General features: G+C 60.1%; 1 protein-coding gene across 1 annotated transcript; it reads left to right on the top strand.

Annotated features, from left to right (window-relative positions):
* Positions 1-32234: 32234 nt before the first annotated feature.
* Positions 32235-115609, top strand: LOC140691676 (uncharacterized). The gene is made up of 60 exons (XM_072955532.1): positions 32235-32243; positions 32311-32422; positions 32966-33039; positions 34638-34749; positions 35293-35366; positions 36965-37076; positions 37620-37693; positions 39292-39393; positions 57908-58019; positions 58563-58636; positions 60235-60346; positions 60890-60963; positions 62562-62673; positions 63217-63290; positions 64889-65000; positions 65544-65617; positions 67216-67327; positions 67871-67944; positions 69543-69654; positions 70198-70271; positions 71870-71981; positions 72525-72598; positions 74197-74308; positions 74852-74925; positions 76524-76635; positions 77179-77252; positions 78851-78962; positions 79506-79579; positions 81178-81289; positions 81833-81906; positions 83505-83616; positions 84160-84233; positions 85832-85943; positions 86487-86560; positions 88159-88270; positions 88814-88887; positions 90486-90597; positions 91141-91214; positions 92813-92924; positions 93468-93541; positions 95140-95251; positions 95795-95868; positions 97467-97578; positions 98122-98195; positions 99794-99905; positions 100449-100522; positions 102121-102232; positions 102776-102849; positions 104448-104559; positions 105103-105176; positions 106775-106886; positions 107430-107503; positions 109102-109213; positions 109757-109830; positions 111429-111540; positions 112084-112157; positions 113756-113867; positions 114410-114488; positions 114651-114732; positions 115460-115609. The coding sequence occupies exons 1-60, from the start codon at positions 32235-32237 to the stop codon at positions 115607-115609; spliced, it is 5556 nt and encodes a 1851-aa protein (XP_072811633.1).
* Positions 115610-137039: the final 21430 nt, after the last annotated feature.

A 137039-nucleotide genomic window follows, 5' to 3' on the forward strand; every position in this document is an offset into this window, starting at 1 on the left:
CTTCCCCTCCCCCATCCTGCCCTGGGGAGGAGGTGTCTCTTGTAGAGTGGTAAGGAGTAAGAGGCCTGTGACAGAAGGCAGGCGTGTCAGTTCTGCACACGGGGCTTCAACAGGGAGCACGTTCCGGGCTCCCCGAAGGAGAAGCCCACCCCTGCCATTGTCTGCAGCGTGTGGAGCCCTGACCTTCCACGGCCGTTGATCGGCTATGGAAGAGACACCTGAACCCGTGGCCTGTGGTGTCTCCCTCAGGGTCACGAGACCCGTCTCCCACTCGGTCTGATGCGGGGACGAGTGGGATACGGGGAAGGAAGGCTCACCAGGTTTTGTGTGGCTTCAGCAAAGTCTTCGCAGGCGAGCCTAATCCTCCATCCCTTCTGTGGTTTTCAGCCCACGTAGGACCTGGCCCGGCCCCGGCATTGGCCGGCAGCTCCCGCCCGCCTGCGGCGGCCCCGGAGGCCCAGGTAAGTGGGGTGGCCGTGCTCCGTTGGACGTCGTCCTGGGAAAGGTGAGCTTCCTGTTTTCCCGGAAGCCATTCCCGCCCTCATCTCCAGACTGTGTGTCCTGGGACGGGTCTGGCATGTCGTTCGCTTTCAAATTCAGTCTCCCCAGGGGCCAGTGGGCTGCTTGTCCCTGGAGCCCGTCACCTTGGCCGGTGCCTGCAGAAGCCATGAGGGAGTGCTCAGAAGCCGAGGACCGCAGACTTTGGCTGTGGGTTTGTCGAGATAGCGTGCGGAGGGTGAGCCCTCGCTCCACACTGGCTTCTCCTGGCTCTGCTGACTCCTTCCTGCCGACCTGCACCTGGGGTTGCTCCTGGGTCACTGAGGCAGAGTCCTGTGTCGTCCCTCGTTTGACTTGTTTCCTTGCTGAGGCCAGGTGATTCTCCTGTATAGCATGCCCATTGAAATGCTCGTAACTGAGAAAGGGGCAAAGCCCTCCCTCCAGCTTTGTCCTGTGTGCTTTGTGCAGCTTTGAGTCTACCTGTTTGGTGTGGGGTAAATGTCAGAACCCGTGACCGTCTGTTCTCGGGACGGAGATGTGCCTGGCCCGCTGCGTCCAGTTGTACTCTGGGTAGATGTTGCTTTCGTCGTAAGAAATAGAGGCTTGAAGGGAAAGAGCCCGCAGTGAAGAGGCCTACTTCCCTGCAGGGGAATTGCGACGCGCAGCAGCGTCCTCCCGTCGTGCTCCCCACCCCTGCGCCGGGTCGGGCCTGCCCCGGAAGCTGCCAGAGCTGCTCCTGTGCGTCAGCATGACACGTCGCGGGAGTTTGCGCACGGGCCTGTAGGGTCCTTTTGGTGTCAGTTGTGGGATCCAGACATCCCACTTGAGTTTGCCGAAGGACACAAGTAGTGCGCGCTTCGTAGCGCACTGAAAACCCAGACGTCCCTGAGGATAGCGGTGATTGTAGCGGAGCCTGACTACCTCCTGTGGGCAGCGTTGTCCCCTCAGGAGCACTTGGGCAGCTCCCCCGCAGGACTCCGGGGTGCCCAGCTCCCCAGAGCACGTTGCGCCCAGGGGAAGCCCCTGCCGGTCGGAGGAGATTACTTGGTTTGGGGGGAAGGAGAGGGCCAGGCAGGGTCCTGGAGGCAGAGCGGTGACCCAGGTGCGGCTCTGATTGCACGTGTGGAGGACGAGCTTTTCACGTCCGTCCCTTCTGCGTGTTCCTGGTCCGCGCCGGGCCAGCTCCCGTGGAGCTGGGGTGGTGGCGAGGTGGGCTGTCCTGCCCAAAGGGGCTGCCTGTTGGGAAGGCGCTGCTTTTGTCAGAGTGCTGGAAGCTCTGTGTGCATCCTCGCAGGCAGGACCCTTGGCTTCGTCCACTTGGAGACACCGGCGGCGGCGTGTGGCGCCATTGTTGTCCCCCCGTGTCCTGCTGCGCGGCCCGGGCTGCCGGCTGCAGGCCCCAGAGGGCTGGGTGGAGCGTGGGGCACTGTGCTGCTGGGTGGGCACCCGGCGGGGTGTGGGGAGGGTGCCCGGTGCCGACAGCTGATGCGTTGGGTTTCGGCTTTTGTCGGTGGTCGCTCCGTTTCTGTCGCCTGACACGGCTCTCCCTTCTGCCCTGCAGGTTACCTTGCAGCGTCCCGGCGTTTGCAGGGACCGGCCCGTGTTGCCACCAGCACCTGGGCCCCCCTTGGGCCCTGTGCAGCCTCGCTCACCAGTACCGGATGCTCCACTTGGTAAGAGGAAAGCGTCCATTCCTCTGTTTGTTCCTTGCGTCACTGCAGGAGAAGGGCAGATCGCTCTCCAGGTCCCTCCCAGGGCATGGGCCACCCTGACTGGGCTGTCGGCCGTGCTCCCCTGGTCCCTTAGCGGACGCAATTGATGGACCGCGTCTTCCCCTCCCCCATCCTGCCCTGGGGAGGAGGTGTCTCTTGTAGAGTGGTAAGGAGTAAGAGGCCTGTGACAGAAGGCAGGCGTGTCAGTTCTGCACACGGGGCTTCAACAGGGAGCACGTTCCGGGCTCCCCGAAGGAGAAGCCCACCCCTGCCATTGTCTGCAGCGTGTGGAGCCCTGACCTTCCACGGCCGTTGATCGGCTATGGAAGAGACACCTGAACCCGTGGCCTGTGGTGTCTCCCTCAGGGTCACGAGACCCGTCTCCCACTCGGTCTGATGCGGGGACGAGTGGGATACGGGGAAGGAAGGCTCACCAGGTTTTGTGTGGCTTCAGCAAAGTCTTCGCAGGCGAGCCTAATCCTCCATCCCTTCTGTGGTTTTCAGCCCACGTAGGACCTGGCCCGGCCCCGGCATTGGCCGGCAGCTCCCGCCCGCCTGCGGCGGCCCCGGAGGCCCAGGTAAGTGGGGTGGCCGTGCTCCGTTGGACGTCGTCCTGGGAAAGGTGAGCTTCCTGTTTTCCCGGAAGCCATTCCCGCCCTCATCTCCAGACTGTGTGTCCTGGGACGGGTCTGGCATGTCGTTCGCTTTCAAATTCAGTCTCCCCAGGGGCCAGTGGGCTGCTTGTCCCTGGAGCCCGTCACCTTGGCCGGTGCCTGCAGAAGCCATGAGGGAGTGCTCAGAAGCCGAGGACCGCAGACTTTGGCTGTGGGTTTGTCGAGATAGCGTGCGGAGGGTGAGCCCTCGCTCCACACTGGCTTCTCCTGGCTCTGCTGACTCCTTCCTGCCGACCTGCACCTGGGGTTGCTCCTGGGTCACTGAGGCAGAGTCCTGTGTCGTCCCTCGTTTGACTTGTTTCCTTGCTGAGGCCAGGTGATTCTCCTGTTTAGCATGCCCATTGAAATGCTCGTAACTGAGAAAGGGGCAAAGCCCTCCCTCCAGCTTTGTCCTGTGTGCTTTGTGCAGCTTTGAGTCTACCTGTTTGGTGTGGGGTAAATGTCAGAACCCGTGACCGTCTGTTCTCGGGACGGAGATGTGCCTGGCCCGCTGCGTCCAGTTGTACTCTGGGTAGATGTTGCTTTCGTCGTAAGAAATAGAGGCTTGAAGGGAAAGAGCCCGCAGTGAAGAGGCCTACTTCCCTGCAGGGGAATTGCGACGCGCAGCAGCGTCCTCCCGTCGTGCTCCCCACCCCTGCGCCGGGTCGGGCCTGCCCCGGAAGCTGCCAGAGCTACTCCTGTGCGTCAGCATGACACGTCGCGGGAGTTTGCGCACGGGCCTGTAGGGTCCTTTTGGTGTCAGTTGTGGGATCCAGACATCCCACTTGAGTTTGCCGAAGGACACAAGTAGTGCGCGCTTCGTAGCGCACTGAAAACCCAGACGTCCCTGAGGATAGCGGTGATTGTAGCGGAGCCTGACTACCTCCTGTGGGCAGCGTTGTCCCCTCAGGAGCACTTGGGCAGCTCCCCCGCAGGACTCCGGGGTGCCCAGCTCCCCAGTGCACGTTGCACCCAGGGGAAGCCCCTGCCGGTCGGAGGAGATTACTTCGTTTGGGGGGAAGGAGAGGGCCAGGCAGGGTCCTGGAGGCAGAGCGGAGACCCAGGTGCGGCTCTGATTGCACGTGTGGAGGACGAGCTTTTCACGTCCGTCCCTTCTGCGTGTTCCTGGTCCGCGCCGGGCCAGCTCCCGTGGAGCTGGGGTGGTGGCGAGGTGGGCTGTCCTGCCCAAAGGGGCTGCCTGTTGGGAAGGCGCTGCTTTTGTCAGAGTGCTGGAAGCTCTGTGTGCATCCTCGCAGGCAGGACCCTTGGCTTCGTCCACTTGGAGACACCGGCGGCGGCGTGTGGCGCCATTGTTGTCCCCCCGTGTCCTGCTGCGCGGCCCGGGCTGCCGGCTGCAGGCCCCAGAGGGCTGGGTGGAGCGTGGGGCACTGTGCTGCTGGGTGGGCACCCGGTGGGGTGTGGGGAGGGTGCCCGGTGCCGACAGCTGATGCGTTGGGTTTCGGCTTTTGTCGGTGGTCGCTCCGTTTCTGTCGCCTGACACGGCTCTCCCTTCTGCCCTGCAGGTTACCTTGCAGCGTCCCGGCGTTTGCAGGGACCGGCCCGTGTTGCCACCAGCACCTGGGCCCCCCTTGGGCCCTGTGCAGCCTCGCTCACCAGTACCGGATGCTCCACTTGGTAAGAGGAAAGCGTCCATTCCTCTGTTTGTTCCTTGCGTCACTGCAGGAGAAGGGCAGATCGCTCTCCAGGTCCCTCCCAGGGCATGGGCCACCCTGACTGGGCTGTCGGCCGTGCTCCCCTGGTCCCTTAGCGGACGCAATTGATGGACCGCGTCTTCCCCTCCCCCATCCTGCCCTGGGGAGGAGGTGTCTCTTGTAGAGTGGTAAGGAGTAAGAGGCCTGTGACAGAAGGCAGGCGTGTCAGTTCTGCACACGGGGCTTCAACAGGGAGCACGTTCCGGGCTCCCCGAAGGAGAAGCCCACCCCTGCCATTGTCTGCAGCGTGTGGAGCCCTGACCTTCCACGGCCGTTGATCGGCTATGGAAGAGACACCTGAACCCGTGGCCTGTGGTGTCTCCCTCAGGGTCACGAGACCCGTCTCCCACTCGGTCTGATGCGGGGACGAGTGGGATACGGGGAAGGAAGGCTCACCAGGTTTTGTGTGGCTTCAGCAAAGTCTTCGCAGGCGAGCCTAATCCTCCATCCCTTCTGTGGTTTTCAGCCCACGTAGGACCTGGCCCGGCCCCGGCATTGGCCGGCAGCTCCCGCCCGCCTGCGGCGGCCCCGGAGGCCCAGGTAAGTGGGGTGGCCGTGCTCCGTTGGACGTCGTCCTGGGAAAGGTGAGCTTCCTGTTTTCCCGGAAGCCATTCCCGCCCTCATCTCCAGACTGTGTGTCCTGGGACGGGTCTGGCATGTCGTTCGCTTTCCAATTCAGTCTCCCCAGGGGCCAGTGGGCTGCTTGTCCCTGGAGCCCGTCACCTTGGCCGGTGCCTGCAGAAGCCATGAGGGAGTGCTCAGAAGCCGAGGACCGCAGACTTTGGCTGTGGGTTTGTCGAGATAGCGTGCGGAGGGTGAGCCCTCGCTCCACACTGGCTTCTCCTGGCTCTGCTGACTCCTTCCTGCCGACCTGCACCTGGGGTTGCTCCTGGGTCACTGAGGCAGAGTCCTGTGTCGTCCCTCGTTTGACTTGTTTCCTTGCTGAGGCCAGGTGATTCTCCTGTTTAGCATGCCCATTGAAATGCTCGTAACTGAGAAAGGGGCAAAGCCCTCCCTCCAGCTTTGTCCTGTGTGCTTTGTGCAGCTTTGAGTCTACCTGTTTGGTGTGGGGTAAATGTCAGAACCCGTGACCGTCTGTTCTCGGGACGGAGATGTGCCTGGCCCGCTGCGTCCAGTTGTACTCTGGGTAGATGTTGCTTTCGTCGTAAGAAATAGAGGCTTGAAGGGAAAGAGCCCACAGTGAAGAGGCCTACTTCCCTGCAGGGGAATTGCGACGCGCAGCAGCGTCCTCCCGTCGTGCTCCCCACCCCTGCGCCGGGTCGGGCCTGCCCCGGAAGCTGCCAGAGCTGCTCCTGTGCGTCAGCATGACACGTCGCGGGAGTTTGCGCACGGGCCTGTAGGGTCCTTTTGGTGTCAGTTGTGGGATCCAGACATCCCACTTGAGTTTGCCGAAGGACACAAGTAGTGCGCGCTTCGTAGCGCACTGAAAACCCAGACGTCCCTGAGGATAGCGGTGATTGTAGCGGAGCCTGACTACCTCCTGTGGGCATCGTTGTCCCCAAAGGAGCACTTGGGCAGCTCCCCCGCAGGACTCCGGGGTGCCCAGCTCCCCAGTGCACGTTGCGCCCAGGGGAAGCCCCTGCCGGTCGGAGGAGATTACTTCGTTTGGGGGGAAGGAGAGGGCCAGGCAGGGTCCTGGAGGCAGAGCGGTGACCCAGGTGCGGCTCTGATTGCACGTGTGGAGGACGAGCTTTTCACGTCCGTCCCTTCTGCGTGTTCCTGGTCCGCGCCGGGCCAGCTCCCGTGGAGCTGGGGTCGTGGCGAGGTGGGCTGTCCTGCCCAAAGGGGCTGCCTGTTGGGAAGGCGCTGCTTTTGTCAGAGTGCTGGAAGCTCTGTGTGCATCCTCGCAGGCAGGACCCTTGGCTTCGTCCACTTGGAGACACCGGCGGCGGCGTGTGGCGCCATTGTTGTCCCCCCGTGTCCTGCTGCGCGGCCCGGGCTGCCGGCTGCAGGCCCCAGAGGGCTGGGTGGAGCGTGGGGCACTGTGCTGCTGGGTGGGCACCCGGCGGGGTGTGGGGAGGGTGCCCGGTGCCGACAGCTGATGCGTTGGGTTTCGGCTTTTGTCGGTGGTCGCTCCGTTTCTGTCGCCTGACACGGCTCTCCCTTCTGCCCTGCAGGTTACCTTGCAGCGTCCCGGCGTTTGCAGGGACCGGCCCGTGTTGCCACCAGCACCTGGGCCCCCCTTGGGCCCTGTGCAGCCTCGCTCACCAGTACCGGATGCTCCACTTGGTAAGAGGAAAGCGTCCATTCCTCTGTTTGTTCCTTGCGTCACTGCAGGAGAAGGGCAGATCGCTCTCCAGGTCCCTCCCAGGGCATGGGCCACCCTGACTGGGCTGTCGGCCGTGCTCCCCTGGTCCCTTAGCGGACGCAATTGATGGACCGCGTCTTCCCCTCCCCCATCCTGCCCTGGGGAGGAGGTGTCTCTTGTAGAGTGGTAAGGAGTAAGAGGCCTGTGACAGAAGGCAGGCGTGTCAGTTCTGCACACGGGGCTTCAACAGGGAGCACGTTCCGGGCTCCCCGAAGGAGAAGCCCACCCCTGCCATTGTCTGCAGCGTGTGGAGCCCTGACCTTCCACGGCCGTTGATCGGCTATGGAAGAGACACCTGAACCCGTGGCCTGTGGTGTCTCCCTCAGGGTCACGAGACCCGTCTCCCACTCGGTCTGATGCGGGGACGAGTGGGATACGGGGAAGGAAGGCTCACCAGGTTTTGTGTGGCTTCAGCAAAGTCTTCGCAGGCGAGCCTAATCCTCCATCCCTTCTGTGGTTTTCAGCCCACGTAGGACCTGGCCCGGCCCCGGCATGGGCCGGCAGCTCCCGCCCGCCTGCGGTGGCCCCGGAGGCCCAGGTAAGTGGGGTGGCCGTGCTCCGTTGGACGTCGTCCTGGGAAAGGTGAGCTTCCTGTTTTCCCGGAAGCCATTCCCGCCCTCATCTCCAGACTGTGTGTCCTGGGACGGGTCTGGCATGTCGTTCGCTTTCCAATTCAGTCTCCCCAGGGGCCAGTGGGCTGCTTGTCCCTGGAGCCCGTCACCTTGGCCGGTGCCTGCAGAAGCCATGAGGGAGTGCTCAGAAGCCGAGGACCGCAGACTTTGGCTGTGGGTTTGTCGAGATAGCGTGCGGAGGGTGAGCCCTCGCTCCACACTGGCTTCTCCTGGCTCTGCTGACTCCTTCCTGCCGACCTGCACCTGGGGTTGCTCCTGGGTCACTGAGGCAGAGTCCTGTGTCGTCCCTCGTTTGACTTGTTTCCTTGCTGAGGCCAGGTGATTCTCCTGTTTAGCATGCCCATTGAAATGCTCGTAACTGAGAAAGGGGCAAAGCCCTCCCTCCAGCTTTGTCCTGTGTGCTTTGTGCAGCTTTGAGTCTACCTGTTTGGTGTGGGGTAAATGTCAGAACCTGTGACCGTCTGTTCTCGGGACGGAGATGTGCCTGGCCCGCTGCGTCCAGTTGTACTCTGGGTAGATGTTGCTTTCGTCGTAAGAAATAGAGGCTTGAAGGGAAAGAGCCCGCAGTGAAGAGGCCTACTTCCCTGCAGGGGAATTGCGACGCGCAGCAGCGTCCTCCCGTCGTGCTCCCCACCCCTGCGCCGGGTCGGGCCTGCCCCGGAAGCTGCCAGAGCTGCTCCTGTGCGTCAGCATGACACGTCGCGGGAGTTTGCGCACGGGCCTGTAGGGTCCTTTTGGTGTCAGTTGTGGGATCCAGACATCCCACTTGAGTTTGCCGAAGGACACAAGTAGTGCGCGCTTCGTAGCGCACTGAAAACCCAGACGTCCCTGAGGATAGCGGTGATTGTAGCGGAGCCTGACTACCTCCTGTGGGCAGCGTTGTCCCCTCAGGAGCACTTGGGCAGCTCCCCCGCAGGACTCCGGGGTGCCCAGCTCCCCAGTGCACGTTGCGCCCAGGGGAAGCCCCTGCCGGTCGGAGGAGATTACTTCGTTTGGGGGGAAGGAGAGGGCCAGGCAGGGTCCTGGAGGCAGAGCGGTGACCCAGGTGCGGCTCTGATTGCACGTGTGGAGGACGAGCTTTTCACGTCCGTCCCTTCTGCGTGTTCCTGGTCCGCGCCGGGCCAGCTCCCGTGGAGCTGGGGTGGTGGCGAGGAGGGCTGTCCTGCCCAAAGGGGCTGCCTGTTGGGAAGGCGCTGCTTTTGTCAGAGTGCTGGAAGCTCTGTGTGCATCCTCGCAGGCAGGACCCTTGGCTTCGTCCACTTGGAGACACCGGCGGCGGCGTGTGGCGCCATTGTTGTCCCCCCGTGTCCTGCTGCGCGGCCCGGGCTGCCGGCTGCAGGCCCCAGAGGGCTGGGTGGAGCGTGGGGCACTGTGCTGCTGGGTGGGCACCCGGCGGGGTGTGGGGAGGGTGCCCGGTGCCGACAGCTGATGCGTTGGGTTTCGGCTTTTGTCGGTGGTCGCTCCGTTTCTGTCGCCTGACACGGCTCTCCCTTCTGCCCTGCAGGTTACCTTGCAGCGTCCCGGCGTTTGCAGGGACCGGCCCGTGTTGCCACCAGCACCTGGGCCCCCCTTGGGCCCTGTGCAGCCTCGCTCACCAGTACCGGATGCTCCACTTGGTAAGAGGAAAGCGTCCATTCCTCTGTTTGTTCCTTGCGTCACTGCAGGAGAAGGGCAGATCGCTCTCCAGGTCCCTCCCAGGGCATGGGCCACCCTGACTGGGCTGTCGGCCGTGCTCCCCTGGTCCCTTAGCGGACGCAATTGATGGACCGCGTCTTCCCCTCCCCCATCCTGCCCTGGGGAGGAGGTGTCTCTTGTAGAGTGGTAAGGAGTAAGAGGCCTGTGACAGAAGGCAGGCGTGTCAGTTCTGCACACGGGGCTTCAACAGGGAGCACGTTCCGGGCTCCCCGAAGGAGAAGCCCACCCCTGCCATTGTCTGCAGCGTGTGGAGCCCTGACCTTCCACGGCCGTTGATCGGCTATGGAAGAGACACCTGAACCCGTGGCCTGTGGTGTCTCCCTCAGGGTCACGAGACCCGTCTCCCACTCGGTCTGATGCGGGGACGAGTGGGATACGGGGAAGGAAGGCTCACCAGGTTTTGTGTGGCTTCAGCAAAGTCTTCGCAGGCGAGCCTAATCCTCCATCCCTTCTGTGGTTTTCAGCCCACGTAGGACCTGGCCCGGCCCCGGCATTGGCCGGCAGCTCCCGCCCGCCTGCGGCGGCCCCGGAGGCCCAGGTAAGTGGGGTGGCCGTGCTCCGTTGGATGTCGTCCTGGGAAAGGTGAGCTTCCTGTTTTCCCGGAAGCCATTCCCGCCCTCATCTCCAGACTGTGTGTCCTGGGACGGGTCTGGCATGTCGTTCGCTTTCAAATTCAGTCTCCCCAGGGGCCAGTGGGCTGCTTGTCCCTGGAGCCCGTCACCTTGGCCGGTGCCTGCAGAAGCCATGAGGGAGTGCTCAGAAGCCGAGGACCGCAGACTTTGGCTGTGGGTTTGTCGAGATAGCGTGCGGAGGGTGAGCCCTCGCTCCACACTGGCTTCTCCTGGCTCTGCTGACTCCTTCCTGCCGACCTGCACCTGGGGTTGCTCCTGGGTCACTGAGGCAGTGTCCTGTGTCATCCCTCGTTTGACTTGTTTCCTTGCTGAGGGCAGGTGATTCTCCTGTTTAGCATGCCCATTGAAATGCTCGTAACTGAGAAAGGGGCAAAGCCCTCCCTCCAGCTTTGTCCTGTGTGCTTTGTGCAGCTTTGAGTCTACCTGTTTGGTGTGGGGTAAATGTCAGAACCCGTGACCGTCTGTTCTCGGGACGGAGATGTGCCTGGCCCGCTGCGTCCAGTTGTACTCTGGGTAGATGTTGCTTTCGTCGTAAGAAATAGAGGCTTGAAGGGAAAGAGCCCGCAGTGAAGAGGCCTACTTCCCTGCAGGGGAATTGCGACGCGCAGCAGCGTCCTCCCGTCGTGCTCCCCACCCCTGCGCCGGGTCGGGCCTGCCCCGGAAGCTGCCAGAGCTGCTCCTGTGCGTCAGCATGACACGTCGCGGGATTTTGCGCACGGGCCTGTAGGGTCCTTTTGGTGTCAGTTGTGGGATCCAGACATCCCACTTGAGTTTGCCGAAGGACACAAGTAGTGCGCGCTTCGTAGCGCACTGAAAACCCAGACGTCCCTGAGGATAGCGGTGATTGTAGCGGAGCCTGACTACCTCCTGTGGGCAGCGTTGTCCCCTCAGGAGCACTTGGGCAGCTCCCCCGCAGGACTCCGGGGTGCCCAGTTCCCCAGTGCACGTTGCGCCCAGGGGAAGCCCCTGCCGGTCGTAGGAGATTACTTGGTTTGGGGGGAAGGAGAGGGCCAGGCAGGGTCCTGGAGGCAGAGCGGTGACCCAGGTGCGGCTCTGATTGCATGTGTGGAGGACGAGCTTTTCACGTCCGTCCCTTCTGCGTGTTCCTGGTCCGCGCCGGGCCAGCTCCCGTGGAGCTGGGGTGGTGGCGAGGAGGGCTGTCCTGCCCAAAGGGGCTGCCTGTTGGGAAGGCGCTGCTTTTGTCAGAGTGCTGGAAGCTCTGTGTGCATCCTCGCAGGCAGGACCCTTGGCTTCGTCCACTTGGAGACACCGGCGGCGGCGTGTGGCGCCATTGTTGTCCCCCCGTGTCCTGCTGCGTGGCCCGGGCTGCCGGCTGCAGGCCCCAGAGGGCTGGGTGGAGCGTGGGGCACTGTGCTGCTGGGTGGGCACCCGGCAGGGTGTGGGGAGGGTGCCCGGTGCCGACAGCTGATGCGTTGGGTTTCGGCTTTTGTCGGTGGTCGCTCCGTTTCTGTCGCCTGACACGGCTCTCCCTTCTGCCCTGCAGGTTACCTTGCAGCGTCCCGGCGTTTGCAGGGACCGGCCCGTGTTGCCACCAGCACCTGGGCCCCCCTTGGGCCCTGTGCAGCCTCGCTCACCAGTACCGGATGCTCCACTTGGTAAGAGGAAAGCGTCCATTCCTCTGTTTGTTCCTTGCGTCACTGCAGGAGAAGGGCAGATCGCTCTCCAGGTCCCTCCCAGGGCATGGGCCACCCTGACTGGGCTGTCGGCCGTGCTCCCCTGGTCCCTTAGCGGACGCAATTGATGGACCGCGTCTTCCCCTCCCCCATCCTGCCCTGGGGAGGAGGTGTCTCTTGTAGAGTGGTAAGGAGTAAGAGGCCTGTGACAGAAGGCAGGCGTGTCAGTTCTGCACACGGGGCTTCAACAGGGAGCACGTTCCGGGCTCCCCGAAGGAGAAGCCCACCCCTGCCATTGTCTGCAGCGTGTGGAGCCCTGACCTTCCACGGCCGTTGATCGGCTATGGAAGAGACACCTGAACCCGTGGCCTGTGGTGTCTCCCTCAGGGTCACGAGACCCGTCTCCCACTCGGTCTGATGCGGGGACGAGTGGGATACGGGGAAGGAAGGCTCACCAGGTTTTGTGTGGCTTCAGCAAAGTCTTCGCAGGCGAGCCTAATCCTCCATCCCTTCTGTGGTTTTCAGCCCACGTAGGACCTGGCCCGGCCCCGGCATTGGCCGGCAGCTCCCGCCCGCCTGCGGCGGCCCCGGAGGCCCAGGTAAGTGGGGTGGCCGTGCTCCGTTGGACGTCGTCCTGGGAAAGGTGAGCTTCCTGTTTTCCCGGAAGCCATTCCCGCCCTCATCTCCAGACTGTGTGTCCTGGGACGGGTCTGGCATGTCGTTCGCTTTCCAATTCAGTCTCCCCAGGGGCCAGTGGGCTGCTTGTCCCTGGAGCCCGTCACCTTGGCCGGTGCCTGCAGAAGCCATGAGGGAGTGCTCAGAAGCCGAGGACCGCAGACTTTGGCTGTGGGTTTGTCGAGATAGCGTGCGGAGGGTGAGCCCTCGCTCCACACTGGCTTCTCCTGGCTCTGCTGACTCCTTCCTGCCGACCTGCACCTGGGGTTGCTCCTGGGTCACTGAGGCAGAGTCCTGTGTCGTCCCTCGTTTGACTTGTTTCCTTGCTGAGGCCAGGTGATTCTCCTGTTTAGCATGCCCATTGAAATGCTCGTAACTGAGAAAGGGGCAAAGCCCTCCCTCCAGCTTTGTCCTGTGTGCTTTGTGCAGCTTTGAGTCTACCTGTTTGGTGTGGGGTAAATGTCAGAACCCGTGACCGTCTGTTCTCGGGACGGAGATGTGCCTGGCCCGCTGCGTCCAGTTGTACTCTGGGTAGATGTTGCTTTCGTCGTAAGAAATAGAGGCTTGAAGGGAAAGAGCCCGCAGTGAAGAGGCCTACTTCCCTGCAGGGGAATTGCGACGCGCAGCAGCGTCCTCCCGTCGTGCTCCCCACCCCTGCGCCGGGTCGGGCCTGCCCCGGAAGCTGCCAGAGCTGCTCCTGTGCGTCAGCATGACACGTCGCGGGAGTTTGCGCACGGGCCTGTAGGGTCCTTTTGGTGTCAGTTGTGGGATCCAGACATCCCACTTGAGTTTGCCGAAGGACACAAGTAGTGCGCGCTTCGTAGCGCACTGAAAACCCAGACGTCCCTGAGGATAGCGGTGATTGTAGCGGAGCCTGACTACCTCCTGTGGGCAGCGTTGTCCCCTCAGGAGCACTTGGGCAGCTCCCCCGCAGGACTCCGGGGTGCCCAGCTCCCCAGTGCACGTTGCGCCCAGGGGAAGCCCCTGCCGGTCGGAGGAGATTACTTGGTTTGGGGGGAAGGAGAGGGCCAGGCAGGGTCCTGGAGGCAGAGCGGTGACCCAGGTGCGGCTCTGATTGCACGTGTGGAGGACGAGCTTTTCACGTCCGTCCCTTCTGCGTGTTCCTGGTCCGCGCCGGGCCAGCTCCCGTGGAGCTGGGGTGGTGGCGAGGAGGGCTGTCGTGCCCAAAGGGGCTGCCTGTTGGGAAGGCGCTGCTTTTGTCAGAGTGCTGGAAGCTCTGTGTGCATCCTCGCAGGCAGGACCCTTGGCTTCGTCCACTTGGAGACACCGGCGGCGGCGTGTGGCGCCATTGTTGTCCCCCCGTGTCCTGCTGCGCGGCCCGGGCTGCCGGCTGCAGGCCCCAGAGGGCTGGGTGGAGCGTGGGGCACTGTGCTGCTGGGTGGGCACCCGGCGGGGTGTGGGGAGGGTGCCCGGTGCCGACAGCTGATGCGTTGGGTTTCGGCTTTTGTCGGTGGTCGCTCCGTTTCTGTCGCCTGACACGGCTCTCCCTTCTGCCCTGCAGGTTACCTTGCAGCGTCCCGGCGTTTGCAGGGACCGGCCCGTGTTGCCACCAGCACCTGGGCCCCCCTTGGGCCCTGTGCAGCCTCGCTCACCAGTACCGGATGCTCCACTTGGTAAGAGGAAAGCGTCCATTCCTCTGTTTGTTCCTTGCGTCACTGCAGGAGAAGGGCAGATCGCTCTCCAGGTCCCTCCCAGGGCATGGGCCACCCTGACTGGGCTGTCGGCCGTGCTCCCCTGGTCCCTTAGCGGACGCAATTGATGGACCGCGTCTTCCCCTCCCCCATCCTGCCCTGGGGAGGAGGTGTCTCTTGTAGAGTGGTAAGGAGTAAGAGGCCTGTGACAGAAGGCAGGCGTGTCAGTTCTGCACACGGGGCTTCAACAGGGAGCACGTTCCGGGCTCCCCGAAGGAGAAGCCCACCCCTGCCATTGTCTGCAGCGTGTGGAGCCCTGACCTTCCACGGCCGTTGATCGGCTATGGAAGAGACACCTGAACCCGTGGCCTGTGGTGTCTCCCTCAGGGTCACGAGACCCGTCTCCCACTCGGTCTGATGCGGGGACGAGTGGGATACGGGGAAGGAAGGCTCACCAGGTTTTGTGTGGCTTCAGCAAAGTCTTCGCAGGCGAGCCTAATCCTCCATCCCTTCTGTGGTTTTCAGCCCACGTAGGACCTGGCCCGGCCCCGGCATTGGCCGGCAGCTCCCGCCCGCCTGCGGCGGCCCCGGAGGCCCAGGTAAGTGGGGTGGCCGTGCTCCGTTGGACGTCGTCCTGGGAAAGGTGAGCTTCCTGTTTTCCCGGAAGCCATTCCCGCCCTCATCTCCAGACTGTGTGTCCTGGGACGGGTCTGGCATGTCGTTCGCTTTCAAATTCAGTCTCCCCAGGGGCCAGTGGGCTGCTTGTCCCTGGAGCCCGTCACCTTGGCCGGTGCCTGCAGAAGCCATGAGGGAGTGCTCAGAAGCCGAGGACCGCAGACTTTGGCTGTGGGTTTGTCGAGATAGCGTGCGGAGGGTGAGCCCTCGCTCCACACTGGCTTCTCCTGGCTCTGCTGACTCCTTCCTGCCGACCTGCACCTGGGGTTGCTCCTGGGTCACTGAGGCAGTGTCCAGTGTCATCCCTCGTTTGACTTGTTTCCTTGCTGAGGGCAGGTGATTCTCCTGTTTAGCATGCCCATTGAAATGCTCGTAACTGAGAAAGGGGCAAAGCCCTCCCTCCAGCTTTGTCCTGTGTGCTTTGTGCAGCTTTGAGTCTACCTGTTTGGTGTGGGGTAAATGTCAGAACCCGTGACCGTCTGTTCTCGGGACGGAGATGTGCCTGGCCCGCTGCGTCCAGTTGTACTCTGGGTAGATGTTGCTTTCGTCGTAAGAAATAGAGGCTTGAAGGGAAAGAGCCCGCAGTGAAGAGGCCTACTTCCCTGCAGGGGAATTGCGACGCGCAGCAGCGTCCTCCCGTCGTGCTCCCCACCCCTGCGCCGGGTCGGGCCTGCCCCGGAAGCTGCCAGAGCTGCTCCTGTGCGTCAGCATGACACGTCGCGGGAGTTTGCGCACGGGCCTGTAGGGTCCTTTTGGTGTCAGTTGTGGGATCCAGACATCCCACTTGAGTTTGCCGAAGGACACAAGTAGTGCGCGCTTCGTAGCGCACTGAAAACCCAGACGTCCCTGAGGATAGCGGTGATTGTAGCGGAGCCTGACTACCTCCTGTGGGCAGCGTTGTCCCCTCAGGAGCACTTGGGCAGCTCCCCCGCAGGACTCCGGGGTGCCCAGTTCCCCAGTGCACGTTGCGCCCAGGGGAAGCCCCTGCCGGTCGTAGGAGATTACTTGGTTTGGGGGGAAGGAGAGGGCCAGGCAGGGTCCTGGAGGCAGAGCGGTGACCCAGGTGCGGCTCTGATTGCATGTGTGGAGGACGAGCTTTTCACGTCCGTCCCTTCTGCGTGTTCCTGGTCCGCGCCGGGCCAGCTCCCGTGGAGCTGGGGTGGTGGCGAGGAGGGCTGTCCTGCCCAAAGGGGCTGCCTGTTGGGAAGGCGCTGCTTTTGTCAGAGTGCTGGAAGCTCTGTGTGCATCCTCGCAGGCAGGACCCTTGGCTTCGTCCACTTGGAGACACCGGCGGCGGCGTGTGGCGCCATTGTTGTCCCCCCGTGTCCTGCTGCGTGGCCCGGGCTGCCGGCTGCAGGCCCCAGAGGGCTGGGTGGAGCGTGGGGCACTGTGCTGCTGGGTGGGCACCCGGCGGGGTGTGGGGAGGGTGCCCGGTGCCGACAGCTGATGCGTTGGGTTTCGGCTTTTGTCGGTGGTCGCTCCGTTTCTGTCGCCTGACACGGCTCTCCCTTCTGCCCTGCAGGTTACCTTGCAGCGTCCCGGCGTTTGCAGGGACCGGCCCGTGTTGCCACCAGCACCTGGGCCCCCCTTGGGCCCTGTGCAGCCTCGCTCACCAGTACCGGATGCTCCACTTGGTAAGAGGAAAGCGTCCATTCCTCTGTTTGTTCCTTGCGTCACTGCAGGAGAAGGGCAGATCGCTCTCCAGGTCCCTCCCAGGGCATGGGCCACCCTGACTGGGCTGTCGGCCGTGCTCCCCTGGTCCCTTAGCGGACGCAATTGATGGACCGCGTCTTCCCCTCCCCCATCCTGCCCTGGGGAGGAGGTGTCTCTTGTAGAGTGGTAAGGAGTAAGAGGCCTGTGACAGAAGGCAGGCGTGTCAGTTCTGCACACGGGGCTTCAACAGGGAGCACGTTCCGGGCTCCCCGAAGGAGAAGCCCACCCCTGCCATTGTCTGCAGCGTGTGGAGCCCTGACCTTCCACGGCCGTTGATCGGCTATGGAAGAGACACCTGAACCCGTGGCCTGTGGTGTCTCCCTCAGGGTCACGAGACCCGTCTCCCACTCGGTCTGATGCGGGGACGAGTGGGATACGGGGAAGGAAGGCTCACCAGGTTTTGTGTGGCTTCAGCAAAGTCTTCGCAGGCGAGCCTAATCCTCCATCCCTTCTGTGGTTTTCAGCCCACGTAGGACCTGGCCCGGCCCCGGCATTGGCCGGCAGCTCCCGCCCGCCTGCGGCGGCCCCGGAGGCCCAGGTAAGTGGGGTGGCCGTGCTCCGTTGGACGTCGTCCTGGGAAAGGTGAGCTTCCTGTTTTCCCGGAAGCCATTCCCGCCCTCATCTCCAGACTGTGTGTCCTGGGACGGGTCTGGCATGTCGTTCGCTTTCAAATTCAGTCTCCCCAGGGGCCAGTGGGCTGCTTGTCCCTGGAGCCCGTCACCTTGGCCGGTGCCTGCAGAAGCCATGAGGGAGTGCTCAGAAGCCGAGGACCGCAGACTTTGGCTGTGGGTTTGTCGAGATAGCGTGCGGAGGGTGAGCCCTCGCTCCACACTGGCTTCTCCTGGCTCTGCTGACTCCTTCCTGCCGACCTGCACCTGGGGTTGCTCCTGGGTCACTGAGGCAGTGTCCAGTGTCATCCCTCGTTTGACTTGTTTCCTTGCTGAGGGCAGGTGATTCTCCTGTTTAGCATGCCCATTGAAATGCTCGTAACTGAGAAAGGGGCAAAGCCCTCCCTCCAGCTTTGTCCTGTGTGCTTTGTGCAGCTTTGAGTCTACCTGTTTGGTGTGGGGTAAATGTCAGAACCCGTGACCGTCTGTTCTCGGGACGGAGATGTGCCTGGCCCGCTGCGTCCAGTTGTACTCTGGGTAGATGTTGCTTTCGTCGTAAGAAATAGAGGCTTGAAGGGAAAGAGCCCGCAGTGAAGAGGCCTACTTCCCTGCAGGGGAATTGCGACGCGCAGCAGCGTCCTCCCGTCGTGCTCCCCACCCCTGCGCCGGGTCGGGCCTGCCCCGGAAGCTGCCAGAGCTGCTCCTGTGCGTCAGCATGACACGTCGCGGGATTTTGCGCACGGGCCTGTAGGGTCCTTTTGGTGTCAGTTGTGGGATCCAGACATCCCACTTGAGTTTGCCGAAGGACACAAGTAGTGCGCGCTTCGTAGCGCACTGAAAACCCAGACGTCCCTGAGGATAGCGGTGATTGTAGCGGAGCCTGACTACCTCCTGTGGGCAGCGTTGTCCCCTCAGGAGCACTTGGGCAGCTCCCCCGCAGGACTCCGGGGTGCCCAGTTCCCCAGTGCACGTTGCGCCCAGGGGAAGCCCCTGCCGGTCGTAGGAGATTACTTGGTTTGGGGGGAAGGAGAGGGCCAGGCAGGGTCCTGGAGGCAGAGCGGTGACCCAGGTGCGGCTCTGATTGCACGTGTGGAGGACGAGCTTTTCACGTCCGTCCCTTCTGCGTGTTCCTGGTCCGCGCCGGGCCAGCTCCCGTGGAGCTGGGGTGGTGGCGAGGAGGGCTGTCCTGCCCAAAGGGGCTGCCTGTTGGGAAGGCGCTGCTTTTGTCAGAGTGCTGGAAGCTCTGTGTGCATCCTCGCAGGCAGGACCCTTGGCTTCGTCCACTTGGAGACACCGGCGGCGGCGTGTGGCGCCATTGTTGTCCCCCCGTGTCCTGCTGCGTGGCCCGGGCTGCCGGCTGCAGGCCCCAGAGGGCTGGGTGGAGCGTGGGGCACTGTGCTGCTGGGTGGGCACCCGGCGGGGTGTGGGGAGGGTGCCCGGTGCCGACAGCTGATGCGTTGGGTTTCGGCTTTTGTCAGTGGTCGCTCCGTTTCTGTCGCCTGACACGGCTCTCCCTTCTGCCCTGCAGGTTACCTTGCAGCGTCCCGGCGTTTGCAGGGACCGGCCCGTGTTGCCACCAGCACCTGGGCCCCCCTTGGGCCCTGTGCAGCCTCGCTCACCAGTACCGGATGCTCCACTTGGTAAGAGGAAAGCGTCCATTCCTCTGTTTGTTCCTTGCGTCACTGCAGGAGAAGGGCAGATCGCTCTCCAGGTCCCTCCCAGGGCATGGGCCACCCTGACTGGGCTGTCGGCCGTGCTCCCCTGGTCCCTTAGCGGACGCAATTGATGGACCGCGTCTTCCCCTCCCCCATCCTGCCCTGGGGAGGAGGTGTCTCTTGTAGAGTGGTAAGGAGTAAGAGGCCTGTGACAGAAGGCAGGCGTGTCAGTTCTGCACACGGGGCTTCAACAGGGAGCACGTTCCGGGCTCCCCGAAGGAGAAGCCCACCCCTGCCATTGTCTGCAGCGTGTGGAGCCCTGACCTTCCACGGCCGTTGATCGGCTATGGAAGAGACACCTGAACCCGTGGCCTGTGGTGTCTCCCTCAGGGTCACGAGACCCGTCTCCCACTCGGTCTGATGCGGGGACGAGTGGGATACGGGGAAGGAAGGCTCACCAGGTTTTGTGTGGCTTCAGCAAAGTCTTCGCAGGCGAGCCTAATCCTCCATCCCTTCTGTGGTTTTCAGCCCACGTAGGACCTGGCCCGGCCCCGGCATTGGCCGGCAGCTCCCGCCCGCCTGCGGCGGCCCCGGAGGCCCAGGTAAGTGGGGTGGCCGTGCTCCGTTGGACGTCGTCCTGGGAAAGGTGAGCTTCCTGTTTTCCCGGAAGCCATTCCCGCCCTCATCTCCAGACTGTGTGTCCTGTGACGGGTCTGGCATGTCGTTCGCTTTCCAATTCAGTCTCCCCAGGGGCCAGTGGGCTGCTTGTCCCTGGAGCCCGTCACCTTGGCCGGTGCCTGCAGAAGCCATGAGGGAGTGCTCAGAAGCCGAGGACCGCAGACTTTGGCTGTGGGTTTGTCGAGATAGCGTGCGGAGGGTGAGCCCTCGCTCCACACTGGCTTCTCCTGGCTCTGCTGACTCCTTCCTGCCGACCTGCACCTGGGGTTGCTCCTGGGTCACTGAGGCAGAGTCCTGTGTCGTCCCTCGTTTGACTTGTTTCCTTGCTGAGGCCAGGTGATTCTCCTGTTTAGCATGCCCATTGAAATGCTCGTAACTGAGAAAGGGGCAAAGCCCTCCCTCCAGCTTTGTCCTGTGTGCTTTGTGCAGCTTTGAGTCTACCTGTTTGGTGTGGGGTAAATGTCAGAACCCGTGACCGTCTGTTCTCGGGACGGAGATGTGCCTGGCCCGCTGCGTCCAGTTGTACTCTGGGTAGATGTTGCTTTCGTCGTAAGAAATAGAGGCTTGAAGGGAAAGAGCCCGCAGTGAAGAGGCCTACTTCCCTGCAGGGGAATTGCGACGCGCAGCAGCGTCCTCCCGTCGTGCTCCCCACCCCTGCGCCGGGTCGGGCCTGCCCCGGAAGCTGCCAGAGCTGCTCCTGTGCGTCAGCATGACACGTCGCGGGAGTTTGCGCACGGGCCTGTAGGGTCCTTTTGGTGTCAGTTGTGGGATCCAGACATCCCACTTGAGTTTGCCGAAGGACACAAGTAGTGCGCGCTTCGTAGCGCACTGAAAACCCAGACGTCCCTGAGGATAGCGGTGATTGTAGCGGAGCCTGACTACCTCCTGTGGGCAGCGTTGTCCCCTCAGGAGCACTTGGGCAGCTCCCCCGCAGGACTCCGGGGTGCCCAGCTCCCCAGTGCACGTTGCGCCCAGGGGAAGCCCCTGCCGGTCGGAGGAGATTACTTGGTTTGGGGGGAAGGAGAGGGCCAGGCAGGGTCCTGGAGGCAGAGCGGTGACCCAGGTGCGGCTCTGATTGCACGTGTGGAGGACGAGCTTTTCACGTCCGTCCCTTCTGCGTGTTCCTGGTCCGCGCCGGGCCAGCTCCCGTGGAGCTGGGGTGGTGGCGAGGAGGGCTGTCCTGCCCAAAGGGGCTGCCTGTTGGGAAGGCGCTGCTTTTGTCAGAGTGCTGGAAGCTCTGTGTGCATCCTCGCAGGCAGGACCCTTGGCTTCGTCCACTTGGAGACACCGGCGGCGGCGTGTGGCGCCATTGTTGTCCCCCCGTGTCCTGCTGCGCGGCCCGGGCTGCCGGCTGCAGGCCCCAGAGGGCTGGGTGGAGCGTGGGGCACTGTGCTGCTGGGTGGGCACCCGGCGGGGTGTGGGGAGGGTGCCCGGTGCCGACAGCTGATGCGTTGGGTTTCGGCTTTTGTCGGTGGTCGCTCCGTTTCTGTCGCCTGACACGGCTCTCCCTTCTGCCCTGCAGGTTACCTTGCAGCGTCCCGGCGTTTGCAGGGACCGGCCCGTGTTGCCACCAGCACCTGGGCCCCCCTTGGGCCCTGTGCAGCCTCGCTCACCAGTACCGGATGCTCCACTTGGTAAGAGGAAAGCGTCCATTCCTCTGTTTGTTCCTTGCGTCACTGCAGGAGAAGGGCAGATCGCTCTCCAGGTCCCTCCCAGGGCATGGGCCACCCTGACTGGGCTGTCGGCCGTGCTCCCCTGGTCCCTTAGCGGACGCAATTGATGGACCGCGTCTTCCCCTCCCCCATCCTGCCCTGGGGAGGAGGTGTCTCTTGTAGAGTGGTAAGGAGTAAGAGGCCTGTGACAGAAGGCAGGCGTGTCAGTTCTGCACACGGGGCTTCAACAGGGAGCACGTTCCGGGCTCCCCGAAGGAGAAGCCCACCCCTGCCATTGTCTGCAGCGTGTGGAGCCCTGACCTTCCACGGCCGTTGATCGGCTATGGAAGAGACACCTGAACCCGTGGCCTGTGGTGTCTCCCTCAGGGTCACGAGACCCGTCTCCCACTCGGTCTGATGCGGGGACGAGTGGGATACGGGGAAGGAAGGCTCACCAGGTTTTGTGTGGCTTCAGCAAAGTCTTCGCAGGCGAGCCTAATCCTCCATCCCTTCTGTGGTTTTCAGCCCACGTAGGACCTGGCCCGGCCCCGGCATTGGCCGGCAGCTCCCGCCCGCCTGCGGCGGCCCCGGAGGCCCAGGTAAGTGGGGTGGCCGTGCTCCGTTGGACGTCGTCCTGGGAAAGGTGAGCTTCCTGTTTTCCCGGAAGCCATTCCCGCCCTCATCTCCAGACTGTGTGTCCTGGGACGGGTCTGGCATGTCGTTCGCTTTCCAATTCAGTCTCCCCAGGGGCCAGTGGGCTGCTTGTCCCTGGAGCCCGTCACCTTGGCCGGTGCCTGCAGAAGCCATGAGGGAGTGCTCAGAAGCCGAGGACCGCAGACTTTGGCTGTGGGTTTGTCGAGATAGCGTGCGGAGGGTGAGCCCTCGCTCCACACTGGCTTCTCCTGGCTCTGCTGACTCCTTCCTGCCGACCTGCACCTGGGGTTGCTCCTGGGTCACTGAGGCAGAGTCCTGTGTCGTCCCTCGTTTGACTTGTTTCCTTGCTGAGGCCAGGTGATTCTCCTGTTTAGCATGCCCATTGAAATGCTCGTAACTGAGAAAGGGGCAAAGCCCTCCCTCCAGCTTTGTCCTGTGTGCTTTGTGCAGCTTTGAGTCTACCTGTTTGGTGTGGGGTAAATGTCAGAACCCGTGACCGTCTGTTCTCGGGACGGAGATGTGCCTGGCCCGCTGCGTCCAGTTGTACTCTGGGTAGATGTTGCTTTCGTCGTAAGAAATAGAGGCTTGAAGGGAAAGAGCCCGCAGTGAAGAGGCCTACTTCCCTGCAGGGGAATTGCGACGCGCAGCAGCGTCCTCCCGTCGTGCTCCCCACCCCTGCGCCGGGTCGGGCCTGCCCCGGAAGCTGCCAGAGCTGCTCCTGTGCGTCAGCATGACACGTCGCGGGAGTTTGCGCACGGGCCTGTAGGGTCCTTTTGGTGTCAGTTGTGGGATCCAGACATCCCACTTGAGTTTGCCGAAGGACACAAGTAGTGCGCGCTTCGTAGCGCACTGAAAACCCAGACGTCCCTGAGGATAGCGGTGATTGTAGCGGAGCCTGACTACCTCCTGTGGGCAGCGTTGTCCCCTCAGGAGCACTTGGGCAGCTCCCCCGCAGGACTCCGGGGTGCCCAGCTCCCCAGTGCACGTTGCGCCCAGGGGAAGCCCCTGCCGGTCGGAGGAGATTACTTGGTTTGGGGGGAAGGAGAGGGCCAGGCAGGGTCCTGGAGGCAGAGCGGTGACCCAGGTGCGGCTCTGATTGCACGTGTGGAGGACGAGCTTTTCACGTCCGTCCCTTCTGCGTGTTCCTGGTCCGCGCCGGGCCAGCTCCCGTGGAGCTGGGGTGGTGGCGAGGAGGGCTGTCCTGCCCAAAGGGGCTGCCTGTTGGGAAGGCGCTGCTTTTGTCAGAGTGCTGGAAGCTCTGTGTGCATCCTCGCAGGCAGGACCCTTGGCTTCGTCCACTTGGAGACACCGGCGGCGGCGTGTGGCGCCATTGTTGTCCCCCCGTGTCCTGCTGCGCGGCCCGGGCTGCCGGCTGCAGGCCCCAGAGGGCTGGGTGGAGCGTGGGGCACTGTGCTGCTGGGTGGGCACCCGGCGGGGTGTGGGGAGGGTGCCCGGTGCCGACAGCTGATGCGTTGGGTTTCGGCTTTTGTCGGTGGTCGCTCCGTTTCTGTCGCCTGACACGGCTCTCCCTTCTGCCCTGCAGGTTACCTTGCAGCGTCCCGGCGTTTGCAGGGACCGGCCCGTGTTGCCACCAGCACCTGGGCCCCCCTTGGGCCCTGTGCAGCCTCGCTCACCAGTACCGGATGCTCCACTTGGTAAGAGGAAAGCGTCCATTCCTCTGTTTGTTCCTTGCGTCACTGCAGGAGAAGGGCAGATCGCTCTCCAGGTCCCTCCCAGGGCATGGGCCACCCTGACTGGGCTGTCGGCCGTGCTCCCCTGGTCCCTTAGCGGACGCAATTGATGGACCGCGTCTTCCCCTCCCCCATCCTGCCCTGGGGAGGAGGTGTCTCTTGTAGAGTGGTAAGGAGTAAGAGGCCTGTGACAGAAGGCAGGCGTGTCAGTTCTGCACACGGGGCTTCAACAGGGAGCACGTTCCGGGCTCCCCGAAGGAGAAGCCCACCCCTGCCATTGTCTGCAGCGTGTGGAGCCCTGACCTTCCACGGCCGTTGATCGGCTATGGAAGAGACACCTGAACCCGTGGCCTGTGGTGTCTCCCTCAGGGTCACGAGACCCGTCTCCCACTCGGTCTGATGCGGGGACGAGTGGGATACGGGGAAGGAAGGCTCACCAGGTTTTGTGTGGCTTCAGCAAAGTCTTCGCAGGCGAGCCTAATCCTCCATCCCTTCTGTGGTTTTCAGCCCACGTAGGACCTGGCCCGGCCCCGGCATTGGCCGGCAGCTCCCGCCCGCCTGCGGCGGCCCCGGAGGCCCAGGTAAGTGGGGTGGCCGTGCTCCGTTGGACGTCGTCCTGGGAAAGGTGAGCTTCCTGTTTTCCCGGAAGCCATTCCCGCCCTCATCTCCAGACTGTGTGTCCTGGGACGGGTCTGGCATGTCGTTCGCTTTCCAATTCAGTCTCCCCAGGGGCCAGTGGGCTGCTTGTCCCTGGAGCCCGTCACCTTGGCCGGTGCCTGCAGAAGCCATGAGGGAGTGCTCAGAAGCCGAGGACCGCAGACTTTGGCTGTGGGTTTGTCGAGATAGCGTGCGGAGGGTGAGCCCTCGCTCCACACTGGCTTCTCCTGGCTCTGCTGACTCCTTCCTGCCGACCTGCACCTGGGGTTGCTCCTGGGTCACTGAGGCAGAGTCCTGTGTCGTCCCTCGTTTGACTTGTTTCCTTGCTGAGGCCAGGTGATTCTCCTGTTTAGCATGCCCATTGAAATGCTCGTAACTGAGAAAGGGGCAAAGCCCTCCCTCCAGCTTTGTCCTGTGTGCTTTGTGCAGCTTTGAGTCTACCTGTTTGGTGTGGGGTAAATGTCAGAACCCGTGACCGTCTGTTCTCGGGACGGAGATGTGCCTGGCCCGCTGCGTCCAGTTGTACTCTGGGTAGATGTTGCTTTCGTCGTAAGAAATAGAGGCTTGAAGGGAAAGAGCCCGCAGTGAAGAGGCCTACTTCCCTGCAGGGGAATTGCGACGCGCAGCAGCGTCCTCCCGTCGTGCTCCCCACCCCTGCGCCGGGTCGGGCCTGCCCCGGAAGCTGCCAGAGCTGCTCCTGTGCGTCAGCATGACACGTCGCGGGAGTTTGCGCACGGGCCTGTAGGGTCCTTTTGGTGTCAGTTGTGGGATCCAGACATCCCACTTGAGTTTGCCGAAGGACACAAGTAGTGCGCGCTTCGTAGCGCACTGAAAACCCAGACGTCCCTGAGGATAGCGGTGATTGTAGCGGAGCCTGACTACCTCCTGTGGGCAGCGTTGTCCCCTCAGGAGCACTTGGGCAGCTCCCCCGCAGGACTCCGGGGTGCCCAGCTCCCCAGTGCACGTTGCGCCCAGGGGAAGCCCCTGCCGGTCGGAGGAGATTACTTGGTTTGGGGGGAAGGAGAGGGCCAGGCAGGGTCCTGGAGGCAGAGCGGTGACCCAGGTGCGGCTCTGATTGCACGTGTGGAGGACGAGCTTTTCACGTCCGTCCCTTCTGCGTGTTCCTGGTCCGCGCCGGGCCAGCTCCCGTGGAGCTGGGGTGGTGGCGAGGAGGGCTGTCCTGCCCAAAGGGGCTGCCTGTTGGGAAGGCGCTGCTTTTGTCAGAGTGCTGGAAGCTCTGTGTGCATCCTCGCAGGCAGGACCCTTGGCTTCGTCCACTTGGAGACACCGGCGGCGGCGTGTGGCGCCATTGTTGTCCCCCCGTGTCCTGCTGCGCGGCCCGGGCTGCCGGCTGCAGGCCCCAGAGGGCTGGGTGGAGCGTGGGGCACTGTGCTGCTGGGTGGGCACCCGGCGGGGTGTGGGGAGGGTGCCCGGTGCCGACAGCTGATGCGTTGGGTTTCGGCTTTTGTCGGTGGTCGCTCCGTTTCTGTCGCCTGACACGGCTCTCCCTTCTGCCCTGCAGGTTACCTTGCAGCGTCCCGGCGTTTGCAGGGACCGGCCCGTGTTGCCACCAGCACCTGGGCCCCCCTTGGGCCCTGTGCAGCCTCGCTCACCAGTACCGGATGCTCCACTTGGTAAGAGGAAAGCGTCCATTCCTCTGTTTGTTCCTTGCGTCACTGCAGGAGAAGGGCAGATCGCTCTCCAGGTCCCTCCCAGGGCATGGGCCACCCTGACTGGGCTGTCGGCCGTGCTCCCCTGGTCCCTTAGCGGACGCAATTGATGGACCGCGTCTTCCCCTCCCCCATCCTGCCCTGGGGAGGAGGTGTCTCTTGTAGAGTGGTAAGGAGTAAGAGGCCTGTGACAGAAGGCAGGCGTGTCAGTTCTGCACACGGGGCTTCAACAGGGAGCACGTTCCGGGCTCCCCGAAGGAGAAGCCCACCCCTGCCATTGTCTGCAGCGTGTGGAGCCCTGACCTTCCACGGCCGTTGATCGGCTATGGAAGAGACACCTGAACCCGTGGCCTGTGGTGTCTCCCTCAGGGTCACGAGACCCGTCTCCCACTCGGTCTGATGCGGGGACGAGTGGGATACGGGGAAGGAAGGCTCACCAGGTTTTGTGTGGCTTCAGCAAAGTCTTCGCAGGCGAGCCTAATCCTCCATCCCTTCTGTGGTTTTCAGCCCACGTAGGACCTGGCCCGGCCCCGGCATTGGCCGGCAGCTCCCGCCCGCCTGCGGCGGCCCCGGAGGCCCAGGTAAGTGGGGTGGCCGTGCTCCGTTGGACGTCGTCCTGGGAAAGGTGAGCTTCCTGTTTTCCCGGAAGCCATTCCCGCCCTCATCTCCAGACTGTGTGTCCTGGGACGGGTCTGGCATGTCGTTCGCTTTCCAATTCAGTCTCCCCAGGGGCCAGTGGGCTGCTTGTCCCTGGAGCCCGTCACCTTGGCCGGTGCCTGCAGAAGCCATGAGGGAGTGCTCAGAAGCCGAGGACCGCAGACTTTGGCTGTGGGTTTGTCGAGATAGCGTGCGGAGGGTGAGCCCTCGCTCCACACTGGCTTCTCCTGGCTCTGCTGACTCCTTCCTGCCGACCTGCACCTGGGGTTGCTCCTGGGTCACTGAGGCAGAGTCCTGTGTCGTCCCTCGTTTGACTTGTTTCCTTGCTGAGGCCAGGTGATTCTCCTGTTTAGCATGCCCATTGAAATGCTCGTAACTGAGAAAGGGGCAAAGCCCTCCCTCCAGCTTTGTCCTGTGTGCTTTGTGCAGCTTTGAGTCTACCTGTTTGGTGTGGGGTAAATGTCAGAACCCGTGACCGTCTGTTCTCGGGACGGAGATGTGCCTGGCCCGCTGCGTCCAGTTGTACTCTGGGTAGATGTTGCTTTCGTCGTAAGAAATAGAGGCTTGAAGGGAAAGAGCCCGCAGTGAAGAGGCCTACTTCCCTGCAGGGGAATTGCGACGCGCAGCAGCGTCCTCCCGTCGTGCTCCCCACCCCTGCGCCGGGTCGGGCCTGCCCCGGAAGCTGCCAGAGCTGCTCCTGTGCGTCAGCATGACACGTCGCGGGAGTTTGCGCACGGGCCTGTAGGGTCCTTTTGGTGTCAGTTGTGGGATCCAGACATCCCACTTGAGTTTGCCGAAGGACACAAGTAGTGCGCGCTTCGTAGCGCACTGAAAACCCAGACGTCCCTGAGGATAGCGGTGATTGTAGCGGAGCCTGACTACCTCCTGTGGGCAGCGTTGTCCCCTCAGGAGCACTTGGGCAGCTCCCCCGCAGGACTCCGGGGTGCCCAGCTCCCCAGTGCACGTTGCGCCCAGGGGAAGCCCCTGCCGGTCGGAGGAGATTACTTGGTTTGGGGGGAAGGAGAGGGCCAGGCAGGGTCCTGGAGGCAGAGCGGTGACCCAGGTGCGGCTCTGATTGCACGTGTGGAGGACGAGCTTTTCACGTCCGTCCCTTCTGCGTGTTCCTGGTCCGCGCCGGGCCAGCTCCCGTGGAGCTGGGGTGGTGGCGAGGAGGGCTGTCCTGCCCAAAGGGGCTGCCTGTTGGGAAGGCGCTGCTTTTGTCAGAGTGCTGGAAGCTCTGTGTGCATCCTCGCAGGCAGGACCCTTGGCTTCGTCCACTTGGAGACACCGGCGGCGGCGTGTGGCGCCATTGTTGTCCCCCCGTGTCCTGCTGCGCGGCCCGGGCTGCCGGCTGCAGGCCCCAGAGGGCTGGGTGGAGCGTGGGGCACTGTGCTGCTGGGTGGGCACCCGGCGGGGTGTGGGGAGGGTGCCCGGTGCCGACAGCTGATGCGTTGGGTTTCGGCTTTTGTCGGTGGTCGCTCCGTTTCTGTCGCCTGACACGGCTCTCCCTTCTGCCCTGCAGGTTACCTTGCAGCGTCCCGGCGTTTGCAGGGACCGGCCCGTGTTGCCACCAGCACCTGGGCCCCCCTTGGGCCCTGTGCAGCCTCGCTCACCAGTACCGGATGCTCCACTTGGTAAGAGGAAAGCGTCCATTCCTCTGTTTGTTCCTTGCGTCACTGCAGGAGAAGGGCAGATCGCTCTCCAGGTCCCTCCCAGGGCATGGGCCACCCTGACTGGGCTGTCGGCCGTGCTCCCCTGGTCCCTTAGCGGACGCAATTGATGGACCGCGTCTTCCCCTCCCCCATCCTGCCCTGGGGAGGAGGTGTCTCTTGTAGAGTGGTAAGGAGTAAGAGGCCTGTGACAGAAGGCAGGCGTGTCAGTTCTGCACACGGGGCTTCAACAGGGAGCACGTTCCGGGCTCCCCGAAGGAGAAGCCCACCCCTGCCATTGTCTGCAGCGTGTGGAGCCCTGACCTTCCACGGCCGTTGATCGGCTATGGAAGAGACACCTGAACCCGTGGCCTGTGGTGTCTCCCTCAGGGTCACGAGACCCGTCTCCCACTCGGTCTGATGCGGGGACGAGTGGGATACGGGGAAGGAAGGCTCACCAGGTTTTGTGTGGCTTCAGCAAAGTCTTCGCAGGCGAGCCTAATCCTCCATCCCTTCTGTGGTTTTCAGCCCACGTAGGACCTGGCCCGGCCCCGGCATTGGCCGGCAGCTCCCGCCCGCCTGCGGCGGCCCCGGAGGCCCAGGTAAGTGGGGTGGCCGTGCTCCGTTGGACGTCGTCCTGGGAAAGGTGAGCTTCCTGTTTTCCCGGAAGCCATTCCCGCCCTCATCTCCAGACTGTGTGTCCTGGGACGGGTCTGGCATGTCGTTCGCTTTCAAATTCAGTCTCCCCAGGGGCCAGTGGGCTGCTTGTCCCTGGAGCCCGTCACCTTGGCCGGTGCCTGCAGAAGCCATGAGGGAGTGCTCAGAAGCCGAGGACCGCAGACTTTGGCTGTGGGTTTGTCGAGATAGCGTGTGGAGGGTGAGCCCTCGCTCCACACTGGCTTCTCCTGGCTCTGCTGACTCCTTCCTGCCGACCTGCACCTGGGGTTGCTCCTGGGTCACTGAGGCAGAGTCCTGTGTCGTCCCTCGTTTGACTTGTTTCCTTGCTGAGGCCAGGTGATTCTCCTGTTTAGCATGCCCATTGAAATGCTCGTAACTGAGAAAGGGGCAAAGCCCTCCCTCCAGCTTTGTCCTGTGTGCTTTGTGCAGCTTTGAGTCTACCTGTTTGGTGTGGGGTAAATGTCAGAACCCGTGACCGTCTGTTCTCGGGACGGAGATGTGCCTGGCCCGCTGCGTCCAGTTGTACTCTGGGTAGATGTTGCTTTCGTCGTAAGAAATAGAGGCTTGAAGGGAAAGAGCCCGCAGTGAAGAGGCCTACTTCCCTGCAGGGGAATTGCGACGCGCAGCAGCGTCCTCCCGTCGTGCTCCCCACCCCTGCGCCGGGTCGGGCCTGCCCCGGAAGCTGCCAGAGCTGCTCCTGTGCGTCAGCATGACACGTCGCGGGATTTTGCGCACGGGCCTGTAGGGTCCTTTTGGTGTCAGTTGTGGGATCCAGACATCCCACTTGAGTTTGCCGAAGGACACAAGTAGTGCGCGCTTCGTAGCGCACTGAAAACCCAGACGTCCCTGAGGATAGCGGTGATTGTAGCGGAGCCTGACTACCTCCTGTGGGCAGCGTTGTCCCCTCAGGAGCACTTGGGCAGCTCCCCCGCAGGACTCCGGGGTGCCCAGCTCCCCAGTGCACGTTGCGCCCAGGGGAAGCCCCTGCCGGTCGGAGGAGATTACTTGGTTTGGGGGGAAGGAGAGGGCCAGGCAGGGTCCTGGAGGCAGAGCGGTGACCCAGGTGCGGCTCTGATTGCACGTGTGGAGGACGAGCTTTTCACGTCCGTCCCTTCTGCGTGTTCCTGGTCCGCGCCGGGCCAGCTCCCGTGGAGCTGGGGTGGTGGCGAGGAGGGCTGTCCTGCCCAAATGGGCTGCCTGTTGGGAAGGCGCTGCTTTTGTCAGAGTGCTGGAAGCTCTGTGTGCATCCTCGCAGGCAGGACCCTTGGCTTCGTCCACTTGGAGACACCGGCGGCGGCGTGTGGCGCCATTGTTGTCCCCCCGTGTCCTGCTGCGCGGCCCGGGCTGCCGGCTGCAGGCCCCAGAGGGCTGGGTGGAGCGTGGGGCACTGTGCTGCTGGGTGGGCACCCGGCGGGGTGTGGGGAGGGTGCCCGGTGCCGACAGCTGATGCGTTGGGTTTCGGCTTTTGTCGGTGGTCGCTCCGTTTCTGTCGCCTGACACGGCTCTCCCTTCTGCCCTGCAGGTTACCTTGCAGCGTCCCGGCGTTTGCAGGGACCGGCCCGTGTTGCCACCAGCACCTGGGCCCCCCTTGGGCCCTGTGCAGCCTCGCTCACCAGTACCGGATGCTCCACTTGGTAAGAGGAAAGCGTCCATTCCTCTGTTTGTTCCTTGCGTCACTGCAGGAGAAGGGCAGATCGCTCTCCAGGTCCCTCCCAGGGCATGGGCCACCCTGACTGGGCTGTCGGCCGTGCTCCCCTGGTCCCTTAGCGGACGCAATTGATGGACCGCGTCTTCCCCTCCCCCATCCTGCCCTGGGGAGGAGGTGTCTCTTGTAGAGTGGTAAGGAGTAAGAGGCCTGTGACAGAAGGCAGGCGTGTCAGTTCTGCACACGGGGCTTCAACAGGGAGCACGTTCCGGGCTCCCCGAAGGAGAAGCCCACCCCTGCCATTGTCTGCAGCGTGTGGAGCCCTGACCTTCCACGGCCGTTGATCGGCTATGGAAGAGACACCTGAACCCGTGGCCTGTGGTGTCTCCCTCAGGGTCACGAGACCCGTCTCCCACTCGGTCTGATGCGGGGACGAGTGGGATACGGGGAAGGAAGGCTCACCAGGTTTTGTGTGGCTTCAGCAAAGTCTTCGCAGGCGAGCCTAATCCTCCATCCCTTCTGTGGTTTTCAGCCCACGTAGGACCTGGCCCGGCCCCGGCATTGGCCAGCAGCTCCCGCCCGCCTGCGGCGGCCCCGGAGGCCCAGGTAAGTGGGGTGGCCGTGCTCCGTTGGACGTCGTCCTGGGAAAGGTGAGCTTCCTGTTTTCCCGGAAGCCTTTCCCGCCCTCATCTCCAGACTGTGTGTCCTGTGACGGGTCTGGCATGTCGTTCGCTTTCAAATTCAGTCTCCCCAGGGGCCAGTGGGCTGCTTGTCCCTGGAGCCCGTCACCTTGGCCGGTGCCTGCAGAAGCCATGAGGGAGTGCTCAGAAGCCGAGGACCGCAGACTTTGGCTGTGGGTTTGTCGAGATAGCGTGCGGAGGGTGAGCCCTCGCTCCACACTGGCTTCTCCTGGCTCTGCTGACTCCTTCCTGCCGACCTGCACCTGGGGTTGCTCCTGGGTCACTGAGGCAGAGTCCTGTGTCGTCCCTCGTTTGACTTGTTTCCTTGCTGAGGCCAGGTGATTCTCCTGTTTAGCATGCCCATTGAAATGCTCGTAACTGAGAAAGGGGCAAAGCCCTCCCTCCAGCTTTGTCCTGTGTGCTTTGTGCAGCTTTGAGTCTACCTGTTTGGTGTGGGGTAAATGTCAGAACCCGTGACCGTCTGTTCTCGGGACGGAGATGTGCCTGGCCCGCTGCGTCCAGTTGTACTCTGGGTAGATGTTGCTTTCGTCGTAAGAAATAGAGGCTTGAAGGGAAAGAGCCCGCAGTGAAGAGGCCTACTTCCCTGCAGGGGAATTGCGACGCGCAGCAGCGTCCTCCCGTCGTGCTCCCCACACCTGCGCCGGGTCGGGCCTGCCCCGGAAGCTGCCAGAGCTGCTCCTGTGCGTCAGCATGACACGTCGCGGGATTTTGTGCACGGGCCTGTAGGGTCCTTTTGGTGTCAGTTGTGGGATCCAGACATCCCACTTGAGTTTGCCGAAGGACACAAGTAGTGCGCGCTTCGTAGCGCACTGAAAACCCAGACGTCCCTGAGGATAGCGGTGATTGTAGCGGAGCCTGACTACCTCCTGTGGGCAGCGTTGTCCCCTCAGGAGCACTTGGGCAGCTCCCCCGCAGGACTCCGGGGTGCCCAGCTCCCCAGTGCACGTTGCGCCCAGGGGAAGCCCCTGCCGGTCGGAGGAGATTACTTGGTTTGGGGGGAAGGAGAGGGCCAGGCAGGGTCCTGGAGGCAGAGCGGTGACCCAGGTGCGGCTCTGATTGCACGTGTGGAGGACGAGCTTTTCACGTCCGTCCCTTCTGCGTGTTCCTGGTCCGCGCCGGGCCAGCTCCCGTGGAGCTGGGGTGGTGGCGAGGAGGGCTGTCCTGCCCAAAGGGGCTGCCTGTTGGGAAGGCGCTGCTTTTGTCAGAGTGCTGGAAGCTCTGTGTGCATCCTCGCAGGCAGGACCCTTGGCTTCGTCCACTTGGAGACACCGGCGGCGGCGTGTGGCGCCATTGTTGTCCCCCCGTGTCCTGCTGCGCGGCCCGGGCTGCCGGCTGCAGGCCCCAGAGGGCTGGGTGGAGCGTGGGGCACTGTGCTGCTGGGTGGGCACCCGGCGGGGTGTGGGGAGGGTGCCCGGTGCCGACAGCTGATGCGTTGGGTTTCGGCTTTTGTCGGTGGTCGCTCCGTTTCTGTCGCCTGACACGGCTCTCCCTTCTGCCCTGCAGGTTACCTTGCAGCGTCCCGGCGTTTGCAGGGACCGGCCCGTGTTGCCACCAGCACCTGGGCCCCCCTTGGGCCCTGTGCAGCCTCGCTCACCAGTACCGGATGCTCCACTTGGTAAGAGGAAAGCGTCCATTCCTCTGTTTGTTCCTTGCGTCACTGCAGGAGAAGGGCAGATCGCTCTCCAGGTCCCTCCCAGGGCATGGGCCACCCTGACTGGGCTGTCGGCCGTGCTCCCCTGGTCCCTTAGCGGACGCAATTGATGGACCGCGTCTTCCCCTCCCCCATCCTGCCCTGGGGAGGAGGTGTCTCTTGTAGAGTGGTAAGGAGTAAGAGGCCTGTGACAGAAGGCAGGCGTGTCAGTTCTGCACACGGGGCTTCAACAGGGAGCACGTTCCGGGCTCCCCGAAGGAGAAGCCCACCCCTGCCATTGTCTGCAGCGTGTGGAGCCCTGACCTTCCACGGCCGTTGATCGGCTATGGAAGAGACACCTGAACCCGTGGCCTGTGGTGTCTCCCTCAGGGTCACGAGACCCGTCTCCCACTCGGTCTGATGCGGGGACGAGTGGGATACGGGGAAGGAAGGCTCACCAGGTTTTGTGTGGCTTCAGCAAAGTCTTCGCAGGCGAGCCTAATCCTCCATCCCTTCTGTGGTTTTCAGCCCACGTAGGACCTGGCCCGGCCCCGGCATTGGCCGGCAGCTCCCGCCCGCCTGCGGCGGCCCCGGAGGCCCAGGTAAGTGGGGTGGCCGTGCTCCGTTGGACGTCGTCCTGGGAAAGGTGAGCTTCCTGTTTTCCCGGAAGCCATTCCCGCCCTCATCTCCAGACTGTGTGTCCTGGGACGGGTCTGGCATGTCGTTCGCTTTCCAATTCAGTCTCCCCAGGGGCCAGTGGGCTGCTTGTCCCTGGAGCCCGTCACCTTGGCCGGTGCCTGCAGAAGCCATGAGGGAGTGCTCAGAAGCCGAGGACCGCAGACTTTGGCTGTGGGTTTGTCGAGATAGCGTGCGGAGGGTGAGCCCTCGCTCCACACTGGCTTCTCCTGGCTCTGCTGACTCCTTCCTGCCGACCTGCACCTGGGGTTGCTCCTGGGTCACTGAGGCAGAGTCCTGTGTCGTCCCTCGTTTGACTTGTTTCCTTGCTGAGGCCAGGTGATTCTCCTGTTTAGCATGCCCATTGAAATGCTCGTAACTGAGAAAGGGGCAAAGCCCTCCCTCCAGCTTTGTCCTGTGTGCTTTGTGCAGCTTTGAGTCTACCTGTTTGGTGTGGGGTAAATGTCAGAACCCGTGACCGTCTGTTCTCGGGACGGAGATGTGCCTGGCCCGCTGCGTCCAGTTGTACTCTGGGTAGATGTTGCTTTCGTCGTAAGAAATAGAGGCTTGAAGGGAAAGAGCCCGCAGTGAAGAGGCCTACTTCCCTGCAGGGGAATTGCGACGCGCAGCAGCGTCCTCCCGTCGTGCTCCCCACACCTGCGCCGGGTCGGGCCTGCCCCGGAAGCTGCCAGAGCTGCTCCTGTGCGTCAGCATGACACGTCGCGGGATTTTGTGCACGGGCCTGTAGGGTCCTTTTGGTGTCAGTTGTGGGATCCAGACATCCCACTTGAGTTTGCCGAAGGACACAAGTAGTGCGCGCTTCGTAGCGCACTGAAAACCCAGACGTCCCTGAGGATAGCGGTGATTGTAGCGGAGCCTGACTACCTCCTGTGGGCAGCGTTGTCCCCTCAGGAGCACTTGGGCAGCTCCCCCGCAGGACTCCGGGGTGCCCAGCTCCCCAGTGCACGTTGCGCCCAGGGGAAGCCCCTGCCGGTCGGAGGAGATTACTTGGTTTGGGGGGAAGGAGAGGGCCAGGCAGGGTCCTGGAGGCAGAGCGGTGACCCAGGTGCGGCTCTGATTGCACGTGTGGAGGACGAGCTTTTCACGTCCGTCCCTTCTGCGTGTTCCTGGTCCGCGCCGGGCCAGCTCCCGTGGAGCTGGGGTGGTGGCGAGGAGGGCTGTCCTGCCCAAAGGGGCTGCCTGTTGGGAAGGCGCTGCTTTTGTCAGAGTGCTGGAAGCTCTGTGTGCATCCTCGCAGGCAGGACCCTTGGCTTCGTCCACTTGGAGACACCGGCGGCGGCGTGTGGCGCCATTGTTGTCCCCCCGTGTCCTGCTGCGCGGCCCGGGCTGCCGGCTGCAGGCCCCAGAGGGCTGGGTGGAGCGTGGGGCACTGTGCTGCTGGGTGGGCACCCGGCGGGGTGTGGGGAGGGTGCCCGGTGCCGACAGCTGATGCGTTGGGTTTCGGCTTTTGTCGGTGGTCGCTCCGTTTCTGTCGCCTGACACGGCTCTCCCTTCTGCCCTGCAGGTTACCTTGCAGCGTCCCGGCGTTTGCAGGGACCGGCCCGTGTTGCCACCAGCACCTGGGCCCCCCTTGGGCCCTGTGCAGCCTCGCTCACCAGTACCGGATGCTCCACTTGGTAAGAGGAAAGCGTCCATTCCTCTGTTTGTTCCTTGCGTCACTGCAGGAGAAGGGCAGATCGCTCTCCAGGTCCCTCCCAGGGCATGGGCCACCCTGACTGGGCTGTCGGCCGTGCTCCCCTGGTCCCTTAGCGGACGCAATTGATGGACCGCGTCTTCCCCTCCCCCATCCTGCCCTGGGGAGGAGGTGTCTCTTGTAGAGTGGTAAGGAGTAAGAGGCCTGTGACAGAAGGCAGGCGTGTCAGTTCTGCACACGGGGCTTCAACAGGGAGCACGTTCCGGGCTCCCCGAAGGAGAAGCCCACCCCTGCCATTGTCTGCAGCGTGTGGAGCCCTGACCTTCCACGGCCGTTGATCGGCTATGGAAGAGACACCTGAACCCGTGGCCTGTGGTGTCTCCCTCAGGGTCACGAGACCCGTCTCCCACTCGGTCTGATGCGGGGACGAGTGGGATACGGGGAAGGAAGGCTCACCAGGTTTTGTGTGGCTTCAGCAAAGTCTTCGCAGGCGAGCCTAATCCTCCATCCCTTCTGTGGTTTTCAGCCCACGTAGGACCTGGCCCGGCCCCGGCATTGGCCGGCAGCTCCCGCCCGCCTGCGGCGGCCCCGGAGGCCCAGGTAAGTGGGGTGGCCGTGCTCCGTTGGACGTCGTCCTGGGAAAGGTGAGCTTCCTGTTTTCCCGGAAGCCATTCCCGCCCTCATCTCCAGACTGTGTGTCCTGGGACGGGTCTGGCATGTCGTTCGCTTTCAAATTCAGTCTCCCCAGGGGCCAGTGGGCTGCTTGTCCCTGGAGCCCGTCACCTTGGCCGGTGCCTGCAGAAGCCATGAGGGAGTGCTCAGAAGCCGAGGACCGCAGACTTTGGCTGTGGGTTTGTCGAGATAGCGTGCGGAGGGTGAGCCCTCGCTCCACACTGGCTTCTCCTGGCTCTGCTGACTCCTTCCTGCCGACCTGCACCTGGGGTTGCTCCTGGGTCACTGAGGCAGAGTCCTGTGTCGTCCCTCGTTTGACTTGTTTCCTTGCTGAGGCCAGGTGATTCTCCTGTTTAGCATGCCCATTGAAATGCTCGTAACTGAGAAAGGGGCAAAGCCCTCCCTCCAGCTTTGTCCTGTGTGCTTTGTGCAGCTTTGAGTCTACCTGTTTGGTGTGGGGTAAATGTCAGAACCCGTGACCGTCTGTTCTCGGGACGGAGATGTGCCTGGCCCGCTGCGTCCAGTTGTACTCTGGGTAGATGTTGCTTTCGTCGTAAGAAATAGAGGCTTGAAGGGAAAGAGCCCGCAGTGAAGAGGCCTACTTCCCTGCAGGGGAATTGCGACGCGCAGCAGCGTCCTCCCGTCGTGCTCCCCACCCCTGCGCCGGGTCGGGCCTGCCCCGGAAGCTGCCAGAGCTGCTCCTGTGCGTCAGCATGACACGTCGCGGGATTTTGCGCACGGGCCTGTAGGGTCCTTTTGGTGTCAGTTGTGGGATCCAGACATCCCACTTGAGTTTGCCGAAGGACACAAGTAGTGCGCGCTTCGTAGCGCACTGAAAACCCAGACGTCCCTGAGGATAGCGGTGATTGTAGCGGAGCCTGACTACCTCCTGTGGGCAGCGTTGTCCCCTCAGGAGCACTTGGGCAGCTCCCCCGCAGGACTCCGGGGTGCCCAGCTCCCCAGTGCACGTTGCGCCCAGGGGAAGCCCCTGCCGGTCGGAGGAGATTACTTGGTTTGGGGGGAAGGAGAGGGCCAGGCAGGGTCCTGGAGGCAGAGCGGTGACCCAGGTGCGGCTCTGATTGCACGTGTGGAGGACGAGCTTTTCACGTCCGTCCCTTCTGCGTGTTCCTGGTCCGCGCCGGGCCAGCTCCCGTGGAGCTGGGGTGGTGGCGAGGAGGGCTGTCCTGCCCAAATGGGCTGCCTGTTGGGAAGGCGCTGCTTTTGTCAGAGTGCTGGAAGCTCTGTGTGCATCCTCGCAGGCAGGACCCTTGGCTTCGTCCACTTGGAGACACCGGCGGCGGCGTGTGGCGCCATTGTTGTCCCCCCGTGTCCTGCTGCGCGGCCCGGGCTGCCGGCTGCAGGCCCCAGAGGGCTGGGTGGAGCGTGGGGCACTGTGCTGCTGGGTGGGCACCCGGCGGGGTGTGGGGAGGGTGCCCGGTGCCGACAGCTGATGCGTTGGGTTTCGGCTTTTGTCGGTGGTCGCTCCGTTTCTGTCGCCTGACACGGCTCTCCCTTCTGCCCTGCAGGTTACCTTGCAGCGTCCCGGCGTTTGCAGGGACCGGCCCGTGTTGCCACCAGCACCTGGGCCCCCCTTGGGCCCTGTGCAGCCTCGCTCACCAGTACCGGATGCTCCACTTGGTAAGAGGAAAGCGTCCATTCCTCTGTTTGTTCCTTGCGTCACTGCAGGAGAAGGGCAGATCGCTCTCCAGGTCCCTCCCAGGGCATGGGCCACCCTGACTGGGCTGTCGGCCGTGCTCCCCTGGTCCCTTAGCGGACGCAATTGATGGACCGCGTCTTCCCCTCCCCCATCCTGCCCTGGGGAGGAGGTGTCTCTTGTAGAGTGGTAAGGAGTAAGAGGCCTGTGACAGAAGGCAGGCGTGTCAGTTCTGCACACGGGGCTTCAACAGGGAGCACGTTCCGGGCTCCCCGAAGGAGAAGCCCACCCCTGCCATTGTCTGCAGCGTGTGGAGCCCTGACCTTCCACGGCCGTTGATCGGCTATGGAAGAGACACCTGAACCCGTGGCCTGTGGTGTCTCCCTCAGGGTCACGAGACCCGTCTCCCACTCGGTCTGATGCGGGGACGAGTGGGATACGGGGAAGGAAGGCTCACCAGGTTTTGTGTGGCTTCAGCAAAGTCTTCGCAGGCGAGCCTAATCCTCCATCCCTTCTGTGGTTTTCAGCCCACGTAGGACCTGGCCCGGCCCCGGCATTGGCCGGCAGCTCCCGCCCGCCTGCGGCGGCCCCGGAGGCCCAGGTAAGTGGGGTGGCCGTGCTCCGTTGGACGTCGTCCTGGGAAAGGTGAGCTTCCTGATTTCCCGGAGGCCTTTCCCGCACTCATCTCCAGACTGTGTGTCCTGTGACGGGTCTGGCATGTCGTTCGCTTTCAAATTCAGTCTCCCCAGGGGCCAGTGGGCTGCTTGTCCCTGGAGCCCGTCACCTTGGCCGGTGCCTGCAGAAGCCATGAGGGAGTGCTCAGAAGCCGAGGACCGCAGACTTTGGCTGTGGGTTTGTCGAGATAGCGTGCGGAGGGTGAGCCCTCGCTCCACACTGGCTTCTCCTGGCTCTGCTGACTCCTTCCTGCCGACCTGCACCTGGGGTTGCTCCTGGGTCACTGAGGCAGAGTCCTGTGTCGTCCCTCGTTTGACTTGTTTCCTTGCTGAGGCCAGGTGATTCTCCTGTTTAGCATGCCCATTGAAATGCTCGTAACTGAGAAAGGGGCAAAGCCCTCCCTCCAGCTTTGTCCTGTGTGCTTTGTGCAGCTTTGAGTCTACCTGTTTGGTGTGGGGTAAATGTCAGAACCCGTGACCGTCTGTTCTCGGGACGGAGATGTGCCTGGCCCGCTGCGTCCAGTTGTACTCTGGGTAGATGTTGCTTTCGTCGTAAGAAATAGAGGCTTGAAGGGAAAGAGCCCGCAGTGAAGAGGCCTACTTCCCTGCAGGGGAATTGCGACGCGCAGCAGCGTCCTCCCGTCGTGCTCCCCACCCCTGCGCCGGGTCGGGCCTGCCCCGGAAGCTGCCAGAGCTGCTCCTGTGCGTCAGCATGACACGTCGCGGGATTTTGTGCACGGGCCTGTAGGGTCCTTTTGGTGTCAGTTGTGGGATCCAGACATCCCACTTGAGTTTGCCGAAGGACACAAGTAGTGCGCGCTTCGTAGCGCACTGAAAACCCAGACGTCCCTGAGGATAGCGGTGATTGTAGCGGAGCCTGACTACCTCCTGTGGGCAGCGTTGTCCCCTCAGGAGCACTTGGGCAGCTCCCCCGCAGGACTCCGGGGTGCCCAGCTCCCCAGTGCACGTTGCGCCCAGGGGAAGCCCCTGCCGGTCGGAGGAGATTACTTGGTTTGGGGGGAAGGAGAGGGCCAGGCAGGGTCCTGGAGGCAGAGCGGTGACCCAGGTGCGGCTCTGATTGCACGTGTGGAGGACGAGCTTTTCACGTCCGTCCCTTCTGCGTGTTCCTGGTCCGCGCCGGGCCAGCTCCCGTGGAGCTGGGGTGGTGGCGAGGAGGGCTGTCCTGCCCAAAGGGGCTGCCTGTTGGGAAGGCGCTGCTTTTGTCAGAGTGCTGGAAGCTCTGTGTGCATCCTCGCAGGCAGGACCCTTGGCTTCGTCCACTTGGAGACACCGGCGGCGGCGTGTGGCGCCATTGTTGTCCCCCCGTGTCCTGCTGCGCGGCCCGGGCTGCCGGCTGCAGGCCCCAGAGGGCTGGGTGGAGCGTGGGGCACTGTGCTGCTGGGTGGGCACCCGGCGGGGTGTGGGGAGGGTGCCCGGTGCCGACAGCTGATGCGTTGGGTTTCGGCTTTTGTCGGTGGTCGCTCCGTTTCTGTCGCCTGACACGGCTCTCCCTTCTGCCCTGCAGGTTACCTTGCAGCGTCCCGGCGTTTGCAGGGACCGGCCCGTGTTGCCACCAGCACCTGGGCCCCCCTTGGGCCCTGTGCAGCCTCGCTCACCAGTACCGGATGCTCCACTTGGTAAGAGGAAAGCGTCCATTCCTCTGTTTGTTCCTTGCGTCACTGCAGGAGAAGGGCAGATCGCTCTCCAGGTCCCTCCCAGGGCATGGGCCACCCTGACTGGGCTGTCGGCCGTGCTCCCCTGGTCCCTTAGCGGACGCAATTGATGGACCGCGTCTTCCCCTCCCCCATCCTGCCCTGGGGAGGAGGTGTCTCTTGTAGAGTGGTAAGGAGTAAGAGGCCTGTGACAGAAGGCAGGCGTGTCAGTTCTGCACACGGGGCTTCAACAGGGAGCACGTTCCGGGCTCCCCGAAGGAGAAGCCCACCCCTGCCATTGTCTGCAGCGTGTGGAGCCCTGACCTTCCACGGCCGTTGATCGGCTATGGAAGAGACACCTGAACCCGTGGCCTGTGGTGTCTCCCTCAGGGTCACGAGACCCGTCTCCCACTCGGTCTGATGCGGGGACGAGTGGGATACGGGGAAGGAAGGCTCACCAGGTTTTGTGTGGCTTCAGCAAAGTCTTCGCAGGCGAGCCTAATCCTCCATCCCTTCTGTGGTTTTCAGCCCACGTAGGACCTGGCCCGGCCCCGGCATTGGCCAGCAGCTCCCGCCCGCCTGCGGCGGCCCCGGAGGCCCAGGTAAGTGGGGTGGCCGTGCTCCGTTGGACGTCGTCCTGGGAAAGGTGAGCTTCCTGTTTTCCCGGAAGCCTTTCCCGCCCTCATCTCCAGACTGTGTGTCCTGTGACGGGTCTGGCATGTCGTTCGCCTTCAAATTCAGTCTCCCCAGGGGCCAGTGGGCTGCTTGTCCCTGGAGCCCGTCACCTTGGCCGGTGCCTGCAGAAGCCATGAGGGAGTGCTCAGAAGCCGAGGACCGCAGACTTTGGCTGTGGGTTTGTCGAGATAGCGTGCGGAGGGTGAGCCCTCGCTCCACACTGGCTTCTCCTGGCTCTGCTGACTCCTTCCTGCCGACCTGCACCTGGGGTTGCTCCTGGGTCACTGAGGCAGAGTCCTGTGTCGTCCCTCGTTTGACTTGTTTCCTTGCTGAGGCCAGGTGATTCTCCTGTTTAGCATGCCCATTGAAATGCTCGTAACTGAGAAAGGGGCAAAGCCCTCCCTCCAGCTTTGTCCTGTGTGCTTTGTGCAGCTTTGAGTCTACCTGTTTGGTGTGGGGTAAATGTCAGAACCCGTGACCGTCTGTTCTCGGGACGGAGATGTGCCTGGCCCGCTGCGTCCAGTTGTACTCTGGGTAGATGTTGCTTTCGTCGTAAGAAATAGAGGCTTGAAGGGAAAGAGCCCGCAGTGAAGAGGCCTACTTCCCTGCAGGGGAATTGCGATGCGCAGCAGCGTCCTCCCGTCGTGCTCCCCACCCCTGCGCCGGGTCGGGCCTGCCCCGGAAGCTGCCAGAGCTGCTCCTGTGCGTCAGCATGACACGTCGCGGGATTTTGCGCACGGGCCTGTAGGGTCCTTTTGGTGTCAGTTGTGGGATCCAGACATCCCACTTGAGTTTGCCGAAGGACACAAGTAGTGCGCGCTTCATAGCGCACTGAAAACCCAGACGTCCCTGAGGATAGCGGTGATTGTAGCGGAGCCTGACTACCTCCTGTGGGCAGCGTTGTCCCCTCAGGAGCACTTGGGCAGCTCCCCCGCAGGACTCCGGGGTGCCCAGTTCCCCAGTGCACGTTGCGCCTAGGGGAAGCCCCTGCCGGTCGGAGGAGATTACTTGGTTTGGGGGGAAGGAGAGGGCCAGGCAGGGTCCTGGAGGCAGAGCAGTGACCCAGGTGCGGCTCTGATTGCACGTGTGGAGGACGAGCTTTTCACGTCCGTCCCTTCTGCGTGTTCTTGGTCCGCGCCGGGCCAGCTCCCGTGGAGCTGGGGTGGTGGCGAGGAGGGCTGTCCTGCCCAAAGGGGCTGCCTGTTGGGAAGGCGCTGCTTTTGTCAGAGTGCTGGAAGCTCTGTGTGCATCCTCGCAGGCAGGACCCTTGGCTTCGTCCACTTGGAGACACCGGCGGCGGCGTGTGGCGCCATTGTTGTCCCCCCGTGTCCTGCTGCGCGGCCCGGGCTGCCGGCTGCAGGCCCCAGAGGGCTGGGTGGAGCGTGGGGCACTGTGCTGCTGGGTGGGCACCCGGCGGGGTGTGGGGAGGGTGCCCGGTGCCGACAGCTGATGCGTTGGGTTTCGGCTTTTGTCGGTGGTCGCTCCGTTTCTGTCGCCTGACACGGCTCTCCCTTCTGCCCTGCAGGTTACCTTGCAGCGTCCCGGCGTTTGCAGGGACCGGCCCGTGTTGCCACCAGCACCTGGGCCCCCCTTGGGCCCTGTGCAGCCTCGCTCACCAGTACCGGATGCTCCACTTGGTAAGAGGAAAGCGTCCATTCCTCTGTTTGTTCCTTGCGTCACTGCAGGAGAAGGGCAGATCGCTCTCCAGGTCCCTCCCAGGGCATGGGCCACCCTGACTGGGCTGTCGGCCGTGCTCCCCTGGTCCCTTAGCGGACGCAATTGATGGACCGCGTCTTCCCCTCCCCCATCCTGCCCTGGGGAGGAGGTGTCTCTTGTAGAGTGGTAAGGAGTAAGAGGCCTGTGACAGAAGGCAGGCGTGTCAGTTCTGCACACGGGGCTTCAACAGGGAGCACGTTCCGGGCTCCCCGAAGGAGAAGCCCACCCCTGCCATTGTCTGCAGCGTGTGGAGCCCTGACCTTCCACGGCCGTTGATCGGCTATGGAAGAGACACCTGAACCCGTGGCCTGTGGTGTCTCCCTCAGGGTCACGAGACCCATCTCCCACTCGGTCTGATGCGGGGACGAGTGGGATACGGGGAAGGAAGGCTCACCAGGTTTTGTGTGGCTTCAGCAAAGTCTTCGCAGGCGAGCCTAATCCTCCATCCCTTCTGTGGTTTTCAGCCCACGTAGGACCTGGCCCGGCCCCGGCATTGGCCGGCAGCTCCCGCCCGCCTGCGGCGGCCCCGGAGGCCCAGGTAAGTGGGGTGGCCGTGCTCCGTTGGACGTCGTCCTGGGAAAGGTGAGCTTCCTGTTTTCCCGGAAGCCATTCCCGCCCTCATCTCCAGACTGTGTGTCCTGGGACGGGTCTGGCATGTCGTTCGCTTTCCAATTCAGTCTCCCCAGGGGCCAGTGGGCTGCTTGTCCCTGGAGCCCGTCACCTTGGCCGGTGCCTGCAGAAGCCATGAGGGAGTGCTCAGAAGCCGAGGACCGCAGACTTTGGCTGTGGGTTTGTCGAGATAGCGTGCGGAGGGTGAGCCCTCGCTCCACACTGGCTTCTCCTGGCTGTGCTGACTCCTTCCTGCCGACCTGCACCTGGGGTTGCTCCTGGGTCACTGAGGCAGAGTCCTGTGTCGTCCCTCGTTTGACTTGTTTCCTTGCTGAGGCCAGGTGATTCTCCTGTTTAGCATGCCCATTGAAATGCTCGTAACTGAGAAAGGGGCAAAGCCCTCCCTCCAGCTTTGTCCTGTGTGCTTTGTGCAGCTTTGAGTCTACCTGTTTGGTGTGGGGTAAATGTCAGAACCCGTGACCGTCTGTTCTCGGGACGGAGATGTGCCTGGCCCGCTGCGTCCAGTTGTACTCTGGGTAGATGTTGCTTTCGTCGTAAGAAATAGAGGCTTGAAGGGAAAGAGCCCGCAGTGAAGAGGCCTACTTCCCTGCAGGGGAATTGCGACGCGCAGCAGCGTCCTCCCGTCGTGCTCCCCACCCCTGCGCCGGGTCGGGCCTGCCCCGGAAGCTGCCAGAGCTGCTCCTGTGCGTCAGCATGACACGTCGCGGGATTTTGCGCACGGGCCTGTAGGGTCCTTTTGGTGTCAGTTGTGGGATCCAGACATCCCACTTGAGTTTGCCGAAGGACACAAGTAGTGCGCGCTTCGTAGCGCACTGAAAACCCAGACGTCCCTGAGGATAGCGGTGATTGTAGCGGAGCCTGACTACCTCCTGTGGGCAGCGTTGTCCCCTCAGGAGCACTTGGGCAGCTCCCCCGCAGGACTCCGGGGTGCCCAGCTCCCCAGTGCACGTTGCGCCCAGGGGAAGCCCCTGCCGGTCGGAGGAGATTACTTGGTTTGGGGGGAAGGAGAGGGCCAGGCAGGGTCCTGGAGGCAGAGCGGTGACCCAGGTGCGGCTCTGATTGCACGTGTGGAGGACGAGCTTTTCACGTCCGTCCCTTCTGCGTGTTCCTGGTCCACGCCGGGCCAGCTCCCGTGGAGCTGGGGTGGTGGCGAGGAGGGCTGTCCTGCCCAAAGGGGCTGCCTGTTGGGAAGGCGCTGCTTTTGTCAGAGTGCTGGAAGCTCTGTGTGCATCCTCGCAGGCAGGACCCTTGGCTTCGTCCACTTGGAGACACCGGCGGCGGCGTGTGGCGCCATTGTTGTCCCCCCGTGTCCTGCTGCGCGGCCCGGGCTGCCGGCTGCAGGCCCCAGAGGGCTGGGTGGAGCGTGGGGCACTGTGCTGCTGGGTGGGCACCCGGTGGGGTGTGGGGAGGGTGCCCGGTGCCGACAGCTGATGCGTTGGGTTTCGGCTTTTGTCGGTGGTCGCTCCGTTTCTGTCGCCTGACACGGCTCTCCCTTCTGCCCTGCAGGTTACCTTGCAGCGTCCCGGCGTTTGCAGGGACCGGCCCGTGTTGCCACCAGCACCTGGGCCCCCCTTGGGCCCTGTGCAGCCTCGCTCACCAGTACCGGATGCTCCACTTGGTAAGAGGAAAGCGTCCATTCCTCTGTTTGTTCCTTGCGTCACTGCAGGAGAAGGGCAGATCGCTCTCCAGGTCCCTCCCAGGGCATGGGCCACCCTGACTGGGCTGTCGGCCGTGCTCCCCTGGTCCCTTAGCGGACGCAATTGATGGACCGTGTCTTCCCCTCCCCCATCCTGCCCTGGGGAGGAGGTGTCTCTTATAGAGTGGTAAAGAGTAAGAGGCCTGTGACAGAAGGCAGGCGTGTCAGTTCTGCACACGGGGCTTCAACAGGGAGCACGTTCCGGGCTTCCCGAAGGAGAAGCCCACCCCTGCCATTGTCTGCAGCGTGTGGAGCCCTGACCTTCCACGGCCGTTGATCGGCTATGGAAGAGACACCTGAACCCGTGGCCTGTGGTGTCTCCCTCAGGGTCACGAGACCCGTCTCCCACTCGGTCTGATGCGGGGACGAGTGGGATACGGGGAAGGAAGGCTCACCAGGTTTTGTGTGGCTTCAGCAAAGTCTTCGCAGGCGAGCCTAATCCTCCATCCCTTCTGTGGTTTTCAGCCCACGTAGGACCTGGCCCGGCCCCGGCATTGGCCGGCAGCTCCCGCCCGCCTGCGGCGGCCCCGGAGGCCCAGGTAAGTGGGGTGGCCGTGCTCCGTTGGACGTCGTCCTGGGAAAGGTGAGCTTCCTGTTTTCCCGGAAGCCATTCCCGCCCTCATCTCCAGACTGTGTGTCCTGGGACGGGTCTGGCATGTCGTTCGCTTTCAAATTCAGTCTCCCCAGGGGCCAGTGGGCTGCTTGTCCCTGGAGCCCGTCACCTTGGCCGGTGCCTGCAGAAGCCATGAGGGAGTGCTCAGAAGCCGAGGACCGCAGACTTTGGCTGTGGGTTTGTCGAGATAGCGTGCGGAGGGTGAGCCCTCGCTCCACACTGGCTTCTCCTGGCTCTGCTGACTCCTTCCTGCCGACCTGCACCTGGGGTTGCTCCTGGGTCACTGAGGCAGAGTCCTGTGTCGTCCCTCGTTTGACTTGTTTCCTTGCTGAGGCCAGGTGATTCTCCTGTTTAGCATGCCCATTGAAATGCTCGTAACTGAGAAAGGGGCAAAGCCCTCCCTCCAGCTTTGTCCTGTGTGCTTTGTGCAGCTTTGAGTCTACCTGTTTGGTGTGGGGTAAATGTCAGAACCCGTGACCGTCTGTTCTCGGGACGGAGATGTGCCTGGCCCGCTGCGTCCAGTTGTACTCTGGGTAGATGTTGCTTTCGTCGTAAGAAATAGAGGCTTGAAGGGAAAGAGCCCGCAGTGAAGAGGCCTACTTCCCTGCAGGGGAATTGCGACGCGCAGCAGCGTCCTCCCGTCGTGCTCCCCACCCCTGCGCCGGGTCGGGCCTGCCCCGGAAGCTGCCAGAGCTGCTCCTGTGCGTCAGCATGACACGTCGCGGGATTTTGCGCACGGGCCTGTAGGGTCCTTTTGGTGTCAGTTGTGGGATCCAGACATCCCACTTGAGTTTGCCGAAGGACACAAGTAGTGCGCGCTTCGTAGCGCACTGAAAACCCAGACGTCCCTGAGGATAGCGGTGATTGTAGCGGAGCCTGACTACCTCCTGTGGGCAGCGTTGTCCCCTCAGGAGCACTTGGGCAGCTCCCCCGCAGGACTCCGGGGTGCCCAGCTCCCCAGTGCACGTTGCGCCCAGGGGAAGCCCCTGCCGGTTGGAGGAGATTACTTCGTTTGGGGGGAAGGAGAGGGCCAGGCAGGGTCCTGGAGGCAGAGCGGTGACCCAGGTGCGGCTCTGATTGCACGTGTGGAGGACGAGCTTTTCACGTCCGTCCCTTCTGCGTGTTCCTGGTCCGCGCCGGGCCAGCTCCCGTGGAGCTGGGGTGGTGGCGAGGAGGGCTGTCCTGCCCAAAGGGGCTGCCTGTTGGGAAGGCGCTGCTTTTGTCAGAGTGCTGGAAGCTCTGTGTGCATCCTCGCAGGCAGGACCCTTGGCTTCGTCCACTTGGAGACACCGGCGGCGGCGTGTGGCGCCATTGTTGTCCCCCCGTGTCCTGCTGCGCGGCCCGGGCTGCCGGCTGCAGGCCCCAGAGGGCTGGGTGGAGCGTGGGGCACTGTGCTGCTGGGTGGGCACCCGGCGGGGTGTGGGGAGGGTGCCCGGTGCCGACAGCTGATGCGTTGGGTTTCGGCTTTTGTCGGTGGTCGCTCCGTTTCTGTCGCCTGACACGGCTCTCCCTTCTGCCCTGCAGGTTACCTTGCAGCGTCCCGGCGTTTGCAGGGACCGGCCCGTGTTGCCACCAGCACCTGGGCCCCCCTTGGGCCCTGTGCAGCCTCGCTCACCAGTACCGGATGCTCCACTTGGTAAGAGGAAAGCGTCCATTCCTCTGTTTGTTCCTTGCGTCACTGCAGGAGAAGGGCAGATCGCTCTCCAGGTCCCTCCCAGGGCATGGGCCACCCTGACTGGGCTGTCGGCCGTGCTCCCCTGGTCCCTTAGCGGACGCAATTGATGGACCGCGTCTTCCCCTCCCCCATCCTGCCCTGGGGAGGAGGTGTCTCTTGTAGAGTGGTAAGGAGTAAGAGGCCTGTGACAGAAGGCAGGCGTGTCAGTTCTGCACACGGGGCTTCAACAGGGAGCACGTTCCGGGCTCCCCGAAGGAGAAGCCCACCCCTGCCATTGTCTGCAGCGTGTGGAGCCCTGACCTTCCACGGCCGTTGATCGGCTATGGAAGAGACACCTGAACCCGTGGCCTGTGGTGTCTCCCTCAGGGTCACGAGACCCGTCTCCCACTCGGTCTGATGCGGGGACGAGTGGGATACGGGGAAGGAAGGCTCACCAGGTTTTGTGTGGCTTCAGCAAAGTCTTCGCAGGCGAGCCTAATCCTCCATCCCTTCTGTGGTTTTCAGCCCACGTAGGACCTGGCCCGGCCCCGGCATTGGCCGGCAGCTCCCGCCCGCCTGCGGCGGCCCCGGAGGCCCAGGTAAGTGGGGTGGCCGTGCTCCGTTGGACGTCGTCCTGGGAAAGGTGAGCTTCCTGTTTTCCCGGAAGCCATTCCCGCCCTCATCTCCAGACTGTGTGTCCTGGGACGGGTCTGGCATGTCGTTCGCTTTCAAATTCAGTCTCCCCAGGGGCCAGTGGGCTGCTTGTCCCTGGAGCCCGTCACCTTGGCCGGTGCCTGCAGAAGCCATGAGGGAGTGCTCAGAAGCCGAGGACCGCAGACTTTGGCTGTGGGTTTGTCGAGATAGCGTGCGGAGGGTGAGCCCTCGCTCCACACTGGCTTCTCCTGGCTCTGCTGACTCCTTCCTGCCGACCTGCACCTGGGGTTGCTCCTGGGTCACTGAGGCAGAGTCCTGTGTCGTCCCTCGTTTGACTTGTTTCCTTGCTGAGGCCAGGTGATTCTCCTGTTTAGCATGCCCATTGAAATGCTCGTAACTGAGAAAGGGGCAAAGCCCTCCCTCCAGCTTTGTCCTGTGTGCTTTGTGCAGCTTTGAGTCTACCTGTTTGGTGTGGGGTAAATGTCAGAACCCGTGACCGTCTGTTCTCGGGACGGAGATGTGCCTGGCCCGCTGCGTCCAGTTGTACTCTGGGTAGATGTTGCTTTCGTCGTAAGAAATAGAGGCTTGAAGGGAAAGAGCCCGCAGTGAAGAGGCCTACTTCCCTGCAGGGGAATTGCGACGCGCAGCAGCGTCCTCCCGTCGTGCTCCCCACCCCTGCGCCGGGTCGGGCCTGCCCCGGAAGCTGCCAGAGCTGCTCCTGTGCGTCAGCATGACACGTCGCGGGAGTTTGCGCACGGGCCTGTAGGGTCCTTTTGGTGTCAGTTGTGGGATCCAGACATCCCACTTGAGTTTGCCGAAGGACACAAGTAGTGCGCGCTTCGTAGCGCACTGAAAACCCAGACGTCCCTGAGGATAGCGGTGATTGTAGCGGAGCCTGACTACCTCCTGTGGGCAGCGTTGTCCCCAAAGGAGCACTTGGGCAGCTCCCCCGCAGGACTCCGGGGTGCCCAGCTCCCCAGTGCACGTTGCGCCCAGGGGAAGCCCCTGCCGGTCGGAGGAGATTACTTGGTTTGGGGGGAAGGAGAGGGCCAGGCAGGGTCCTGGAGGCAGAGCGGTGACCCAGGTGCGGCTCTGATTGCACGTGTGGAGGACGAGCTTTTCACGTCCGTCCCTTCTGCGTGTTCCTGGTCCACGCCGGGCCAGCTCCCGTGGAGCTGGGGTGGTGGCGAGGAGGGCTGTCCTGCCCAAAGGGGCTGCCTGTTGGGAAGGCGCTGCTTTTGTCAGAGTGCTGGAAGCTCTGTGTGCATCCTCGCAGGCAGGACCCTTGGCTTCGTCCACTTGGAGACACCGGCGGCGGCGTGTGGCGCCATTGTTGTCCCCCCGTGTCCTGCTGCGCGGCCCGGGCTGCCGGCTGCAGGCCCCAGAGGGCTGGGTGGAGCGTGGGGCACTGTGCTGCTGGGTGGGCACCCGGCGGGGTGTGGGGAGGGTGCCCGGTGCCGACAGCTGATGCGTTGGGTTTCGGCTTTTGTCGGTGGTCGCTCCGTTTCTGTCGCCTGACACGGCTCTCCCTTCTGCCCTGCAGGTTACCTTGCAGCGTCCCGGCGTTTGCAGGGACCGGCCCGTGTTGCCACCAGCACCTGGGCCCCCCTTGGGCCCTGTGCAGCCTCGCTCACCAGTACCGGATGCTCCACTTGGTAAGAGGAAAGCGTCCATTCCTCTGTTTGTTCCTTGCGTCACTGCAGGAGAAGGGCAGATCGCTCTCCAGGTCCCTCCCAGGGCATGGGCCACCCTGACTGGGCTGTCGGCCGTGCTCCCCTGGTCCCTTAGCGGACGCAATTGATGGACCGCGTCTTCCCCTCCCCCATCCTGCCCTGGGGAGGAGGTGTCTCTTGTAGAGTGGTAAGGAGTAAGAGGCCTGTGACAGAAGGCAGGCGTGTCAGTTCTGCACACGGGGCTTCAACAGGGAGCACGTTCCGGGCTCCCCGAAGGAGAAGCCCACCCCTGCCATTGTCTGCAGCGTGTGGAGCCCTGACCTTCCACGGCCGTTGATCGGCTATGGAAGAGACACCTGAACCCGTGGCCTGTGGTGTCTCCCTCAGGGTCACGAGACCTGTCTCCCACTCGGTCTGATGCGGGGACGAGTGGGATACGGGGAAGGAAGGCTCACCAGGTTTTGTGTGGCTTCAGCAAAGTCTTCGCAGGCGAGCCTAATCCTCCATCCCTTCTGTGGTTTTCAGCCCACGTAGGACCTGGCCCGGCCCCGGCATTGGCCGGCAGCTCCCGCCCGCCTGCGGCGGCCCCGGAGGCCCAGGTAAGTGGGGTGGCCGTGCTCCGTTGGACGTCGTCCTGGGAAAGGTGAGCTTCCTGTTTTCCCGGAAGCCATTCCCGCCCTCATCTCCAGACTGTGTGTCCTGGGACGGGTCTGGCATGTCGTTCGCTTTCCAATTCAGTCTCCCCAGGGGCCAGTGGGCTGCTTGTCCCTGGAGCCCGTCACCTTGGCCGGTGCCTGCAGAAGCCATGAGGGAGTGCTCAGAAGCCGAGGACCGCAGACTTTGGCTGTGGGTTTGTCGAGATAGCGTGCGGAGGGTGAGCCCTCGCTCCACACTGGCTTCTCCTGGCTCTGCTGACTCCTTCCTGCCGACCTGCACCTGGGGTTTCTCCTGGGTCACTGAGGCAGAGTCCTGTGTCGTCCCTCGTTTGACTTGTTTCCTTGCTGAGGCCAGGTGATTCTCCTGTTTAGCATGCCCATTGAAATGCTCGTAACTGAGAAAGGGGCAAAGCCCTCCCTCCAGCTTTGTCCTGTGTGCTTTGTGCAGCTTTGAGTCTACCTGTTTGGTGTGGGGTAAATGTCAGAACCCGTGACCGTCTGTTCTCGGGACGGAGATGTGCCTGGCCCGCTGCGTCCAGTTGTACTCTGGGTAGATGTTGCTTTCGTCGTAAGAAATAGAGGCTTGAAGGGAAAGAGCCCGCAGTGAAGAGGCCTACTTCCCTGCAGGGGAATTGCGACGCGCAGCAGCGTCCTCCCGTCGTGCTCCCCACCCCTGCGCCGGGTCGGGCCTGCCCCGGAAGCTGCCAGAGCTGCTCCTGTGCGTCAGCATGACACGTCGCGGGATTTTGCGCACGGGCCTGTAGGGTCATTTTGGTGTCAGTTGTGGGATCCAGACATCCCACTTGAGTTTGCCGAAGGACACAAGTAGTGCGCGCTTCGTAGCGCACTGAAAACCCAGACGTCCCTGAGGATAGCGGTGATTGTAGCGGAGCCTGACTACCTCCTGTGGGCAGCGTTGTCCCCTCAGGAGCACTTGGGCAGCTCCCCCGCAGGACTCCGGGGTGCCCAGCTCCCCAGTGCACGTTGCGCCCAGGGGAAGCCCCTGCCGGTCGGAGGAGATTACTTGGTTTGGGGGGAAGGAGAGGGCCAGGCAGGGTCCTGGAGGCAGAGCGGTGACCCAGGTGCGGCTCTGATTGCACGTGTGGAGGACGAGCTTTTCACGTCCGTCCCTTCTGCGTGTTCCTGGTCCGCGCCGGGCCAGCTCCCGTGGAGCTGGGGTGGTGGCGAGGAGGGCTGTCCTGCCCAAAGGGGCTGCCTGTTGGGAAGGCGCTGCTTTTGTCAGAGTGCTGGAAGCTCTGTGTGCATCCTCGCAGGCAGGACCCTTGGCTTCGTCCACTTGGAGACACCGGCGGCGGCGTGTGGCGCCATTGTTGTCCCCCCGTGTCCTGCTGCGCGGCCCGGGCTGCCGGCTGCAGGCCCCAGAGGGCTGGGTGGAGCGTGGGGCACTGTGCTGCTGGGTGGGCACCCGGCGGGGTGTGGGGAGGGTGCCCGGTGCCGACAGCTGATGCGTTGGGTTTCGGCTTTTGTCGGTGGTCGCTCCGTTTCTGTCGCCTGACACGGCTCTCCCTTCTGCCCTGCAGGTTACCTTGCAGCGTCCCGGCGTTTGCAGGGACCGGCCCGTGTTGCCACCAGCACCTGGGCCCCCCTTGGGCCCTGTGCAGCCTCGCTCACCAGTACCGGATGCTCCACTTGGTAAGAGGAAAGCGTCCATTCCTCTGTTTGTTCCTTGCGTCACTGCAGGAGAAGGGCAGATCGCTCTCCAGGTCCCTCCCAGGGCATGGGCCACCCTGACTGGGCTGTCGGCCGTGCTCCCCTGGTCCCTTAGCGGACGCAATTGATGGACCGCGTCTTCCCCTCCCCCATCCTGCCCTGGGGAGGAGGTGTCTCTTGTAGAGTGGTAAGGAGTAAGAGGCCTGTGACAGAAGGCAGGCGTGTCAGTTCTGCACACGGGGCTTCAACAGGGAGCACGTTCCGGGCTCCCCGAAGGAGAAGCCCACCCCTGCCATTGTCTGCAGCGTGTGGAGCCCTGACCTTCCACGGCCGTTGATCGGCTATGGAAGAGACACCTGAACCCGTGGCCTGTGGTGTCTCCCTCAGGGTCACGAGACCTGTCTCCCACTCGGTCTGATGCGGGGACGAGTGGGATACGGGGAAGGAAGGCTCACCAGGTTTTGTGTGGCTTCAGAAAAGTCTTCGCAGGCGAGCCTAATCCTCCATCCCTTCTGTGGTTTTCAGCCCACGTAGGACCTGGCCCGGCCCCGGCATTGGCCGGCAGCTCCCGCCCGCCTGCGGCGGCCCCGGAGGCCCAGGTAAGTGGGGTGGCCGTGCTCCGTTGGACGTCGTCCTGGGAAAGGTGAGCTTCCTGTTTTCCCGGAAGCCATTCCCGCCCTCATCTCCAGACTGTGTGTCCTGGGACGGGTCTGGCATGTCGTTCGCTTTCAAATTCAGTCTCCCCAGGGGCCAGTGGGCTGCTTGTCCCTGGAGCCCGTCACCTTGGCCGGTGCCTGCAGAAGCCATGAGGGAGTGCTCAGAAGCCGAGGACCGCAGACTTTGGCTGTGGGTTTGTCGAGATAGCGTGCGGAGGGTGAGCCCTCGCTCCACACTGGCTTCTCCTGGCTCTGCTGACTCCTTCCTGCCGACCTGCACCTGGGGTTGCTCCTGGGTCACTGAGGCAGAGTCCTGTGTCGTCCCTCGTTTGACTTGTTTCCTTGCTGAGGGCAGGTGATTCTCCTGTTTAGCATGCCCATTGAAATGCTCGTAACTGAGAAAGGGGCAAAGCCCTCCCTCCAGCTTTGTCCTGTGTGCTTTGTGCAGCTTTGAGTCTACCTGTTTGGTGTGGGGTAAATGTCAGAACCCGTGACCGTCTGTTCTCGGGACGGAGATGTGCCTGGCCCGCTGCGTCCAGTTGTACTCTGGGTAGATGTTGCTTTCGTCGTAAGAAATAGAGGCTTGAAGGGAAAGAGCCCGCAGTGAAGAGGCCTACTTCCCTGCAGGGGAATTGCGACGCGCAGCAGCGTCCTCCCGTCGTGCTCCCCACCCCTGCGCCGGGTCGGGCCTGCCCCGGAAGCTGCCAGAGCTGCTCCTGTGCGTCAGCATGACACGTCGCGGGATTTTGTGCACGGGCCTGTAGGGTCCTTTTGGTGTCAGTTGTGGGATCCAGACATCCCACTTGAGTTTGCCGAAGGACACAAGTAGTGCGCGCTTCGTAGCGCACTGAAAACCCAGACGTCCCTGAGGATAGCGGTGATTGTAGCGGAGCCTGACTACCTCCTGTGGGCAGCGTTGTCCCCAAAGGAGCACTTGGGCAGCTCCCCCGCAGGACTCCGGGGTGCCCAGCTCCCCAGTGCACGTTGCGCCCAGGGGAAGCCCCTGCCGGTCGGAGGAGATTACTTGGTTTGGGGGGAAGGAGAGGGCCAGGCAGGGTCCTGGAGGCAGAGCGGTGACCCAGGTGCGGCTCTGATTGCACGTGTGGAGGACGAGCTTTTCACGTCCGTCCCTTCTGCGTGTTCCTGGTCCGCGCCGGGCCAGCTCCCGTGGAGCTGGGGTGGTGGCGAGGAGGGCTGTCCTGCCCAAAGGGGCTGCCTGTTGGGAAGGCGCTGCTTTTGTCAGAGTGCTGGAAGCTCTGTGTGCATCCTCGCAGGCAGGACCCTTGGCTTCGTCCACTTGGAGACACCGGCGGCGGCGTGTGGCGCCATTGTTGTCCCCCCGTGTCCTGCTGCGCGGCCCGGGCTGCCGGCTGCAGGCCCCAGAGGGCTGGGTGGAGCGTGGGGCACTGTGCTGCTGGGTGGGCACCCGGCGGGGTGTGGGGAGGGTGCCCGGTGCCGACAGCTGATGCGTTGGGTTTCGGCTTTTGTCGGTGGTCGCTCCGTTTCTGTCGCCTGACACGGCTCTCCCTTCTGCCCTGCAGGTTACCTTGCAGCGTCCCGGCGTTTGCAGGGACCGGCCCGTGTTGCCACCAGCACCTGGGCCCCCCTTGGGCCCTGTGCAGCCTCGCTCACCAGTACCGGATGCTCCACTTGGTAAGAGGAAAGCGTCCATTCCTCTGTTTGTTCCTTGCGTCACTGCAGGAGAAGGGCAGATCGCTCTCCAGGTCCCTCCCAGGGCATGGGCCACCCTGACTGGGCTGTCGGCCGTGCTCCCCTGGTCCCTTAGCGGACGCAATTGATGGACCGCGTCTTCCCCTCCCCCATCCTGCCCTGGGGAGGAGGTGTCTCTTGTAGAGTGGTAAGGAGTAAGAGGCCTGTGACAGAAGGCAGGCGTGTCAGTTCTGCACACGGGGCTTCAACAGGGAGCACGTTCCGGGCTCCCCGAAGGAGAAGCCCACCCCTGCCATTGTCTGCAGCGTGTGGAGCCCTGACCTTCCACGGCCGTTGATCGGCTATGGAAGAGACACCTGAACCCGTGGCCTGTGGTGTCTCCCTCAGGGTCACGAGACCCGTCTCCCACTCGGTCTGATGCGGGGACGAGTGGGATACGGGGAAGGAAGGCTCACCAGGTTTTGTGTGGCTTCAGCAAAGTCTTCGCAGGCGAGCCTAATCCTCCATCCCTTCTGTGGTTTTCAGCCCACGTAGGACCTGGCCCGGCCCCGGCATTGGCCGGCAGCTCCCGCCCGCCTGCGGCGGCCCCGGAGGCCCAGGTAAGTGGGGTGGCCGTGCTCCGTTGGACGTCGTCCTGGGAAAGGTGAGCTTCCTGTTTTCCCGGAAGCCATTCCCGCCCTCATCTCCAGACTGTGTGTCCTGGGACGGGTCTGGCATGTCGTTCGCTTTCAAATTCAGTCTCCCCAGGGGCCAGTGGGCTGCTTGTCCCTGGAGCCCGTCACCTTGGCCGGTGCCTGCAGAAGCCATGAGGGAGTGCTCAGAAGCCGAGGACCGCAGACTTTGGCTGTGGGTTTGTCGAGATAGCGTGCGGAGGGTGAGCCCTCGCTCCACACTGGCTTCTCCTGGCTCTGCTGACTCCTTCCTGCCGACCTGCACCTGGGGTTGCTCCTGGGTCACTGAGGCAGAGTCCTGTGTCGTCCCTCGTTTGACTTGTTTCCTTGCTGAGGCCAGGTGATTCTCCTGTTTAGCATGCCCATTGAAATGCTCGTAACTGAGAAAGGGGCAAAGCCCTCCCTCCAGCTTTGTCCTGTGTGCTTTGTGCAGCTTTGAGTCTACCTGTTTGGTGTGGGGTAAATGTCAGAACCCGTGACCGTCTGTTCTCGGGACGGAGATGTGCCTGGCCCGCTGCGTCCAGTTGTACTCTGGGTAGATGTTGCTTTCGTCGTAAGAAATAGAGGCTTGAAGGGAAAGAGCCCGCAGTGAAGAGGCCTACTTCCCTGCAGGGGAATTGCGACGCGCAGCAGCGTCCTCCCGTCGTGCTCCCCACCCCTGCGCCGGGTCGGGCCTGCCCCGGAAGCTGCCAGAGCTGCTCCTGTGCGTCAGCATGACACGTCGCGGGAGTTTGCGCACGGGCCTGTAGGGTCCTTTTGGTGTCAGTTGTGGGATCCAGACATCCCACTTGAGTTTGCCGAAGGACACAAGTAGTGCGCGCTTCGTAGCGCACTGAAAACCCAGACGTCCCTGAGGATAGCGGTGATTGTAGCGGAGCCTGACTACCTCCTGTGGGCAGCGTTGTCCCCTCAGGAGCACTTGGGCAGCTCCCCCGCAGGACTCCGGGGTGCCCAGCTCCCCAGTGCACGTTGCGCCCAGGGGAAGCCCCTGCCGGTCGGAGGAGATTACTTGGTTTGGGGGGAAGGAGAGGGCCAGGCAGGGTCCTGGAGGCAGAGCGGTGACCCAGGTGCGGCTCTGATTGCACGTGTGGAGGACGAGCTTTTCACGTCCGTCCCTTCTGCGTGTTCCTGGTCCGCGCCGGGCCAGCTCCCGTGGAGCTGGGGTGGTGGCGAGGAGGGCTGTCCTGCCCAAAGGGGCTGCCTGTTGGGAAGGCGCTGCTTTTGTCAGAGTGCTGGAAGCTCTGTGTGCATCCTCGCAGGCAGGACCCTTGGCTTCGTCCACTTGGAGACACCGGCGGCGGCGTGTGGCGCCATTGTTGTCCCCCCGTGTCCTGCTGCGCGGCCCGGGCTGCCGGCTGCAGGCCCCAGAGGGCTGGGTGGAGCGTGGGGCACTGTGCTGCTGGGTGGGCACCCGGCGGGGTGTGGGGAGGGTGCCCGGTGCCGACAGCTGATGCGTTGGGTTTCGGCTTTTGTCGGTGGTCGCTCCGTTTCTGTCGCCTGACACGGCTCTCCCTTCTGCCCTGCAGGTTACCTTGCAGCGTCCCGGCGTTTGCAGGGACCGGCCCGTGTTGCCACCAGCACCTGGGCCCCCCTTGGGCCCTGTGCAGCCTCGCTCACCAGTACCGGATGCTCCACTTGGTAAGAGGAAAGCGTCCATTCCTCTGTTTGTTCCTTGCGTCACTGCAGGAGAAGGGCAGATCGCTCTCCAGGTCCCTCCCAGGGCATGGGCCACCCTGACTGGGCTGTCGGCCGTGCTCCCCTGGTCCCTTAGCGGACGCAATTGATGGACCGCGTCTTCCCCTCCCCCATCCTGCCCTGGGGAGGAGGTGTCTCTTGTAGAGTGGTAAGGAGTAAGAGGCCTGTGACAGAAGGCAGGCGTGTCAGTTCTGCACACGGGGCTTCAACAGGGAGCACGTTCCGGGCTCCCCGAAGGAGAAGCCCACCCCTGCCATTGTCTGCAGCGTGTGGAGCCCTGACCTTCCACGGCCGTTGATCGGCTATGGAAGAGACACCTGAACCCGTGGCCTGTGGTGTCTCCCTCAGGGTCACGAGACCCGTCTCCCACTCGGTCTGATGCGGGGACGAGTGGGATACGGGGAAGGAAGGCTCACCAGGTTTTGTGTGGCTTCAGCAAAGTCTTCGCAGGCGAGCCTAATCCTCCATCCCTTCTGTGGTTTTCAGCCCACGTAGGACCTGGCCCGGCCCCGGCATTGGCCGGCAGCTCCCGCCCGCCTGCGGCGGCCCCGGAGGCCCAGGTAAGTGGGGTGGCCGTGCTCCGTTGGACGTCGTCCTGGGAAAGGTGAGCTTCCTGTTTTCCCGGAAGCCATTCCCGCCCTCATCTCCAGACTGTGTGTCCTGGGACGGGTCTGGCATGTCGTTCGCTTTCAAATTCAGTCTCCCCAGGGGCCAGTGGGCTGCTTGTCCCTGGAGCCCGTCACCTTGGCCGGTGCCTGCAGAAGCCATGAGGGAGTGCTCAGAAGCCGAGGACCGCAGACTTTGGCTGTGGGTTTGTCGAGATAGCGTGCGGAGGGTGAGCCCTCGCTCCACACTGGCTTCTCCTGGCTCTGCTGACTCCTTCCTGCCGACCTGCACCTGGGGTTTCTCCTGGGTCACTGAGGCAGAGTCCTGTGTCGTCCCTCGTTTGACTTGTTTCCTTGCTGAGGCCAGGTGATTCTCCTGTTTAGCATGCCCATTGAAATGCTCGTAACTGAGAAAGGGGCAAAGCCCTCCCTCCAGCTTTGTCCTGTGTGCTTTGTGCAGCTTTGAGTCTACCTGTTTGGTGTGGGGTAAATGTCAGAACCCGTGACCGTCTGTTCTCGGGACGGAGATGTGCCTGGCCCGCTGCGTCCAGTTGTACTCTGGGTAGATGTTGCTTTCGTCGTAAGAAATAGAGGCTTGAAGGGAAAGAGCCCGCAGTGAAGAGGCCTACTTCCCTGCAGGGGAATTGCGACGCGCAGCAGCGTCCTCCCGTCGTGCTCCCCACCCCTGCGCCGGGTCGGGCCTGCCCCGGAAGCTGCCAGAGCTGCTCCTGTGCGTCAGCATGACACGTCGCGGGAGTTTGCGCACGGGCCTGTAGGGTCCTTTTGGTGTCAGTTGTGGGATCCAGACATCCCACTTGAGTTTGCCGAAGGACACAAGTAGTGCGCGCTTCGTAGCGCACTGAAAACCCAGACGTCCCTGAGGATAGCGGTGATTGTAGCGGAGCCTGACTACCTCCTGTGGGCAGCGTTGTCCCCTCAGGAGCACTTGGGCAGCTCCCCCGCAGGACTCCGGGGTGCCCAGCTCCCCAGTGCACGTTGCGCCCAGGGGAAGCCCCTGCCGGTCGGAGGAGATTACTTGGTTTGGGGGGAAGGAGAGGGCCAGGCAGGGTCCTGGAGGCAGAGCGGTGACCCAGGTGCGGCTCTGATTGCACGTGTGGAGGACGAGCTTTTCACGTCCGTCCCTTCTGCGTGTTCCTGGTCCGCGCCGGGCCAGCTCCCGTGGAGCTGGGGTGGTGGCGAGGAGGGCTGTCCTGCCCAAAGGGGCTGCCTGTTGGGAAGGCGCTGCTTTTGTCAGAGTGCTGGAAGCTCTGTGTGCATCCTCGCAGGCAGGACCCTTGGCTTCGTCCACTTGGAGACACCGGCGGCGGCGTGTGGCGCCATTGTTGTCCCCCCGTGTCCTGCTGCGCGGCCCGGGCTGCCGGCTGCAGGCCCCAGAGGGCTGGGTGGAGCGTGGGGCACTGTGCTGCTGGGTGGGCACCCGGCGGGGTGTGGGGAGGGTGCCCGGTGCCGACAGCTGATGCGTTGGTTTTCGGCTTTTGTCGGTGGTCGCTCCGTTTCTGTCGCCTGACACGGCTCTCCCTTCTGCCCTGCAGGTTACCTTGCAGCGTCCCGGCGTTTGCAGGGACCGGCCCGTGTTGCCACCAGCACCTGGGCCCCCCTTGGGCCCTGTGCAGCCTCGCTCACCAGTACCGGATGCTCCACTTGGTAAGAGGAAAGCGTCCATTCCTCTGTTTGTTCCTTGCGTCACTGCAGGAGAAGGGCAGATCGCTCTCCAGGTCCCTCCCAGGGCATGGGCCACCCTGACTGGGCTGTCGGCCGTGCTCCCCTGGTCCCTTAGCGGACGCAATTGATGGACCGCGTCTTCCCCTCCCCCATCCTGCCCTGGGGAGGAGGTGTCTCTTGTAGAGTGGTAAGGAGTAAGAGGCCTGTGACAGAAGGCAGGCGTGTCAGTTCTGCACACGGGGCTTCAACAGGGAGCACGTTCCGGGCTCCCCGAAGGAGAAGCCCACCCCTGCCATTGTCTGCAGCGTGTGGAGCCCTGACCTTCCACGGCCGTTGATCGGCTATGGAAGAGACACCTGAACCCGTGGCCTGTGGTGTCTCCCTCAGGGTCACGAGACCCGTCTCCCACTCGGTCTGATGCGGGGACGAGTGGGATACGGGGAAGGAAGGCTCACCAGGTTTTGTGTGGCTTCAGCAAAGTCTTCGCAGGCGAGCCTAATCCTCCATCCCTTCTGTGGTTTTCAGCCCACGTAGGACCTGGCCCGGCCCCGGCATTGGCCGGCAGCTCCCGCCCGCCTGCGGCGGCCCCGGAGGCCCAGGTAAGTGGGGTGGCCGTGCTCCGTTGGACGTCGTCCTGGGAAAGGTGAGCTTCCTGTTTTCCCGGAAGCCATTCCCGCCCTCATCTCCAGACTGTGTGTCCTGGGACGGGTCTGGCATGTCGTTCGCTTTCAAATTCAGTCTCCCCAGGGGCCAGTGGGCTGCTTGTCCCTGGAGCCCGTCACCTTGGCCGGTGCCTGCAGAAGCCATGAGGGAGTGCTCAGAAGCCGAGGACCGCAGACTTTGGCTGTGGGTTTGTCGAGATAGCGTGCGGAGGGTGAGCCCTCGCTCCACACTGGCTTCTCCTGGCTCTGCTGACTCCTTCCTGCCGACCTGCACCTGGGGTTGCTCCTGGGTCACTGAGGCAGAGTCCTGTGTCGTCCCTCGTTTGACTTGTTTCCTTGCTGAGGCCAGGTGATTCTCCTGTTTAGCATGCCCATTGAAATGCTCGTAACTGAGAAAGGGGCAAAGCCCTCCCTCCAGCTTTGTCCTGTGTGCTTTGTGCAGCTTTGAGTCTACCTGTTTGGTGTGGGGTAAATGTCAGAACCCGTGACCGTCTGTTCTCGGGACGGAGATGTGCCTGGCCCGCTGCGTCCAGTTGTACTCTGGGTAGATGTTGCTTTCGTCGTAAGAAATAGAGGCTTGAAGGGAAAGAGCCCGCAGTGAAGAGGCCTACTTCCCTGCAGGGGAATTGCGACGCGCAGCAGCGTCCTCCCGTCGTGCTCCCCACCCCTGCGCCGGGTCGGGCCTGCCCCGGAAGCTGCCAGAGCTGCTCCTGTGCGTCAGCATGACACGTCGCGGGAGTTTGCGCACGGGCCTGTAGGGTCCTTTTGGTGTCAGTTGTGGGATCCAGACATCCCACTTGAGTTTGCCGAAGGACACAAGTAGTGCGCGCTTCGTAGCGCACTGAAAACCCAGACGTCCCTGAGGATAGCGGTGATTGTAGCGGAGCCTGACTACCTCCTGTGGGCAGCGTTGTCCCCTCAGGAGCACTTGGGCAGCTCCCCCGCAGGACTCCGGGGTGCCCAGCTCCCCAGTGCACGTTGCGCCCAGGGGAAGCCCCTGCCGGTCGGAGGAGATTACTTGGTTTGGGGGGAAGGAGAGGGCCAGGCAGGGTCCTGGAGGCAGAGCGGTGACCCAGGTGCGGCTCTGATTGCACGTGTGGAGGACGAGCTTTTCACGTCCGTCCCTTCTGCGTGTTCCTGGTCCGCGCCGGGCCAGCTCCCGTGGAGCTGGGGTGGTGGCGAGGAGGGCTGTCGTGCCCAAAGGGGCTGCCTGTTGGGAAGGCGCTGCTTTTGTCAGAGTGCTGGAAGCTCTGTGTGCATCCTCGCAGGCAGGACCCTTGGCTTCGTCCACTTGGAGACACCGGCGGCGGCGTGTGGCGCCATTGTTGTCCCCCCGTGTCCTGCTGCGCGGCCCGGGCTGCCGGCTGCAGGCCCCAGAGGGCTGGGTGGAGCGTGGGGCACTGTGCTGCTGGGTGGGCACCCGGCGGGGTGTGGGGAGGGTGCCCGGTGCCGACAGCTGATGCGTTGGGTTTCGGCTTTTGTCGGTGGTCGCTCCGTTTCTGTCGCCTGACACGGCTCTCCCTTCTGCCCTGCAGGTTACCTTGCAGCGTCCCGGCGTTTGCAGGGACCGGCCCGTGTTGCCACCAGCACCTGGGCCCCCCTTGGGCCCTGTGCAGCCTCGCTCACCAGTACCGGATGCTCCACTTGGTAAGAGGAAAGCGTCCATTCCTCTGTTTGTTCCTTGCGTCACTGCAGGAGAAGGGCAGATCGCTCTCCAGGTCCCTCCCAGGGCATGGGCCACCCTGACTGGGCTGTCGGCCGTGCTCCCCTGGTCCCTTAGCGGACGCAATTGATGGACCGCGTCTTCCCCTCCCCCATCCTGCCCTGGGGAGGAGGTGTCTCTTGTAGAGTGGTAAGGAGTAAGAGGCCTGTGACAGAAGGCAGGCGTGTCAGTTCTGCACACGGGGCTTCAACAGGGAGCACGTTCCGGGCTCCCCGAAGGAGAAGCCCACCCCTGCCATTGTCTGCAGCGTGTGGAGCCCTGACCTTCCACGGCCGTTGATCGGCTATGGAAGAGACACCTGAACCCGTGGCCTGTGGTGTCTCCCTCAGGGTCACGAGACCCGTCTCCCACTCGGTCTGATGCGGGGACGAGTGGGATACGGGGAAGGAAGGCTCACCAGGTTTTGTGTGGCTTCAGCAAAGTCTTCGCAGGCGAGCCTAATCCTCCATCCCTTCTGTGGTTTTCAGCCCACGTAGGACCTGGCCCGGCCCCGGCATTGGCCGGCAGCTCCCGCCCGCCTGCGGCGGCCCCGGAGGCCCAGGTAAGTGGGGTGGCCGTGCTCCGTTGGACGTCGTCCTGGGAAAGGTGAGCTTCCTGTTTTCCCGGAAGCCATTCCCGCCCTCATCTCCAGACTGTGTGTCCTGGGACGGGTCTGGCATGTCGTTCGCTTTCAAATTCAGTCTCCCCAGGGGCCAGTGGGCTGCTTGTCCCTGGAGCCCGTCACCTTGGCCGGTGCCTGCAGAAGCCATGAGGGAGTGCTCAGAAGCCGAGGACCGCAGACTTTGGCTGTGGGTTTGTCGAGATAGCGTGCGGAGGGTGAGCCCTCGCTCCACACTGGCTTCTCCTGGCTCTGCTGACTCCTTCCTGCCGACCTGCACCTGGGGTTGCTCCTGGGTCACTGAGGCAGAGTCCTGTGTCGTCCCTCGTTTGACTTGTTTCCTTGCTGAGGCCAGGTGATTCTCCTGTTTAGCATGCCCATTGAAATGCTCGTAACTGAGAAAGGGGCAAAGCCCTCCCTCCAGCTTTGTCCTGTGTGCTTTGTGCAGCTTTGAGTCTACCTGTTTGGTGTGGGGTAAATGTCAGAACCCGTGACCGTCTGTTCTCGGGACGGAGATGTGCCTGGCCCGCTGCGTCCAGTTGTACTCTGGGTAGATGTTGCTTTCGTCGTAAGAAATAGAGGCTTGAAGGGAAAGAGCCCGCAGTGAAGAGGCCTACTTCCCTGCAGGGGAATTGCGACGCGCAGCAGCGTCCTCCCGTCGTGCTCCCCACCCCTGCGCCGGGTCGGGCCTGCCCCGGAAGCTGCCAGAGCTGCTCCTGTGCGTCAGCATGACACGTCGCGGGATTTTGCGCACGGGCCTGTAGGGTCCTTTTGGTGTCAGTTGTGGGATCCAGACATCCCACTTGAGTTTGCCGAAGGACACAAGTAGTGCGCGCTTCGTAGCGCACTGAAAACCCAGACGTCCCTGAGGATAGCGGTGATTGTAGCGGAGCCTGACTACCTCCTGTGGGCAGCGTTGTCCCCTCAGGAGCACTTGGGCAGCTCCCCCGCAGGACTCCGGGGTGCCCAGCTCCCCAGTGCACGTTGCGCCCAGGGGAAGCCCCTGCCGGTCGGAGGAGATTACTTGGTTTGGGGGGAAGGAGAGGGCCAGGCAGGGTCCTGGAGGCAGAGCGGTGACCCAGGTGCGGCTCTGATTGCACGTGTGGAGGACGAGCTTTTCACGTCCGTCCCTTCTGCGTGTTCCTGGTCCGCGCCGGGCCAGCTCCCGTGGAGCTGGGGTGGTGGCGAGGAGGGCTGTCCTGCCCAAAGGGGCTGCCTGTTGGGAAGGCGCTGCTTTTGTCAGAGTGCTGGAAGCTCTGTGTGCATCCTCGCAGGCAGGACCCTTGGCTTCGTCCACTTGGAGACACCGGCGGCGGCGTGTGGCGCCATTGTTGTCCCCCCGTGTCCTGCTGCGCGGCCCGGGCTGCCGGCTGCAGGCCCCAGAGGGCTGGGTGGAGCGTGGGGCACTGTGCTGCTGGGTGGGCACCCGGCGGGGTGTGGGGAGGGTGCCCGGTGCCGACAGCTGATGCGTTGGTTTTCGGCTTTTGTCGGTGGTCGCTCCGTTTCTGTCGCCTGACACGGCTCTCCCTTCTGCCCTGCAGGTTACCTTGCAGCGTCCCGGCGTTTGCAGGGACCGGCCCGTGTTGCCACCAGCACCTGGGCCCCCCTTGGGCCCTGTGCAGCCTCGCTCACCAGTACCGGATGCTCCACTTGGTAAGAGGAAAGCGTCCATTCCTCTGTTTGTTCCTTGCGTCACTGCAGGAGAAGGGCAGATCGCTCTCCAGGTCCCTCCCAGGGCATGGGCCACCCTGACTGGGCTGTCGGCCGTGCTCCCCTGGTCCCTTAGCGGACGCAATTGATGGACCGCGTCTTCCCCTCCCCCATCCTGCCCTGGGGAGGAGGTGTCTCTTGTAGAGTGGTAAGGAGTAAGAGGCCTGTGACAGAAGGCAGGCGTGTCAGTTCTGCACACGGGGCTTCAACAGGGAGCACGTTCCGGGCTCCCCGAAGGAGAAGCCCACCCCTGCCATTGTCTGCAGCGTGTGGAGCCCTGACCTTCCACGGCCGTTGATCGGCTATGGAAGAGACACCTGAACCCGTGGCCTGTGGTGTCTCCCTCAGGGTCACGAGACCCGTCTCCCACTCGGTCTGATGCGGGGACGAGTGGGATACGGGGAAGGAAGGCTCACCAGGTTTTGTGTGGCTTCAGCAAAGTCTTCGCAGGCGAGCCTAATCCTCCATCCCTTCTGTGGTTTTCAGCCCACGTAGGACCTGGCCCGGCCCCGGCATTGGCCGGCAGCTCCCGCCCGCCTGCGGCGGCCCCGGAGGCCCAGGTAAGTGGGGTGGCCGTGCTCCGTTGGACGTCGTCCTGGGAAAGGTGAGCTTCCTGTTTTCCCGGAAGCCATTCCCGCCCTCATCTCCAGACTGTGTGTCCTGGGACGGGTCTGGCATGTCGTTCGCTTTCAAATTCAGTCTCCCCAGGGGCCAGTGGGCTGCTTGTCCCTGGAGCCCGTCACCTTGGCCGGTGCCTGCAGAAGCCATGAGGGAGTGCTCAGAAGCCGAGGACCGCAGACTTTGGCTGTGGGTTTGTCGAGATAGCGTGCGGAGGGTGAGCCCTCGCTCCACACTGGCTTCTCCTGGCTCTGCTGACTCCTTCCTGCCGACCTGCACCTGGGGTTGCTCCTGGGTCACTGAGGCAGAGTCCTGTGTCGTCCCTCGTTTGACTTGTTTCCTTGCTGAGGCCAGGTGATTCTCCTGTTTAGCATGCCCATTGAAATGCTCGTAACTGAGAAAGGGGCAAAGCCCTCCCTCCAGCTTTGTCCTGTGTGCTTTGTGCAGCTTTGAGTCTACCTGTTTGGTGTGGGGTAAATGTCAGAACCCGTGACCGTCTGTTCTCGGGACGGAGATGTGCCTGGCCCGCTGCGTCCAGTTGTACTCTGGGTAGATGTTGCTTTCGTCGTAAGAAATAGAGGCTTGAAGGGAAAGAGCCCGCAGTGAAGAGGCCTACTTCCCTGCAGGGGAATTGCGACGCGCAGCAGCGTCCTCCCGTCGTGCTCCCCACCCCTGCGCTGGGTCGGGCCTGCCCCGGAAGCTGCCAGAGCTGCTCCTGTGCGTCAGCATGACACGTCGCGGGAGTTTGCGCACGGGCCTGTAGGGTCCTTTTGGTGTCAGTTGTGGGATCCAGACATCCCACTTGAGTTTGCCGAAGGACACAAGTAGTGCGCGCTTCGTAGCGCACTGAAAACCCAGACGTCCCTGAGGATAGCGGTGATTGTAGCGGAGCCTGACTACCGCCTGTGGGCAGCGTTGTCCCCTCAGGAGCACTTGGGCAGCTCCCCCGCAGGACTCCGGGGTGCCCAGCTCCCCAGTGCACGTTGCGCCCAGGGGAAGCCCCTGCCGGTCGGAGGAGATTACTTGGTTTGGGGGGAAGGAGAGGGCCAGGCAGGGTCCTGGAGGCAGAGCGGTGACCCAGGTGCGGCTCTGATTGCACGTGTGGAGGACGAGCTTTTCACGTCCGTCCCTTCTGCGTGTTCCTGGTCCGCGCCGGGCCAGCTCCCGTGGAGCTGGGGTGGTGGCGAGGAGGGCTGTCCTGCCCAAAGGGGCTGCCTGTTGGGAAGGCGCTGCTTTTGTCAGAGTGCTGGAAGCTCTGTGTGCATCCTCGCAGGCAGGACCCTTGGCTTCGTCCACTTGGAGACACCGGCGGCGGCGTGTGGCGCCATTGTTGTCCCCCCGTGTCCTGCTGCGCGGCCCGGGCTGCCGGCTGCAGGCCCCAGAGGGCTGGGTGGAGCGTGGGGCACTGTGCTGCTGGGTGGGCACCCGGCGGGGTGTGGGGAGGGTGCCCGGTGCCGACAGCTGATGCGTTGGGTTTCGGCTTTTGTCGGTGGTCGCTCCGTTTCTGTCGCCTGACACGGCTCTCCCTTCTGCCCTGCAGGTTACCTTGCAGCGTCCCGGCGTTTGCAGGGACCGGCCCGTGTTGCCACCAGCACCTGGGCCCCCCTTGGGCCCTGTGCAGCCTCGCTCACCAGTACCGGATGCTCCACTTGGTAAGAGGAAAGCGTCCATTCCTCTGTTTGTTCCTTGCGTCACTGCAGGAGAAGGGCAGATCGCTCTCCAGGTCCCTCCCAGGGCATGGGCCACCCTGACTGGGCTGTCGGCCGTGCTCCCCTGGTCCCTTAGCGGACGCAATTGATGGACCGCGTCTTCCCCTCCCCCATCCTGCCCTGGGGAGGAGGTGTCTCTTGTAGAGTGGTAAGGAGTAAGAGGCCTGTGACAGAAGGCAGGCGTGTCAGTTCTGCACACGGGGCTTCAACAGGGAGCACGTTCCGGGCTCCCCGAAGGAGAAGCCCACCCCTGCCATTGTCTGCAGCGTGTGGAGCCCTGACCTTCCACGGCCGTTGATCGGCTATGGAAGAGACACCTGAACCCGTGGCCTGTGGTGTCTCCCTCAGGGTCACGAGACCCGTCTCCCACTCGGTCTGATGCGGGGACGAGTGGGATACGGGGAAGGAAGGCTCACCAGGTTTTGTGTGGCTTCAGCAAAGTCTTCGCAGGCGAGCCTAATCCTCCATCCCTTCTGTGGTTTTCAGCCCACGTAGGACCTGGCCCGGCCCCGGCATTGGCCGGCAGCTCCCGCCCGCCTGCGGCGGCCCCGGAGGCCCAGGTAAGTGGGGTGGCCGTGCTCCGTTGGACGTCGTCCTGGGAAAGGTGAGCTTCCTGTTTTCCCGGAAGCCATTCCCGCCCTCATCTCCAGACTGTGTGTCCTGGGACGGGTCTGGCATGTCGTTCGCTTTCAAATTCAGTCTCCCCAGGGGCCAGTGGGCTGCTTGTCCCTGGAGCCCGTCACCTTGGCCGGTGCCTGCAGAAGCCATGAGGGAGTGCTCAGAAGCCGAGGACCGCAGACTTTGGCTGTGGGTTTGTCGAGATAGCGTGCGGAGGGTGAGCCCTCGCTCCACACTGGCTTCTCCTGGCTCTGCTGACTCCTTCCTGCCGACCTGCACCTGGGGTTGCTCCTGGGTCACTGAGGCAGAGTCCTGTGTCGTCCCTCGTTTGACTTGTTTCCTTGCTGAGGCCAGGTGATTCTCCTGTTTAGCATGCCCATTGAAATGCTCGTAACTGAGAAAGGGGCAAAGCCCTCCCTCCAGCTTTGTCCTGTGTGCTTTGTGCAGCTTTGAGTCTACCTGTTTGGTGTGGGGTAAATGTCAGAACCCGTGACCGTCTGTTCTCGGGACGGAGATGTGCCTGGCCCGCTGCGTCCAGTTGTACTCTGGGTAGATGTTGCTTTCGTCGTAAGAAATAGAGGCTTGAAGGGAAAGAGCCCGCAGTGAAGAGGCCTACTTCCCTGCAGGGGAATTGCGACGCGCAGCAGCGTCCTCCCGTCGTGCTCCCCACCCCTGCGCCGGGTCGGGCCTGCCCCGGAAGCTGCCAGAGCTGCTCCTGTGCGTCAGCATGACACGTCGCGGGAGTTTGCGCACGGGCCTGTAGGGTCCTTTTGGTGTCAGTTGTGGGATCCAGACATCCCACTTGAGTTTGCCGAAGGACACAAGTAGTGCGCGCTTCGTAGCGCACTGAAAACCCAGACGTCCCTGAGGATAGCGGTGATTGTAGCGGAGCCTGACTACCGCCTGTGGGCAGCGTTGTCCCCTCAGGAGCACTTGGGCAGCTCCCCCGCAGGACTCCGGGGTGCCCAGCTCCCCAGTGCACGTTGCGCCCAGGGGAAGCCCCTGCCGGTCGGAGGAGATTACTTGGTTTGGGGGGAAGGAGAGGGCCAGGCAGGGTCCTGGAGGCAGAGCGGTGACCCAGGTGCGGCTCTGATTGCACGTGTGGAGGACGAGCTTTTCACGTCCGTCCCTTCTGCGTGTTCCTGGTCCGCGCCGGGCCAGCTCCCGTGGAGCTGGGGTGGTGGCGAGGAGGGCTGTCCTGCCCAAAGGGGCTGCCTGTTGGGAAGGCGCTGCTTTTGTCAGAGTGCTGGAAGCTCTGTGTGCATCCTCGCAGGCAGGACCCTTGGCTTCGTCCACTTGGAGACACCGGCGGCGGCGTGTGGCGCCATTGTTGTCCCCCCGTGTCCTGCTGCGCGGCCCGGGCTGCCGGCTGCAGGCCCCAGAGGGCTGGGTGGAGCGTGGGGCACTGTGCTGCTGGGTGGGCACCCGGCGGGGTGTGGGGAGGGTGCCCGGTGCCGACAGCTGATGCGTTGGGTTTCGGCTTTTGTCGGTGGTCGCTCCGTTTCTGTCGCCTGACACGGCTCTCCCTTCTGCCCTGCAGGTTACCTTGCAGCGTCCCGGCGTTTGCAGGGACCGGCCCGTGTTGCCACCAGCACCTGGGCCCCCCTTGGGCCCTGTGCAGCCTCGCTCACCAGTACCGGATGCTCCACTTGGTAAGAGGAAAGCGTCCATTCCTCTGTTTGTTCCTTGCGTCACTGCAGGAGAAGGGCAGATCGCTCTCCAGGTCCCTCCCAGGGCATGGGCCACCCTGACTGGGCTGTCGGCCGTGCTCCCCTGGTCCCTTAGCGGACGCAATTGATGGACCGCGTCTTCCCCTCCCCCATCCTGCCCTGGGGAGGAGGTGTCTCTTGTAGAGTGGTAAGGAGTAAGAGGCCTGTGACAGAAGGCAGGCGTGTCAGTTCTGCACACGGGGCTTCAACAGGGAGCACGTTCCGGGCTCCCCGAAGGAGAAGCCCACCCCTGCCATTGTCTGCAGCGTGTGGAGCCCTGACCTTCCACGGCCGTTGATCGGCTATGGAAGAGACACCTGAACCCGTGGCCTGTGGTGTCTCCCTCAGGGTCACGAGACCCGTCTCCCACTCGGTCTGATGCGGGGACGAGTGGGATACGGGGAAGGAAGGCTCACCAGGTTTTGTGTGGCTTCAGCAAAGTCTTCGCAGGCGAGCCTAATCCTCCATCCCTTCTGTGGTTTTCAGCCCACGTAGGACCTGGCCCGGCCCCGGCATTGGCCGGCAGCTCCCGCCCGCCTGCGGCGGCCCCGGAGGCCCAGGTAAGTGGGGTGGCCGTGCTCCGTTGGACGTCGTCCTGGGAAAGGTGAGCTTCCTGTTTTCCCGGAAGCCATTCCCGCCCTCATCTCCAGACTGTGTGTCCTGGGACGGGTCTGGCATGTCGTTCGCTTTCAAATTCAGTCTCCCCAGGGGCCAGTGGGCTGCTTGTCCCTGGAGCCCGTCACCTTGGCCGGTGCCTGCAGAAGCCATGAGGGAGTGCTCAGAAGCCGAGGACCGCAGACTTTGGCTGTGGGTTTGTCGAGATAGCGTGCGGAGGGTGAGCCCTCGCTCCACACTGGCTTCTCCTGGCTCTGCTGACTCCTTCCTGCCGACCTGCACCTGGGGTTGCTCCTGGGTCACTGAGGCAGAGTCCTGTGTCGTCCCTCGTTTGACTTGTTTCCTTGCTGAGGCCAGGTGATTCTCCTGTTTAGCATGCCCATTGAAATGCTCGTAACTGAGAAAGGGGCAAAGCCCTCCCTCCAGCTTTGTCCTGTGTGCTTTGTGCAGCTTTGAGTCTACCTGTTTGGTGTGGGGTAAATGTCAGAACCCGTGACCGTCTGTTCTCGGGACGGAGATGTGCCTGGCCCGCTGCGTCCAGTTGTACTCTGGGTAGATGTTGCTTTCGTCGTAAGAAATAGAGGCTTGAAGGGAAAGAGCCCGCAGTGAAGAGGCCTACTTCCCTGCAGGGGAATTGCGACGCGCAGCAGCGTCCTCCCGTCGTGCTCCCCACCCCTGCGCCGGGTCGGGCCTGCCCCGGAAGCTGCCAGAGCTGCTCCTGTGCGTCAGCATGACACGTCGCGGGAGTTTGCGCACGGGCCTGTAGGGTCCTTTTGGTGTCAGTTGTGGGATCCAGACATCCCACTTGAGTTTGCCGAAGGACACAAGTAGTGCGCGCTTCGTAGCGCACTGAAAACCCAGACGTCCCTGAGGATAGCGGTGATTGTAGCGGAGCCTGACTACCGCCTGTGGGCAGCGTTGTCCCCTCAGGAGCACTTGGGCAGCTCCCCCGCAGGACTCCGGGGTGCCCAGCTCCCCAGTGCACGTTGCGCCCAGGGGAAGCCCCTGCCGGTCGGAGGAGATTACTTGGTTTGGGGGGAAGGAGAGGGCCAGGCAGGGTCCTGGAGGCAGAGCGGTGACCCAGGTGCGGCTCTGATTGCACGTGTGGAGGACGAGCTTTTCACGTCCGTCCCTTCTGCGTGTTCCTGGTCCGCGCCGGGCCAGCTCCCGTGGAGCTGGGGTGGTGGCGAGGAGGGCTGTCCTGCCCAAAGGGGCTGCCTGTTGGGAAGGCGCTGCTTTTGTCAGAGTGCTGGAAGCTCTGTGTGCATCCTCGCAGGCAGGACCCTTGGCTTCGTCCACTTGGAGACACCGGCGGCGGCGTGTGGCGCCATTGTTGTCCCCCCGTGTCCTGCTGCGCGGCCCGGGCTGCCGGCTGCAGGCCCCAGAGGGCTGGGTGGAGCGTGGGGCACTGTGCTGCTGGGTGGGCACCCGGCGGGGTGTGGGGAGGGTGCCCGGTGCCGACAGCTGATGCGTTGGGTTTCGGCTTTTGTCGGTGGTCGCTCCGTTTCTGTCGCCTGACACGGCTCTCCCTTCTGCCCTGCAGGTTACCTTGCAGCGTCCCGGCGTTTGCAGGGACCGGCCCGTGTTGCCACCAGCACCTGGGCCCCCCTTGGGCCCTGTGCAGCCTCGCTCACCAGTACCGGATGCTCCACTTGGTAAGAGGAAAGCGTCCATTCCTCTGTTTGTTCCTTGCGTCACTGCAGGAGAAGGGCAGATCGCTCTCCAGGTCCCTCCCAGGGCATGGGCCACCCTGACTGGGCTGTCGGCCGTGCTCCCCTGGTCCCTTAGCGGACGCAATTGATGGACCGCGTCTTCCCCTCCCCCATCCTGCCCTGGGGAGGAGGTGTCTCTTGTAGAGTGGTAAGGAGTAAGAGGCCTGTGACAGAAGGCAGGCGTGTCAGTTCTGCACACGGGGCTTCAACAGGGAGCACGTTCCGGGCTCCCCGAAGGAGAAGCCCACCCCTGCCATTGTCTGCAGCGTGTGGAGCCCTGACCTTCCACGGCCGTTGATCGGCTATGGAAGAGACACCTGAACCCGTGGCCTGTGGTGTCTCCCTCAGGGTCACGAGACCCGTCTCCCACTCGGTCTGATGCGGGGACGAGTGGGATACGGGGAAGGAAGGCTCACCAGGTTTTGTGTGGCTTCAGCAAAGTCTTCGCAGGCGAGCCTAATCCTCCATCCCTTCTGTGGTTTTCAGCCCACGTAGGACCTGGCCCGGCCCCGGCATTGGCCGGCAGCTCCCGCCCGCCTGCGGCGGCCCCGGAGGCCCAGGTAAGTGGGGTGGCCGTGCTCCGTTGGACGTCGTCCTGGGAAAGGTGAGCTTCCTGTTTTCCCGGAAGCCATTCCCGCCCTCATCTCCAGACTGTGTGTCCTGGGACGGGTCTGGCATGTCGTTCGCTTTCAAATTCAGTCTCCCCAGGGGCCAGTGGGCTGCTTGTCCCTGGAGCCCGTCACCTTGGCCGGTGCCTGCAGAAGCCATGAGGGAGTGCTCAGAAGCCGAGGACCGCAGACTTTGGCTGTGGGTTTGTCGAGATAGCGTGCGGAGGGTGAGCCCTCGCTCCACACTGGCTTCTCCTGGCTCTGCTGACTCCTTCCTGCCGACCTGCACCTGGGGTTGCTCCTGGGTCACTGAGGCAGAGTCCTGTGTCGTCCCTCGTTTGACTTGTTTCCTTGCTGAGGCCAGGTGATTCTCCTGTTTAGCATGCCCATTGAAATGCTCGTAACTGAGAAAGGGGCAAAGCCCTCCCTCCAGCTTTGTCCTGTGTGCTTTGTGCAGCTTTGAGTCTACCTGTTTGGTGTGGGGTAAATGTCAGAACCCGTGACCGTCTGTTCTCGGGACGGAGATGTGCCTGGCCCGCTGCGTCCAGTTGTACTCTGGGTAGATGTTGCTTTCGTCGTAAGAAATAGAGGCTTGAAGGGAAAGAGCCCGCAGTGAAGAGGCCTACTTCCCTGCAGGGGAATTGCGACGCGCAGCAGCGTCCTCCCGTCGTGCTCCCCACCCCTGCGCCGGGTCGGGCCTGCCCCGGAAGCTGCCAGAGCTGCTCCTGTGCGTCAGCATGACACGTCGCGGGAGTTTGCGCACGGGCCTGTAGGGTCCTTTTGGTGTCAGTTGTGGGATCCAGACATCCCACTTGAGTTTGCCGAAGGACACAAGTAGTGCGCGCTTCGTAGCGCACTGAAAACCCAGACGTCCCTGAGGATAGCGGTGATTGTAGCGGAGCCTGACTACCTCCTGTGGGCAGCGTTGTCCCCTCAGGAGCACTTGGGCAGCTCCCCCGCAGGACTCCGGGGTGCCCAGCTCCCCAGTGCACGTTGCGCCCAGGGGAAGCCCCTGCCGGTCGGAGGAGATTACTTCGTTTGGGGGGAAGGAGAGGGCCAGGCAGGGTCCTGGAGGCAGAGCAGTGACCCAGGTGCGGCTCTGATTGCACGTGTGGAGGACGAGCTTTTCACGTCCGTCCCTTCTGCGTGTTCCTGGTCCGCGCCGGGCCAGCTCCCGTGGAGCTGGGGTGGTGGCGAGGAGGGCTGTCCTGCCCAAAGGGGCTGCCTGTTGGGAAGGCGCTGCTTTTGTCAGAGTGCTGGAAGCTCTGTGTGCATCCTCGCAGGCAGGACCCTTGGCTTCGTCCACTTGGAGACACCGGCGGCGGCGTGTGGCGCCATTGTTGTCCCCCCGTGTCCTGCTGCGCGGCCCGGGCTGCCGGCTGCAGGCCCCAGAGGGCTGGGTGGAGCGTGGGGCACTGTGCTGCTGGGTGGGCACCCGGCGGGGTGTGGGGAGGGTGCCCGGTGCCGACAGCTGATGCGTTGGGTTTCGGCTTTTGTCGGTGGTCGCTCCGTTTCTGTCGCCTGACACGGCTCTCCCTTCTGCCCTGCAGGTTACCTTGCAGCGTCCCGGCGTTTGCAGGGACCGGCCCGTGTTGCCACCAGCACCTGGGCCCCCCTTGGGCCCTGTGCAGCCTCGCTCACCAGTACCGGATGCTCCACTTGGTAAGAGGAAAGCGTCCATTCCTCTGTTTGTTCCTTGCGTCACTGCAGGAGAAGGGCAGATCGCTCTCCAGGTCCCTCCCAGGGCATGGGCCACCCTGACTGGGCTGTCGGCCGTGCTCCCCTGGTCCCTTAGCGGACGCAATTGATGGACCGCGTCTTCCCCTCCCCCATCCTGCCCTGGGGAGGAGGTGTCTCTTGTAGAGTGGTAAGGAGTAAGAGGCCTGTGACAGAAGGCAGGCGTGTCAGTTCTGCACACGGGGCTTCAACAGGGAGCACGTTCCGGGCTCCCCGAAGGAGAAGCCCACCCCTGCCATTGTCTGCAGCGTGTGGAGCCCTGACCTTCCACGGCCGTTGATCGGCTATGGAAGAGACACCTGAACCCGTGGCCTGTGGTGTCTCCCTCAGGGTCACGAGACCCGTCTCCCACTCGGTCTGATGCGGGGACGAGTGGGATACGGGGAAGGAAGGCTCACCAGGTTTTGTGTGGCTTCAGCAAAGTCTTCGCAGGCGAGCCTAATCCTCCATCCCTTCTGTGGTTTTCAGCCCACGTAGGACCTGGCCCGGCCCCGGCATTGGCCGGCAGCTCCCGCCCGCCTGCGGCGGCCCCGGAGGCCCAGGTAAGTGGGGTGGCCGTGCTCCGTTGGACGTCGTCCTGGGAAAGGTGAGCTTCCTGTTTTCCCGGAAGCCATTCCCGCCCTCATCTCCAGACTGTGTGTCCTGGGACGGGTCTGGCATGTCGTTCGCTTTCAAATTCAGTCTCCCCAGGGGCCAGTGGGCTGCTTGTCCCTGGAGCCCGTCACCTTGGCCGGTGCCTGCAGAAGCCATGAGGGAGTGCTCAGAAGCCGAGGACCGCAGACTTTGGCTGTGGGTTTGTCGAGATAGCGTGCGGAGGGTGAGCCCTCGCTCCACACTGGCTTCTCCTGGCTCTGCTGACTCCTTCCTGCCGACCTGCACCTGGGGTTGCTCCTGGGTCACTGAGGCAGAGTCCTGTGTCGTCCCTCGTTTGACTTGTTTCCTTGCTGAGGCCAGGTGATTCTCCTGTTTAGCATGCCCATTGAAATGCTCGTAACTGAGAAAGGGGCAAAGCCCTCCCTCCAGCTTTGTCCTGTGTGCTTTGTGCAGCTTTGAGTCTACCTGTTTGGTGTGGGGTAAATGTCAGAACCCGTGACCGTCTGTTCTCGGGACGGAGATGTGCCTGGCCCGCTGCGTCCAGTTGTACTCTGGGTAGATGTTGCTTTCGTCGTAAGAAATAGAGGCTTGAAGGGAAAGAGCCCGCAGTGAAGAGGCCTACTTCCCTGCAGGGGAATTGCGACGCGCAGCAGCGTCCTCCCGTCGTGCTCCCCACCCCTGCGCCGGGTCGGGCCTGCCCCGGAAGCTGCCAGAGCTGCTCCTGTGCGTCAGCATGACACGTCGCGGGAGTTTGCGCACGGGCCTGTAGGGTCCTTTTGGTGTCAGTTGTGGGATCCAGACATCCCACTTGAGTTTGCCGAAGGACACAAGTAGTGCGCGCTTCGTAGCGCACTGAAAACCCAGACGTCCCTGAGGATAGCGGTGATTGTAGCGGAGCCTGACTACCTCCTGTGGGCATCGTTGTCCCCAAAGGAGCACTTGGGCAGCTCCCCCGCAGGACTCCGGGGTGCCCAGCTCCCCAGTGCACGTTGCGCCCAGGGGAAGCCCCTGCCGGTCGGAGGAGATTACTTGGTTTGGGGGGAAGGAGAGGGCCAGGCAGGGTCCTGGAGGCAGAGCGGTGACCCAGGTGCGGCTCTGATTGCACGTGTGGAGGACGAGCTTTTCACGTCCGTCCCTTCTGCGTGTTCCTGGTCCGCGCCGGGCCAGCTCCCGTGGAGCTGGGGTGGTGGCGAGGAGGGCTGTCCTGCCCAAAGGGGCTGCCTGTTGGGAAGGCGCTGCTTTTGTCAGAGTGCTGGAAGCTCTGTGTGCATCCTCGCAGGCAGGACCCTTGGCTTCGTCCACTTGGAGACACCGGCGGCGGCGTGTGGCGCCATTGTTGTCCCCCCGTGTCCTGCTGCGCGGCCCGGGCTGCCGGCTGCAGGCCCCAGAGGGCTGGGTGGAGCGTGGGGCACTGTGCTGCTGGGTGGGCACCCGGCGGGGTGTGGGGAGGGTGCCCGGTGCCGACAGCTGATGCGTTGGGTTTCGGCTTTTGTCGGTGGTCGCTCCGTTTCTGTCGCCTGACACGGCTCTCCCTTCTGCCCTGCAGGTTACCTTGCAGCGTCCCGGCGTTTGCAGGGACCGGCCCGTGTTGCCACCAGCACCTGGGCCCCCCTTGGGCCCTGTGCAGCCTCGCTCACCAGTACCGGATGCTCCACTTGGTAAGAGGAAAGCGTCCATTCCTCTGTTTGTTCCTTGCGTCACTGCAGGAGAAGGGCAGATCGCTCTCCAGGTCCCTCCCAGGGCATGGGCCACCCTGACTGGGCTGTCGGCCGTGCTCCCCTGGTCCCTTAGCGGACGCAATTGATGGACCGCGTCTTCCCCTCCCCCATCCTGCCCTGGGGAGGAGGTGTCTCTTGTAGAGTGGTAAGGAGTAAGAGGCCTGTGACAGAAGGCAGGCGTGTCAGTTCTGCACACGGGGCTTCAACAGGGAGCACGTTCCGGGCTCCCCGAAGGAGAAGCCCACCCCTGCCATTGTCTGCAGCGTGTGGAGCCCTGACCTTCCACGGCCGTTGATCGGCTATGGAAGAGACACCTGAACCCGTGGCCTGTGGTGTCTCCCTCAGGGTCACGAGACCCGTCTCCCACTCGGTCTGATGCGGGGACGAGTGGGATACGGGGAAGGAAGGCTCACCAGGTTTTGTGTGGCTTCAGCAAAGTCTTCGCAGGCGAGCCTAATCCTCCATCCCTTCTGTGGTTTTCAGCCCACGTAGGACCTGGCCCGGCCCCGGCATTGGCCGGCAGCTCCCGCCCGCCTGCGGCGGCCCCGGAGGCCCAGGTAAGTGGGGTGGCCGTGCTCCGTTGGACGTCGTCCTGGGAAAGGTGAGCTTCCTGTTTTCCCGGAAGCCATTCCCGCCCTCATCTCCAGACTGTGTGTCCTGGGACGGGTCTGGCATGTCGTTCGCTTTCAAATTCAGTCTCCCCAGGGGCCAGTGGGCTGCTTGTCCCTGGAGCCCGTCACCTTGGCCGGTGCCTGCAGAAGCCATGAGGGAGTGCTCAGAAGCCGAGGACCGCAGACTTTGGCTGTGGGTTTGTCGAGATAGCGTGCGGAGGGTGAGCCCTCGCTCCACACTGGCTTCTCCTGGCTCTGCTGACTCCTTCCTGCCGACCTGCACCTGGGGTTGCTCCTGGGTCACTGAGGCAGAGTCCTGTGTCGTCCCTCGTTTGACTTGTTTCCTTGCTGAGGCCAGGTGATTCTCCTGTTTAGCATGCCCATTGAAATGCTCGTAACTGAGAAAGGGGCAAAGCCCTCCCTCCAGCTTTGTCCTGTGTGCTTTGTGCAGCTTTGAGTCTACCTGTTTGGTGTGGGGTAAATGTCAGAACCCGTGACCGTCTGTTCTCGGGACGGAGATGTGCCTGGCCCGCTGTGTCCAGTTGTACTCTGGGTAGATGTTGCTTTCGTCGTAAGAAATAGAGGCTTGAAGGGAAAGAGCCCGCAGTGAAGAGGCCTACTTCCCTGCAGGGGAATTGCGACGCGCAGCAGCGTCCTCCCGTCGTGCTCCCCACCCCTGCGCCGGGTCGGGCCTGCCCCGGAAGCTGCCAGAGCTGCTCCTGTGCGTCAGCATGACACGTCGCGGGAGTTTGCGCACGGGCCTGTAGGGTCCTTTTGGTGTCAGTTGTGGGATCCAGACATCCCACTTGAGTTTGCCGAAGGACACAAGTAGTGCGCGCTTCGTAGCGCACTGAAAACCCAGACGTCCCTGAGGATAGCGGTGATTGTAGCGGAGCCTGACTACCTCCTGTGGGCAGCGTTGTCCCCTCAGGAGCACTTGGGCAGCTCCCCCGCAGGACTCCGGGGTGCCCAGCTCCCCAGTGCACGTTGCGCCCAGGGGAAGCCCCTGCCGGTCGGAGGAGATTACTTGGTTTGGGGGGAAGGAGAGGGCCAGGCAGGGTCCTGGAGGCAGAGCGGTGACCCAGGTGCGGCTCTGATTGCACGTGTGGAGGACGAGCTTTTCACGTCCGTCCCTTCTGCGTGTTCCTGGTCCGCGCCGGGCCAGCTCCCGTGGAGCTGGGGTGGTGGCGAGGAGGGCTGTCCTGCCCAAAGGGGCTGCCTGTTGGGAAGGCGCTGCTTTTGTCAGAGTGCTGGAAGCTCTGTGTGCATCCTCGCAGGCAGGACCCTTGGCTTCGTCCACTTGGAGACACCGGCGGCGGCGTGTGGCGCCATTGTTGTCCCCCCGTGTCCTGCTGCGCGGCCCGGGCTGCCGGCTGCAGGCCCCAGAGGGCTGGGTGGAGCGTGGGGCACTGTGCTGCTGGGTGGGCACCCGGCGGGGTGTGGGGAGGGTGCCCGGTGCCGACAGCTGATGCGTTGGGTTTCGGCTTTTGTCGGTGGTCGCTCCGTTTCTGTCGCCTGACACGGCTCTCCCTTCTGCCCTGCAGGTTACCTTGCAGCGTCCCGGCGTTTGCAGGGACCGGCCCGTGTTGCCACCAGCACCTGGGCCCCCCTTGGGCCCTGTGCAGCCTCGCTCACCAGTACCGGATGCTCCACTTGGTAAGAGGAAAGCGTCCATTCCTCTGTTTGTTCCTTGCGTCACTGCAGGAGAAGGGCAGATCGCTCTCCAGGTCCCTCCCAGGGCATGGGCCACCCTGACTGGGCTGTCGGCCGTGCTCCCCTGGTCCCTTAGCGGACGCAATTGATGGACCGCGTCTTCCCCTCCCCCATCCTGCCCTGGGGAGGAGGTGTCTCTTGTAGAGTGGTAAGGAGTAAGAGGCCTGTGACAGAAGGCAGGCGTGTCAGTTCTGCACACGGGGCTTCAACAGGGAGCACGTTCCGGGCTCCCCGAAGGAGAAGCCCACCCCTGCCATTGTCTGCAGCGTGTGGAGCCCTGACCTTCCACGGCCGTTGATCGGCTATGGAAGAGACACCTGAACCCGTGGCCTGTGGTGTCTCCCTCAGGGTCACGAGACCCGTCTCCCACTCGGTCTGATGCGGGGACGAGTGGGATACGGGGAAGGAAGGCTCACCAGGTTTTGTGTGGCTTCAGCAAAGTCTTCGCAGGCGAGCCTAATCCTCCATCCCTTCTGTGGTTTTCAGCCCACGTAGGACCTGGCCCGGCCCCGGCATTGGCCGGCAGCTCCCGCCCGCCTGCGGCGGCCCCGGAGGCCCAGGTAAGTGGGGTGGCCGTGCTCCGTTGGACGTCGTCCTGGGAAAGGTGAGCTTCCTGTTTTCCCGGAAGCCATTCCCGCCCTCATCTCCAGACTGTGTGTCCTGGGACGGGTCTGGCATGTCGTTCGCTTTCCAATTCAGTCTCCCCAGGGGCCAGTGGGCTGCTTGTCCCTGGAGCCCGTCACCTTGGCCGGTGCCTGCAGAAGCCATGAGGGAGTGCTCAGAAGCCGAGGACCGCAGACTTTGGCTGTGGGTTTGTCGAGATAGCGTGCGGAGGGTGAGCCCTCGCTCCACACTGGCTTCTCCTGGCTCTGCTGACTCCTTCCTGCCGACCTGCACCTGGGGTTGCTCCTGGGTCACTGAGGCAGAGTCCTGTGTCGTCCCTCGTTTGACTTGTTTCCTTGCTGAGGCCAGGTGATTCTCCTGTTTAGCATGCCCATTGAAATGCTCGTAACTGAGAAAGGGGCAAAGCCCTCCCTCCAGCTTTGTCCTGTGTGCTTTGTGCAGCTTTGAGTCTACCTGTTTGGTGTGGGGTAAATGTCAGAACCCGTGACCGTCTGTTCTCGGGACGGAGATGTGCCTGGCCCGCTGCGTCCAGTTGTACTCTGGGTAGATGTTGCTTTCGTCGTAAGAAATAGAGGCTTGAAGGGAAAGAGCCCGCAGTGAAGAGGCCTACTTCCCTGCAGGGGAATTGCGACGCGCAGCAGCGTCCTCCCGTCGTGCTCCCCACCCCTGCGCCGGGTCGGGCCTGCCCCGGAAGCTGCCAGAGCTGCTCCTGTGCGTCAGCATGACACGTCGCGGGAGTTTGCGCACGGGCCTGTAGGGTCCTTTTGGTGTCAGTTGTGGGATCCAGACATCCCACTTGAGTTTGCCGAAGGACACAAGTAGTGCGCGCTTCGTAGCGCACTGAAAACCCAGACGTCCCTGAGGATAGCGGTGATTGTAGCGGAGCCTGACTACCTCCTGTGGGCAGCGTTGTCCCCAAAGGAGCACTTGGGCAGCTCCCCCGCAGGACTCCGGGGTGCCCAGCTCCCCAGTGCACGTTGCGCCCAGGGGAAGCCCCTGCCGGTCGGAGGAGATTACTTGGTTTGGGGGGAAGGAGAGGGCCAGGCAGGGTCCTGGAGGCAGAGCGGTGACCCAGGTGCGGCTCTGATTGCACGTGTGGAGGACGAGCTTTTCACGTCCGTCCCTTCTGCGTGTTCCTGGTCCGCGCCGGGCCAGCTCCCGTGGAGCTGGGGTGGTGGCGAGGAGGGCTGTCCTGCCCAAAGGGGCTGCCTGTTGGGAAGGCGCTGCTTTTGTCAGAGTGCTGGAAGCTCTGTGTGCATCCTCGCAGGCAGGACCCTTGGCTTCGTCCACTTGGAGACACCGGCGGCGGCGTGTGGCGCCATTGTTGTCCCCCCGTGTCCTGCTGCGCGGCCCGGGCTGCCGGCTGCAGGCCCCAGAGGGCTGGGTGGAGCGTGGGGCACTGTGCTGCTGGGTGGGCACCCGGCGGGGTGTGGGGAGGGTGCCCGGTGCCGGCAGCTGATGCGTTGGGTTTCGGCTTTTGTCGGTGGTCGCTCCATTTCTGTCGCCTGACACGGCTCTCCCTTCTGCCCTGCAGGTTACCTTGCAGCGTCCCGGCGTTTGCAGGGACCGGCCCGTGTTGCCACCAGCACCTGGGCCCCCCTTGGGCCCTGTGCAGCCTCGCTCACCAGTACCGGATGCTCCACTTGGTAAGAGGAAAGCGTCCATTCCTCTGTTTGTTCCTTGCGTCACTGCAGGAGAAGGGCAGATCGCTCTCCAGGTCCCTCCCAGGGCATGGGCCACCCTGACTGGGCTGTCGGCCGTGCTCCCCTGGTCCCTTAGCGGACGCAATTGATGGACCGCGTCTTCCCCTCCCCCATCCTGCCCTGGGGAGGAGGTGTCTCTTGTAGAGTGGTAAGGAGTAAGAGGCCTGTGACAGAAGGCAGGCGTGTCAGTTCTGCACACGGGGCTTCAACAGGGAGCACGTTCCGGGCTCCCCGAAGGAGAAGCCCACCCCTGCCATTGTCTGCAGCGTGTGGAGCCCTGACCTTCCACGGCCGTTGATCGGCTATGGAAGAGACACCTGAACCCGTGGCCTGTGGTGTCTCCCTCAGGGTCACGAGACCCATCTCCCACTCGGTCTGATGCGGGGACGAGTGGGATACGGGGAAGGAAGGCTCACCAGGTTTTGTGTGGCTTCAGCAAAGTCTTCGCAGGCGAGCCTAATCCTCCATCCCTTCTGTGGTTTTCAGCCCACGTAGGACCTGGCCCGGCCCCGGCATTGGCCGGCAGCTCCCGCCCGCCTGCGGCGGCCCCGGAGGCCCAGGTAAGTGGGGTGGCCGTGCTCCGTTGGACGTCGTCCTGGGAAAGGTGAGCTTCCTGTTTTCCCGGAAGCCATTCCCGCCCTCATCTCCAGACTGTGTGTCCTGGGACGGGTCTGGCATGTCGTTCGCTTTCAAATTCAGTCTCCCCAGGGGCCAGTGGGCTGCTTGTCCCTGGAGCCCGTCACCTTGGCCGGTGCCTGCAGAAGCCATGAGGGAGTGCTCAGAAGCCGAGGACCGCAGACTTTGGCTGTGGGTTTGTCGAGATAGCGTGCGGAGGGTGAGCCCTCGCTCCACACTGGCTTCTCCTGGCTCTGCTGACTCCTTCCTGCCGACCTGCACCTGGGGTTGCTCCTGGGTCACTGAGGCAGAGTCCTGTGTCGTCCCTCGTTTGACTTGTTTCCTTGCTGAGGCCAGGTGATTCTCCTGTTTAGCATGCCCATTGAAATGCTCGTAACTGAGAAAGGGGCAAAGCCCTCCCTCCAGCTTTGTCCTGTGTGCTTTGTGCAGCTTTGAGTCTACCTGTTTGGTGTGGGGTAAATGTCAGAACCCGTGACCGTCTGTTCTCGGGACGGAGATGTGCCTGGCCCGCTGCGTCCAGTTGTACTCTGGGTAGATGTTGCTTTCGTCGTAAGAAATAGAGGCTTGAAGGGAAAGAGCCCGCAGTGAAGAGGCCTACTTCCCTGCAGGGGAATTGCGACGCGCAGCAGCGTCCTCCCGTCGTGCTCCCCACCCCTGCGCCGGGTCGGGCCTGCCCCGGAAGCTGCCAGAGCTGCTCCTGTGCGTCAGCATGACACGTCGCGGGAGTTTGCGCACGGGCCTGTAGGGTCCTTTTGGTGTCAGTTGTGGGATCCAGACATCCCACTTGAGTTTGCCGAAGGACACAAGTAGTGCGCGCTTCGTAGCGCACTGAAAACCCAGACGTCCCTGAGGATAGCGGTGATTGTAGCGGAGCCTGACTACCTCCTGTGGGCAGCGTTGTCCCCTCAGGAGCACTTGGGCAGCTCCCCCGCAGGACTCCGGGGTGCCCAGCTCCCCAGTGCACGTTGCGCCCAGGGGAAGCCCCTGCCGGTCGGAGGAGATTACTTGGTTTGGGGGGAAGGAGAGGGCCAGGCAGGGTCCTGGAGGCAGAGCGGTGACCCAGGTGCGGCTCTGATTGCACGTGTGGAGGACGAGCTTTTCACGTCCGTCCCTTCTGCGTGTTCCTGGTCCGCGCCGGGCCAGCTCCCGTGGAGCTGGGGTGGTGGCGAGGAGGGCTGTCCTGCCCAAAGGGGCTGCCTGTTGGGAAGGCGCTGCTTTTGTCAGAGTGCTGGAAGCTCTGTGTGCATCCTCGCAGGCAGGACCCTTGGCTTCGTCCACTTGGAGACACCGGCGGCGGCGTGTGGCACCATTGTTGTCCCCCCGTGTCCTGCTGCGCGGCCCGGGCTGCCGGCTGCAGGCCCCAGAGGGCTGGGTGGAGCGTGGGGCACTGTGCTGCTGGGTGGGCACCCGGCGGGGTGTGGGGAGGGTGCCCGGTGCCGACAGCTGATGCGTTGGGTTTCGGCTTTTGTCGGTGGTCGCTCCGTTTCTGTCGCCTGACACGGCTCTCCCTTCTGCCCTGCAGGTTACCTTGCAGCGTCCCGGCGTTTGCAGGGACCGGCCCGTGTTGCCACCAGCACCTGGGCCCCCCTTGGGCCCTGTGCAGCCTCGCTCACCAGTACCGGATGCTCCACTTGGTAAGAGGAAAGCGTCCATTCCTCTGTTTGTTCCTTGCGTCACTGCAGGAGAAGGGCAGATCGCTCTCCAGGTCCCTCCCAGGGCATGGGCCACCCTGACTGGGCTGTCGGCCGTGCTCCCCTGGTCCCTTAGCGGACGCAATTGATGGACCGCGTCTTCCCCTCCCCCATCCTGCCCTGGGGAGGAGGTGTCTCTTGTAGAGTGGTAAGGAGTAAGAGGCCTGTGACAGAAGGCAGGCGTGTCAGTTCTGCACACGGGGCTTCAACAGGGAGCACGTTCCGGGCTCCCCGAAGGAGAAGCCCACCCCTGCCATTGTCTGCAGCGTGTGGAGCCCTGACCTTCCACGGCCGTTGATCGGCTATGGAAGAGACACCTGAACCCGTGGCCTGTGGTGTCTCCCTCAGGGTCACGAGACCCGTCTCCCACTCGGTCTGATGCGGGGACGAGTGGGATACGGGGAAGGAAGGCTCACCAGGTTTTGTGTGGCTTCAGCAAAGTCTTCGCAGGCGAGCCTAATCCTCCATCCCTTCTGTGGTTTTCAGCCCACGTAGGACCTGGCCCGGCCCCGGCATTGGCCGGCAGCTCCCGCCCGCCTGCGGCGGCCCCGGAGGCCCAGGTAAGTGGGGTGGCCGTGCTCCGTTGGACGTCGTCCTGGGAAAGGTGAGCTTCCTGTTTTCCCGGAAGCCATTCCCGCCCTCATCTCCAGACTGTGTGTCCTGGGACGGGTCTGGCATGTCGTTCGCTTTCAAATTCAGTCTCCCCAGGGGCCAGTGGGCTGCTTGTCCCTGGAGCCCGTCACCTTGGCCGGTGCCTGCAGAAGCCATGAGGGAGTGCTCAGAAGCCGAGGACCGCAGACTTTGGCTGTGGGTTTGTCGAGATAGCGTGCGGAGGGTGAGCCCTCGCTCCACACTGGCTTCTCCTGGCTCTGCTGACTCCTTCCTGCCGACCTGCACCTGGGGTTTCTCCTGGGTCACTGAGGCAGAGTCCTGTGTCGTCCCTCGTTTGACTTGTTTCCTTGCTGAGGCCAGGTGATTCTCCTGTTTAGCATGCCCATTGAAATGCTCGTAACTGAGAAAGGGGCAAAGCCCTCCCTCCAGCTTTGTCCTGTGTGCTTTGTGCAGCTTTGAGTCTACCTGTTTGGTGTGGGGTAAATGTCAGAACCCGTGACCGTCTGTTCTCGGGACGGAGATGTGCCTGGCCCGCTGCGTCCAGTTGTACTCTGGGTAGATGTTGCTTTCGTCGTAAGAAATAGAGGCTTGAAGGGAAAGAGCCCGCAGTGAAGAGGCCTACTTCCCTGCAGGGGAATTGCGACGCGCAGCAGCGTCCTCCCGTCGTGCTCCCCACCCCTGCGCCGGGTCGGGCCTGCCCCGGAAGCTGCCAGAGCTGCTCCTGTGCGTCAGCATGACACGTCGCGGGATTTTGCGCACGGGCCTGTAGGGTCCTTTTGGTGTCAGTTGTGGGATCCAGACATCCCACTTGAGTTTGCCGAAGGACACAAGTAGTGCGCGCTTCGTAGCGCACTGAAAACCCAGACGTCCCTGAGGATAGCGGTGATTGTAGCGGAGCCTGACTACCTCCTGTGGGCAGCGTTGTCCCCTCAGGAGCACTTGGGCAGCTCCCCCGCAGGACTCCGGGGTGCCCAGCTCCCCAGTGCACGTTGCGCCCAGGGGAAGCCCCTGCCGGTCGGAGGAGATTACTTGGTTTGGGGGGAAGGAGAGGGCCAGGCAGGGTCCTGGAGGCAGAGCGGTGACCCAGGTGCGGCTCTGATTGCACGTGTGGAGGACGAGCTTTTCACGTCCGTCCCTTCTGCGTGTTCCTGGTCCGCGCCGGGCCAGCTCCCGTGGAGCTGGGGTGGTGGCGAGGAGGGCTGTCGTGCCCAAAGGGGCTGCCTGTTGGGAAGGCGCTGCTTTTGTCAGAGTGCTGGAAGCTCTGTGTGCATCCTCGCAGGCAGGACCCTTGGCTTCGTCCACTTGGAGACACCGGCGGCGGCGTGTGGCGCCATTGTTGTCCCCCCGTGTCCTGCTGCGCGGCCCGGGCTGCCGGCTGCAGGCCCCAGAGGGCTGGGTGGAGCGTGGGGCACTGTGCTGCTGGGTGGGCACCCGGCGGGGTGTGGGGAGGGTGCCCGGTGCCGACAGCTGATGCGTTGGTTTTCGGCTTTTGTCGGTGGTCGCTCCGTTTCTGTCGCCTGACACGGCTCTCCCTTCTGCCCTGCAGGTTACCTTGCAGCGTCCCGGCGTTTGCAGGGACCGGCCCGTGTTGCCACCAGCACCTGGGCCCCCCTTGGGCCCTGTGCAGCCTCGCTCACCAGTACCGGATGCTCCACTTGGTAAGAGGAAAGCGTCCATTCCTCTGTTTGTTCCTTGCGTCACTGCAGGAGAAGGGCAGATCGCTCTCCAGGTCCCTCCCAGGGCATGGGCCACCCTGACTGGGCTGTCGGCCGTGCTCCCCTGGTCCCTTAGCGGACGCAATTGATGGACCGCGTCTTCCCCTCCCCCATCCTGCCCTGGGGAGGAGGTGTCTCTTGTAGAGTGGTAAGGAGTAAGAGGCCTGTGACAGAAGGCAGGCGTGTCAGTTCTGCACACGGGGCTTCAACAGGGAGCACGTTCCGGGCTCCCCGAAGGAGAAGCCCACCCCTGCCATTGTCTGCAGCGTGTGGAGCCCTGACCTTCCACGGCCGTTGATCGGCTATGGAAGAGACACCTGAACCCGTGGCCTGTGGTGTCTCCCTCAGGGTCACGAGACCCGTCTCCCACTCGGTCTGATGCGGGGACGAGTGGGATACGGGGAAGGAAGGCTCACCAGGTTTTGTGTGGCTTCAGCAAAGTCTTCGCAGGCGAGCCTAATCCTCCATCCCTTCTGTGGTTTTCAGCCCACGTAGGACCTGGCCCGGCCCCGGCATTGGCCGGCAGCTCCCGCCCGCCTGCGGCGGCCCCGGAGGCCCAGGTAAGTGGGGTGGCCGTGCTCCGTTGGACGTCGTCCTGGGAAAGGTGAGCTTCCTGTTTTCCCGGAAGCCATTCCCGCCCTCATCTCCAGACTGTGTGTCCTGGGACGGGTCTGGCATGTCGTTCGCTTTCAAATTCAGTCTCCCCAGGGGCCAGTGGGCTGCTTGTCCCTGGAGCCCGTCACCTTGGCCGGTGCCTGCAGAAGCCATGAGGGAGTGCTCAGAAGCCGAGGACCGCAGACTTTGGCTGTGGGTTTGTCGAGATAGCGTGCGGAGGGTGAGCCCTCGCTCCACACTGGCTTCTCCTGGCTCTGCTGACTCCTTCCTGCCGACCTGCACCTGGGGTTGCTCCTGGGTCACTGAGGCAGAGTCCTGTGTCGTCCCTCGTTTGACTTGTTTCCTTGCTGAGGCCAGGTGATTCTCCTGTTTAGCATGCCCATTGAAATGCTCGTAACTGAGAAAGGGGCAAAGCCCTCCCTCCAGCTTTGTCCTGTGTGCTTTGTGCAGCTTTGAGTCTACCTGTTTGGTGTGGGGTAAATGTCAGAACCCGTGACCGTCTGTTCTCGGGACGGAGATGTGCCTGGCCCGCTGCGTCCAGTTGTACTCTGGGTAGATGTTGCTTTCGTCGTAAGAAATAGAGGCTTGAAGGGAAAGAGCCCGCAGTGAAGAGGCCTACTTCCCTGCAGGGGAATTGCGACGCGCAGCAGCGTCCTCCCGTCGTGCTCCCCACCCCTGCGCCGGGTCGGGCCTGCCCCGGAAGCTGCCAGAGCTGCTCCTGTGCGTCAGCATGACACGTCGCGGGATTTTGCGCACGGGCCTGTAGGGTCCTTTTGGTGTCAGTTGTGGGATCCAGACATCCCACTTGAGTTTGCCGAAGGACACAAGTAGTGCGCGCTTCGTAGCGCACTGAAAACCCAGACGTCCCTGAGGATAGCGGTGATTGTAGCGGAGCCTGACTACCTCCTGTGGGCAGCGTTGTCCCCTCAGGAGCACTTGGGCAGCTCCCCCGCAGGACTCCGGGGTGCCCAGCTCCCCAGTGCACGTTGCGCCCAGGGGAAGCCCCTGCCGGTCGGAGGAGATTACTTGGTTTGGGGGGAAGGAGAGGGCCAGGCAGGGTCCTGGAGGCAGAGCGGTGACCCAGGTGCGGCTCTGATTGCACGTGTGGAGGACGAGCTTTTCACGTCCGTCCCTTCTGCGTGTTCCTGGTCCGCGCCGGGCCAGCTCCCGTGGAGCTGGGGTGGTGGCGAGGAGGGCTGTCGTGCCCAAAGGGGCTGCCTGTTGGGAAGGCGCTGCTTTTGTCAGAGTGCTGGAAGCTCTGTGTGCATCCTCGCAGGCAGGACCCTTGGCTTCGTCCACTTGGAGACACCGGCGGCGGCGTGTGGCGCCATTGTTGTCCCCCCGTGTCCTGCTGCGCGGCCCGGGCTGCCGGCTGCAGGCCCCAGAGGGCTGGGTGGAGCGTGGGGCACTGTGCTGCTGGGTGGGCACCCGGCGGGGTGTGGGGAGGGTGCCCGGTGCCGACAGCTGATGCGTTGGTTTTCGGCTTTTGTCGGTGGTCGCTCCGTTTCTGTCGCCTGACACGGCTCTCCCTTCTGCCCTGCAGGTTACCTTGCAGCGTCCCGGCGTTTGCAGGGACCGGCCCGTGTTGCCACCAGCACCTGGGCCCCCCTTGGGCCCTGTGCAGCCTCGCTCACCAGTACCGGATGCTCCACTTGGTAAGAGGAAAGCGTCCATTCCTCTGTTTGTTCCTTGCGTCACTGCAGGAGAAGGGCAGATCGCTCTCCAGGTCCCTCCCAGGGCATGGGCCACCCTGACTGGGCTGTCGGCCGTGCTCCCCTGGTCCCTTAGCGGACGCAATTGATGGACCGCGTCTTCCCCTCCCCCATCCTGCCCTGGGGAGGAGGTGTCTCTTGTAGAGTGGTAAGGAGTAAGAGGCCTGTGACAGAAGGCAGGCGTGTCAGTTCTGCACACGGGGCTTCAACAGGGAGCACGTTCCGGGCTCCCCGAAGGAGAAGCCCACCCCTGCCATTGTCTGCAGCGTGTGGAGCCCTGACCTTCCACGGCCGTTGATCGGCTATGGAAGAGACACCTGAACCCGTGGCCTGTGGTGTCTCCCTCAGGGTCACGAGACCCGTCTCCCACTCGGTCTGATGCGGGGACGAGTGGGATACGGGGAAGGAAGGCTCACCAGGTTTTGTGTGGCTTCAGCAAAGTCTTCGCAGGCGAGCCTAATCCTCCATCCCTTCTGTGGTTTTCAGCCCACGTAGGACCTGGCCCGGCCCCGGCATTGGCCGGCAGCTCCCGCCCGCCTGCGGCGGCCCCGGAGGCCCAGGTAAGTGGGGTGGCCGTGCTCCGTTGGACGTCGTCCTGGGAAAGGTGAGCTTCCTGTTTTCCCGGAAGCCATTCCCGCCCTCATCTCCAGACTGTGTGTCCTGGGACGGGTCTGGCATGTCGTTCGCTTTCAAATTCAGTCTCCCCAGGGGCCAGTGGGCTGCTTGTCCCTGGAGCCCGTCACCTTGGCCGGTGCCTGCAGAAGCCATGAGGGAGTGCTCAGAAGCCGAGGACCGCAGACTTTGGCTGTGGGTTTGTCGAGATAGCGTGCGGAGGGTGAGCCCTCGCTCCACACTGGCTTCTCCTGGCTCTGCTGACTCCTTCCTGCCGACCTGCACCTGGGGTTTCTCCTGGGTCACTGAGGCAGAGTCCTGTGTCGTCCCTCGTTTGACTTGTTTCCTTGCTGAGGCCAGGTGATTCTCCTGTTTAGCATGCCCATTGAAATGCTCGTAACTGAGAAAGGGGCAAAGCCCTCCCTCCAGCTTTGTCCTGTGTGCTTTGTGCAGCTTTGAGTCTACCTGTTTGGTGTGGGGTAAATGTCAGAACCCGTGACCGTCTGTTCTCGGGACGGAGATGTGCCTGGCCCGCTGCGTCCAGTTGTACTCTGGGTAGATGTTGCTTTCGTCGTAAGAAATAGAGGCTTGAAGGGAAAGAGCCCGCAGTGAAGAGGCCTACTTCCCTGCAGGGGAATTGCGACGCGCAGCAGCGTCCTCCCGTCGTGCTCCCCACCCCTGCGCCGGGTCGGGCCTGCCCCGGAAGCTGCCAGAGCTGCTCCTGTGCGTCAGCATGACACGTCGCGGGATTTTGCGCACGGGCCTGTAGGGTCCTTTTGGTGTCAGTTGTGGGATCCAGACATCCCACTTGAGTTTGCCGAAGGACACAAGTAGTGCGCGCTTCGTAGCGCACTGAAAACCCAGACGTCCCTGAGGATAGCGGTGATTGTAGCGGAGCCTGACTACCTCCTGTGGGCAGCGTTGTCCCCTCAGGAGCACTTGGGCAGCTCCCCCGCAGGACTCCGGGGTGCCCAGCTCCCCAGTGCACGTTGCGCCCAGGGGAAGCCCCTGCCGGTCGGAGGAGATTACTTGGTTTGGGGGGAAGGAGAGGGCCAGGCAGGGTCCTGGAGGCAGAGCGGTGACCCAGGTGCGGCTCTGATTGCACGTGTGGAGGACGAGCTTTTCACGTCCGTCCCTTCTGCGTGTTCCTGGTCCGCGCCGGGCCAGCTCCCGTGGAGCTGGGGTGGTGGCGAGGAGGGCTGTCGTGCCCAAAGGGGCTGCCTGTTGGGAAGGCGCTGCTTTTGTCAGAGTGCTGGAAGCTCTGTGTGCATCCTCGCAGGCAGGACCCTTGGCTTCGTCCACTTGGAGACACCGGCGGCGGCGTGTGGCGCCATTGTTGTCCCCCCGTGTCCTGCTGCGCGGCCCGGGCTGCCGGCTGCAGGCCCCAGAGGGCTGGGTGGAGCGTGGGGCACTGTGCTGCTGGGTGGGCACCCGGCGGGGTGTGGGGAGGGTGCCCGGTGCCGACAGCTGATGCGTTGGTTTTCGGCTTTTGTCGGTGGTCGCTCCGTTTCTGTCGCCTGACACGGCTCTCCCTTCTGCCCTGCAGGTTACCTTGCAGCGTCCCGGCGTTTGCAGGGACCGGCCCGTGTTGCCACCAGCACCTGGGCCCCCCTTGGGCCCTGTGCAGCCTCGCTCACCAGTACCGGATGCTCCACTTGGTAAGAGGAAAGCGTCCATTCCTCTGTTTGTTCCTTGCGTCACTGCAGGAGAAGGGCAGATCGCTCTCCAGGTCCCTCCCAGGGCATGGGCCACCCTGACTGGGCTGTCGGCCGTGCTCCCCTGGTCCCTTAGCGGACGCAATTGATGGACCGCGTCTTCCCCTCCCCCATCCTGCCCTGGGGAGGAGGTGTCTCTTGTAGAGTGGTAAGGAGTAAGAGGCCTGTGACAGAAGGCAGGCGTGTCAGTTCTGCACACGGGGCTTCAACAGGGAGCACGTTCCGGGCTCCCCGAAGGAGAAGCCCACCCCTGCCATTGTCTGCAGCGTGTGGAGCCCTGACCTTCCACGGCCGTTGATCGGCTATGGAAGAGACACCTGAACCCGTGGCCTGTGGTGTCTCCCTCAGGGTCACGAGACCCGTCTCCCACTCGGTCTGATGCGGGGACGAGTGGGATACGGGGAAGGAAGGCTCACCAGGTTTTGTGTGGCTTCAGCAAAGTCTTCGCAGGCGAGCCTAATCCTCCATCCCTTCTGTGGTTTTCAGCCCACGTAGGACCTGGCCCGGCCCCGGCATTGGCCGGCAGCTCCCGCCCGCCTGCGGCGGCCCCGGAGGCCCAGGTAAGTGGGGTGGCCGTGCTCCGTTGGACGTCGTCCTGGGAAAGGTGAGCTTCCTGTTTTCCCGGAAGCCATTCCCGCCCTCATCTCCAGACTGTGTGTCCTGGGACGGGTCTGGCATGTCGTTCGCTTTCAAATTCAGTCTCCCCAGGGGCCAGTGGGCTGCTTGTCCCTGGAGCCCGTCACCTTGGCCGGTGCCTGCAGAAGCCATGAGGGAGTGCTCAGAAGCCGAGGACCGCAGACTTTGGCTGTGGGTTTGTCGAGATAGCGTGCGGAGGGTGAGCCCTCGCTCCACACTGGCTTCTCCTGGCTCTGCTGACTCCTTCCTGCCGACCTGCACCTGGGGTTGCTCCTGGGTCACTGAGGCAGAGTCCTGTGTCGTCCCTCGTTTGACTTGTTTCCTTGCTGAGGCCAGGTGATTCTCCTGTTTAGCATGCCCATTGAAATGCTCGTAACTGAGAAAGGGGCAAAGCCCTCCCTCCAGCTTTGTCCTGTGTGCTTTGTGCAGCTTTGAGTCTACCTGTTTGGTGTGGGGTAAATGTCAGAACCCGTGACCGTCTGTTCTCGGGACGGAGATGTGCCTGGCCCGCTGCGTCCAGTTGTACTCTGGGTAGATGTTGCTTTCGTCGTAAGAAATAGAGGCTTGAAGGGAAAGAGCCCGCAGTGAAGAGGCCTACTTCCCTGCAGGGGAATTGCGACGCGCAGCAGCGTCCTCCCGTCGTGCTCCCCACCCCTGCGCCGGGTCGGGCCTGCCCCGGAAGCTGCCAGAGCTGCTCCTGTGCGTCAGCATGACACGTCGCGGGAGTTTGCGCACGGGCCTGTAGGGTCCTTTTGGTGTCAGTTGTGGGATCCAGACATCCCACTTGAGTTTGCCGAAGGACACAAGTAGTGCGCGCTTCGTAGCGCACTGAAAACCCAGACGTCCCTGAGGATAGCGGTGATTGTAGCGGAGCCTGACTACCGCCTGTGGGCAGCGTTGTCCCCTCAGGAGCACTTGGGCAGCTCCCCCGCAGGACTCCGGGGTGCCCAGCTCCCCAGTGCACGTTGCGCCCAGGGGAAGCCCCTGCCGGTCGGAGGAGATTACTTGGTTTGGGGGGAAGGAGAGGGCCAGGCAGGGTCCTGGAGGCAGAGCGGTGACCCAGGTGCGGCTCTGATTGCACGTGTGGAGGACGAGCTTTTCACGTCCGTCCCTTCTGCGTGTTCCTGGTCCGCGCCGGGCCAGCTCCCGTGGAGCTGGGGTGGTGGCGAGGAGGGCTGTCCTGCCCAAAGGGGCTGCCTGTTGGGAAGGCGCTGCTTTTGTCAGAGTGCTGGAAGCTCTGTGTGCATCCTCGCAGGCAGGACCCTTGGCTTCGTCCACTTGGAGACACCGGCGGCGGCGTGTGGCGCCATTGTTGTCCCCCCGTGTCCTGCTGCGCGGCCCGGGCTGCCGGCTGCAGGCCCCAGAGGGCTGGGTGGAGCGTGGGGCACTGTGCTGCTGGGTGGGCACCCGGCGGGGTGTGGGGAGGGTGCCCGGTGCCGACAGCTGATGCGTTGGGTTTCGGCTTTTGTCGGTGGTCGCTCCGTTTCTGTCGCCTGACACGGCTCTCCCTTCTGCCCTGCAGGTTACCTTGCAGCGTCCCGGCGTTTGCAGGGACCGGCCCGTGTTGCCACCAGCACCTGGGCCCCCCTTGGGCCCTGTGCAGCCTCGCTCACCAGTACCGGATGCTCCACTTGGTAAGAGGAAAGCGTCCATTCCTCTGTTTGTTCCTTGCGTCACTGCAGGAGAAGGGCAGATCGCTCTCCAGGTCCCTCCCAGGGCATGGGCCACCCTGACTGGGCTGTCGGCCGTGCTCCCCTGGTCCCTTAGCGGACGCAATTGATGGACCGCGTCTTCCCCTCCCCCATCCTGCCCTGGGGAGGAGGTGTCTCTTGTAGAGTGGTAAGGAGTAAGAGGCCTGTGACAGAAGGCAGGCGTGTCAGTTCTGCACACGGGGCTTCAACAGGGAGCACGTTCCGGGCTCCCCGAAGGAGAAGCCCACCCCTGCCATTGTCTGCAGCGTGTGGAGCCCTGACCTTCCACGGCCGTTGATCGGCTATGGAAGAGACACCTGAACCCGTGGCCTGTGGTGTCTCCCTCAGGGTCACGAGACCCGTCTCCCACTCGGTCTGATGCGGGGACGAGTGGGATACGGGGAAGGAAGGCTCACCAGGTTTTGTGTGGCTTCAGCAAAGTCTTCGCAGGCGAGCCTAATCCTCCATCCCTTCTGTGGTTTTCAGCCCACGTAGGACCTGGCCCGGCCCCGGCATTGGCCGGCAGCTCCCGCCCGCCTGCGGCGGCCCCGGAGGCCCAGGTAAGTGGGGTGGCCGTGCTCCGTTGGACGTCGTCCTGGGAAAGGTGAGCTTCCTGTTTTCCCGGAAGCCATTCCCGCCCTCATCTCCAGACTGTGTGTCCTGGGACGGGTCTGGCATGTCGTTCGCTTTCAAATTCAGTCTCCCCAGGGGCCAGTGGGCTGCTTGTCCCTGGAGCCCGTCACCTTGGCCGGTGCCTGCAGAAGCCATGAGGGAGTGCTCAGAAGCCGAGGACCGCAGACTTTGGCTGTGGGTTTGTCGAGATAGCGTGCGGAGGGTGAGCCCTCGCTCCACACTGGCTTCTCCTGGCTCTGCTGACTCCTTCCTGCCGACCTGCACCTGGGGTTGCTCCTGGGTCACTGAGGCAGAGTCCTGTGTCGTCCCTCGTTTGACTTGTTTCCTTGCTGAGGCCAGGTGATTCTCCTGTTTAGCATGCCCATTGAAATGCTCGTAACTGAGAAAGGGGCAAAGCCCTCCCTCCAGCTTTGTCCTGTGTGCTTTGTGCAGCTTTGAGTCTACCTGTTTGGTGTGGGGTAAATGTCAGAACCCGTGACCGTCTGTTCTCGGGACGGAGATGTGCCTGGCCCGCTGCGTCCAGTTGTACTCTGGGTAGATGTTGCTTTCGTCGTAAGAAATAGAGGCTTGAAGGGAAAGAGCCCGCAGTGAAGAGGCCTACTTCCCTGCAGGGGAATTGCGACGCGCAGCAGCGTCCTCCCGTCGTGCTCCCCACCCCTGCGCCGGGTCGGGCCTGCCCCGGAAGCTGCCAGAGCTGCTCCTGTGCGTCAGCATGACACGTCGCGGGAGTTTGCGCACGGGCCTGTAGGGTCCTTTTGGTGTCAGTTGTGGGATCCAGACATCCCACTTGAGTTTGCCGAAGGACACAAGTAGTGCGCGCTTCGTAGCGCACTGAAAACCCAGACGTCCCTGAGGATAGCGGTGATTGTAGCGGAGCCTGACTACCTCCTGTGGGCAGCGTTGTCCCCTCAGGAGCACTTGGGCAGCTCCCCCGCAGGACTCCGGGGTGCCCAGCTCCCCAGTGCACGTTGCGCCCAGGGGAAGCCCCTGCCGGTCGGAGGAGATTACTTGGTTTGGGGGGAAGGAGAGGGCCAGGCAGGGTCCTGGAGGCAGAGCGGTGACCCAGGTGCGGCTCTGATTGCACGTGTGGAGGACGAGCTTTTCACGTCCGTCCCTTCTGCGTGTTCCTGGTCCGCGCCGGGCCAGCTCCCGTGGAGCTGGGGTGGTGGCGAGGAGGGCTGTCCTGCCCAAAGGGGCTGCCTGTTGGGAAGGCGCTGCTTTTGTCAGAGTGCTGGAAGCTCTGTGTGCATCCTCGCAGGCAGGACCCTTGGCTTCGTCCACTTGGAGACACCGGCGGCGGCGTGTGGCGCCATTGTTGTCCCCCCGTGTCCTGCTGCGCGGCCCGGGCTGCCGGCTGCAGGCCCCAGAGGGCTGGGTGGAGCGTGGGGCACTGTGCTGCTGGGTGGGCACCCGGCGGGGTGTGGGGAGGGTGCCCGGTGCCGACAGCTGATGCGTTGGGTTTCGGCTTTTGTCGGTGGTCGCTCCGTTTCTGTCGCCTGACACGGCTCTCCCTTCTGCCCTGCAGGTTACCTTGCAGCGTCCCGGCGTTTGCAGGGACCGGCCCGTGTTGCCACCAGCACCTGGGCCCCCCTTGGGCCCTGTGCAGCCTCGCTCACCAGTACCGGATGCTCCACTTGGTAAGAGGAAAGCGTCCATTCCTCTGTTTGTTCCTTGCGTCACTGCAGGAGAAGGGCAGATCGCTCTCCAGGTCCCTCCCAGGGCATGGGCCACCCTGACTGGGCTGTCGGCCGTGCTCCCCTGGTCCCTTAGCGGACGCAATTGATGGACCGCGTCTTCCCCTCCCCCATCCTGCCCTGGGGAGGAGGTGTCTCTTGTAGAGTGGTAAGGAGTAAGAGGCCTGTGACAGAAGGCAGGCGTGTCAGTTCTGCACACGGGGCTTCAACAGGGAGCACGTTCCGGGCTCCCCGAAGGAGAAGCCCACCCCTGCCATTGTCTGCAGCGTGTGGAGCCCTGACCTTCCACGGCCGTTGATCGGCTATGGAAGAGACACCTGAACCCGTGGCCTGTGGTGTCTCCCTCAGGGTCACGAGACCCGTCTCCCACTCGGTCTGATGCGGGGACGAGTGGGATACGGGGAAGGAAGGCTCACCAGGTTTTGTGTGGCTTCAGCAAAGTCTTCGCAGGCGAGCCTAATCCTCCATCCCTTCTGTGGTTTTCAGCCCACGTAGGACCTGGCCCGGCCCCGGCATTGGCCGGCAGCTCCCGCCCGCCTGCGGCGGCCCCGGAGGCCCAGGTAAGTGGGGTGGCCGTGCTCCGTTGGACGTCGTCCTGGGAAAGGTGAGCTTCCTGTTTTCCCGGAAGCCATTCCCGCCCTCATCTCCAGACTGTGTGTCCTGGGACGGGTCTGGCATGTCGTTCGCTTTCAAATTCAGTCTCCCCAGGGGCCAGTGGGCTGCTTGTCCCTGGAGCCCGTCACCTTGGCCGGTGCCTGCAGAAGCCATGAGGGAGTGCTCAGAAGCCGAGGACCGCAGACTTTGGCTGTGGGTTTGTCGAGATAGCGTGCGGAGGGTGAGCCCTCGCTCCACACTGGCTTCTCCTGGCTCTGCTGACTCCTTCCTGCCGACCTGCACCTGGGGTTGCTCCTGGGTCACTGAGGCAGAGTCCTGTGTCGTCCCTCGTTTGACTTGTTTCCTTGCTGAGGCCAGGTGATTCTCCTGTTTAGCATGCCCATTGAAATGCTCGTAACTGAGAAAGGGGCAAAGCCCTCCCTCCAGCTTTGTCCTGTGTGCTTTGTGCAGCTTTGAGTCTACCTGTTTGGTGTGGGGTAAATGTCAGAACCCGTGACCGTCTGTTCTCGGGACGGAGATGTGCCTGGCCCGCTGCGTCCAGTTGTACTCTGGGTAGATGTTGCTTTCGTCGTAAGAAATAGAGGCTTGAAGGGAAAGAGCCCGCAGTGAAGAGGCCTACTTCCCTGCAGGGGAATTGCGACGCGCAGCAGCGTCCTCCCGTCGTGCTCCCCACCCCTGCGCCGGGTCGGGCCTGCCCCGGAAGCTGCCAGAGCTGCTCCTGTGCGTCAGCATGACACGTCGCGGGAGTTTGCGCACGGGCCTGTAGGGTCCTTTTGGTGTCAGTTGTGGGATCCAGACATCCCACTTGAGTTTGCCGAAGGACACAAGTAGTGCGCGCTTCGTAGCGCACTGAAAACCCAGACGTCCCTGAGGATAGCGGTGATTGTAGCGGAGCCTGACTACCTCCTGTGGGCATCGTTGTCCCCAAAGGAGCACTTGGGCAGCTCCCCCGCAGGACTCCGGGGTGCCCAGCTCCCCAGTGCACGTTGCGCCCAGGGGAAGCCCCTGCCGGTCGGAGGAGATTACTTGGTTTGGGGGGAAGGAGAGGGCCAGGCAGGGTCCTGGAGGCAGAGCGGTGACCCAGGTGCGGCTCTGATTGCACGTGTGGAGGACGAGCTTTTCACGTCCGTCCCTTCTGCGTGTTCCTGGTCCGCGCCGGGCCAGCTCCCGTGGAGCTGGGGTGGTGGCGAGGAGGGCTGTCCTGCCCAAAGGGGCTGCCTGTTGGGAAGGCGCTGCTTTTGTCAGAGTGCTGGAAGCTCTGTGTGCATCCTCGCAGGCAGGACCCTTGGCTTCGTCCACTTGGAGACACCGGCGGCGGCGTGTGGCGCCATTGTTGTCCCCCCGTGTCCTGCTGCGCGGCCCGGGCTGCCGGCTGCAGGCCCCAGAGGGCTGGGTGGAGCGTGGGGCACTGTGCTGCTGGGTGGGCACCCGGCGGGGTGTGGGGAGGGTGCCCGGTGCCGACAGCTGATGCGTTGGGTTTCGGCTTTTGTCGGTGGTCGCTCCGTTTCTGTCGCCTGACACGGCTCTCCCTTCTGCCCTGCAGGTTACCTTGCAGCGTCCCGGCGTTTGCAGGGACCGGCCCGTGTTGCCACCAGCACCTGGGCCCCCCTTGGGCCCTGTGCAGCCTCGCTCACCAGTACCGGATGCTCCACTTGGTAAGAGGAAAGCGTCCATTCCTCTGTTTGTTCCTTGCGTCACTGCAGGAGAAGGGCAGATCGCTCTCCAGGTCCCTCCCAGGGCATGGGCCACCCTGACTGGGCTGTCGGCCGTGCTCCCCTGGTCCCTTAGCGGACGCAATTGATGGACCGCGTCTTCCCCTCCCCCATCCTGCCCTGGGGAGGAGGTGTCTCTTGTAGAGTGGTAAGGAGTAAGAGGCCTGTGACAGAAGGCAGGCGTGTCAGTTCTGCACACGGGGCTTCAACAGGGAGCACGTTCCGGGCTCCCCGAAGGAGAAGCCCACCCCTGCCATTGTCTGCAGCGTGTGGAGCCCTGACCTTCCACGGCCGTTGATCGGCTATGGAAGAGACACCTGAACCCGTGGCCTGTGGTGTCTCCCTCAGGGTCACGAGACCCGTCTCCCACTCGGTCTGATGCGGGGACGAGTGGGATACGGGGAAGGAAGGCTCACCAGGTTTTGTGTGGCTTCAGCAAAGTCTTCGCAGGCGAGCCTAATCCTCCATCCCTTCTGTGGTTTTCAGCCCACGTAGGACCTGGCCCGGCCCCGGCATTGGCCGGCAGCTCCCGCCCGCCTGCGGCGGCCCCGGAGGCCCAGGTAAGTGGGGTGGCCGTGCTCCGTTGGACGTCGTCCTGGGAAAGGTGAGCTTCCTGTTTTCCCGGAAGCCATTCCCGCCCTCATCTCCAGACTGTGTGTCCTGGGACGGGTCTGGCATGTCGTTCGCTTTCAAATTCAGTCTCCCCAGGGGCCAGTGGGCTGCTTGTCCCTGGAGCCCGTCACCTTGGCCGGTGCCTGCAGAAGCCATGAGGGAGTGCTCAGAAGCCGAGGACCGCAGACTTTGGCTGTGGGTTTGTCGAGATAGCGTGCGGAGGGTGAGCCCTCGCTCCACACTGGCTTCTCCTGGCTCTGCTGACTCCTTCCTGCCGACCTGCACCTGGGGTTGCTCCTGGGTCACTGAGGCAGAGTCCTGTGTCGTCCCTCGTTTGACTTGTTTCCTTGCTGAGGCCAGGTGATTCTCCTGTTTAGCATGCCCATTGAAATGCTCGTAACTGAGAAAGGGGCAAAGCCCTCCCTCCAGCTTTGTCCTGTGTGCTTTGTGCAGCTTTGAGTCTACCTGTTTGGTGTGGGGTAAATGTCAGAACCCGTGACCGTCTGTTCTCGGGACGGAGATGTGCCTGGCCCGCTGCGTCCAGTTGTACTCTGGGTAGATGTTGCTTTCGTCGTAAGAAATAGAGGCTTGAAGGGAAAGAGCCCGCAGTGAAGAGGCCTACTTCCCTGCAGGGGAATTGCGACGCGCAGCAGCGTCCTCCCGTCGTGCTCCCCACCCCTGCGCCGGGTCGGGCCTGCCCCGGAAGCTGCCAGAGCTGCTCCTGTGCGTCAGCATGACACGTCGCGGGAGTTTGCGCACGGGCCTGTAGGGTCCTTTTGGTGTCAGTTGTGGGATCCAGACATCCCACTTGAGTTTGCCGAAGGACACAAGTAGTGCGCGCTTCGTAGCGCACTGAAAACCCAGACGTCCCTGAGGATAGCGGTGATTGTAGCGGAGCCTGACTACCTCCTGTGGGCAGCGTTGTCCCCAAAGGAGCACTTGGGCAGCTCCCCCGCAGGACTCCGGGGTGCCCAGCTCCCCAGTGCACGTTGCGCCCAGGGGAAGCCCCTGCCGGTCGGAGGAGATTACTTGGTTTGGGGGGAAGGAGAGGGCCAGGCAGGGTCCTGGAGGCAGAGCGGTGACCCAGGTGCGGCTCTGATTGCACGTGTGGAGGACGAGCTTTTCACGTCCGTCCCTTCTGCGTGTTCCTGGTCCGCGCCGGGCCAGCTCCCGTGGAGCTGGGGTGGTGGCGAGGAGGGCTGTCGTGCCCAAAGGGGCTGCCTGTTGGGAAGGCGCTGCTTTTGTCAGAGTGCTGGAAGCTCTGTGTGCATCCTCGCAGGCAGGACCCTTGGCTTCGTCCACTTGGAGACACCGGCGGCGGCGTGTGGCGCCATTGTTGTCCCCCCGTGTCCTGCTGCGCGGCCCGGGCTGCCGGCTGCAGGCCCCAGAGGGCTGGGTGGAGCGTGGGGCACTGTGCTGCTGGGTGGGCACCCGGCGGGGTGTGGGGAGGGTGCCCGGTGCCGGCAGCTGATGCGTTGGGTTTCGGCTTTTGTCGGTGGTCGCTCCATTTCTGTCGCCTGACACGGCTCTCCCTTCTGCCCTGCAGGTTACCTTGCAGCGTCCCGGCGTTTGCAGGGACCGGCCCGTGTTGCCACCAGCACCTGGGCCCCCCTTGGGCCCTGTGCAGCCTCGCTCACCAGTACCGGATGCTCCACTTGGTAAGAGGAAAGCGTCCATTCCTCTGTTTGTTCCTTGCGTCACTGCAGGAGAAGGGCAGATCGCTCTCCAGGTCCCTCCCAGGGCATGGGCCACCCTGACTGGGCTGTCGGCCGTGCTCCCCTGGTCCCTTAGCGGACGCAATTGATGGACCGCGTCTTCCCCTCCCCCATCCTGCCCTGGGGAGGAGGTGTCTCTTGTAGAGTGGTAAGGAGTAAGAGGCCTGTGACAGAAGGCAGGCGTGTCAGTTCTGCACACGGGGCTTCAACAGGGAGCACGTTCCGGGCTCCCCGAAGGAGAAGCCCACCCCTGCCATTGTCTGCAGCGTGTGGAGCCCTGACCTTCCACGGCCGTTGATCGGCTATGGAAGAGACACCTGAACCCGTGGCCTGTGGTGTCTCCCTCAGGGTCACGAGACCCATCTCCCACTCGGTCTGATGCGGGGACGAGTGGGATACGGGGAAGGAAGGCTCACCAGGTTTTGTGTGGCTTCAGCAAAGTCTTCGCAGGCGAGCCTAATCCTCCATCCCTTCTGTGGTTTTCAGCCCACGTAGGACCTGGCCCGGCCCCGGCATTGGCCGGCAGCTCCCGCCCGCCTGCGGCGGCCCCGGAGGCCCAGGTAAGTGGGGTGGCCGTGCTCCGTTGGACGTCGTCCTGGGAAAGGTGAGCTTCCTGTTTTCCCGGAAGCCATTCCCGCCCTCATCTCCAGACTGTGTGTCCTGGGACGGGTCTGGCATGTCGTTCGCTTTCAAATTCAGTCTCCCCAGGGGCCAGTGGGCTGCTTGTCCCTGGAGCCCGTCACCTTGGCCGGTGCCTGCAGAAGCCATGAGGGAGTGCTCAGAAGCCGAGGACCGCAGACTTTGGCTGTGGGTTTGTCGAGATAGCGTGCGGAGGGTGAGCCCTCGCTCCACACTGGCTTCTCCTGGCTCTGCTGACTCCTTCCTGCCGACCTGCACCTGGGGTTGCTCCTGGGTCACTGAGGCAGAGTCCTGTGTCGTCCCTCGTTTGACTTGTTTCCTTGCTGAGGCCAGGTGATTCTCCTGTTTAGCATGCCCATTGAAATGCTCGTAACTGAGAAAGGGGCAAAGCCCTCCCTCCAGCTTTGTCCTGTGTGCTTTGTGCAGCTTTGAGTCTACCTGTTTGGTGTGGGGTAAATGTCAGAACCCGTGACCGTCTGTTCTCGGGACGGAGATGTGCCTGGCCCGCTGCGTCCAGTTGTACTCTGGGTAGATGTTGCTTTCGTCGTAAGAAATAGAGGCTTGAAGGGAAAGAGCCCGCAGTGAAGAGGCCTACTTCCCTGCAGGGGAATTGCGACGCGCAGCAGCGTCCTCCCGTCGTGCTCCCCACCCCTGCGCCGGGTCGGGCCTGCCCCGGAAGCTGCCAGAGCTGCTCCTGTGCGTCAGCATGACACGTCGCGGGAGTTTGCGCACGGGCCTGTAGGGTCCTTTTGGTGTCAGTTGTGGGATCCAGACATCCCACTTGAGTTTGCCGAAGGACACAAGTAGTGCGCGCTTCGTAGCGCACTGAAAACCCAGACGTCCCTGAGGATAGCGGTGATTGTAGCGGAGCCTGACTACCTCCTGTGGGCAGCGTTGTCCCCTCAGGAGCACTTGGGCAGCTCCCCCGCAGGACTCCGGGGTGCCCAGCTCCCCAGTGCACGTTGCGCCCAGGGGAAGCCCCTGCCGGTCGGAGGAGATTACTTGGTTTGGGGGGAAGGAGAGGGCCAGGCAGGGTCCTGGAGGCAGAGCGGTGACCCAGGTGCGGCTCTGATTGCACGTGTGGAGGACGAGCTTTTCACGTCCGTCCCTTCTGCGTGTTCCTGGTCCGCGCCGGGCCAGCTCCCGTGGAGCTGGGGTGGTGGCGAGGAGGGCTGTCCTGCCCAAAGGGGCTGCCTGTTGGGAAGGCGTTGCTTTTGTCAGAGTGCTGGAAGCTCTGTGTGCATCCTCGCAGGCAGGACCCTTGGCTTCGTCCACTTGGAGACACCGGCGGCGGCGTGTGGCGCCATTGTTGTCCCCCCGTGTCCTGCTGCGCGGCCCGGGCTGCCGGCTGCAGGCCCCAGAGGGCTGGGTGGAGCGTGGGGCACTGTGCTGCTGGGTGGGCACCCGGCGGGGTGTGGGGAGGGTGCCCGGTGCCGACAGCTGATGCGTTGGGTTTCGGCTTTTGTCGGTGGTCGCTCCGTTTCTGTCGCCTGACACGGCTCTCCCTTCTGCCCTGCAGGTTACCTTGCAGCGTCCCGGCGTTTGCAGGGACCGGCCCGTGTTGCCACCAGCACCTGGGCCCCCCTTGGGCCCTGTGCAGCCTCGCTCACCAGTACCGGATGCTCCACTTGGTAAGAGGAAAGCGTCCATTCCTCTGTTTGTTCCTTGCGTCACTGCAGGAGAAGGGCAGATCGCTCTCCAGGTCCCTCCCAGGGCATGGGCCACCCTGACTGGGCTGTCGGCCGTGCTCCCCTGGTCCCTTAGCGGACGCAATTGATGGACCGCGTCTTCCCCTCCCCCATCCTGCCCTGGGGAGGAGGTGTCTCTTGTAGAGTGGTAAGGAGTAAGAGGCCTGTGACAGAAGGCAGGCGTGTCAGTTCTGCACACGGGGCTTCAACAGGGAGCACGTTCCTGGCTCCCCGAAGGAGAAGCCCACCCCTGCCATTGTCTGCAGCGTGTGGAGCCCTGACCTTCCACGGCCGTTGATCGGCTATGGAAGAGACACCTGAACCCGTGGCCTGTGGTGTCTCCCTCAGGGTCACGAGACCCGTCTCCCACTCGGTCTGATGCGGGGACGAGTGGGATACGGGGAAGGAAGGCTCACCAGGTTTTGTGTGGCTTCAGCAAAGTCTTCGCAGGCGAGCCTAATCCTCCATCCCTTCTGTGGTTTTCAGCCCACGTAGGACCTGGCCCGGCCCCGGCATTGGCCGGCAGCTCCCGCCCGCCTGCGGCGGCCCCGGAGGCCCAGGTAAGTGGGGTGGCCGTGCTCCGTTGGACGTCGTCCTGGGAAAGGTGAGCTTCCTGTTTTCCCGGAAGCCATTCCCGCCCTCATCTCCAGACTGTGTGTCCTGGGACGGGTCTGGCATGTCGTTCGCTTTCAAATTCAGTCTCCCCAGGGGCCAGTGGGCTGCTTGTCCCTGGAGCCCGTCACCTTGGCCGGTGCCTGCAGAAGCCATGAGGGAGTGCTCAGAAGCCGAGGACCGCAGACTTTGGCTGTGGGTTTGTCGAGATAGCGTGCGGAGGGTGAGCCCTCGCTCCACACTGGCTTCTCCTGGTCCTGCTGACTCCTTCCTGCCGACCTGCACCTGGGGTTGCTCCTGGGTCACTGAGGCAGAGTCCTGTGTCGTCCCTCGTTTGACTTGTTTCCTTGCTGAGGCCAGGTGATTCTCCTGTTTAGCATGCCCATTGAAATGCTCGTAACTGAGAAAGGGGCAAAGCCCTCCCTCCAGCTTTGTCCTGTGTGCTTTGTGCAGCTTTGAGTCTACCTGTTTGGTGTGGGGTAAATGTCAGAACCCGTGACCGTCTGTTCTCGGGACGGAGATGTGCCTGGCCCGCTGCGTCCAGTTGTACTCTGGGTAGATGTTGCTTTCGTCGTAAGAAATAGAGGCTTGAAGGGAAAGAGCCCGCAGTGAAGAGGCCTACTTCCCTGCAGGGGAATTGCGACGCGCAGCAGCGTCCTCCCGTCGTGCTCCCCACCCCTGCGCCGGGTCGGGCCTGCCCCGGAAGCTGCCAGAGCTGCTCCTGTGCGTCAGCATGACACGTCGCGGGAGTTTGCGCACGGGCCTGTAGGGTCCTTTTGGTGTCAGTTGTGGGATCCAGACATCCCACTTGAGTTTGCCGAAGGACACAAGTAGTGCGCGCTTCGTAGCGCACTGAAAACCCAGACGTCCCTGAGGATAGCGGTGATTGTAGCGGAGCCTGACTACCTCCTGTGGGCAGCGTTGTCCCCAAAGGAGCACTTGGGCAGCTCCCCCGCAGGACTCCGGGGTGCCCAGCTCCCCAGTGCACGTTGCGCCCAGGGGAAGCCCCTGCCGGTCGGAGGAGATTACTTGGTTTGGGGGGAAGGAGAGGGCCAGGCAGGGTCCTGGAGGCAGAGCGGTGACCCAGGTGCGGCTCTGATTGCACGTGTGGAGGACGAGCTTTTCACGTCCGTCCCTTCTGCGTGTTCCTGGTCCGCGCCGGGCCAGCTCCCGTGGAGCTGGGGTGGTGGCGAGGAGGGCTGTCCTGCCCAAAGGGGCTGCCTGTTGGGAAGGCGCTGCTTTTGTCAGAGTGCTGGAAGCTCTGTGTGCATCCTCGCAGGCAGGACCCTTGGCTTCGTCCACTTGGAGACACCGGCGGCGGCGTGTGGCGCCATTGTTGTCCCCCCGTGTCCTGCTGCGCGGCCCGGGCTGCCGGCTGCAGGCCCCAGAGGGCTGGGTGGAGCGTGGGGCACTGTGCTGCTGGGTGGGCACCCGGCGGGGTGTGGGGAGGGTGCCCGGTGCCGACAGCTGATGCGTTGGGTTTCGGCTTTTGTCGGTGGTCGCTCCGTTTCTGTCGCCTGACACGGCTCTCCCTTCTGCCCTGCAGGTTACCTTGCAGCGTCCCGGCGTTTGCAGGGACCGGCCCGTGTTGCCACCAGCACCTGGGCCCCCCTTGGGCCCTGTGCAGCCTCGCTCACCAGTACCGGATGCTCCACTTGGTAAGAGGAAAGCGTCCATTCCTCTGTTTGTTCCTTGCGTCACTGCAGGAGAAGGGCAGATCGCTCTCCAGGTCCCTCCCAGGGCATGGGCCACCCTGACTGGGCTGTCGGCCGTGCTCCCCTGGTCCCTTAGCGGACGCAATTGATGGACCGCGTCTTCCCCTCCCCCATCCTGCCCTGGGGAGGAGGTGTCTCTTGTAGAGTGGTAAGGAGTAAGAGGCCTGTGACAGAAGGCAGGCGTGTCAGTTCTGCACACGGGGCTTCAACAGGGAGCACGTTCCGGGCTCCCCGAAGGAGAAGCCCACCCCTGCCATTGTCTGCAGCGTGTGGAGCCCTGACCTTCCACGGCCGTTGATCGGCTATGGAAGAGACACCTGAACCCGTGGCCTGTGGTGTCTCCCTCAGGGTCACGAGACCCGTCTCCCACTCGGTCTGATGCGGGGACGAGTGGGATACGGGGAAGGAAGGCTCACCAGGTTTTGTGTGGCTTCAGCAAAGTCTTCGCAGGCGAGCCTAATCCTCCATCCCTTCTGTGGTTTTCAGCCCACGTAGGACCTGGCCCGGCCCCGGCATTGGCCGGCAGCTCCCGCCCGCCTGCGGCGGCCCCGGAGGCCCAGGTAAGTGGGGTGGCCGTGCTCCGTTGGACGTCGTCCTGGGAAAGGTGAGCTTCCTGTTTTCCCGGAAGCCATTCCCGCCCTCATCTCCAGACTGTGTGTCCTGGGACGGGTCTGGCATGTCGTTCGCTTTCAAATTCAGTCTCCCCAGGGGCCAGTGGGCTGCTTGTCCCTGGAGCCCGTCACCTTGGCCGGTGCCTGCAGAAGCCATGAGGGAGTGCTCAGAAGCCGAGGACCGCAGACTTTGGCTGTGGGTTTGTCGAGATAGCGTGCGGAGGGTGAGCCCTCGCTCCACACTGGCTTCTCCTGGCTCTGCTGACTCCTTCCTGCCGACCTGCACCTGGGGTTTCTCCTGGGTCACTGAGGCAGAGTCCTGTGTCGTCCCTCGTTTGACTTGTTTCCTTGCTGAGGCCAGGTGATTCTCCTGTTTAGCATGCCCATTGAAATGCTCGTAACTGAGAAAGGGGCAAAGCCCTCCCTCCAGCTTTGTCCTGTGTGCTTTGTGCAGCTTTGAGTCTACCTGTTTGGTGTGGGGTAAATGTCAGAACCCGTGACCGTCTGTTCTCGGGACGGAGATGTGCCTGGCCCGCTGCGTCCAGTTGTACTCTGGGTAGATGTTGCTTTCGTCGTAAGAAATAGAGGCTTGAAGGGAAAGAGCCCGCAGTGAAGAGGCCTACTTCCCTGCAGGGGAATTGCGACGCGCAGCAGCGTCCTCCCGTCGTGCTCCCCACCCCTGCGCCGGGTCGGGCCTGCCCCGGAAGCTGCCAGAGCTGCTCCTGTGCGTCAGCATGACACGTCGCGGGATTTTGCGCACGGGCCTGTAGGGTCCTTTTGGTGTCAGTTGTGGGATCCAGACATCCCACTTGAGTTTGCCGAAGGACACAAGTAGTGCGCGCTTCGTAGCGCACTGAAAACCCAGACGTCCCTGAGGATAGCGGTGATTGTAGCGGAGCCTGACTACCTCCTGTGGGCAGCGTTGTCCCCAAAGGAGCACTTGGGCAGCTCCCCCGCAGGACTCCGGGGTGCCCAGCTCCCCAGTGCACGTTGCGCCCAGGGGAAGCCCCTGCCGGTCGGAGGAGATTACTTGGTTTGGGGGGAAGGAGAGGGCCAGGCAGGGTCCTGGAGGCAGAGCGGTGACCCAGGTGCGGCTCTGATTGCACGTGTGGAGGACGAGCTTTTCACGTCCGTCCCTTCTGCATGTTCCTGGTCCGCGCCGGGCCAGCTCCCGTGGAGCTGGGGTGGTGGCGAGGTGGGCTGTCCTGCCCAAAGGGGCTGCCTGTTGGGAAGGCGCTGCTTTTGTCAGAGTGCTGGAAGCTCTGTGTGCATCCTCGCAGGCAGGACCCTTGGCTTCGTCCACTTGGAGACACCGGCGGCGGCGTGTGGCGCCATTGTTGTCCCCCCGTGTCCTGCTGCGCGGCCCGGGCTGCCGGCTGCAGGCCCCAGAGGGCTGGGTGGAGCGTGGGGCACTGTGCTGCTGGGTGGGCACCCGGCGGGGTGTGGGGAGGGTGCCCGGTGCCGACAGCTGATGCGTTGGGTTTCGGCTTTTGTCGGTGGTCGCTCCGTTTCTGTCGCCTGACACGGCTCTCCCTTCTGCCCTGCAGGTTACCTTGCAGCGTCCCGGCGTTTGCAGGGACCGGCCCGTGTTGCCACCAGCACCTGGGCCCCCCTTGGGCCCTGTGCAGCCTCGCTCACCAGTACCGGATGCTCCACTTGGTAAGAGGAAAGCGTCCATTCCTCTGTTTGTTCCTTGCGTCACTGCAGGAGAAGGGCAGATCGCTCTCCAGGTCCCTCCCAGGGCATGGGCCACCCTGACTGGGCTGTCGGCCGTGCTCCCCTGGTCCCTTAGCGGACGCAATTGATGGACCGCGTCTTCCCCTCCCCCATCCTGCCCTGGGGAGGAGGTGTCTCTTGTAGAGTGGTAAGGAGTAAGAGGCCTGTGACAGAAGGCAGGCGTGTCAGTTCTGCACACGGGGCTTCAACAGGGAGCACGTTCCGGGCTCCCCGAAGGAGAAGCCCACCCCTGCCATTGTCTGCAGCGTGTGGAGCCCTGACCTTCCACGGCCGTTGATCGGCTATGGAAGAGACACCTGAACCCGTGGCCTGTGGTGTCTCCCTCAGGGTCACGAGACCCGTCTCCCACTCGGTCTGATGCGGGGACGAGTGGGATACGGGGAAGGAAGGCTCACCAGGTTTTGTGTGGCTTCAGCAAAGTCTTCGCAGGCGAGCCTAATCCTCCATCCCTTCTGTGGTTTTCAGCCCACGTAGGACCTGGCCCGGCCCCGGCATTGGCCGGCAGCTCCCGCCCGCCTGCGGCGGCCCCGGAGGCCCAGGTAAGTGGGGTGGCCGTGCTCCGTTGGACGTCGTCCTGGGAAAGGTGAGCTTCCTGTTTTCCCGGAAGCCATTCCCGCCCTCATCTCCAGACTGTGTGTCCTGGGACGGGTCTGGCATGTCGTTCGCTTTCAAATTCAGTCTCCCCAGGGGCCAGTGGGCTGCTTGTCCCTGGAGCCCGTCACCTTGGCCGGTGCCTGCAGAAGCCATGAGGGAGTGCTCAGAAGCCGAGGACCGCAGACTTTGGCTGTGGGTTTGTCGAGATAGCGTGCGGAGGGTGAGCCCTCGCTCCACACTGGCTTCTCCTGGTCCTGCTGACTCCTTCCTGCCGACCTGCACCTGGGGTTGCTCCTGGGTCACTGAGGCAGAGTCCTGTGTCGTCCCTCGTTTGACTTGTTTCCTTGCTGAGGCCAGGTGATTCTCCTGTTTAGCATGCCCATTGAAATGCTCGTAACTGAGAAAGGGGCAAAGCCCTCCCTCCAGCTTTGTCCTGTGTGCTTTGTGCAGCTTTGAGTCTACCTGTTTGGTGTGGGGTAAATGTCAGAACCCGTGACCGTCTGTTCTCGGGACGGAGATGTGCCTGGCCCGCTGCGTCCAGTTGTACTCTGGGTAGATGTTGCTTTCGTCGTAAGAAATAGAGGCTTGAAGGGAAAGAGCCCGCAGTGAAGAGGCCTACTTCCCTGCAGGGGAATTGCGACGCGCAGCAGCGTCCTCCCGTCGTGCTCCCCACCCCTGCGCCGGGTCGGGCCTGCCCCGGAAGCTGCCAGAGCTGCTCCTGTGCGTCAGCATGACACGTCGCGGGAGTTTGCGCACGGGCCTGTAGGGTCCTTTTGGTGTCAGTTGTGGGATCCAGACATCCCACTTGAGTTTGCCGAAGGACACAAGTAGTGCGCGCTTCGTAGCGCACTGAAAACCCAGACGTCCCTGAGGATAGCGGTGATTGTAGCGGAGCCTGACTACCTCCTGTGGGCAGCGTTGTCCCCAAAGGAGCACTTGGGCAGCTCCCCCGCAGGACTCCGGGGTGCCCAGCTCCCCAGTGCACGTTGCGCCCAGGGGAAGCCCCTGCCGGTCGGAGGAGATTACTTGGTTTGGGGGGAAGGAGAGGGCCAGGCAGGGTCCTGGAGGCAGAGCGGTGACCCAGGTGCGGCTCTGATTGCACGTGTGGAGGACGAGCTTTTCACGTCCGTCCCTTCTGCGTGTTCCTGGTCCGCGCCGGGCCAGCTCCCGTGGAGCTGGGGTGGTGGCGAGGAGGGCTGTCCTGCCCAAAGGGGCTGCCTGTTGGGAAGGCGCTGCTTTTGTCAGAGTGCTGGAAGCTCTGTGTGCATCCTCGCAGGCAGGACCCTTGGCTTCGTCCACTTGGAGACACCGGCGGCGGCGTGTGGCGCCATTGTTGTCCCCCCGTGTCCTGCTGCGCGGCCCGGGCTGCCGGCTGCAGGCCCCAGAGGGCTGGGTGGAGCGTGGGGCACTGTGCTGCTGGGTGGGCACCCGGCGGGGTGTGGGGAGGGTGCCCGGTGCCGACAGCTGATGCGTTGGGTTTCGGCTTTTGTCGGTGGTCGCTCCGTTTCTGTCGCCTGACACGGCTCTCCCTTCTGCCCTGCAGGTTACCTTGCAGCGTCCCGGCGTTTGCAGGGACCGGCCCGTGTTGCCACCAGCACCTGGGCCCCCCTTGGGCCCTGTGCAGCCTCGCTCACCAGTACCGGATGCTCCACTTGGTAAGAGGAAAGCGTCCATTCCTCTGTTTGTTCCTTGCGTCACTGCAGGAGAAGGGCAGATCGCTCTCCAGGTCCCTCCCAGGGCATGGGCCACCCTGACTGGGCTGTCGGCCGTGCTCCCCTGGTCCCTTAGCGGACGCAATTGATGGACCGCGTCTTCCCCTCCCCCATCCTGCCCTGGGGAGGAGGTGTCTCTTGTAGAGTGGTAAGGAGTAAGAGGCCTGTGACAGAAGGCAGGCGTGTCAGTTCTGCACACGGGGCTTCAACAGGGAGCACGTTCCGGGCTCCCCGAAGGAGAAGCCCACCCCTGCCATTGTCTGCAGCGTGTGGAGCCCTGACCTTCCACGGCCGTTGATCGGCTATGGAAGAGACACCTGAACCCGTGGCCTGTGGTGTCTCCCTCAGGGTCACGAGACCCGTCTCCCACTCGGTCTGATGCGGGGACGAGTGGGATACGGGGAAGGAAGGCTCACCAGGTTTTGTGTGGCTTCAGCAAAGTCTTCGCAGGCGAGCCTAATCCTCCATCCCTTCTGTGGTTTTCAGCCCACGTAGGACCTGGCCCGGCCCCGGCATTGGCCGGCAGCTCCCGCCCGCCTGCGGCGGCCCCGGAGGCCCAGGTAAGTGGGGTGGCCGTGCTCCGTTGGACGTCGTCCTGGGAAAGGTGAGCTTCCTGTTTTCCCGGAAGCCATTCCCGCCCTCATCTCCAGACTGTGTGTCCTGGGACGGGTCTGGCATGTCGTTCGCTTTCAAATTCAGTCTCCCCAGGGGCCAGTGGGCTGCTTGTCCCTGGAGCCCGTCACCTTGGCCGGTGCCTGCAGAAGCCATGAGGGAGTGCTCAGAAGCCGAGGACCGCAGACTTTGGCTGTGGGTTTGTCGAGATAGCGTGCGGAGGGTGAGCCCTCGCTCCACACTGGCTTCTCCTGGCTCTGCTGACTCCTTCCTGCCGACCTGCACCTGGGGTTTCTCCTGGGTCACTGAGGCAGAGTCCTGTGTCGTCCCTCGTTTGACTTGTTTCCTTGCTGAGGCCAGGTGATTCTCCTGTTTAGCATGCCCATTGAAATGCTCGTAACTGAGAAAGGGGCAAAGCCCTCCCTCCAGCTTTGTCCTGTGTGCTTTGTGCAGCTTTGAGTCTACCTGTTTGGTGTGGGGTAAATGTCAGAACCCGTGACCGTCTGTTCTCGGGACGGAGATGTGCCTGGCCCGCTGCGTCCAGTTGTACTCTGGGTAGATGTTGCTTTCGTCGTAAGAAATAGAGGCTTGAAGGGAAAGAGCCCGCAGTGAAGAGGCCTACTTCCCTGCAGGGGAATTGCGACGCGCAGCAGCGTCCTCCCGTCGTGCTCCCCACCCCTGCGCCGGGTCGGGCCTGCCCCGGAAGCTGCCAGAGCTGCTCCTGTGCGTCAGCATGACACGTCGCGGGATTTTGCGCACGGGCCTGTAGGGTCCTTTTGGTGTCAGTTGTGGGATCCAGACATCCCACTTGAGTTTGCCGAAGGACACAAGTAGTGCGCGCTTCGTAGCGCACTGAAAACCCAGACGTCCCTGAGGATAGCGGTGATTGTAGCGGAGCCTGACTACCTCCTGTGGGCAGCGTTGTCCCCAAAGGAGCACTTGGGCAGCTCCCCCGCAGGACTCCGGGGTGCCCAGCTCCCCAGTGCACGTTGCGCCCAGGGGAAGCCCCTGCCGGTCGGAGGAGATTACTTGGTTTGGGGGGAAGGAGAGGGCCAGGCAGGGTCCTGGAGGCAGAGCGGTGACCCAGGTGCGGCTCTGATTGCACGTGTGGAGGACGAGCTTTTCACGTCCGTCCCTTCTGCATGTTCCTGGTCCGCGCCGGGCCAGCTCCCGTGGAGCTGGGGTGGTGGCGAGGTGGGCTGTCCTGCCCAAAGGGGCTGCCTGTTGGGAAGGCGCTGCTTTTGTCAGAGTGCTGGAAGCTCTGTGTGCATCCTCGCAGGCAGGACCCTTGGCTTCGTCCACTTGGAGACACCGGCGGCGGCGTGTGGCGCCATTGTTGTCCCCCCGTGTCCTGCTGCGCGGCCCGGGCTGCCGGCTGCAGGCCCCAGAGGGCTGGGTGGAGCGTGGGGCACTGTGCTGCTGGGTGGGCACCCGGCGGGGTGTGGGGAGGGTGCCCGGTGCCGACAGCTGATGCGTTGGGTTTCGGCTTTTGTCGGTGGTCGCTCCGTTTCTGTCGCCTGACACGGCTCTCCCTTCTGCCCTGCAGGTTACCTTGCAGCGTCCCGGCGTTTGCAGGGACCGGCCCGTGTTGCCACCAGCACCTGGGCCCCCCTTGGGCCCTGTGCAGCCTCGCTCACCAGTACCGGATGCTCCACTTGGTAAGAGGAAAGCGTCCATTCCTCTGTTTGTTCCTTGCGTCACTGCAGGAGAAGGGCAGATCGCTCTCCAGGTCCCTCCCAGGGCATGGGCCACCCTGACTGGGCTGTCGGCCGTGCTCCCCTGGTCCCTTAGCGGACGCAATTGATGGACCGCGTCTTCCCCTCCCCCATCCTGCCCTGGGGAGGAGGTGTCTCTTGTAGAGTGGTAAGGAGTAAGAGGCCTGTGACAGAAGGCAGGCGTGTCAGTTCTGCACACGGGGCTTCAACAGGGAGCACGTTCCGGGCTCCCCGAAGGAGAAGCCCACCCCTGCCATTGTCTGCAGCGTGTGGAGCCCTGACCTTCCACGGCCGTTGATCGGCTATGGAAGAGACACCTGAACCCGTGGCCTGTGGTGTCTCCCTCAGGGTCACGAGACCCGTCTCCCACTCGGTCTGATGCGGGGACGAGTGGGATACGGGGAAGGAAGGCTCACCAGGTTTTGTGTGGCTTCAGCAAAGTCTTCGCAGGCGAGCCTAATCCTCCATCCCTTCTGTGGTTTTCAGCCCACGTAGGACCTGGCCCGGCCCCGGCATTGGCCGGCAGCTCCCGCCCGCCTGCGGCGGCCCCGGAGGCCCAGGTAAGTGGGGTGGCCGTGCTCCGTTGGACGTCGTCCTGGGAAAGGTGAGCTTCCTGTTTTCCCGGAAGCCATTCCCGCCCTCATCTCCAGACTGTGTGTCCTGGGACGGGTCTGGCATGTCGTTCGCTTTCAAATTCAGTCTCCCCAGGGGCCAGTGGGCTGCTTGTCCCTGGAGCCCGTCACCTTGGCCGGTGCCTGCAGAAGCCATGAGGGAGTGCTCAGAAGCCGAGGACCGCAGACTTTGGCTGTGGGTTTGTCGAGATAGCGTGCGGAGGGTGAGCCCTCGCTCCACACTGGCTTCTCCTGGCTCTGCTGACTCCTTCCTGCCGACCTGCACCTGGGGTTGCTCCTGGGTCACTGAGGCAGAGTCCTGTGTCGTCCCTCGTTTGACTTGTTTCCTTGCTGAGGCCAGGTGATTCTCCTGTTTAGCATGCCCATTGAAATGCTCGTAACTGAGAAAGGGGCAAAGCCCTCCCTCCAGCTTTGTCCTGTGTGCTTTGTGCAGCTTTGAGTCTACCTGTTTGGTGTGGGGTAAATGTCAGAACCCGTGACCGTCTGTTCTCGGGACGGAGATGTGCCTGGCCCGCTGCGTCCAGTTGTACTCTGGGTAGATGTTGCTTTCGTCGTAAGAAATAGAGGCTTGAAGGGAAAGAGCCCGCAGTGAAGAGGCCTACTTCCCTGCAGGGGAATTGCGACGCGCAGCAGCGTCCTCCCGTCGTGCTCCCCACCCCTGCGCTGGGTCGGGCCTGCCCCGGAAGCTGCCAGAGCTGCTCCTGTGCGTCAGCATGACACGTCGCGGGAGTTTGCGCACGGGCCTGTAGGGTCCTTTTGGTGTCAGTTGTGGGATCCAGACATCCCACTTGAGTTTGCCGAAGGACACAAGTAGTGCGCGCTTCGTAGCGCACTGAAAACCCAGACGTCCCTGAGGATAGCGGTGATTGTAGCGGAGCCTGACTACCTCCTGTGGGCAGCGTTGTCCCCTCAGGAGCACTTGGGCAGCTCCCCCGCAGGACTCCGGGGTGCCCAGCTCCCCAGTGCACGTTGCGCCCAGGGGAAGCCCCTGCCGGTCGGAGGAGATTACTTGGTTTGGGGGGAAGGAGAGGGCCAGGCAGGGTCCTGGAGGCAGAGCGGTGACCCAGGTGCGGCTCTGATTGCACGTGTGGAGGACGAGCTTTTCACGTCCGTCCCTTCTGCGTGTTCCTGGTCCGTGCCGGGCCAGTTCCCGTGGAGCTGGGGTGGTGGCGAGGAGGGCTGTCCTGCCCAAAGGGGCTGCCTGTTGGGAAGGCGCTGCTTTTGTCAGAGTGCTGGAAGCTCTGTGTGCATCCTCGCAGGCAGGACCCTTGGCTTCGTCCACTTGGAGACACCGGCGGCGGCGTGTGGCGCCATTGTTGTCCCCCCGTGTCCTGCTGCGCGGCCCGGGCTGCCGGCTGCAGGCCCCAGAGGGCTGGGTGGAGCGTGGGGCACTGTGCTGCTGGGTGGGCACCCGGCGGGGTGTGGGGAGGGTGCCCGGTGCCGACAGCTGATGCGTTGGGTTTCGGCTTTTGTCGGTGGTCGCTCCGTTTCTGTCGCCTGACACGGCTCTCCCTTCTGCCCTGCAGGTTACCTTGCAGCGTCCCGGCGTTTGCAGGGACCGGCCCGTGTTGCCACCAGCACCTGGGCCCCCCTTGGGCCCTGTGCAGCCTCGCTCACCAGTACCGGATGCTCCACTTGGTAAGAGGAAAGCGTCCATTCCTCTGTTTGTTCCTTGCGTCACTGCAGGAGAAGGGCAGATCGCTCTCCAGGTCCCTCCCAGGGCATGGGCCACCCTGACTGGGCTGTCGGCCGTGCTCCCCTGGTCCCTTAGCGGACGCAATTGATGGACCGCGTCTTCCCCTCCCCCATCCTGCCCTGGGGAGGAGGTGTCTCTTGTAGAGTGGTAAGGAGTAAGAGGCCTGTGACAGAAGGCAGGCGTGTCAGTTCTGCACACGGGGCTTCAACAGGGAGCACGTTCCGGGCTCCCCGAAGGAGAAGCCCACCCCTGCCATTGTCTGCAGCGTGTGGAGCCCTGACCTTCCACGGCCGTTGATCGGCTATGGAAGAGACACCTGAACCCGTGGCCTGTGGTGTCTCCCTCAGGGTCACGAGACCCGTCTCCCACTCGGTCTGATGCGGGGACGAGTGGGATACGGGGAAGGAAGGCTCACCAGGTTTTGTGTGGCTTCAGCAAAGTCTTCGCAGGCGAGCCTAATCCTCCATCCCTTCTGTGGTTTTCAGCCCACGTAGGACCTGGCCCGGCCCCGGCATTGGCCGGCAGCTCCCGCCCGCCTGCGGCGGCCCCGGAGGCCCAGGTAAGTGGGGTGGCCGTGCTCCGTTGGACGTCGTCCTGGGAAAGGTGAGCTTCCTGTTTTCCCGGAAGCCATTCCCGCCCTCATCTCCAGACTGTGTGTCCTGGGACGGGTCTGGCATGTCGTTCGCTTTCAAATTCAGTCTCCCCAGGGGCCAGTGGGCTGCTTGTCCCTGGAGCCCGTCACCTTGGCCGGTGCCTGCAGAAGCCATGAGGGAGTGCTCAGAAGCCGAGGACCGCAGACTTTGGCTGTGGGTTTGTCGAGATAGCGTGCGGAGGGTGAGCCCTCGCTCCACACTGGCTTCTCCTGGTCCTGCTGACTCCTTCCTGCCGACCTGCACCTGGGGTTGCTCCTGGGTCACTGAGGCAGAGTCCTGTGTCGTCCCTCGTTTGACTTGTTTCCTTGCTGAGGCCAGGTGATTCTCCTGTTTAGCATGCCCATTGAAATGCTCGTAACTGAGAAAGGGGCAAAGCCCTCCCTCCAGCTTTGTCCTGTGTGCTTTGTGCAGCTTTGAGTCTACCTGTTTGGTGTGGGGTAAATGTCAGAACCCGTGACCGTCTGTTCTCGGGACGGAGATGTGCCTGGCCCGCTGCGTCCAGTTGTACTCTGGGTAGATGTTGCTTTCGTCGTAAGAAATAGAGGCTTGAAGGGAAAGAGCCCGCAGTGAAGAGGCCTACTTCCCTGCAGGGGAATTGCGACGCGCAGCAGCGTCCTCCCGTCGTGCTCCCCACCCCTGCGCCGGGTCGGGCCTGCCCCGGAAGCTGCCAGAGCTGCTCCTGTGCGTCAGCATGACACGTCGCGGGAGTTTGCGCACGGGCCTGTAGGGTCCTTTTGGTGTCAGTTGTGGGATCCAGACATCCCACTTGAGTTTGCCGAAGGACACAAGTAGTGCGCGCTTCGTAGCGCACTGAAAACCCAGACGTCCCTGAGGATAGCGGTGATTGTAGCGGAGCCTGACTACCTCCTGTGGGCAGCGTTGTCCCCTCAGGAGCACTTGGGCAGCTCCCCCGCAGGACTCCGGGGTGCCCAGCTCCCCAGTGCACGTTGCGCCCAGGGGAAGCCCCTGCCGGTCGGAGGAGATTACTTCGTTTTGGGGGAAGGAGAGGGCCAGGCAGGGTCCTGGAGGCAGAGCGGTGACCCAGGTGCGGCTCTGATTGCACGTGTGGAGGACGAGCTTTTCACGTCCGTCCCTTCTGCGTGTTCCTGGTCCGCGCCGGGCCAGCTCCCGTGGAGCTGGGGTGGTGGCGAGGAGGGCTGTCCTGCCCAAAGGGGCTGCCTGTTGGGAAGGCGCTGCTTTTGTCAGAGTGCTGGAAGCTCTGTGTGCATCCTCGCAGGCAGGACCCTTGGCTTCGTCCACTTGGAGACACCGGCGGCGGCGTGTGGCGCCATTGTTGTCCCCCCGTGTCCTGCTGCGTGGCCCGGGCTGCCGGCTGTAGGCCCCAGAGGGCTGGGTGGAGCGTGGGGCACTGTGCTGCTGGGTGGGCACCCGGCGGGGTGTGGGGAGGGTGCCCGGTGCCGACAGCTGATGCGTTGGGTTTCGGCTTTTGTCGGTGGTCGCTCCGTTTCTGTCGCCTGACACGGCTCTCCCTTCTGCCCTGCAGGTTACCTTGCAGCGTCCCGGCGTTTGCAGGGACCGGCCCGTGTTGCCACCAGCACCTGGGCCCCCCTTGGGCCCTGTGCAGCCTCGCTCACCAGTACCGGATGCTCCACTTGGTAAGAGGAAAGCGTCCATTCCTCTGTTTGTTCCTTGCGTCACTGCAGGAGAAGGGCAGATCGCTCTCCAGGTCCCTCCCAGGGCATGGGCCACCCTGACTGGGCTGTCGGCCGTGCTCCCCTGGTCCCTTAGCGGACGCAATTGATGGACCGCGTCTTCCCCTCCCCCATCCTGCCCTGGGGAGGAGGTGTCTCTTGTAGAGTGGTAAGGAGTAAGAGGCCTGTGACAGAAGGCAGGCGTGTCAGTTCTGCACACGGGGCTTCAACAGGGAGCACGTTCCGGGCTCCCCGAAGGAGAAGCCCACCCCTGCCATTGTCTGCAGCGTGTGGAGCCCTGACCTTCCACGGCCGTTGATCGGCTATGGAAGAGACACCTGAACCCGTGGCCTGTGGTGTCTCCCTCAGGGTCACGAGACCCGTCTCCCACTCGGTCTGATGCGGGGACGAGTGGGATACGGGGAAGGAAGGCTCGCCAGGTTTTGTGTGGCTTCAGCAAAGACTTCGCAGGCGAGCCTAATCCTCCATCCCTTCTGTGGTTATAGCCCACCCAGGACCTGACGCGTCTCAACTTCGGCCTGGCCCCTTCCTGACACCTGATTCCGATGTGGAGGCTCAGGAAAAGTGAGTGTTCATTCCGTTCTATGTCTCTCTAGGGAATGTGTTGTTTTTGTTTCCCTTGCCGTTGTATTAGCCTCTTCTGTAGACATGTGTTTTTAGACAAGTTTTTTTTGTCATTAGAAGTTCAAACTGTTCCCCATGTGTGCAGTGGTGTTCTCCCCTCAGCCCTATCACCTTCGATGGTGCCTTCAGGAAGCATCAGATTTCTTTCATGCTGAGTATCGTAGACTTTGTCTGTTTGTCGAATGTGGGTCTTCAGTGTTAGCCCTTGCTCCACACTTATGTCTCCTCGCATTTCTGTTGCTTCCCTAACACTTTCTTTTCTGATTGTTGCTGGCTAAGTTATCGAGATTCCTGTTGTCCTCCTTTGGTTTCCCGGCTCAGGCCAGGTGATTCTCCTGTTTTGCATGGCCGTTCAAGTCCTCATGACTGGGAAAGTGCAGAGGTCTCCCTCCAGCTTTGTTCCGTGGGCTTTGTGCAGCTTTGAGTCTTCCTGGGTGGGGTAAATGTCACAACCCACCTCTGTCTTTTCTCGGGAGGGAGATGTGCCTGGCCCGCTGCCTCCAGTTGTACTCTGGGTAGAAAAGCCTGACTCTCAGATTTGTTGCTTTTGTAGTAGGATGTAGAAGCTTGAAGGGAAATAGCACACAGTGAAGAGGCCTACTTCCCTGCAGGGGAATTGCGACGCTCAGCAGCGTCCTCCCGTTGTGCTCCCCACCCTGCGCCGAGTTGGTCCTGCCCTGGGAGCTGTCAGAGCTTACCTTCTGATTCAGCATGAGATGCCGCTGGATTTTTCGCACGGGCTAGTAGGGTCCCTTTGGTGTCAGTTGTGGAATCAAGACTTTCCACTTCAATTTCCCAAAGGACACATGTAGTGTGTGCTTCATAGCGCAGTTAAAACCCAGACATCCCTGAGGATAGCGGTGATTGTAGCGGAGCCTGACTACCTCCTAAGGACAGCCTTTTCTCCTCAGGATCACTTGAGCAGCTCCCCCATAGGACTCCAGGCTGCCAAGCTCCCCAGGGCTCTTTGCACCCAGCGGCAGCCCCTGCAGGGTGGCGGAGGGCCCTACATGATTAGGGGGCAGAAAGGGCCTGGCAGGGTGCTGCAGGCAGAGCAGTAACCCAGGTGTGACTCTGCACGTGTGGAGAATGTGTTTTAACATTCTTTGTTTCTCTGTGTTCTTGTTCTGCAGAACATTACGTGTCGTTGGAGCTTTGGAAGATTCCTTAAAATTTTGTTCTCCATGGAGAAGTTTCGTTTTCATAAGGTGAATATTAGTCAATTTGCTGGAACCTCTATGAGTTTTTTTCGGTTAGGACCCTTGGCTGCATGAACTTACAGAATTTGTTGGTGACGTGCAGCCTCCGTGTCATATCCCTGTGTCCTGTCGACCCAGGCTGGGTGGAGCATGTGGTAGTGCTCTGCTGTCTGGCCACCTGGTGGAGGTGAGGGTGACAGGTGCTGACAGGTGCTGCATTATGTTTCTGGTTTTGTCTGTGTTTATCCTTTTGTCTGTCATTCAGCAGATCTCTCTTCTGTTCCACAGGGCACTGTGGATGGCAAAGCGCCCCGTTCTTACTCAGGGCCAGCTCATGTTTCCCCCTGTATGAGTGGCCCAACATCACCCTTCATGGGCTATTCGCCACCTCCACCTGGACCACCCTCGTGGCCTCTGGGTCCTCAGGCATAGGCAGAGCCACCAGTTTCTCCACTTGGTAAGATGAGAGCATGTTGTCCTTTTCCATTGTTGAGTCTTTTCTGAAGGGGAGATGGCACTCCAGGGCCTTGCGTTGCCTGAGGAAACCTATCTTGGGACATTATAATGTTCATGTAGTTTCCTAGCACACACATTTGATGGGCTTTGTCATTTCCCCATCCTATCCTGGGAAGCAGGTGTCTCTTGTATAGTACAAGAGACTTTTGACAGAATATCAAATGAATTTTAAGTCCCTGTTTGGCAGATGTGCCTCCGGCTTGGACCATGTGATGTACTTTTTTTTTGATGAAGCACACCACTAACTTTTGGGGTCTCAGGGTGTTCCTTCGAGGGTTGAGGGAGCTAGACATTCACAACAGACAGCTTGTCATCACCATAACAGACGTGCCAATACAAAGCCCCAAAGTGCAAAAGAGGGACACATGAGCCACACAGGAGTGAATAGGACGGTGTGAAGGGGAAGAAAGAAATTGAGTTGCCCAGCGAGGGTTTGTTGGAGCTGGAAGGTCACTCCCAGCTGGGAGGGCAGTCCAGGCAGGCTTTCTGAATGCAACGTGAGGTCCACTCAGAGCCACGTGTGTGTGCAGGGGACTCAGTGCAGCCATGCACATATCCCCGTCAGAACCCACTGCCTCCAGAAAGCCCTCAGTTCACAACGTCATATACAAATGATTGTTCTCTTGGGTTTCTGAAAGTCCTAGATCTGGATGAAAGAAATCTCTGGATATCAGAGAAAGTGAAATTTAGCTTGTTTTTTTCAGAATATTTTGTGTGGCTAAAGTTTTCTTCTGCCCCGGTGATTTGAAAAGTACAGGCAGGATTCAGATCAGCTGAGCAGGTGCCTTGCCCTTCAGCATGAGGCAGGTTCTTTAGGGGAAGTCAGGAGTGGTCAGGAGACCCCCTCCAAGACCCCGTCCCCACACCCCTGCTCCCTCCTGTCACCATGCCCACTGCGAGCTTAGCATCTCTATGTTTATGTGTGAAGATCCAATTTCTGATTCTTTGTTTGAACTCCTGCAGTTCAGCCCCCAACACCAAGACCCATTGGGGCCCCCACAGGGTCTCAGCTTTGTTGTCTGTGAGCCGGGGGTAACACTGGCTCCTGATGTCATTTTGAGGAGGATCAGGTGAAGCACACACATTGTTTTGCAATATGACTGGCACATATTTCTCACTCAGCATTCTCATAGTTTAAAAGAAAGTGTCTGCACACAGAATCATCAAAAGAGACCTCGGGAAGTACATTAAATTAAACTGAAGATCTAAGAGCTCAGGCCCAGAGCTTACTATTCTCTGCTTTAGAGATAAGGTGAAGGGTCACTTTCTTCTATTAAACCTCTGGTCCTACAAGTTAAAGAAGGAAATGTAATAATGAGAATGTGCACATTTTCAGATCTGTGTCCGAGGTGTGAAAACAATTATTTCCATTATATATAGACATGGAGCTGCACCCACAGACTGCAGTGTCTGTCAGAGGCCATGCATACGTTAGAGAAGACAAAATCGGGAAAAAATAAGATCCTATTAAAATAAATATTTCTTTTTGCCTTACAGCCCAGTAAGTTTGAAAGCTGAAGGGGACCCCAAGCTGTGGCAATGATGTGTTTAGAGACGATGTTGGAGGTGCATTATGGCCTAAAAGTCTCCCTGCTCCATCCTGCCACCTCTGCTATTGTCTCCTATTGTCACCCCTAATGAATCTGTCACAGTTCTCTGTGTCAGTGTCTGTTTCCTGGAGGACCAGTGGTCACACACTCTCGAGGGCACACAGTGATTCACAGGCACACAATTCACAAACCAGCAGGAACTAGGATGACAGGGTGGATGCAAGGTCACCCCTGTGGGGCAGCAGTGACCATAGGGGCCCCGGGGCTGCTTCTGGGAGGCGGGCACAGCCTGTGTCTGATCCAGTGACGGCTGTGCAGCTTCAGTCTGCAAACACTCACTGGGCAGGTGGGCCTGTCAGTCACAGGGGCATCTGGTCGTGAGCCAGATGATCAGAATGAAGTGGCCGTGTCTCATGATGAGGAACAGATGAGGTGCAGAAGGGGCCACGGGCATCCAGCGAGAGGCCTCGCACTGACCAGGCCCGTGTCCCCACGCTGTGCATCATCTGCCGGCCGCCCCGGCTCCAGGCAGGCCCTGAGGGGGCTGAGGGCGGCAGTGCTCTCAGTGAGCCCGTGAGCGCCCTTCATCCTCCCACAGCCTCCTGACTCTGAGGTGGGCGGGGCAGGGTCAGTGGGTGGGGCGCCACCACTGCCAGGGAGGTGGTGTTGGGTATAAAATGAGTCCACTCCACTCTGCACCAGCTGTCCCTGGAGCCCACGGGGCCCTCCCTCCTTCCAGGTGGGGGAGGCGGCCAGCCCTGCAGAAGCTCTAGGGTCCAGGCTGGGCCACCAACAGGTCAAGGTGAGACTGCACTGCCTGGGAAGGGGGGGAACAGCGGTGCAGCAGTAAATGCCAGCGAGAGCAGCTCTGTTACCGGCTCCACCTCTGTGAGCAGGGCCAGGGCTCGAACTTGGCCGTGAGGGTGGGAGGTCTGGGAGAGCTGGGGCCCTGTGACCCTGGACAGGGCTGGACCTGAGCTCAGGGCCGGAGGGCCTGGGGGAGAGACAGAAAGACACAGGCAGGGAGAGAGAGGGTGTGAGTGATAGAGAGGTGGGGGTTAAGTCCTAGAGAGGGACAGGAGGTGATGGAACACCAGGTAGGGGGAAGCGGACATGAGGAGGCATATCCACTTAATGTTAGGTGTGGTGTTGCTAAAGTCCACATCAAGTCTTTTCCTGTTTTTTCAGGTTTTTTTTTTTGCATCATAATAGGAAAATCCTGCTTCACACAGGTGCATGTAGCAAACGAAGCAGTACACAACCTGCACGCCTCGCAACGCTTGGCTGCTCCTGACTCAGGTTGCTCCAAAAATCATTTCCTGAAAGTTCAGTGAAATTTTGCTTCACCTGGGAATCAGATGTTAAATCAATCAGGCTCTCAAAGTTCCATGCCACTAATGAGGCTGGTTTAAGTTACTGTAGATGGATTTCTAACCCAAGCACTCTTATCCTTTGTTACAGGAAAATATTAACAAAACAGAACACAAACCCCTGGGGTGCTGCACAGCAGCCCTGCGAGTGTCTCCATCAACCATAGGACTAGTCACTGAGTGTAGGAAAACAGCTTTCTTTTGATGATAATTTATCAAATACTGTAAAATCTGTCACATTTCCCCCTTGCATTGACAGAGTAACCTCATATAATTTAGTCAAAATATCTGCAAGATATACAAGTCTTAGCAACCACTATGAATTTGTTAATCAGATCTTCAAAAAGCAGAATCCACAAAAACCAATTGTTCATGACGAAGCTCACAAAATCTTACAAGAACTTTACATCGGGAAAGACACCTCACCTCTGTATTTAGCGGTGCTGTATGCTGGGCACCCAATTCTTCACATAAAGTTGTTAGTAGTCTGGACCGATGTGGCTGAGCTTTAATATCATTGATGATTTGGACTGCCTGATCAAGCACGTTTTCCAGAGATGCAGGTATTATTTTAACTGCAAGTGCATGTCTGTATAACAGGTGCTTTCGGGAGCCACATATTTTATCCAGGTGACAGCCCCAGCAATTTTCCCTTCCATCACCCTAGAAGCATCACTACAAACACCAGCACATTTTCCCCATTCAATTTCACATTTTTCCATAAAGCTGTGGACACAGTTGAGAATGTCCTCACCAACGGCATTCCCTGCAAAGATCCACGTAAGAGCAGGTCGTCCTCAGTGCACTCGATAAACCTGCAACGAACAAGCATGAGCAGCACAGCACGTCCTGAGACTTTGGCTGGTTCATGTAGCTGCAGTGAAAATGCGCTGCAGGTTTTCCGTCGACAAACAGGCCCTTCCTTCTTCAGTGGCAGCAGCTAGATCCTTAATTCAACAGCAGTGCTGTCTGACAGCTGCACCGCGTCTATTTGTTTTTACTATACTGTCCGTCACACACCCGCATCACGATGTCTTTTGCACAAGGCTTGGTGAGAAATTCTCTGATGCGTGAGCCTCTCCGCTCGGGGCTGCATGGTAGTTGACACTGCATGATGCTTCTCTAGTGCTTCCATGATCTGTATTGACAATTTTAGGTGCTGGGGGTTTATAGTTTTCAGATGAATAAAGATGTTGCTTGAAAAGATTATGTTTTTGTCTTTATATGCAGCATGTTTGGTTTCCAAATGTCTTCGAAGCTTAGTAGGGGCCAAAGAGCTTTTCGGTAAAATTTCCTTACATAACACACACTGAGCATGAGGTGTAACTCTATTTCCAATGTATGTAAATCCAAAAGACAAATAACTTTCATCATATTTTCTTCTTAGTGGTTTCTTACTAAGTGTTATTTTGTTGGAATTGGACATAAAATTGGTCCTGGAAATCTCACTTCCTGAATTTTTAGAAATGGAAGGCTGCAGTGCTCATCTTTACTTTGTAATATTCCGACCTTTTGATCACTTGATTCAGACACAATTTGATAACAAAAAATATTCTACTTCTTGTTTAAGACTTCCTTGTTTCAGCAACACATCCATAGGCAATGTGTTTGTGGTACAAAACAAGGTTAATTTAGAATAAACATTGAGTATCACAAATGTGTTGAAATTATAAGACAGGACACAGAGGATGAGCCATCATCAAAGAGATGCTACCAAGCATCTCGTCAGTGTCTGTGTGAGTGCTGCCTGGGCACCAAGGCACAGGTGGAGCACCGCATGCTCATATATCGGGCGATCTCTCACTCGATGTCCTGGTGCTCTCAGGCTTGGGACATCTTTTCATAAAGGTAGGTTATCACATAAAAATAAAAGCCATAGCAATGAGTTTGGTAGTCTTAAATTTTATTTTAAAATAAACTAGAAAGGGAAAACTACTGTTAGCATGGATCTTTTCCCCACAACACTTATTAAGTTAGACAATATTGTGCAGAAGACAGTTTGGGAACCATTGGGCTAAGAAATAATGAAGAGGTCATAAGTGTATTTTTAAGGAAGGGAATTTGAGGTTCCATGGCAGGGGCTGGCAAACGTTTCCTGTAAAGGAACATACGGTAAATATTTTTTACTTTATTGGGCCCCACGGTCTGTGTTGCAACAACCCAGCTTTGTAGCTGTGGCAGCAGCCACGGGCAATACGGGAAAGAATGAGCACAGGGGTGTCCCAATACATCTCTGTTTACAAAACCAGGATGGGGCCAAAATTTACCAACCCCTTTCATGGATACAGTGTCCTGGAATCTCTTTGAGCTTTCTGCTGCCTGCTGCCATTAGACACACTCGTTGTTGACACCATTATACATCTGAAGGCTCCTTTCAAGGGTAGCAACTGTTCTGATGAGCTACGTCAAAAACACACAAACATAGTTCAAAGTTTTGCAAGACACAAAATTCTGCTGTATCCTAATTATTGTGTGTTCACATTGAAAAATAAACTATAAACTGAAAGTTAGTTACTATTTCTCTGGACTTAAAATTACATAAATATTTACAGTATACAGAAAAACTCATTGAAAGTAATGTATATATTTTACTGATTACTCTGCATCCCATTACTTTTTACTGAGGGCTAAATGAAGACCTAATGAAAACAAAATCTCTCATTTTAATAGGTTTATTCCTCATAGAACAGCTTTTAAAAAGCATAATTAAATGGAAAGGTAATGCAAGTTTTAGGACCTCTAAAGAATGCTGGCTTTATAAGTTAAGGCATTCATATTTTGTGTCTACCTAAATAAAGCTACTTTTGATTTAAACTTTATGATTTGACTACTGAGTAAGCAAGGGCTTCTCATGTCAGAGCCTGACTCCGAATGGCTTTCCTAGTGACAGCTACAGAGTAAGTTACCTGGAATGAGGAGCCCTCCCTTCTGTAATCACATTCTCTCATTGGCAGCTTGAAATGCAGACTCTTTCAAAAAATAAAATTAAGGGATAGGGTGGAAGGGGAGTAACCAAAAGCCTAGAATGAGAATAAATTAAAATTAGACACTGCAAAGCAGAACTAACTACAAACCTCTCAGATGACCATTCCTTACAATTTGTTTTAGAACCAGGCAGCGCAAATGATTCTTCACCACAATGCAGACCTTAAGAGTGAAGTAGAAGGGACCTAGCATAGGAGAAACACTAATGTTTTTGTTCTGTTTACTACCCGGGTAATCTCATTGTTTGGAAATGCTCCCCCATCCACTGACTTCATAGAAAGACATTAAAAACTCTCAGAAACGAAACCTAACTCTTTAAAGTACAGCCACACCTTAATGTCTCTAAAACTAAGCATTGAAAGTAATCTGAAATGGAATTATACATGGAAGTGTTACGCACCGTGACTTTTTGCTATAACCCTTGTCTCAGTCAAGCTCCTAAGGTTACTAATGTTTGAGTGACCATTATTTACTACGTGCCAGGAACTGCTAAATCTCTCATAGATTGGCTCATTTAATCCTCAAAACAAACCTGAGAGTCAGGGACTATCATTAATCTGCCCCCACCAAGCAGGGATAAAGAAATAGACACAGAGGTTAAGCCACCTGCTAAGTTAATACATCTGTGAAGAACTAAGAACAGAACCCAAAATCTCACCTACAGAGCCCACGTGCCTAGTCACTGCTGTGTGTCCCTGAATACTCTTAACTTCCCAAGCACTCGAAACACCTGGTACCAGGGGTTGGCTGGTGCAGAGAGAAATGACCAACGATGGAGCACAGCTACCAGGAAGCCAAGGGCCTGCAACTGGTGGCAGCAGTGGCAGCAAGGCCTGCTTCTCCATTGCTGGGAGCAAATGAGACTGTCCTTCCACAGTCCCGAATGGGATTTGGCGACAGAGAACTTTATGGAGCCGTTCGCTGGGTGACCTAAAAGCTTAGGATCCATCTCCTTTGCTGCCCAAGAAGGACGCAGCAGAGTAGGAAGCTTTGTTATCAGGAAGGAGAGCCTCACCCCCACCTTTTTAGAGGTGCTTCCCCAAATCTCTGGAGGACAGAGATTGTCCTCTCTAGGGAGTAAAGTTTCTATATGACTCCCTGAAAAGGGCAGGGTGTGGGGGACCCTCAACTTTTGTCTCTTCCAGTTAAGCTGACAGCACAATCCACTCACCCCCACCTCAGGTGGTTCCGGCTTTGAACAACACCCTTGGGGGCAGGAAGGCTGGGGAAGAGCGCAGTCCATTCACAAAGGCAGGGGTGGGCACGGACACCCCATCCAGCATCTAAATGCTTTTTTCAACAGTCACCTCAACCTGCAGCCTGGGCCAGCTGTCCCTCGGCTTCTCCTTGTCACAGGTGCGCGCTGCCCGCAGCCCCTGACAGCTGGGGGCTGGCTTCATGTTGGAGTCCACCTTCGCCTGCAGAGCCCCTCTCGCATCCATGGATGGTGGCCTCAGCTAACAACCACAGGCAAAGGACACTGTCTTTCTCCTTCATCTCCATCAGTGATGGGGAGAACCGTGCGGCTGGGCTGCGGAGCCTGTGGCCGCCCTTTCACAGAGCACAAGGCAGCCGTCTCGCCAGAGGGCACTGCTGGGCCGCTGCGGGGCTCTGGTCCCCACCACCCCCCCACAACCGCACCCAGGCCTGAGCAGGGTCAACAGCCAGTCCTTGTGGATGGGCTGGGGGAGGGGAGGAAGGAAGCAGGAAGGGGGAGACAAGGGGAAGGGGGGAAATGAAAAAGAAAACGGAGGAAAGGAGGATTCGGGACGGGACCAGGTGATGCTCTCAGCTCGGGGGTAGCGCCTGTGCCTTCTCTGCAGACATCCATTCATCTGAAGACACATTTGGCGCTCTGGGGCACCCAGCTTCCTGTCTTGCACTAGCTTCTTGAACTCACCAAGTTTTGTGATCCTGGCAGCACTAAGTTCTCACACCTCAAGGGCGAAGTCCTTGTCTTCAAGGCTCCTGACAAGGCTGCGACACCAATAATCCCATCCACACACACCCCCTCCTAGAGAAGGGAGAAGAGATGGTTTAAGGACATTCTCCCGAGAGTGCAAACGGCGTTTCCATTTCTATCTCTGAGGGAATTTTTGTCACTTGACCACATACAGAGACCTTCAAAGGAGTCTGGAAATTATGATTCCTTTTTTAAAAATTGAAGTAGAGTTGATTTGCAATATTTGTTAGTGTCAGGCGTACAGTATAGGGATTCTGTTTGCTGGCTTTTTCCTTACAGATTATATTTCATTATGGATTATTACAAGATATTGGGTATAATTCCCCATGCTGCACAGTAAATTCTTATTGCTTGTCCATTTTATGTTCGGTAGTTTGTGTCTGTTAATCCCATATGACCAATTTGCATCCCCCTTTCTGGCAGCCATAAATTTGTTTTCTATGTGAGTCTTTTTCTGTTTTGTATATAGTTTCATTTCTATTATTTTTTAGATTCCACATATAAGTGATATCATATAGTATTTGCCATAGAGTGTTTGTCTTTCTCTGTCTTAATCTGGGTGTATTGAGACTTGTATTTGAGATTCAGTTTCTAAAGGTGAGGTGAGACTAGTTCAGAAAGCGCAGTCTTAAACACGCCCATCAAAGAGCATTCCTCACACCCGTGTGTTCTGGGTACCTGTGGCTGCACGCTAAAGCATCCCAAAGCAATGATCCTCTCTGTGTTCAGGATCCATGGGGCAGGACTTTAGGTAGGACTCAGCTGAGTGATGCTTCTGCTCCCGGGGTTGGCTGGGGTCACACGGTGGCATTCAGCTGGCAGCAGCCAGTCCCTAGCCCGAAAAGGCTTTTTCCACGTGCCCGAGACTCTGGTGGGAGCAATATGAAGGTCGGCTGGGTGGGCGCACTGTCCCTCTCCACGTATTCTCAGGGCTTCTCCACACAGTCTCCCCCGCGGGTAGCTGCTCTCCTACCTGGTGGCTTAGATGCCGAGTGGGCGATCCATGTCAAAGGGAAGCTGTCGAGCTCTTAGCAATCAGACTTCAAAACTGACATGACAAGCCTTCAATGCAAGAGAAGAGACGCGGGATACAGACGCCCCGTGCTGCAGGAGGGACGGTCGGACAGCGCGTGGCCATCCTAAACCCGTCCTCTTGGGGGCGCTCGGCAGGGTCCTTGTGCTCACTCCTACGAAATCCGAATCACAGCGCTCCAACTGTAAAGTAAATAGATAAATTTTTAAACATCAGGTTTAAGAAATACCCTGGAGAGTTTCCCTAGATACAGATGACTTATAAAAAGCTAAGCTACTGGTTGTATCTACATTGTAGGATTTTTCACAATTTAAATTTTAGGTTCTGGAAGTATTACCAATGTTCAAAAATATTTATTGTCCTTTTGAGTACAAATAGCCTGTTATCTTCCTCTTAGTCTGAGAGAAAAAAATTCTAGGGTCACACTTTCTAAATATAGTTTGGATACCAAGCAACTGGATGTTCAGGGTATATGTTGTGTGTGTGTATTTCTAGTTTAGGAAGAGATTAAAAGGACAGGTGAGTGGTCTCACATCAGTGTGCCATTCCTTCTGGGATGAAAATGAAATTTTAAACTTCTAATTTGGTGTTAGATGCAGAAAACAAAACAACCTCAAAATAAAAATAGAAGGCTGACCAAGTGTCATCCAAGACCATTACAGCTCCAGAGACACCCCATAAACCATGTAATCTTCTTTAGTTAAATACACACCCAGAGAGTTCATTCTTTGCTGACTGGACAAGTCTGTTATAACTTTGTAACTAATAAAAGAAGAAAGAGGCCACTTCCAAAAGTTTTATTTGGAGATCCTGAATTTATCTTTAAACCTCCATTCTTAATTAGAGGTCACCTGTACTCTCCATTATTTCACACTTTAATTTTACTTTGAAATAATTTTAGACTTTCAAAAAGGGTAAAATATTACAAATATTGTCCATCTAGCCTTTACCCAGCTTCTCCAAAGACAAATGTCTTATAAAGTCATAGCTCAGTCATCAAGACCCAGGAAGTTAACAGTAACGAGACGTCACTGACTAACCTACAGGCTTTATTTGAGCTTCACCCTTCAGTCACCAATGTCCCTTCTCTGGTCCGGGACACACACTGGGTTTAGTCATCAGCTGTCCTCAGTGTCCTCTAATCTGGGGCAGTTCCCAGCCCTCCTGTCCTTCATGAACTTGACACTTTGGAAGAAGAGAGGCCATTTTGTGTATTTTCCCTCATTTGGGTTTGTCTGACATTCCTCAGTTTTATGTTTAAATTGCCTTTTTTTTTCAAAAACACCAGAGACGTGGCTCTGTGCCCTCCTCAGTGCCTCATACTGAGGTGTGTGTGACAGTGATATGTCTCATTATCTGTGCTGTTAAATGAAAGCTTGACTAAAATGATATCCAGCAGGTTTCTTCACTACAAAATTAGTTTTTCTATTTATGAAGTATTTTGGGGGGAGACACAAACATGTGAAAATATCCTTTTCCCCATTATACAGAAATTTTGGCCACAAACTTTGGCATCCATTGATGGTTTTTTTCCTGCAAAAGTTATTACAGTGGTATATGCCAAAAAAAGATTTTCTATTTCCATTATTTTGATACATGTATTAATTGGAAATACTACTAATTGCTTAAAGGAATTCTGGATTTTATTTCCCACTCTACTGTGGCTTGATGATAACAATGACTAAATTTGAAAATAATACTGAGTTTTAGGTTTTGTTTCCTCTCTGTTTTGGGGTAGCTATTATTAGCCTTACTTTGTTTTATTTGTGATTAAGGCCATTTTGCAGGGAAGTATTAAGGCTATTCCATCTTCTTTCTATCTGTCTTTTCCTCTTTGTCTCTAAATCTTTTTATTAAAACCATACTACCTTTCTATTTTCCACTTTTTTTCCCTCTATCATCTTTCATGTGGAAGATACTAACCATAATGTAGAAGCTTCGGTTGTGCTACTATTTGAAGAGAAGTTAATTAATTAACAGAAGAGAAGAAAACAGTGTTTTATTTTGATTTTATTTTTTGAGGCAGAAAATTGACACTTTAGTGAGATGAGAGAAAGCAGCTTGGCATGACCAGAATGATCAATAACTTCCACAGCCCCTGGGAAACAGGTCGGAGGCAAAATTCAAACAAACCAAGGGGCCAGTAGGAAAGGAATTAAGTACACAAGTTCAAAACAGAATAACTGGCCCCTGGAGGATTTTTAAAACAGAAGAATTTTAACTGAATCTTGAAATGTTTCTGACATTCTTTGAACAAGAGGAGAAGTAGCCCTCAGGCCACAGATGGAGTGTTTCGGGGAGACTGGGAGGTGTCCCGTGGGAATCCCGCTGCCAAGAGCAGAGTGAGGGCAGGTGCTTGTGAAGACGTGGAGCTGGCCTGACTGGGACACAAAGGATGGTGGTGGAAGAGTGGTTTCAATTGAAAGAGGGAAAAGACCTGTAAAGTATGTTTGTTTTCATCTGAAGAAGAGTTAAGGACATGTATCTAACTAACTAACTCACTAAATAAATAAATAGAACAACAACAACAAAAACAATGAATATACGTACGTTCATGTCTAACTGAACAATTGTGCTCCACACTGGAAATTGACACAACATTGTAAACTGACTATAACTCAAGAAAGGAAGAAAGAAAGAAAAGAAAAGAAAAAAGAAAAGAAAAGACAGGACATGTGTCACATGGTGGTATCACCAGTCAAGCTCATCTCAAGGGAGAAAACACACCATTTTGAGGCAGCAGCCCTTCTGTGTCATTTTTTTCATGGGTAGATGGTAGGCATGATTTATTTTATAATCTCTCTGAGGAAGGCAAACAGCCCATAAGCTAAGTCATAGCTGAACATCGGTCCCAGTCTTCACCTCGACATACTTCTGGTCACCATCTGCACAATCTAAAATGCAAATGATTGGCACATGAACTGGCACCCCTCGGCAAAGAATTCCAGACTCCCAGGATAAACTCCAGCCCACACAAGAGTGGTGGGTGCAGGAAGTCTCAGCTCCTGACACCTGCTGCTTCAGTGCCTTCAAACTGTGTAGCTCTCAGTGGACCAGCTCTGCCCCAGCCTTGGGTGGGAGAGACCAGCAAGCTCTGGGAGGAAGAAAGGGGGCTTTGGATCATGCTCTCAACCATGTGCATTTTATTTTATTTTATTTTATTTTATTTTATTTTATTTTATTTTATTCTTCATGTACATTTTAAACGCAGCTTTCCAGAACACAGTATCCCACTTCCTAAATATTTCGTCCTGCACTAGTTTAACAAAAACTCCCACATTGTTGTTTCTTGAACATGTTGAGATGTTTTACCCAGAGGGAAGAGTTCTGGGATGAACAGGGTACAAGCGAGCCCAGAGCAAGCCAGTTTACATCCCTGAATAGACCCACATTTGTGACTTTGGGCATCACACCTGACAACACTTAATGTGTAAGTTCTCCCTGTTTACAGTTACTTTTCTGAGCACTATTTTTCCTGTGCAAATGATCACACAAATCCTTTTTTACAAACTTTATAATGTAGGTATTATTGTGACTCCATTTTCATGAGAAATAAAAGGGAGGGAGGAGAGAGGGATAACTGGGAGTTTGGGATTAACCAATACAAACTACTATGTACAGAATAGATTAACAACAAGGTCCTGCTGCATAGCACAGGGAACTATATTCAGTGTCTTGTAGTAACCTGTAATTAAAAAGAGTATATATATATGTGTATGTGTGACTGAATCACCATGCTGTATGCCTGAAACTAACACAGCACTGTAAATCGACTCTAAGTCAATAAAAAAGAGGGGGAATGAGGCACAGAAGTTAAGCAACTTACCCTCTGTCATAGGGTTAGCAAGTACGGAGGCCAGGATATGGCCCCAGAGGTGTAACATAATCTAAGTACCCCAACTTTTATTTATTTATATTTATTTTTATGGAAGTGTAGTGGATTTACAATGTTAGTTTCAGGTGTACAGTGGAGTGATTCAGTTACACGTATACATACATATATACATTTTCTTTTCAGGCCCTTTTCCATTATATTTTATTGCAAGAAACTGAATATATTTCCATGAGCTCTACAGTAGGTCCTTGTTTATCTGTTTTATGTGAAGTAACGTGTGTCTGTTAATCCCCAACTGAACTTCCTTTGATACACCTAGTCTTCATTTATAAGTTACGTATATTTCTCTACCACCAATGAGCACCATTTATGAAAAAGAAACACATGTACTCACATATCCACTTTCCCTCAATATTTTGTGACTTGATGAAATGTATAATTCATGGAACGTACCTTTGTATGTTACCTAATGTTGTTTTTGAGTGGAAAAGGGAAAATCGTATTTGATAAGCAGCGGAGGCAGAGGAAACCTGGGAGGGACTGAGTCTGAGTGGGGAGGGAGAGGTGGGAGACAGGGGTGAGTGACACACACTGCCAGGAGGGAGCCCAGCAGTGGTGACAGGACACAGAGGAGGGGACAACTACAGCGGCAGTAAGCTGACTATGAACTACTATGTTCTGCACATTTTTTTCACTCTTGGCTCATGGCTTATTCCATAGTGGTGTATTATTTTAAAATGTGATTTTTCTAATTATGTCACTGCTACATGCTCATGAAAAAGACACGAGGCTTTTGAAACCTCTCATAGATGCACCCACAAAGAATGCCAGCTGCCACCTCATCACACGACATTCACCTCTGTTAACAATTTTGCCAACAGGCAGTGAGAAGAGTTAATATTCTGACTGCAGTCTGGGACCCAGGGAATTCTCTGGGACACCAAATGACATTTGCAAATCCTGTGCTGAAAGCTAATGGCAAAATACAGAAAGCCAATAGAGCAAGACCAATAATGACAGGAATTCAAGGACTGAAAGTTTGGATCACTTAACAGTCCTGCATCAGCGATACATTTCCTAATTTGACAATTGTACCAATGTTAGGTAAGAAGGTGGTCTTGTTCTTACACAATATCTGTGAAATCATTTAGTGATAAAAGAGCATAAAGTTCCCAGTTAACTCCTGAATGGGTCAGAAAGTGCAATAGGAATACACATAAATGTAGAGAGAGAGATGATGAAAAAATAAATGGAACAAAAGTGTCAGGAACTGGTAAATCTGAGTGAAAAGACATATGGGACTTTGTACTGTTCTTGCAACTTTTCTATAGATTTGAATTCTATCAAACTTAAAAGTTTTGGCCAATGACCGTTTGGGTCACCTGACCAGGTAAAGGAGTTTAGATCGCTTCACTAGGTAAGACCTGGCTGAGGCCACAGGGTGCTGAAACCACTCCCAGAAGAGAGAGGCTGTAAACTGTGAGTTCTGGCTGGCTGGCAGAAGCCCCACCAAGATGGAGTGAATTACTCGAGACTCTGTGGAAAGTCAAGAGAGAGAGGGAGTCCGGAGGCCACTCACTGAGACTCTCAAATGCTCCCATGCTTAGTGTTACAATCAAAGGGAAAATCACTAACAGGTGTGAGGGAATGCAGGCATTCAGGGAAAGACAGGGTGGGCTGGAGACTGTAGAAGCCACAATGAGTACCAAGGCTTTGTTTATCTGTAAGGGAGTCATGGAGAGATGAGCACAAGGTACATCTTTAGATATGTTAGTTACAGAGCAGAGCCCAGCCCCGCCAGGTCCCTGTTTTGGGGATAACAGACTGTCTAACAGCAGGCACGCCCAGCGTTTATAGATAGCTGAGGGCCTGGGTCGTTGCTGTGCCATGAGCAGTGTGCTATCTAACACCTCAACTGTGCAAGCAAGACATTGTCTCTGCTTTTTAGGGCCAGGAGACAGGGTTGCGGACACACAGGTGCCTGCTTGCAAAGCAGTTACTAAGCACAGTTGTTCGTGGTGGCTGGGGTCTGTTACAATTTGTTAACCCTGTCATGGGCTCCCACAGTAAATACCAGTGACCACCAGGCAACCAGCTCAGAAGCGAGGACTGAGGGAAATGCGTGCCCACCCTTGTTACTCTTTAATACAAGGCACCATACTTCAAAGGAGGATATCAAAGGGGGATTGTGACTGAAAAATAAATAAAACATCATTGCTCAGAGTTAGAAAAGCAGTGTATGGAACTATCTATAAGTTGAAAAACGTAGAGTCACATCTTGTACAGATTTGTGAGTGAGGTGTTGACACACAGAACTGACTTGACTCACAGACAACAATTCAACCAAGGTTTTGAGAAGGTATCACTTTCAAAAGAATCGCTTGAACTACAAGAGGCTGACTGTTCAAGACTTAAAACGGCCTTTTTGATGGCCATTCCCTAACTTCTGTAAACAGGAAGCAGGTTAGAAGTCTGCATTTGCCCAAAATAATATATTCTGCAGTGTGTTCTCATCTGTGGTTGAGGAGAAGAGTATCTTTCAGAAGATGGAGTCACGAGTCCTAGAGAACCAGGGGTTTAGGAGCCCCACCCTCAGGGCAGGGCCTGCACGTCTTCCCAGCAGGATCACAGACTTGCTCTGTCCCAGGATGGTGCTGCTCCCCCATTGTTTCCTTCTGAAAGGGAGTGTTGATTATGATTTTCTGGATTTGTGCAGCTCTTGCTTTTGTGTCTGTGTGAGCAAGGCAGAAAAATTGTCTTTATAGTTAATAGGTTTACAGAAAAAGAAGATCCGCGTAGAGACAGTGTTAAGATGCTCACCAATCCTAGCACTGGGGCTTTGGGATTAGCTCCTTGGAGAAGAGGGTGAGAGTAGCTCTTGTGCATGGCAAGAAAACCAAGAGGGCAACTGGGTTAGATTGTATTACTGTCAAAGTATCCCCTCTCCTGATGAGTCCATTGTCACAAGACCTCACCCTGGGCCAAGCAGCAGTTTGGGGCCAAGAAATATTTGTAGAGATGATGTGTGCTCCTTCTGAGAAAACGCCTTATGAGCTATCAGGTGGTTGTGACGCCACCTGCTTTGTTGTGCCAAGACTGCCGTAGATATTGGCTACTGATCTACCCCACGTCCATAAGTGAAGTGGAGGGACAGGCAGACTTTGGCCAATGTTAAGCCTATGTCTCTGTTTGCCACTGAGATTTTGAGACTGTTTATCACTGCAGCACAATGTAGGAGAATCTAACCAATGCACCAAAAAATTAGTAAGGAAGAATCCATGTCTATACCACAGGCAATAAGGCTGGTGTTAGTGGTGATAATCACTGAACATGGAAAGCAGGTATGTGATCTGTCCACTGATTCAAGCAACACTTACTGAAGACAACAACTGTATTCAGGAACTGCGCTATTATTGTTATGATTTCTGATGTCCAGAAATGCACATGAGCAGGTTTTCTTATTGTGAAGCACTGGAAATTAATGATCTAAGACTAAAAGAAAAATAGCTTTGCAAGGGATATATCAAAATTACTGCGTCATCGTGGGCAGCATGTGCCGCTGGGAACCAAGCGTAAAAGTACGCAGGGTAGTTCAGGTGAGAGTCGAGAATCTGTCATTAACTCTGGTAGTTATTTGGAAGGATGCCCCACATAGGCAGCTTGCAGATCAATCTGCAGAAGGCCTAGCCAGCATGTCTTTTCCTCATGGATTTGAGGTTCTGTGGGTCACATGAATACACACGGGTTTAGCAGGTCCCAAGGAAAGAGCCATGAATTCCCATAAGCTAAAAAGCAGTTGGTTGGCTTAGAAGAAGTCCAATGGCATCCCTCATTCTTATACTAACATCCTTTTGAAAGAGACAACAAACAGAGAGGGCCCCAAACTGACGTAAGACACACAGCATGTGTGGAGGTGATGAAGCTCAGTGCCCTAGTGAGTGTGAGATAAATGGACATCGTGGCACAGAGACCAGCAAGTTGTGACATTTGGTGAAATCCTAAAGAGGGAAATGCTCATGTGGCCAAACATCAATATACTTCTATTAGCTCATTTATATAAGACAGTGGATTGAATGACTGAATTAAAAACACACAAAGAGCAGACCCCATTTTGATTTTGCAAAAAGAATTATTAGAAAATATAATTTTGTAATGTGGGTGGTACTAAGGGGACTGCAGACAAAGCTACTAGGCAAGTTCCAGGGACTTAAATACAAACTGCAGAGAGAGGTTTTCTTTAAGGATTGAGGTGAGAATCTGGGGACTCAGGAAGAGACATTGGTGTTATTTAGGAGAAACAGACACTCTGAGAGGAATTTCATAAGTTCCATTACTGTAAACAAAGTAGCATGAAGAGAAAGAAGACAGACTGGAGGAGATCAAGATGGTGAAGTGGGAGGTCAAGGAGCTCACCGCCCCCCACCCCCCAGACACAACTAAAATATACGTCTGCGTGTGGAGCAGCTCTCACTGAAAACAAACTGGAGACAGGCAGAAAGACTCTTTTAGAACCAAGGCTGTAGAAAAAGATTCACACAGAGGTAGGTGGGGAGGGAGGGGAAGCAATCAGTTTGGGACCTAACTCCTAGCAAGTGACACAGAAGAGGAGGGATGTCATGGCCGTGGACTCCTCCCTGGAGAATGAGGGGTCCAAGCACATATTGGGCACCCAAGCCGTGGGGTCCGACACCAGAAGGCAAGTCCCCTTAGCTGGTTTGAAAACTGCTGGGACTTACAGGAGGGCTGTAAGAAGCCTAGACTCTGCTCTTGGAGAATGGGTACACACAATTGCTTACTCTCCAGAGCAATCTGCAGAGGAAGTGGACTGAAACTGCCTGGGGCTCTGGCTGGTGTCCTGGGATGGCCCCAGCACCTCTCCTGGCCACACTGGGCATGCACTCCAGCCCCTCTTGCTCCAGGGCAGCTTCCCACTAGGGTGATGGCTGCTGTCACTGAGGGGAGTGAGCATTTGGAGGGGATGGGGCTGACTGAGACCCTGCACTGCATCTAAACTGGGCAAGGACAGCTGTTGCTGGAGCTTAGAGAGTGGCAGATCAGGACCAGCCTGGAGCTCTGCCTGATGTGCTGGGACTCCAGCCCCTCTTGTTCCAATCCTGCACCCCACGGGGGCAAAGGTGCCATTGCTGGGAGTGGGGAGAGTGCATGTAGATGGATTAGGACCAGTTTGGACCCTACCCTTATGACTTCTGCTCCAGCAACTTGGGACCAGGAAGCTGTGACTCCCACTGAGTAGCAGAGAAGCCCTGGCTCACACCTGCCTCTGGCTCTAGCCCCTCCATCTCCAGCCCCACCTCCCACCAAGGTGATAGCTGCTATCACCCCTGAGGGGAATATGTGACCCATACGCACTCCAGATCCTGTTCCCCGGCAAAGCCACCGGGTCCAAAGCTGCAGAGAGAAACTAGCACACAAGGACACTACTTCAGTACCAGAAGAGGTCACTGCTCCTTTTAATTTCATAAAGACAGAGTAAGCTCAACAAAATGAGAAGACAGAGAAATTTCTTTCAAACAAAAGAACAAGAATAAATCCCTGAAAGAAATGACAAATGAAACAGATATGTAATCTACCAGGTAAAGAGTTCAAAGCATTAGTAATAAGAATGCTAAGTGAATTTGGGAATAGAATGGATGAAAACAGTAAAAGTTTTAACCAGGAAAATATAAAAAAAAGAAAATATAAAGAAGAATCAGTCAGAGCCGAAGAATAAAGTAATTGAAAACAAACAAACAAACAACAAACACTGGAAGGAATTAACATCAAAGTCATACAGAAAAATAGAAAAATATTTTGATCTGAAATATAGAATAATGGAAATCATTCAGTCAGAATAGCAAGAAGAAAAACAAATTAAAAAAAATTGAAGACCGTTTACGGGACCACTGAGACAACATCATGTGAACTAACAAGTGTGGTACAGGGGTCCCAGGAGGAGAAGAGAGGGCAAAAAGTGTAGAAAATGAATTTGATGAAATTATGGCTGAAAATTCCCAAAGCTGAAGAAAGAAACAAATTTCCAGGTTCAGGAATCTCAGAGAGTCCAAAACAAGATGAACCAAAAGAGACTCACGCCAAGACATGTCACATTTAAATTGGTAAATATTTAACTTAAGTAGAGAATTTTAAAGGCAGCAGGAGAAAAACAAAGAGTCACATAGAGGGAACTCCCAAGGCCATCAGCAGATTTTTCTGCAGAAGCTTTTCAGGCCTGAGGGGAGTGGCATGTTACATGTAAAGTGCTGACAAACCCACAGCCAACATCATACCCAACAGTCGAAAGCCAAAAGCTTTTCACTTCTTACAAGGAGCAAGGATGCCCAATTTTGCCACTTATATTTAACATAGTGCTGGACCACAGTGCTAGCCAGAGCAGAAAAGAAAAAGATACAAAATGTATCCAAATTGGAATGCAGGAAGTAAAATTGTCATTATTCACAGATGACATGATACTATATGTATAAAACCCTAAAATCTCCACCCAAAAAGGTATTAAAATGAATAAATGAATTCAGTAAAGTTGTAGGATACAAGATTAATATACAGAAATCTGTTGCTTTTCTATACACAAATAATAAACTATCAGAAAGAGAAATCAAGAAATCAACCCCATTTAAAATCAGAAGAAGAAGAACAACAACAAAAAAACACCTAGGAATAAACTTAACCAAGGAGGAAAAAGGCCTATACTCTGAAAGCTATGAAACACTGATGAAGGAAACTGAAGATGATATAAATCAATGAAAAGATAGCCAGTGTTCATGGATTGAAATGGTTAATACTGTTAAAATGTTTATACTACCCAAAGCAATCTACAGAATTAATGCAATCCCTATCAAAATATTCATGACAGTTTTTACAGGAATAGAACAAATAACCCTAAAATTTAAACAAAACACACACACACACACACACACAAACTCAAGAGCCAAGGCAATCTTGAGAAAAAGAACAAAGCTGGAAGCATCACACTCCCTGTCTTCAAACTATACCACAAAGATACAGTCATCAAAAAAAGTTTGGTGCTGGCACAAAAACAGGGAAGTAGATCAGTGCAACAGAACGGAGAGCCCAGAAACAAACTCACACACTTGGTCAATTAATCCGTGACAAATGAAGCATGGGTATTCATTGGGGAAAAGACAGTCTCTTCGTTAAGTGGTGCTGGGAAACCTGGACAGCTACAGGCAAATGAAACTAGAACATTTCACAGCATATACAATAATAAACTCAAAATGGCTTAAAGACCTAAACATAAGACTAGAAGCCATAAAATTCCTGCAAACATTAGGCAGATAATCTTTGGCATATATCACAGCAATATGTTTTTGGTATCTGTCTCCTCAGCAAAGGAAATGAAAGCTAAAATAAACGATGGGATCTAAATAAACTTAAAAGATTTTGCATAGCAAAGGCAAACATTAACAAAATGAAAAGACAACCTACTGAGTGGGAGAAAGTATTTCCAAATTATATGATAGATAAAGGGTCAATATCTGAAATATATAAACAGCTCATACAACTCAAAAGTCAACTAAACCCAAACAACCCAATCAATAAAATGGGCAGAAGATCTGATGGACATTTTTCCAAAGGGGACAAGCAGATGCCAACAGGCACTGAAAAGGTGCTCAGCAGCACTCGTCATCAGGGAAATGCAAATCAAAACCACAGTGGGATATCACCTCGCACCTGTCAGAATGGCTAGAGTCAGTAAGACCACAAATCACAAATGCTGCTCAGGATTTAGAGAAAAAGGAAAAGATATGCACACATCTCAGTATTCATAGCAGCCTTATTTACAGTTATCAAGATATGGAAGCAACCTAAGTGTCTGTCAACAAATGAATGGATAAAGAAGATGTGGTATAAGTATACACACACACACACACACACACACACACACACACACACTGGACTATTTTTCATTTATGAAAAGATTGAAACTTTGCCATTTGCAACAGGCAGTATAGATGGATCTGGAGGGTATTATGCCTACTGAACTGAGTCAGACAGAGAAAG

This window comes from Vicugna pacos, chromosome 36 (assembly GCF_048564905.1).
Source record: "Vicugna pacos chromosome 36, VicPac4, whole genome shotgun sequence".
NCBI classification, from domain to species: domain Eukaryota; kingdom Metazoa; phylum Chordata; class Mammalia; order Artiodactyla; family Camelidae; genus Vicugna; species Vicugna pacos.

Excerpts from the sequence above, each read along its gene's own strand:
- LOC140691676 (XM_072955532.1), top strand. Across the intron at positions 32,423-32,965 it reads AGTACCGGATGCTCCACTTG|CCCACGTAGGACCTGGCCCG; the intron begins GTAAGAGGAAAG and ends TGTGGTTTTCAG. Across the intron at positions 58,637-60,234 it reads CGGCGGCCCCGGAGGCCCAG|GTTACCTTGCAGCGTCCCGG; the intron begins GTAAGTGGGGTG and ends TCTGCCCTGCAG.